Raw genomic sequence first — 144,179 nt, 5'->3', positions numbered from 1 at the left:
GGAAGTTGTAAAAATGCAAATTCTTGGGTTCTATTACAGACCTACTGATTTGGAAATGCTAGGGGTGGGGTCCAGCAATCTATTTTAACAAGCCCTCTAGGTGATTCTGATGCTAGCTAAAGATTGAGAATCACTGCTTAAAATTACTTTCGGTGCTTTAGATTAATTTCCATACATCAGGCTAACCAGAACTGTTTCCCCCTAGAACTAGGGTCATTAACATCTTTCCGATATGTGACTTGGTCTCCTAGTGACCATCTCCAGAGGGAATATCCTGTGATGGTAAATTAAGAAGTTGGCATTCTGCTTCCTAAATCAATGTCATGTAAAATGTAGTCCTTTTATCCCCGGAGCCTTAGGTGAACCACTAATACCACGGTTCTAAACCTGAATTAATCTATCTTACCAAGGGGAAATCAGTCTGAAGCAAACAACCGCTTTTTATTCATCTATGTTAAGAGTACTTGAATCATAAAGTTTATTTTTTTTTAAATTTAAAAGGCATACAAGCTAAAAAATGGGATTTGCTACCAATAATCTGTAATGTGAACAATCCAGCATTAGCTAATTGGCTATTGACTATAAGTAGACAAGAGGAAAAACAGCAAATAGGTCTTTCTGGCTAGATAAGATGATTTGCTGGTTAAACATTTTATAAAAGCTAAGTTAAATTTACCAGACACAAAAGAAGGTAAATAATGTATGGGAAGCTTTGTATATTTGCTTATACTAAAAGCTATCAAAATTAATGGTTTACTTCTTCCCTCATAAAAAGTCCTTAAAATTAAATGTACCTACTTTTAAGTTAAGTCTGACTTGATTTATTCTGTAAGGTAATATCTTAAATCTTTTCTTGTTTCATGGCTATAATTTGTTGTCCCAGAAGATGAAAGCAGGTACATGCAAAAGAGGAATTTGATATTAGCACAGCTTATGTTAGGAAAGAACAGGTGCATGAGTGAGACACATATTCAATAGGAGCTGGTCATCTTTTTGATTAAGATGTTTGACTTTTAAGACTAAAATTAACTTCCGATTTTATCATGGATATTTTCTGATGTATGCTAACTCAGATAAACATAGTAATAAGTACTAATGAAAAATACACTGAATCCTTATTATACATCTGCTATAACAATGTATTTAAAGGAGCACAAGTCCATCTGGTCTCAACTGCAGCATAGCTGCAAGTTTATTAATACACTTTCATTTCAAGCTATTACCTGTTGTTTTATTGAGGATTCAAAGTGTTTATGTCAAAGATTGTAGTAGTTTATGCCATAAATGATGGACTGATGTTCAGTTGGTAGGTACCATAGTGTCCCCATAACTAAATATTTTAACTGTCACTTCTGAGAAAGCACAACCCTGGATAGTATACAGCAGAGACAGCACAGCTAAGAAAAGTGAATGAGGGTAATTGCTCCATCTTGTCCTGGGATTTGGGAATATTTTCCCTCTTAGATATGTCCAGTTAGGATACAATGTTCTGATTCCATGCTGGGAGTCCTGATAATGGAAAATGATATTTCAAGTAGGGAGGAGAGAAAATCATTAAGTGGGGAAGGTGGGTAGAGGTAGACTAAAGATTTAACATAAAAATACTAGGGCAGAGTCAAGGGAAGTAGGCATATCCAGGATATCAAGAGACTCCCAAATGGGCCTCTCCGGTTCATCTTTACCCATCTGCTGGGCCAGATGTGCCACCTGCATATATCCCTATTCCCAGTTGTCGTTCTTTATTTCTGTGTCTCCTATTTTATAGAGACCTTCTGTTGGCTGGTGATAGAAGGTTTTAAATCTAATAATCAAACTACCCAGCTGTAAAAGTATTTATGCCACAGGACCCAGTTCCAGGCAGGTTGACTTTGACGCTCTGTCGTAAAGGTACTTCAGAGTCTACCTTCTTTTGACTTTAAGTAAATGAATACACAGAGAAGAAAAGCCTGGGGAAGTGATTTACTCAATCTCTGTAGACTAGTGCACAGAACCAAGATGCATTAATTGGTTTGCTGACCAAGACAGCTCTGGTGGACATGAACCCTGGTCCTGCTCTCTGAGCTGTGCTGAACTCTGCTGATCCGTCTTTCTCCAGCAGCTCACGTAACTTAGAAACCAAAAGACAGTCTAACTTCTTATTTGCCAGCATTTAATGAAAACACGTCAGGTCTGTTTTTAACATGTATAGAGAAAGATCAGCTTTCTGAGTGAAAAATTCAGATTCACAGTGCTAAAGAAGTTATCCTATCAGGAACTGCCATGGGGAGTAAAGCGAACCCCAGTTTGGAGAGGGGGCTAACTACTCTTCCTTTTGGAGGAGTTCTGTCTCTTTCTGTCTTACAACTTGGTTTCCTATTTGATTTTGTTTGATGACAGGGTTCCTATGCTAAAATTAAAGTGTGAAAATCTTGATGCATAGATTATTCAATTTACAAAAGGATTTCTAGTGCAAGTAAAGTAATTCAAATAAAAGCTCATATATTAAGTACCTGGAACCACTACTTTTCCTAGATGCTTGGATTCTTTTGTGGAGTCTGTCTTTGGTGGCCAGGCATCTCTTCTCACCACCCTCCACTATTTGTTTTTCCTCAAGGGCTCTGCTCTGTAGAGATGCACATAATTTAGTCCACTTGGATCCTCTCTCCGAAGTAGGCACACAAGTCTAAGAGTTTGGACCTCCAAGTGTACACCCACTCCATGTTCTTTATAGGTCTGTGAGCTCCATGCACATCAAAGGATGTGACCAGATGGAAGGTGGAGAGTGTCATCTAATTCCTCTGGTTAGATGGCCTTAGACTTAGGTCTAACTCTTTTGGAACACACACACACACACACACACACACACACACACACACACACATATGCACACTGACATGCAGGTATGTGTGCACAGGAACACATACACACACCCATAATTATTAGCTCCTTTGAAACTTCAAAATATCTTCTCCCTACTGTGTTTATCTCTTCAGCTCCACTTTTCAATTTGTGCACACAATGTTAGGATGATGGTTGTTTTTCTATGCATAGATTAGCTAAAGAGATTGCTAAACTTCTTTTTGCTATAGTTGTAATGTAAAGACTGGGAAACCACTCTGCTTATAGTTGATATTGTAGATGCTGTTTCGCGAGCATTGTATTGCTTCCTAGACTTATTTGACCCATGTTAATCTGCAGGCCTTTCCCTGGAAAAGATGATTCTACTTTAGACTGCGTATGGCCCTAAGTGCCCTTGTTGTTGGCAGCTATGGTGCGATTCTTAAATGCTGCCTCTTTCCACAGTCTGGGCCATCCGTCCACTTAAGCCAGGTTGTCCTGTGGTCCATTCTCCATATCAGATTCTGTGTGCTAGAAAGTACAAGTTCTGCGGCCTAGGAATTAGTCTTTGATAGTTACTTTGCAGTGGTGCCTTTTGATCCTGGCATTCTGGGCAACTGTCTGGAGAGCTTTTAAAAAATATCAAGGCCTAGTTTTCCACATCTGGGAATTCTGAATTAAATAGTAGGGTGGGCCCAGGCATTAATATTTTTGAAAAGCTCCCCATGTGATTCTAAAGTTCATCCAGAACTGTGAATCACTGCCTTATGGTTACTAGGACTCTCAGGTGATAATCACCCAATTAATGTCAGCTGAGGCCTCCCGAGGTCTCTAGAGCTAGACAGGATAGTAGTCAAAGTGTGGTCCCCATCCCAGGAGCACCAGCACTACCTGGCAACTTGTTAGAAATACAAGATCCCTGGGCTCACCCCAGACCTACGGAATGACAGCTTTGGGGGTGGGGCCCAGGGAACTGTTTTAACAAGGCCTCTGGGTGATTCTGATGCATGTTAAAGTTTGAGAATCACTGCTCGAACCCACCATTTTCATGGCTCACTTATTTTCAAGGCATCTTTTTTCTGTGGGCCTGTTTTCAGTGAGCCCTCCTCTTCCAAGCCCGTGGCTGCACCTTTGACCCACCACGCTGAAATTTAAACACTTCTAAGAATCCACTCAGAAGCATTTGTGAACATGCAGACTTTACTGAAGGTAAGTAGAAGAGTAGCAAGGAGGTCTCTATGTTCACATTCCTCACAAATGATTAAAAATGGCCTATGAGAAACTTCTGTTCTCTCTTTTCAGCTGTGCTGTTGGGGCTGTTCTTTTGACCCTTGCGGCCATATGGAGCACAGCTTCTTCCCTTCCCATTAGCTCCTTTGGATCTTCAAAATATAATCTTCCTATTGTGTTGATCTTTCTCGGGTCCCACTTGCTAACTTGCATTCACAAACCCATTAAGGCATATGTAGAACAAAAACCCTTTGCTCTTCAATTGGATTTACCCTGTCAGACAGCAGTTCTAGATCACACATTTTTTTCCCTGCTTATTTTCTGCTATATAACCTGAAGCTAAGTGGGCTGTCTAAGGCAGATTCAGTTCTCACTGCCATAGAGAATGTTAAATACCATCATGGTAGCTCTCCTTCCTGTTTTGACTTGTCACTCGACCCTATACACCAAAAGAATCAAGATAGTGCCAGAATAAATGACTAAAACATGAAAATTCCAATCAGCTGGTTGCTTTACCTAATACCAAACCACCAATTTGACAGTTTTTTTAAAAATATATTTTTTCCTCTAGACCTGAGTTTTTGGGAGTGAGGGACGGTGTCACGCAGATAGAGCCTTTACTCGTCAGTCTTCAAAATGATGAGTTTGGTCTACTTTATTTCCAAGTGGGTGATAAGGGAAACACAGTACTTCAAAATTAACAAAGATGGGAAAATTCTTTAAGGGAATAGATCCTTCAAATGCCAAAGGGCTAGTTGAAATCTGTATTAGACTTCTCTAGAAATAAGAACTGTTAATGAATAAATCACCTTGGTAGTGATTCTGAATGTGTCCAAGATGAGGAAGTTTTTACTTTATTTGACAAGGAAATAAAGACAGTGAATAGATTATTGAATGGACTGCTGATGTGGCTTCACATCCATTCTGGCAGGTGCACTGTGCTCCAATATACATGATAATAGTTTAAATGTAAATAAGGTTAATGAATTTTAATATTCCTCTGAATCGTGTATTCATACTTCCATTTGCATAGTGACTTATTCCTCAAGTCCTTTTGTAAATATTGTAATGAAATAAACATAAGAGGTGAGCACAAAGGAGTGCATACAATTAGCTCAGCAGACAGCCCTCCATGAAGGCAAATTGGAATCATATCACAGGATCGCAGACATCAGGGATGGACAAGTCACATAAGTCAACCAACTGATCCTTCTTTTCTAGTGGGGAATTATTCTGTTTAGGAGGTTTTCAAAACAGTAGTTTGGTTTAACTTTCTGTGCCTCAAGTGACAAGCTTTCTGAACTTGCCTTCAATAGAATATTTGCTGTGCTTCCCTCTGAAGCAATCATGGTCCCGGGATGCGGTGTAACGGATGAGGGAGAACAGAGCTGCCTGCCCGAGCCACCTTGGGCGTAAACACTGTTGGAGCTGGAGGGCAGCTTCTCACCACTGGGCACGCTCAGGCCCCGAAGTTAATCTGGGAAGCATTGCAGCACAGAGCAAAACTCACTGCGTTTAATCACAGCCTCCACTTTTTCTATTGCCAATTCTGAATTAAAAAAAAAAAAAGATTTATTCTTTCCCCTCACCACTGTTGTCCTGGCAAAGATAAGACGTTGGTCTTAACTCTTGCTGATGAAGATTGCTATTTAAGTTTAAGGCATTTTAGGAAGATTATATCTTTCAGCTTTTTCTTTACCCCCAAGCCATTACATAGAGCGACAACACTTGAAATGTCTGTTCTTTGCTGACGTACTGTCCTTTGCCAGGCCTCTCTGCCCCTGTACCTGTGCAGGGTGGCAGCGTGGGTGCTGGGATCACAGTGAGAGCCCAGAGGCTAGTATCAGGACACCCGCATTCAACTCCTGTATGTAACAGGGATATTAATAGTAGCTCTATCACAGGTTTGTTAAGTGGGGTAAATGAGTTACTACCTGTAAAATTTTGGAAGAATGCCTGGCATTGCTAAATGCTGACAAGCTTTAGCTCTCGCTAGTTTCTCTGCTTGAAATGTCCTTTCTCCTCCTCAGTAAAACTCTTGTGCTGGGCGGGGGGGTCCAATGACGTTATACCACTTCCTAGATTTTGAATTCAAGGGAGAATAAATTGCTTGTTCCTCTTGTTTCTTTGACACATTTTATCTATTTTTCCTATTGCATAGTATAGCATTTATCAAGGTGTATTAAATTTAATCCCCAAATATTTCTCTAATTCCTAAGCTATAAATTCCTTGAGGGCTGGACCATATTTTATTTATCTATTTATTATCCTTCAATACCCCAAACAAGCCGAGGATATAGCAGGTGCTTGATATTTATTTGCTGGATTAAGTATAAACAATATAGAAGCATTTTTTTTTTTGTAATAAGTCTGGCTAAGCATTTAGTGTATCCCAGTATTGCTTTCGATGTGATTCACGAGGATGCTTATTGCTGTCTGTTGACTGTGGGATCGGAGTCATTATTGAATGTAATTGTGCTTTATAGAATGGGCAAGGCCAGGAGAATGGAGTCAGAGGGGCCTGGGACTCTGTGTTTTGTTTAGAAATTGAAGTCAACATTTGTGAGATCTCTGGCTGTTGTTTTTGAATAGACTTTGCATATTTGGGACAATTTCCTACATTATGAGTCTCAGTGTCACTTGCAGTGAAGTCATAAGTGTGGATGCTAGGCTTCCAGTGAGACATACCTATTGAAGCTTTAGTTTGAAAGAACTAGAGGATAAAGGTTGGTTCTGACTTCCATTTCCTGGTTATGGAAGCAGCTGACTTTCACATGCAGTAGAGGTGGTAAGAGGTAGCAATTATATTGGAGGTGGTAGCAGGTACAGGAAAGTCAAGTCCTGGAATTAATTCATGGAGGTACCAGCATGTCCTCTTTAGGCTAGTTCTGTGGCATCGTTTGGGGCAGTTTTCTGGAAGCTGAGTCTCTAGCCTCCTTATGATTTTGTAAGTTGTCTAAAATCCTGCATAAATTTCTTTTCCGCTAAAATTAGCCAGATGAGACTCTCGTTTTCCACTGGAAACTAATAGAGCCACTATTGAACCAACTTCTTTTGTCCAGAATTTTCAAGGGGTAGTGAAGATAATAATAATAATAATATGGTTTGTTTGGAGCCAAGGACTTAAAATCAGAGCAAGATGTCGGTAGGTCCCTCCAGATGTTATGTGACAATGTCAGCTACCAAAGGAATGTTGAAATCATATTGTCCAGTTACTTTGAGTGAAGTCTGAAAAAATCCATTTTCCTATTATAAAAGGCTGGACCCATATAGTCTGAAAGGTGCCTCCAAGTTCAGCCAAGTAACATATTCTTTTCTACCATTATTGGAGGTTACAGAGCAGAAGTGTGAGTTAGTGCTTTCATTTGATGTCTGCCTAGATTCTTGAAAGCAAATTGGTTACAATCAGCAGAGGGAGCTAGAATCAGGAAACTAGAAAGCTGAAATGAAATGAAGCAGAGAGTTTCCAGGGGGAAAATTATCCAGCATAAAAGGAGGTCAGGAAGAGTTCAGTTAGGATTTTCTGAAGGAGAAAAAAATGGGAGAAAGTAAAGCGATCAGAAAATTATTATAAGAGAAATAATAGATCACAAAATAGGGAAGAATTAAAAGATATGATTAACAGCTGTCACTTCTTCAATTGACAAAGCTGGTTAATTGCCCGTGTAATCCTAGTATATAATTTCCCACCTAGTATACTTCACTCCGGAGAATCATAAATGAATTGCATATGTTACTTTTGTTAAACTGCTCAGGACACAAATCCAGGCAATGGTTTTTGACTTAGAAGGAACAACAGTGGTGAAAACTTGACTCTTGTGTATGTAGGAAAGGATCTTTACGATTTGCAGGTTGAAGGTGCTTTAGAGCTGGGGATAAAAATGGGGATGCTGTCCTTTGGCCCTTCATTATATGGATATAAAGCTAAGGCCCAGATAGCTGCACTGACTTGTCCAAGACAGGCTTCTTGGAATGCTGTGTATTGTGACATACAGAGAATTCAATATTAGATTCCTTGCTTTGTAACAACTACACAACCATCACACGGCAGTCCCCGAGTCTAAAAAAATCTTCCTTCTTAAATACACGTTCAACTCCTCTTCTCCATCCTTTATTTACTCCGTGCTTGACCACATGTGAAAAGACAGTGATCTCCATGCATATTCTCATCCATGTGGGACAGAGGCAAAGTCTAAACAAATTGCTGGGATGTGTTTCTTTATCTCGCTCTTTTGTTTTTGTCCTTCATTCCTGATTCTTGACAGATGTCAAATTCAGAGAACAGCAGCGTGAGTGCAAAAGGCTTTCTCACTCTTTTAAAGCTTGGGCACACTTGGATATTTCTTCAAAATATTCTAGTCTGCAAACACTGGCAAAGATAAGCCTCCTTTCCCTTGCATTTCAGGTGTACAGATTTTTTTTCAGTCTATCCTAGAGGATTTTTTTGTTTTTCCTTGATGTGTCTTTGGATTTTTAAAGATTTAATACATTTTAGGTGGGAAACAAGTTTGTCAGATTCAGGCATTTGGCTGAGTCTTTGAGCCGGTGAGAAAAGCCTGTCTAATACCACCCATTAGCAGTTCCTATATTGTGGCAATCTACAGAACCAGAACTTCATTTCATTATATTCTTGGTGCTAGTGTCACTGCTGTAATCCTATCACTGTCATTTGCCACCCATTTCTTTCTGTGGTTTACTTGGATTACTTCAGTGATCCTTTGAAAATCTTAAAGAAATAGAAGTTAAAAAAAAATAAAGGCGTTTTCCTTGGTCAGTGCTCAAGCTTTTTCCTGTCTTAAACTCTGATTTCAGCTGTGGAAACCAAACTTATTTATTGGTGGAATAAATGATAATTGTTGTCACATTTTTTGAATGTAATTATTGAAACCTTGGGATTTCCTTTATGACCTTTTAAAAAAATTGGAAGATTTTTCTAGGGTGCGGTAGTAAGAGACTGATCTTAAAAGCACATAGGATGTCATTATTTATAAAAGTACTTACTTCTGGAAATAAGTTTGTTGTAAGTGTGGGTAGAATAAAAGGGACACTTGCTCTTGAGTGTCAGAAGTATACTAAGAGTAAACAGACTACCTACCTGCAGCAGTCCTTCAAAAGGTACAACCTGTGCAAGGACGAGTCGATTTGATTTCGACTCTCCAAGGCTTGTTTCCTTGATCCTGTACTTGTACCAGTCGGTTTTAAAAGTGGCCCTTTTGCTAATTCCACGGTGCTGTTTTCTGAATGTTTAATCTTTCCATTTTAAGCCATCGGAGTCTTTTGATGTCTTTCTAAGGCCTTCCCAAGAATATTTATATACCCCACCGAGAGCTCTGCATCATTATCAGATAGTCAATGGGAATTGATCTTTGTCTATCAAGGATTTGACATTTGCAGTTTGCAGTGATTTCTCTTGGATCTCAAGGTCCATGATATGTACCTACTGCAATTTTGAAATGGTGTGAATTGAGGTGGGGTAAAGGATAGTAGGTGGTAGCCCGATATTTGCTTCCCAGTGAGCCTGCATAGCTGCCTAGCTCCTGTATTTTAGTATAGTTTTAGCGCTTTGTTATCTACTAATTCTCACACACAATGGCTGTATGTGTACGTGTTTTTGAAAATGACTATGGAGTGAGAGGGTGAAACTTGAGTGACATGAAGATTTGCCTAGGAAACATGTGCCTCTTGATGAAATATGGTTTGGAAGAAAACAGAAACAATTCTGATTAAAAATATGGGAATTTATTAATATCTGGGAATGTGTACTTATAAGTATCAAAGATGCATTTTAAAAGAACTTTAGATGCATTTTCAAGGATTTTAAAGAACTCTAGGAATTGTACAAAAAAAGGATAAGAAAGTGTTACTTCTCTGCAAGCATAGCCCTCTGTGACTTACCTCAAACATCTCCCAGCTTCATGTTAAATTATTTATTATTTTAATAGGCTTGTTCATTTGTTTATGTTGGATAAAATAAATATTATAAAACTTGAGATATTATTAATAATATTTTCTTTGAAAAATAAACTTCATATTCAATTTGGGTATGCAAATAGAAATGGATGAGTCAGTTTATTCAGAAAGATGAATAATATTTTTTTCATAATCTTATGCTTTGGTTTTGAGAAATCCTTAGATTCATACATACGAGCTAGGTTATAATATACATGAGGAGCTTCACAGATTTGTTGGTTATACAGTTTAACTGCCCTGGACGGGGAGTCATCTCTAAAGACAGCTACTCATCAGGTATGGCTGCAAAAGAATGAGAAATGTCACAAGCCTTTCCTGGATCTCTCTGGCCTGGAGAATGATTTCTAGGGCATCATCCTGGCCTGCCTTGATTCTGGGACAAGTGTGAATCTAAAACCTAACAGAGGAGGGGGATTAAGCATTGGCACTACAAAGTGCTGACTCAGTTGGTCCAGCAAAAAGTCTGTTACACCACAAATTTCGTCTACAGCATAGATGTGGAAAATCCCTACTGTGAAATTCTACCCTTATCACACTGACTTAACAGGATAACAGCTCACCAGAAGTAGGGGCTGTGGTCAGCTTAGTACCTTGGTGGCTTGATCTTAAATTAACTAGATATATAGGTCAGCCAAAAGCTGGCTGGCTGACTCAAAAACACATGTGGAGTATTTACTATTGGGAGTATATAAGAAATGAAAGGCAGAGGAAAGCAATTTTTATAATTTTTTTTTTAAAGAAAGGAAGCTTAAGTTAAAGCCCCAAAAGGTCTTTTTTCTAATTTTATTTTTCTTCTTTTGGTTTGTTTGTTTTGCACCGTTAATTTGATCCAGTTATTCAGAGGGTGCCTGGCTGGCTCAGTTGGTAGAGCATGTGACTCTTGATTTTAGGGTCTTGAGTTCAAACCCCACATAGAGCTTATTTAAAAATAATTAAATAAAAAAAAATAAAAAAGAATCCTGTCTTTAATTCTGATAATCCAGTTATTCATTTTTATGTTTAAAGTTCCCTTGGGGGTCTCCTAGGTGGCTCAGTTGGTTGAGTGTCTACCTTCGGCTCGGGTCGTGATCCAGGTGTCTTGGGACTGAGTCCCCTGTCGGTCTCCTTGCTCATCTGGGAGTCTGCTTCTCCCTCTGCCAAGTACCCTTGGGCCATCTGTTTATGAAAAAATTGAAAACAATTTCATGATTTGTTTCTAAATCAAGCATTTAGAGAATAGGTCTCATCTTTTAAGTTGAAAACCTTTAATGTTATGCATTTTTTTGGTCTCCTTAACCAAATCATAAGCTTGTTGGTGCCACAGATTACATCTGACTGAATCCTCACACCACCCTACTGGAGAGTTTTAAAAGGATTTACACCTTAGCATTTTATACACTTTTCCTTAGGGTTTTTGCTAGGATATAAAGTTATATTTACACTGTTATTATAGTGACGTAAAAAGGCCAACACAAATGCATAGGAGAAAAAAAATAAGAAAATGCCAAAATACTAAATTGAGCATATCAACATTATAGGATTACAAGTGAGCCTTTCCTTTGGTCTTTTTCAATTTTTAAATTTTTTGTACCATCCAATAGTGGAAAAATTCATCTATTAAAAATAAAATACCCTCTCTGTGAAATAAATAAATAAAATCTTAAAAAAAAGGGGGGGGGCGCCTGGATGCCTCAGTCGTTAAGCATCTGCCTTCGGCTCAGGGCATGATCCCAGGGTCCTGGGATAGAGCCCCACATCGGGCTCCACGCTCCACTGGGAGCCTGCTTCTTCCTCTCCCACTCCCCCTGCTTGTGTTCCCTCTCTCGCTGGCTATCTTTCTCTTTCAAATAAATAAACAAAATCTTAAAAAAAAAAATATATATATATACTTCTGGGGCGCCTGGGTGTCTCAGTCGGTTAAGTGTCTGCCTATGACTCAGGTTATGATCCCAGGGTCCTGGGATCAAGCCCTGCATCGGGCTCCCTGCTCAGTGGTGAGCCAGCTTCTCCCTCTCCCTCTGCTGTTTCCCCTGCTTGTGCTCGCACTCTCTCCCTGTCAAATAAATAAATACAATCTTTAAAAAAATATACTTCTGCTTCTGGCTATAATAGAAAGTTTGTGTCAGATCAATCCTCTCACCAAGAATGGATACACACACACACACACACACACACACACACACACACACACACACAGAGCTGTTGAAGTCATCAAAAACAACCAAACGACCTAGACAACCAAGACAGAGAAGAGAAACACATTGGGGTAACTGTGGAATTCTCTGCCTCTTCCACCTCTAGATTTTTTCCCGATTTGTAAGGAAGGATGAGAGGCTGGGTAAAGAGTGGAGGCTCTGGGTTTTTGGCTTTCTTTTGGTACTAGAGAGGCAAACCCGCCCCCCCCCCCAACTGAAACCAAAACACCCAACCTCAAAGCAAAACAAAATCCCCGCAAACCCAGCTCACCAACCAAACAAAAAAACCCACTGGAATTCAGAACCCACCAAAGAGGAGTGGCCATGGTAAATGCCTGAGTTCAGACTGTTGAATGATTATGGACACTGGGATATGCCAGAAAGAGACCAGCTCTCTCAAGGCTGAAAACTAGTCTCAGGGCATCTCAGCTCCTAACTGGATCTGCCTGTGAACTAACTGCTTTTGGGAGGAAAATTAAATGCTCTCTAGAGGAAGCTAGTATATTCTCTGTAATTTTTCATACACAATCTATGGTGATTAAGAGTTAAGTAGGATGCCAGGAGACAGAACCATACGACTAAAAACCAAAGGAAAACAGATCATGTATCTGTGGGTGATCTAGATTTTAGAGCTATTAGACACAAGCTCTAAAGTGACATGATTAATGTGCTCAAGAATGGAGGTGACAAGATGGACAATTCCTGAAAAAGAATCATATGAAAAGCAAAACAAGTGTGTTGGACTGGAAATTTCTAAGGTCTCTGTAGGTTTTAAAGAAACATATATTATTATGGATGTTTTTTTCTCATACTTGCCTTTTTTTTTTTTGTTTGTTTTCCTGGTGGAGGCTTCATGCCTCTGTGATTCTTTACTGTCTCTTTTCTGATGAGCTCATCCACATCCAGAAGCCAACCTCACTTATGGAAATTTTGGTTATGTTAAAGAAGATATTCCCAAACTTGCCCGCTTGTCTTTCCCTAATCCCAAGTTATTTCCTATTCTGTGGGCTGGAACTGGGCAGGATTTGTAAAGCAAATTCTATTCTATAGCGTGCAAACTTGCTTCTTCATCTTTGGGAAGTGTGCTTGTGAACAGAATGGACTCTGAACTGGTAGTTTTATTCCTAGCTCTGTTTCAGTCTCTCTGAAAGATCTGGGACAGACATAACCAAGCCATCAAGTCATCGTTTCCCACTGAGGCCAGATGTAGCTTCAGAATCTTTCTCAACATTGCGTTCAAATCAAGGCAGCTAATGCCAAATGATCAGGGTTTCCATGGAAGTTAAAACTTATTTTCTTTTTTTGAGACAGATTATCTCCGAAATCTCTTCTGGCTCTAGAATTCTACAGTTATATCTAGTAATTGGTTTTCAGTTGCTGTTAGTATGTTTATGCGTAAGGAGCTTGAGGGATGGGTAGCAGCAGGAGAGGGTGATCTGATTACAGTTATTGATGCATTTGTTTAACTTAAAATTGCGTTTCTACATTCACATTTTTCTGCCCTGGATGATGCATTTGATGAGATGGACCTTGCTATAATACGTGTCAGCTGTCAACTTGGTTGAAAGCTCTGATTCAGACTTTTTCAGTTTGCTGCCTTTTGTGGTGTTGGACACAGTCAAACCCAAGTCCTCTATCCCTCAAAGTGGCACGTCATCAAGCTCCACCAGTCACAGTTTCTTTCTATCTGCAGCCCAGCTCTGTTGCTTTACATTGATTTATACCTGGTCCATGGTATTATTCATTTGAATGCTAGAAGTGTCAGAAGCATGGCTACCTGTGTGTCCAGTGTCCACAACAATTTCCCCTTCTAGAGAATAGAAGGGGGAAAGACTTTGTTCCACCAGAAAGACAAAAGCCATTTTTTTCTTGACTTATTAAAGAATTGTGGTAAAATACACATGACATGACTTGTCATCTTAGCCATTTTATTTTATTTTTAATTTTTTTAGTTTTTATTCATTTGAGAGAGAGAGAGAATGAGAGAGTGGGGGAGGAACAGAGGGAGAGGGATAAGCAGACTCTATGCTCAGTACAGAACCCAGTGTGGGGCTTGATCCCAGGACCCCGAGGTTGACCTGAGCAGAAACCAAGAGTCGGCCGCTTAACCAGCTGAGCCACCTGGTGCCCCTCATCTTAGCCATTTTAAAGTCTACAGTTCAGTAGTGTTAAATATATCACATTTTTGTGCAACCAATCTCCAGAACTGTTTGCTTTGTTTATTTATTTATTTATTTATTTATTTATTTATTTATTTATTTATTTATTTATGTATTTATTTATTTATTTAAGATTTTATTTATTTATTTGACAGAGGGAGAGAGACAGCCAGTGAGAGTGGGAACACAAGCAGGGGGAGTGGGAGAGGAAGAAGCAGGCTCCCAGGAGAGGAGCCTGATGCGGGGCTTGATCCCAGGACGCTGGGATCACACCCTGAGCCAAACACAGATGCCCAACGACTGAGCCACCCAGGCGCCCCTGTTTGCATCTTTTAAAACTGAAACTGTGCACCCACGAAACAACTCCCCGTTTCTCCTTCCAGCTTCTGGCAACCACCTTCTACTTTCTATCTCTACAAATATGACTGGTCTAGGCATTTCATGTAAATGGAATCATGCAGTAGTTTTTTATTTTGTTTTGTTTTGTTTTTGTGACTGGAGTATTTCACTTAGCATAATGTCTTCAGGGTTCATCCATGTTGTAGCATATGTCAAAATTTTCTTATTCTTTAAGCTGAATAATATTCCACTGTATGTATGTGCCACATTTTGTTTATACAGTCATCTGTTGGTGGGCACTTAGGGTGCATCTGCCTTTTGGCTATTGTGAATAATGCTGCTATGAATGCATGTGCGTGCAAGTGGGGGAAGGGCAGAGGGAGAGGGAGAGGGAAACTCAAGCAGACTCCCCACTGAGTGCAGAGCCTGACTTTGGGCTCAGTCTCACGTCCCATGAGATCAGGACCTGAGCCGAAACCTCGAGTTGGGCACTTAACTGACTGAGCTGCCCAGGCACCCCTAGTCACCAGTCTTTAAAACTTTTAGTTTTAGGGATGCCTGGGTGGCTCAGGTAGTTAAGCATCTGCCTTTGGTTCAGGTCATGATCCTAGGGTCCTGGGATCGAGTCCCACGTTGGGCTCCTTGCTTAGTGGGGAGTCTGCTTCTCCCTCTGCCTGCTGCTACCCCTGCTTGTGCTCTCTCTCTCTCCAAAAAAAAAAAAAAAAAAAAAGAACACGAAAACCCCCTCTAGTTTTAAATAGTTTCCTTTTGAAAATTTCATGTCAGTTATCTGCTATGTCATAATTGGCCAAGGAATCAAGGGCTTAAATGAGCCTGAGGATGATACTACATTTTTAGTCAAGTTAGGGCCTCAGTGAATTGGTGAATTGTAGCAGGCAAATGGATTGGAGGTTGGAGTAGAATCATTAAGCTCTAATATTTCTTCTAAATTCAGTAGGTCTATTCATGGAGGTGAGAGCTATAACATATTCTTCCAGGCTTTTTCAGAAGATATAAGTCTTTCTAGGACCATGAAGCCAGAACTTCCCCTGCACCCTGAAAAACACTTGATATGCTGAATAAATTAAAAAAGCACATCCACAAGGTTCAGTGATCACCATGCTCTAAGACAGACACAATTTCTTGTATAAAATCATGTGTCTTTTGAATTTTGAAGATTGTAGACATCTAAAGAGGGATATAAAAAGCCCCAGCACTGACTTTTATTTGTTTCAGGATTATTTTAGCATTCCAAAAAGTTTTTTTAATCCAAAAATCCATCATTATTTGTAAAGGATTTTAGCTATTCCTGGAGTTGTGGATTGACGGTATTTTAGAGAGATGAGTCAGGAGGAGGGAGATCTGTCTTGCCACAGCTGGGTCTGTAATCAGGACTATTGTCCCCAGCAGGGGAGGCTGGTGCAGGTGTGCACACAGTGCCTTTACCTGCTTTCACCCCTGTCGGGAGGGGCATCCCTTTATTGCCTCTGAAGGCTGTGATCTGTGTCCTCCTTTGCAAGCATGGTGTTCTCTTCTGTCTGGCCTCCTACTTTGATGGCTTTATGACCTTGATTAAGATAGAAAAGCCATTAAAGTTCACCTGGGGGAAATCTGACTTCTAGTGGCTGTGTTCTGAGCAACTTTCTGAGGAAAAGCCCAGAGTTTTAAAAATGTGAACATAATGAAAGACATCAAATATCAAATAGCTTATAGGCTACTATGAAAATTAATAAGCTTTGTTTTTCTTATTTTTCAGTTTGGTTTGGAAAGAAACTTCAATATAGGCTTTGTTTTTAAAGATTTTATTTATTTATTTGACAGAGATAGAGACAGCCAGTGAGAGAGGGAGCACAAGCAGGGGGAGTGGTAGAGGAAGAAGCAGGCTCATAGCAGAGAAGCCTGATGTGGGGCTCGATCCCATAACGCTGGGATCACGCCCTGAGCCGAAGGCAGACACTTAGCCGCTGTGCCACCCAGGGGCCCCGCAATATAGGTTTTTAAAAGATATTTGTATATGGAACATTTCATAGCTAAACAACATAAATAGTGTGCTGGTCTTCCATGTACTCACCACCCAGCTCCAACAACTGTCAACGTCTGCCATTCTTATTTTATCTGTACTTCCTTCCACTTCCTTCCCCCAACTCAATAGTTTTGCCAAATGGATAGAAGGGACCTCGGTTTTTAAAAAACTTGTTCAATGAAACATTGACAGTGGTTGTTATGGTTGGAGAAAGTTTGATCTGCATTTAATCTCAGCACTGTTATCTAAAACCATGTGAAAACTGTTCCATTCAGTTATCAGTTGAGATTGAAAATAAATCAGTTAACCTTACAGTAACACCAGGCCTTTGTCCACTCATTCAATTAATATTTAGTGAAAGCCTACTATGTTCCAAGTAGGTTTTAGACACTGGGAAGTCAGTACTGAACAAAACCAACAGAAACTCTTGCCTTAATGGGACTTATTTTCAGGTGTGTGTGTGTGTGTGTGTGTGTGTGTGTGTGTGTGTGTGTGTGAAACTGCAGTGTTAAATAGGGGACCTAGAAAGAGTCTACTGGGAAGGTGCTCTCTATGTGGACATATGAAGACTGTTGCTGTTCTAGTCAGAGCGAATAGTAAGCACAAGGGCCCAGGGTGGGCAGGGGTCTAGTTTGTTCTAAGAATAGCAAGGGGTCCAGGATGGCAGAAAGGTGTGAACGAGAGGGTGAATGGAGGAGAAGGAACTAGGAGATGAAGTCTTAGAGGTAAGAGAAGGGCTGGCAAATAGTTTAGGGACACTGAAAGGACTTAGACTTTTCTGGGGAAGATGAGCATGAGCAGGAGGTATACAGTTGGCTAACGGAAAAAGATTGAGGAGGAAAGCACTGGTCTGATTAAGACAAATGGGACCAAGGTCGAAACAGTTTATAGTTTTCACAGAAGCTGAATTTCCTGCAGTAATTTGGAAAGTACCCAAATTTCATTCCCCAAATCTAATAAGGTTACCGATAACCTGGGCATGTTTATTTTTCCACCAAGTTGTTTTATTCAGGTCTTTTAGTCCAACTGGGTTGTTTTTAATATGCTTTCTTGTTCGCGAGGTCTGCCTGATAGAACTTGCAGTGAACCAGGTTTCCTTAAACAAACCTGATTCCTAATCCTGCTTCTTACTGATGGGTAATGTTTGCCCAGGATCTTTGGTACAGGCTTGATAACAGAGTTATTCAGCTTGTCAGTTTTCTCACAGAGCCCTGAGAAATTATCTGCTGCTCTGAGTGACTGTGTAAGTTACTCAAATGCATTATGCTATATATGTACGTGGGGACATATTTACTGCATCACTGCTCTCACAGGCAAAATTACTTTGGGAGGTTTCAGACACATCTTAAGTGTGTGTAATCTGCTTTATCATTACCTTTTCAAAAAAAATCAGATTTGGAAAACAATTGCCTTGCTTCTAGTCAAATACTAATGTAAAGCGATTATTGATTTCTTCCGCTGTATACGTCGTGGTTCGATATTTTCTTGGGGGTAAAGCATTTCCTTTCAGGGGTGGCCGGGTGCATTCATTACACTAAGTGAGGTCACACAAAGAGGGATGCTGGAAAGACTCATTATGAGCCATAATTTTCAATTACTCACATCCACATACAAATTCAATTCGAGCTGGTGTAAGTGGGAAGTCATGGTATATGATTAAATTTGAAAGGGGAAGAAGGATTGGATATCTGTCTGTGAGAGTTAGTTGGACATTAGAAGAATGTGGAGGCAAAGTATTCTTAGATAGCTTGCGTAAAATGTGCTTAGCAGGTTTTATATGTTTATAATATCAAATTTGGGGAGGTTATTTACCTAAAAATTTGATTCACTATCTAGTATAATCCCATGACTGTACTGTGTGCTGGAAGGGACAAAAGATTTATAAGATATGGTTCTTGCCTGTGAAATAATCTTAGAACAATAAAGACACACCTTTCATTGACTCACCAGATACCTTTTGAGCACTCATGTTGTGGGGGATACTGTGTGAAGAGGTAATGAAACATTCCTTTATAGGAAATACCTGTAAGTTTTTCTTTGTATCAGTTGTCTACAGGTTCATAGAGGCCCTAACAAAATGAGAAGGACTATAACGTTAGCATTTTCATGACTGAGTTACAAAATAATGCTTTTTAATAACACAGATACTGGCTTTCTGGGTCAGCAGCACAAAAGCAAACAGAAACAAAAGAATCAACCTGAAGTCTGTACCTTGTTTTTAAAATTAGCATTTTTGAGTGGATGAAATGACCCCAAACCAAAGGAAACTACTTATAGTCTGATATGGTATGATAGAGGCTATATTTTGACAGCAGAACTTGGCCTTACAGGACTTTTAAAAAGGTATGAGGAAAGAAGGATGAGTAGAATAAAGAGAGCTATGACTTCTGCTTGCCACAATTAAGCTATTCTGTTAATTAAAAAAAATTTTTTTTACCAAACTAATTCCCCCACCACTTGCTATTTTTAGCCTTTAAAAATAGTCTCTGACTTTGATGCTCAAATTGTGGCTAAGCTGGCCTTCTTGCACTAGAAAAAGATAAAATGGAGTTTTTCTTTCATCTATTCATCCACACACCCTTTCTTAATTGTTATTCAGAGAAATTGCTCATGTCATTCTTGGCACTTGGCTGACTCACCAGCCTTGCTAGTAACTAGTACTGTGAAGCTGAGCAGCCCGCCCACCACCAGGCGAATGTTATAAACATGGCCTCTCAGCCTGCAGCACAGATGTAATAGAGACTTGCACAGCTGAAGGTTTCAGCATTCATGAGTGGAGGAAAAAAGAAAATGCATGTCACTGTGGATTTGCTGATAAACTGAGGAACATGCACAGCCTCCTTGTTTAATCCACTCTGCCAAGTGAGCTTGGAATCCTTGCCTGCACTGAATGATAAACAGCCTTACATAGAGAGTTGTGGTCAGCACCTCATTAGAAGTAGGAAAACTCAATGCCTGGATCAACAGTGCAGGGCTATATTTAGCTTGTGGGAGAGAAAATAATCACTTTGTCTCTGTACTTCCTTCTTTGGGCATTATCTTCATTTAATGTTTTGTAGAGAATTTTCTACAAAAAATAATAGGATTATAAAAATAATTTATGTATTATATAAATTGTAAGGTATAAATTTTAATATCTTACATAAAAATAAAATGTATTAAATTTTCTTTCTTTTTTTTTTTTTAAGATTTTCCTTATTTATTTGAGAGAGAGAGGGAGAGAGTGCGCGCGCACGAGTCAGAGGAGGAAGTGCAGAGGGAGAGGGAGAAGTAGACTCCCCACCAAGCAGGGAGCCAGACGAGGGACCCTGGGATCATGACCTGAGCCAAAGGCAGATGCTTAACTGACTGAGCCACCCAGGCGCCCCTCAGATTTTCTTCATTGCAAAAAGTAATATATTTATAGATAATTAGGTAAGTACAGAAGAGTAGAAGTGTTACCCCACCACTGAAAGAAAAGCCAACATGCACACTTTTCACATTTTGCCTAAGCTGAGTTTTAGCTTATTTGCCATTAGTTGATCATACTGTATTTTTACTCAACATAAACACCCCCCCCTTTTTTTGGCAAGAGTATTTCACTTAAAATGGCTATATTCTTTTGGGAAAAGTAATTTATTTAATGGTTCTGCTGTTAGTGTGCTATTCTTTCCATTTGTTTATTGTAAACAATCAATCCTTAAACAACATCTTTGTGCATGATGTTGTTTCCCTTATTTAAAAATATTTGCTTGAGATAGATTTTTTAAAGAGTTGAACAGATTTTTTTTTTAAGAATTCATCCAGTGGGGATCAAAGTTTTTTTTTTTAATTAATTTATTTTTTAATATTTCTAAGGTTCTTGATGACAGTCATTTTCCAGAAATATTGTACCAATTTGTAGCCCCACCAGCAATATGAGAGAGCATTCACTGAAAGTTTGACACAGATGTAGGTTTCTTTCTTTTTTTTTTTTTTTAAGATTTATTTATTTATTTATTTGACAGAGAGAGAGAGAGCCAGCGAGAGAGGGAACACAAGCAGGGGGAGTGGGAGAGGAAGAAGCAGGCTCCCCGCGTAGGAGCCTGATGTGGGGCTCGATCTCAGAACGCCGGGATCACGCCCTGAGCCAAAGGCGGACGCTTAATGACTGCACCACCCAGGCGCCCCCAGATGTAGGTTTCAATCTGCTCATGCTTTTGGACAAGAAGTCCTCAGAGGAGAAGGAGGAAAGTCACTGTATTTGTTCACCCTGTTGTGAATTTTGTTTTCCTGACTCCTTCCCACCCTCTGCCCCTGCCCATCTTTGTCTGTTTTGCATTTTAGACCTAGTGGCCTTGGACTTATTTCTCCACAGCAAACCTGTTCTTTGGGTCTGCTGCAGACCTTCCACATCACTTAGACTTTGTAGTTAGCATGAATTGGTTTCTTTATTGATGACATTTCTCTGCTGTTCTTCCTCCTAATTGTTTATTTTAAAAATTACAAAGTGGGTTAGTGTAAATAGAATACAAAATGAAACAATGGAAGGACTCAACCCACACTTTGTTTAAAGAAGTATGTAAAAGGTTGATGATTGTAGGAATCTGGTTCTTATCTCAAACTTAATGTTTTATATATTTTGAAGTATGACATGAATACACTGTGCAGGTGGGTAGAAAACACTTGGCTCAGTGAAGAATTATTCATGACAATGATCTTAATGTCTAAATCTCTACAAGTTGGGAAGAGGAAGTAAACAAGTATATTTGTAAAAGAATTTTGATAGTTCCAGAGGCAGTTTGGGTCAGATTTTGTCACAGGTTTACATGGCATGAAAAAATTCAAACTGCTTTTTGAAATCATGGATGATGCCTATTTAATAAGTTGGATGCATGCAGCACCCAGAACAGCCCTATCTGTGTTCTCTTGAGTGTTAGTAGTGTTGCTTCACCTGGGAGAACAGAGAAGCATCCATAGAAGGAATGTGTATGTGTTTGCATGAAACCAAAAGCAGAGTCTTTTGATTTTACTATAGCCTATTTAGTAGGTTTGCCTGGGAGAGTTGGACAGAGTGAGAAATGACAAAAGATGTAAGGAGAAGAAATATGTTTTATTAGAATAATTGGTCAGTGTAGTACCTATATTGAAAAGGTCTCTTTGCTGTTTCCAAATCAAGAAATATACGGTGTGGCCTTGACCTTCTTACATGTCTTCTAGTAAGAGTCTCTACTAATGATGATTAAAGTGAGTTTGAACAAAACTTGTACTTTTATGGATTTATTTATCTTTTTAAAGATTTTATTTGAGAGAGAGAGAGAGGGAGGGAGAGAGAGAGAAAGCACAAGCAGGGGGGAGGGGCAAAGGGAGAAGGGGAGAAGCAGACTCCCCGCTGAGCTGGGAGCCTGATGCAGAGCTCCATCCCAAGACCCTGGGATCTTGACCTGAGCCAAAGGCAGATGCTTAAGCGACTCAGCTACCCAGGCGCCCCTTTTATGGATTTATATAAAGGAAAAATAGATACTCCAAGAATCAACACTATTGAAATTAGATGGAAAAGCCCTTTGTATTTATGAAAACATACCAGTTTAGACAAGAAAAAAGACATTAAAGGGCTATGTGAAAACTTCCTTTGTGAAATTTAATGGAAAAGCAATGCATTTTCTTTTTTTTTCTTGTAAGTTTTTATTAAATTCCCTTTAGTTAACATATAGTATAATATTAGTTTCAGGTGTAGGATTTAGTGATTCATCGCTTACATACAAGAACTGGTGCTCATCCCAACAAATGCTCTCCTTAATACCCATCACCACTTACCCCATCCCCTGCCAACCTCCCCTCTAGCAACTCTCAATTTGTTCTCTATAGTTAAGAGTCTGTTTTCTGGATTGCCTCTCTTTCTTCTTTTAATTCTCCCCTATGTTCATCTGTTTCGTTCTTTAAATTCTACATATGAGTGAAATCCTATGGTATTTGTCTTTCACTGACTGATTTATTTCATGTAGCATAATACACTCTAGCTCCGTCCACGTTGTTTCAGATGGCAAGATTCTATTCTTCTTTATCCATTCATCAGTCAATGGACATTGGGCTCTTTCCATAATTTGGCTATTGTTGATAGTGCTGCTGTAAATATTGGGGTGCATGTGTCCCTTTGAATCAGTATTTTTGTATCCTTTGGGTAAATACCTAGTATTGCAAGCAATGTATTTTCAATCTATACCACTTTCCCCACTACAGAACTTGGTGTTAGATAGTTTTGTGTTAAAACCTTTGTCAACGATGAACTATTTTCAGTATTTTCTTCCAGTTTTAAAAATTGTAGATTCCAAGTTCATATCCAGATAAAACACCAACATTCTTTGCAGTCTGATGTATCTGGAGAAGTCCTATCATTATTGAAAATGCATGGCTTTAAAGTGGGAAAATGAGGAAATTTCCTAATTTCAAACAGCTGTTTTATTCACTGAAGCATCTCAATGCCAGACAATTGCAGGTTTACTTATTATAGGCAGAGACTCTGTAATTATAGCTCTCTAAAGAAGCATATAATGTATATTGTATTTGGGATATTACACAGAATTACATTTGCTTATTCAAATGAAAGTTTGAACACTACGAATTCAGCAGTCATTTCTACCATTGATGAAAATATTGAAAACAAAAGTAACTACAGCAAAACATTCTATTAGACCTAGATTGTTTTCCCAAGTGTTTTTCTATTTATGTTGTGTTGCTAAATAAACGTACACTGGAGTAATAGGTTGTTTGCAAAGCATATTGCAAATATAGGTACTATTCTGAAGTTAATCAAGATAATTGAGATGGTTAAATGGGTATGATATAAAGTGTGTATTTGAAATATAAGCATAATATAATCCTCCTAAATCTAAAGGCATGCTTCATTTAGGATATAGCAAATTTAATTTTCTACATAGATGGAGAGGAATATTAGCATAAATAATTTTTAAATACACATAATCTAAAATATCTTTACTTGACTTTGTAAAGTATTATGTAATTTTATTTTGGTTGTGTTCTTGAAAAATCAATATTAAATTTAGATTTAATTCAAAGAACATTCCCCTATTGATAGGAGAATGTTTTAGTGTTTCCCCAAAATGAACTTGGTTCCAGTAGGTTGCCTTTTCAAAAAGCATCAGGCACATTTCTTCCAGGGTGCCTATGTTTATTTGTACCTTATGTACAGGATGAGCTTATGTAGCAGAGGAACCTGGGCTTAAATGGTAGTCCCACCAATTACTGGCTATCTAAGTTTGAGCAAGTTTTTAAGTGCTATTATGCAATTCCAGTTTCTTCATCTGAAAACGGTGATAATAATGCTGACATTTATGGGTGGTTGCAAGTATTGAATAAAATAATGTGTTTAGCACAAGTGCGTGGTATAAAGTGCTCAGAAATTGCAAGTTATTGTTAAGAGATGCTTGACAAATGTCAGTTTACTGCCCTTCCCTCCTTTCCTTTCTTTAACTCTGCTTATCTAAATTCTTCGGATTTTTAAAGACCTACTTTATTTATTTATATTTTTAAGAGCGTGTGTGTGCACACAAGGGTGTAAGCTGGGGGAAGGGCAGAGGGAGAGGGTGAGAAGCAGACTTCCTGATGAGCACGGAGCCCCACTCAGGGCTTTATCTCAGGACCCTGAGATCATGACCTGACCGGAATCAAGAGTTGGATGCTTAACTAAGTCACCCAGGAGCCCAAGACCCACTTTATGGATACTTCCTTGACCAACTTTTAAAATCTTCTTAATTTAAATATTTAAAAAATCAAATTGAAATAGACAATACCAAATAGTACGGAGGGCTGATGACAAAAGGCAAGAGCACTGTCTACTTTGTTCCATCTCTCAGTGCCATGACTCCTGGGTGTGGTACTCATGCTCAAAATTCAAGTAGCAACATTGTTGAAAGATAGCAGGACAAAAGATAGGATAGAGAACGGGGCAAAGGATAACAGCATACTTTCTCTTGAAGGAGTATCTTGGAAGCTGCCATATTTTATTTCTATTTATATGCCCTTGGCCAGAATTTAGTTACATGGCCACACCAGCTGCAAGGAGGCTGGGAATTATCTTTATTATGAGAGGTCATATGCCCTGCTGAAAATTCAATTTTGATAGAAGAAGGAAGCATGTCAATTAGAGGCAAAATTGGGTGTTTGAAAGAGTTGGGCATCCTAGAATCCTTTCTTTCCCAGATATCTATCTCTTTTCCCTTTCCTAAGGCCTTTGGTATTTTTTCAATTATCCTGCTCTCCTCCAGGACTCAGCTCCATAAGTAGATTACCAGATCCTTCTATATTGTTCACTGCCACAGGTCCTTTAGGTTCATCAGAATGAACCACCTAAGAGATAAGAAAACTTAATTTTGCTTAAGTAAGCTGCCTTTCATAGAAAACTTTGGTGCATTATTGAACTGGATTGTATTTTTTACCAGTATCTTCTTCCCTCCCCCCAGGGAAGCATTATATTCCCCCACCTCGTTGATTGGCCATGTGACCTGCTTCATGCAGTACAATTTGAAATTAATGTGTTTTTCTTTGGCAAAAGCTTTGGTAGCCAGTTTGTGCTTCAACTATTTTCTTTTTTTCTCTGCAACATTGTTCCAGAAGGCATTGCTCCTTCAGCCTGGGTGCCAGAGTGAAGAGGACATGGAACAGAGCCTCCTCCAAATGCCCATGGACACATGGCATGAGCAGGGAATAAACCTTTGTAGCTCTGAGACTCTCAGATCTCGGGGGGGAGGGGGCATTTATCACCACATCATGATCTTGTCTATACAATTATTATGCTAAAATCATTTCCATCTTGTTTTCTTTTTACCTAAGTCACCTTCACCTCCCACCCAGGAAGGAATGAAAAGGTAAGCAAAAAGGGAAAGAAAGGAAAAGAAAAGACCATTCTGCCACATTAAGACTGTAGTATCACCAGCTGCTTATTTTACATCCTAATTTCCAAAATATACTTGTCATTTTATTTTAGCATTTCCAATCATATATATGCAAAATGTTAAGTGAGGTGATTGTGGCAGGAAAAAAGTATCCCCTAACTGAATCTATTTATTTCTGATTTATTATTGAAAATACCCATCTGTCTAGAAGCATTGACAGAATAATACCTTTAGCAAGAAAAAAATTAGCACATTTCTTCATCATGTTTTTATTTATGTATTTAACTCTCCAACCAAGGGTTTATTTGATTGAGAGACTTTGTCTTAAATATGACCATTAGTATCAGTCCATGGGGTCATTAGTAAGTCAAAGTGGTGTTTGATTTCACAAATGAGTGAGAACTTTCCAAGTTGTGCATTTCATACCAAAAGCTAAGTCAAGCTATAACTTGTGTATCCAGCTTCAGAGTTCTGGCTGAACGGATCTTGTCCATCACTGCCACTACTCTGCCCCTCCCTAAAGGTTTGGTAGCATTTTATTAAAAAAAAATTTTTTTTAAAGATTTTTATTCATTTATTTGACAGAAAGAGAGTGTGCACGCAAGCATGCAAGCACGCAAGCACACAAGCAGGGGGAGTGGCAGGCAAAGGGAGAAGGAGAAGCAGGCTCCCCGCTGAGCAGAGAGCCCAACATGGGGCTTAATCCCAGGATCCTGGGATCATGACCTGAGCGGAAGGCAGATGCCCAACCGACTGAGCCACCCAAGTGCTCCCTCGGTAGCATTTTAAACAGTGAACTCAACATGGCATTATGATGGGGCTTTTTGTTATATAGTCCTGTTCAGCTCTTACCATACAGATATTTCTTACACATTCATACCACTTATAAGTTGTCAGCATCTTTCAACCCTTATCTCTACCTAGGGGTCAATAACAAATTTTAGGTGAGGCACAAAATCATTTTTCACCAAAGAAGATTTAGAAGCCTCATGTAAAGAAGGTAATAATTGGTTTTGGGAGTTGATGTATTGATGGTTTGTTCATGGAACTAGCAGGGTAATAGTTTGATAGAATATACCTTATCTGGTTTTTTTTTCTCTTTTTACCATTCCATCTCAAACATCCAGAACAGTGCTTGGCACACAGTAGGTACTCAATGAATGTTTGCAGAGGGAAAGAATAGTAGATCCTCTGCAGCTCAGAACCCAGTCTTCCAGGTAGTCTTTGGATACTCTTTTTAGTAAAGAGATGCAAGTATTTTCTCATTTATATTTCCATCATTCTGGACCCTTGTCTGTGAAATAATGAGGTGTACTTTTAAAACAATGGCCATCAGTACTTTTAAAGGAGGTTTGACCTTCAGATTCCTCACCCTGGGTGTTCAATGACATTGCCAGTGCTCAGAGCACTTTATGAGCCCCGCTTCTCCCCCAGCAGGTAATCCCTCAGTAGGGTTGGTATGTTTATATCACGAGTGTTACCAGGTTCTGGCTGCTGTGACTGGATGACATAGAGTCTGGAACCTGCAGGGCCCCTTCTGTTCGTCTGACTCCTACCCCAAGGCAGCCATGGTTGGTAGATACAGTAATTGTTAATGAATCTAATTTCTCCCAGTGACTAGTTGACTGTCCAGTGTAAAATACACAAACAGATGTACTGAGTCTCTCAAGTTCCAAAGCTACCAGTGGCCTCCAAGAGTTGACTTCTTATTTTTCTGTTTGGAGGTGGCATAGACACTGGGGAAGCAAATGGAGCATGGGGGAGAAATTGGTTCATTTTAACAGAAACTTCTGTCCTAGTTTAAAGAAAAATTAAGATTTTTGTATCAGCTTTTAACGGATACACGAGAAGAAAATCATGATGTAGAGGTAAAAAAGCATGAGCGTTGGAGTCATATAGCCTAGTTTCAAATGCCAGAACTCCAGTAATGTGGACTTAAGCAAGTTACATTTTCTCTATATTTCAGTTTCCTTATCTGTAAAATGGGAATGGTGATATCTACCTCGTAGGGTGCTTTTTTGTTTTTTAATTAAGACACAATGGCAATGAGCATGAGAGGGACTTTTGAGGTACAGGACGTTTTCTTAGTTTAAGAGTTAGTTAAACAGGCATATTCAGCTTATGAAAATTCATCAAAGTGGACACTATGTGTACTTTTCTCACTGTGTCTATTTCAATAAAAATTGAAAAGAAAATTCTCACCTAAGATTAGGGCCAGGTACTTTCTGTCAGAAGATCTCTCTCTGTCTCTCTCAGTAGAATTTCTTGCTCTTCAGCAGGTAAGCAAATGGCAAGCTGAAATTATTTTAATTGGTAAATTTTATAGATATATTTACATAAAGTATATTTAAATTTTGTAGATATATTTGACCTAGTTGTCCAAGAAGGGTTGACTGCTCTTTGAACTAACTGAAACTCCTTTGGCTCAACATTGGTTGTACAAAGTTGATTTGTGCAGGTGTGTTCTAGGCTAGTGCTTGAACATTAGTCTCAGATGCAAGTACACCTGTTGTGGATGAATATTAAAGGTCTTGAGGTACGTTGGTGTGTTTTTTTTTGTTTTGTTTTTTTGTTTTTGGTTTTGTTTTAATGCTTTTTTAAAAAAAAGATTTTATGTATTTGAGAGAAAGAGAGAGAGCACAAGAGTGGGGTGAGGGGCAGAGGGAGAAGGAGACTCCCCACTGAGCAGGGAGCCCAATGTGGGACTCGATCCCAGGACCCTGGGATCATGACCTGAGCTGAAGGAAGATGCTCAACTGATGGGCCACCCAGGCACTCCATCTTGAGGTACTTTGTGAGAGAATATTTAGTTCCAGGGAGTTGAACCAGAATTTCTGCCATTGGGCAATGGAGAATTTGGCCTTGGCTCCTGAGTTGATTATGGTCCTATGTTTGTATTGGGGCCACAGAAAGACCAAACCTGGTGCCTCTGAGCCTCTGTGTTGTTCTTGTGATACGGGATAGGATGTAAGGTGGAATAGACCTATAAAACGCCATCAATTTTTTTAACTCAGGGAAAATAAAAAGAATAGAGGCAGAATTAATAGGACAGAGAGAATTGAATAGGTCTGACAAGATTTAAGATACTTTTTTATGCAGAGTTGGTCAGTTTTTCTAGTTTTAGTAAATGAAACTGAGGTGGATTTCAGAGTACCTGTAGTTTTAGAAAATTTTCTTATTTCTGAGGTTAAGTATATATTAAAATAATACTACCAGTCTGTTCAGACAAAAAAAAATCAATTTAGTAAAAACAAAGATTAAAGTCTATAGACAAAAACAACAAGCCTACCAAGTCACTTCTTCACTCAGCTCTTGGTTGTATTACAATGGCTGAGCCTTAAAATCGCATTGCTTAGTATCCACTCTTTAAAATGCTCTTAATTAAACACAGATGCACATTTTTCACTTCAAGTTATGCTTCACTCTTCAAATCCATTGCTTACACCAAACAAAATACCCCTAAAACTCCAAACCTTATACTAAATAGTCTATGTTCTTTAATTTCTCCTATTTTATGATCACACAAGCTAATTACGAAAGAACAATATATTTGGAGAAAGTCCCTTATGCTCGGTATTTTCTGATTATTTAGTACTGCTAATTATCAATGACCTGTATTATAAATGTACTTTTCAAAATGGTATCTATCTTTTTAACTCTTTGCTATAACAGCCCACAAAATTGTAGCTCTCCTGGGAAGTGGGGTAGGTCTGGGATATGCAATAGGTTAGAACCACATGGGCTAAGATACTTCTGTCTGGCTGGCACAAATTCACCCAGAAATGTGGTAATGTTTCTGGGTTCCTATAAAAGGGGGTAGTTTTACCAACCTACTTTATGAGACTGTTGGGAGGGATAAATTGTTAAGATAAAGGATAATGACAACAATATGAATCAATTCCCTGAGGCATAGGAGTTTAAATGCATCTACAATCAGGTACATAACTGGTTACCCAGCAATGTAACCAAAGAAAGCAAATGTCCACTTGAATTAAAGATAATGATAATAGCATATGTATTAGACAAACATAGCAATGAGGTAGGTAGGATTTGCTTTCCTGTATTTGAAAAGGTTAGCAGGAAATGTTAAATATATAATTGAATATATTATGGCAGAAATGAGGTATATAATGCTATTATAATTGATTATAAAATATCCATAGGCAGAAAAATGTAAAGTTGTTCACATGTGGCTTTTCAATTTGCCTTAGAAAGCTTTATGATAATTTATTAAGAGAAAAACCTCTGGTCATTACTTATTAATAATGTATTTGAAATGTTTTCCTTGAGTGTGTTCCTACTTTATGTCTGTTAAAGTGAATGCTGGAGATGAGACTACATCTGAGAGAAACTTGCATGAGGCCAGTCTTAAGGGAACAGTTAACGAGACTCCAGGTCTACAGCCTAAAGGTATTGGGACTGTGGCCCAGTTATGAGAAAATCCCTGGAGTGTGGAATTACAAAATTATATAAATGTTTTCTTCCCAGTAGGTCTTTTAAATAAACAAAGAGTTTGAAAAGAGCTGTGTAGTTCAAATATTCCTTCCTTTACCCCATGTTTGGAAAAAGAATACAATATTTCTGTGCTTGTCTTGGGACAGGACTAATGTCCCCACCTACTCCGTGATTGGCAAATTATTATTTTTTTTGTTAGAAATAGATAATCTGCAAAACCCAGAGAAGAGACTTTTTCAAAAATTGGGGGTATGTTTTTGCCTCTGATGCTCAACAGTATAATTACTTCGTGCTAAGTGAAACCATTTCTGGAGCAGGTTAGTTCAATCCATCACAGAGAGTACTAGCCAGTCAGGTCAGAATGTTCTATTGGAGACCCAGGTGACAACTGAACTATTTCTCAGTTTCCCATGTGACTGCAGATACAAACAAGAAGCATGGGCAAGAAGTAGTGCATGGACCAGAAATATCTAGCAAGAACATAGAAACAGTATTGTTTTGTAGTTTTTAGTTGACCAGTCTTAGAAATCTCTTTTCAAAATTATCTTTAAATATTTTCCATTTTTGTGCTACTGTAAAAGGTATTTTAAAAATTTTAATTTCTGATTGTTTCCTGACAGTATGTAGATATGCAGTTCATTTTTTATACACAGATCTTGTATCTTTCAGGCTTGCTAAACTCACTTATTCTGGTAGACTTTTGGTGAATTTTGTAGAATTTTCTACATAGATAATCCGTCACATTATCTGCAAATGAATACTACTTCTTTCCAACGTGGATACCTTTACTTATAGGTGCCATTTATTGTATGTATGTATGTTTGTATGTATGTATTTTTGCCTTCCAGCACTTGCTGGAAACTTCACTACAATGCTAAATGGAAGTGTCTTGAAATGGATATTCTTGTTCTTAACGTTTACTAGCATTTTAGTAGTAGATTTTTCATAGGCACCTTTTATTAGTTTGAGGAAGTTCCCTTCTATTCCCGGTTTGCTGGGAGTTTTTATCAGAAATGGATGTTGGATTTTGTCAGATGCTTTTTATGCATCTGTTGAGATGGTCGTATGGTTTTCCTTTTTTAGTTGGTTGATATGGTTTATTATATTGATTAATTTTTGAATGTTAAACCAACTTTGCAAAATTTTCTGGTAGAGTTTTTGTAGAATTGGTATTATTTCTTACTTTAATGTTTCATAGAATTCCTTGCTGAAGCTATCTGGGCCAGGATTTTTTTTTTTTAATGAAAAAGTTTTTAACTGTGAATTTTATTTCTTCCATAAAATAGACTATCTATTTTCTACATAAGTAAGCTTTGGTTGTTTGAGATTTTCAAGAAATTTGTCCATTTCATCTAAATTTGTCAGTTATTGGCCTAAAGTTTCTTATAATATTCCCATATTTTCCTTAAGTTTTTTTCCTTATTTTCCCCCTTATTTCCCTTTTATTATACATAGACTTTGTAGTGATATCCCTTCTCTCACTCTTAATATTAGTAATGTGTCTTCTTTTTTTCTAGTCAGTCTGGCTGGAGGTTTATCAATTTTATTGATCTTCTCAAATAATAAGCTTTTGGTTTCATTGATTTGCTCTATTGTTTTTCCATTTTAATTTCATTGATTCCTGTCTTTTACTGTTTCCTTTTTTCTCCTTAATATGGGGTTACTTTTTTCCAGTTCCTAAGGTAGAACTGGAGGTCATTGATTTGAGAATACTTTTCTTTCTTAATGTAGGCATTTTGAACTATAGGTATCCTTCCAAATATTGCTTTAGCTGCATCTCATGAATGTTTGTTGTATTTTCATTTTCATTTAGCTCCAAATACTAAATTCCATTTTGATTTTTCTTTTGACCTGTGGTTTATATAGAAGTTTGTCATTGAGTTTCCAAATATGTGGAGATTGTCCATACACTTTCTTTTACTTACTTCTTATTGAATTCCACTGTAGTCAAAGAACATACCTTATAAATTTTGAAACCTTTTAAATTTATTGAGATTTGTTTTATGGCCCAGAAAGTAGTCTATTTTGGTACATAATCTATGTGCCCTAGAAAAGAATTGAGGGGATGGTAACATCTCTAATAAAATTGTGATTAAACTATTTTTTTTACAGTTTTAGTAGTTTTTGCTTCATGCATTTTGAAGATCTGTTATTTGGTGCTTAAACCTTTGAGATCTTCCTCTTTGTGGTGAATTGGCCTTTTTATCCTTATGAAATGATTCTCTTATCTTTGGTAATATTCTTTGCTGTGGAAATTTATTTTGTTTGATATTAATATAGTTGCTTGGGCCTTCTTTTGATTAGTGTTAGTATGGTCTATCTTTATTCATCATTTTACTTTTAACCTATTAGTGTCTGTGTTTAAAGTGCATTTCTTATAGACAGCATGTGGTTGGATCTTTATTTTTTAATCCAATCTGAGGATCTCTGCCTTGTAAATGCAGGGTTTAGACCATTAACATCTAATATAATTGTTGAGTTGGTTGGTTTTAATCTATCATTTTATTTGTTTTGTGTTTGTCCTTCTATTTGTCTTCTCTTTTTCTGCCTTCTTTTTGATTATTTTTTATGGTTCCATTTTTTTCCTTGTTTGCTTATTAGGTATTGTGTGTGTGTGTGTGTGTGTGTGTGTATGTGTGTGGTTGCATTGGGGTTTAGGGTTTAATATAATAAAGTTCAACTTCAAGTAATATTATACCACTTCATGTACAGTAAAAGATCCTCCAATAGTGCGTGTCCATGTCTTCCTTCCAGGCTTTGTGCTGTTTGTGTTATTTTACCTCTTCATATATATAAACCACACAGTACCTGATCATTATTTTTTTTCTTAAACTGCCAACTATCTTTTAAAGAAATTAAAATATAGTGTCTTATATTTACCCATACATTTATAATTTCTGTTCTTCATTCTTTCATTTAACTGAAGGTTTCTATATGGTGTTATTTTCTCTTTGCAGTATAGGTCTGCTGGTGATGACTTTTTTTTCATTTTTTATGTCTGACAAAGTCTTTATTTTGAAATATATTTTCACTGGGTATAGAATTCTAGGTTGACAGTTAATTTCTTTCATTACTTTAAAGATGTTGGTTCACTATCTTTGCTTTTGCATGGTTTTTTGATGAGAAATCTGCTGCCATTCTTATAGTTTTTCCTCTGTGTGCAATGTGTCTTTTTTTCCCCCTCTGGCTGATTTTTAAAAATTTTATTATTTTTAAAAATTTATCTGAAAGGAGAGAGAGAGCAAAGGAGTGGGGGGTGAAGCAGAGGGAGAAGGATAAGCAGACTCTGAGCTGAGCATGGAGCCCCTTGCAGGGCTTGACCCTACGACCCTGAGATCATGAAATGAGCCAAAATCAAGAGTTGGATGCTTAACCATTGAGCCACCCAGGCACCTCTCTTCTGGCTGATTTTAAGATTTTATCTTTATCACCAGTTTTAAGTAATTTAATTATAATGTGCCATGTTATGATTTTCATCATTTTTTTATGTTTGATGTTCATTGATCTTAAGCATCTGTGAGCTTACAGTTTTCGTCAAATTAAAGAATTCTTGACTGTTGTTTGTTAAAGTATTTTTTTCCATCTCCTCTTTTTTCCATTCTCCGGAAACATGGGGTCCCACATAGTCATTTGTATTAGGATTTACAAATCGCATAAGTGGCCCTGCCAAGAAGGAAAATTGTCTCTGAAGTTACTCAGGCTGAGTTTCACAAATTCTATAATAGTAAAAATGACCACTAAATCACAAAAGGTTCTTGTTCCATTCATTTTCCTCAATCCCTTGGGCTTATCAGTCTAATCATAGATACAAATGCTCAATTGGCCAAAAGCTTCAAATATCCATTATAAGATAGTTTTCACTCACATGTAATAGGATACCAAGATACAAATGTTTTATTAAAGAGCTGAAGGGGTAACATAGCCATATGATGCTTAGTTGTAAGATGATATGGAAAGGTAGGAACTTTGGCAATCTTGAGAGGCTTATGATCGCCAAAAGCATTTACACTTAAAACACAACAAAACCAAGTCAAATAAAAACTTCTGCAACCCTTACTTAGCCTGTTTATTGACAGTAGCAACTCGTGTGAAGAGCTCACGATACAGAGCTCACTTTCGGATAGAGAAAGATACAAAATTTTTCCCGGATTGGTTCACTTAAGAATATCTTTAAGTCTATTAACATCTTTCATTCAATAATTAGTAGTACAATGTCTGGCATATGGTAAGAGCTCAGTTGGTGATCTATCTGTTATTATTAGTTTTTATTGTTCTTGTTTACTGCAGATTTATTAGTGACAGTGGTAGAAGTCATAGCAGCTGGGAGTTTCAAAATGGGCAGTGAAAGAAGAAGAGCAAGTATGGGAGAAGGGAAAAGTGCTCTTTCAAAGAAGACTGTAAGCTGATCGTGGGGAGAAAGGAGGAGGTCCTGGAATTGGTAGGTGAGTGAATCTGGATCACATATTCATGAAAGATGTATCCTCACTGGCCTATCCCTCAGCCTTCATTAAAATGAGATTCTCTCATCGACTTCTGGAGCTTCTGCCAGGAGATTCTACCACCAGAAGCTGGGAGCATTTTATTTCATTTCTTCTTGGTATTTCCTTGATGGGAATGACACCCATTCATACTACAAAACTTTGGGTGAGCTCCCTACCTCCTCCAGTTATCCTCTGTGGATAGATCTCACAGGACTCCAGGATCTGCATAAGCCCAAATGTAGGGATAGGGAGAGGGCCTGGATACCTGGCAGGGTGATGGTGGGAAGGAAGTTACTAGATACATATTGAGAGCTTGTGAGAGGGCAGAACTTAACAAGTACAGATGCTTGAGTTGAGATGATGGTTAGGATAACCTTGTATAGTTGATATGATATGCTTTTGTTGAAACTAAATTTAGTGATGATTTTTCTAATTTATCCCCAAAGTATTGTTCTGTAAACTTTTTTGTTCAAACACTTGTCACTGAAAAGTTTTGAATGAGTTCCCTCAATATACATATTTATTATGTTATATGTTATTTTGAGGAATTAATTATTAAATAATATGTAAACTGTAAAGCACAAAATAAATTTTAAAAGGATAAGATGTAAATAAATAGAAGTAGAAATCCTAATATTTGCCTACCGCCTGGGGTGTGCACACTCTACTTTAGAGACAACAGCCTGGGAGGAAGGGCTTAAGAGAGACAAGCCTTCCATTTCACCAGTATCTAGGAAGTAGCCTTTCAAACCCTATACCAGGCCTTATAGCTGAATTCTCCACTTAACGTGTAGGATAAAGATTACAGTATCATTGAAATGCAAGCAGATGATCAGAGAGAATTTCTAGGAAATTCTAAATTACGAAGCAAACTGTACATAAGTTTGCTTATTGTGTGTCCAGTACTGCTCACTGTAATGGGCATTAAAAAAAGACAATGTCAGGGTGCCTGGGTGGCTCAGTTGGTTAAGCATCTGCCTTCAGCTCAGGTCATGATCCCAGGGTCCTGGAATCGAGGCCTGCATCAGGCTCCTTACTCAGTAGGGAGCCTGCTTCTCCCTCTTCCTCTGCCTGCTGCTCCCTCTGCTTGTGCTCTCTTTCAAATAAATAAAGTCCTCAAAAAAAAAAAAAAAAGACGGTGTCTGTTAAATCCAGACCCAACACTGTGGAGGAGGTATCATTATCCTCATTCTGTAAATAAAAAAGGAGGTTCCCAGTGATTCTAATTCTGGTCTATTTCTGAAGCCCACCTTTCTATTCTACTGGGCTGCTAAAGGACTATGGTGTATCCATCTTTGTATGGACAAGATTTGTCAACTGTCTTTCAAAGAAAGACTCTGTTTATGGAAAGTTAACTAAAATCTTCATCAAAATTTTATATTGACTTGCAGAATTATTTTGGAGGAAGAACTTATTGTTTATAATAAGCTATTATGATTTTTATTTATTGTACAAAAGGCATTAAAACAAGGGAAATGACAGAGGAATTTTAAAACACCCATAGACACTGTTATAGCATATTTTATTTTTCTTTTGTTCGTGTTTTTTTCCAATTTTTATCCAGGTACATATTAGTTGCATAATTTCAATCACAGTTTAAATATTACCTTGTTTTCTGATAATGTTTTTCACAAAAAAATTTCCTGAGATGATAGAGATATAGCCTGGTAGCAACATGGAAATGATTAATGGGTTCATTATATTCTATCAAATATTAGTATTTTGTTTAATTTTCTCCTAATTATTAGACCCATTGTTTCCAAATTGTTCCATAATATATGATGCTAAAAAACACATTTTGTGCATCCAATGATTATAAATTTAATTTCCTTTGAATAATAACTAATGAAATAGCTATCATGTATTGAGTTTTTACTGTGAAGTAGGCACAGTTTGATGGAGTGGAATTTCAGGGTAAAAGGCATGAACTTTATTATTGTTCTTAATATATGTTACTAAATTGCTAGAGGCAATATGAATTAATACTACAACTTGGAAATAATGTGTGACTTTACCACTTTCTCCACTGCTCTGCCAGTGTGGGGACTTATTATTGTATCAAGGTTAAACTTTTTATAACTTTAATGACTGATGCCAGAATTCTTAAGGAGGGAACAGACTTAGCTTACGAAAATACCTTGATAAGCCACTTTATGGTGAAGAAGGAAATTCTGAATTCATGGAATGGCAGGAGCCAAGATGACCAACTGCTCTGCATTTGAAATAAACAGGAATTTGGGGGTGAGGAACAAGAAGGAAGAGAAGAGGGAGTGAGGCCAGAGTTGAATATAACATGGCAGGGGACTGAAATCCTAGCTGTGCAAATGGCTGAGTGACTTTTACAACAATATCTAAACTTGCATTTTTGGTTTGCTTGTGCTGTGGCCTTACAAATTCCCTGACCTCCCAAATTTGCAGTCAAGCTTTTCCATATATAGATACCCACAGGAATGATTGGTTTGTGGGAAATTAAGGAAAACAGTTTCATAATTAGATCAAATGTAGTGTGAAATTAAACAGGATGCGTGAACAGGATGGTGAGATGTTCCCTAATAGAACTAATTCAAAAATTTTAGGAGTTTAAACAGGAGGTGACAACCTAGAGAATGTACATTCCTAAGAAATTCTCTAAAGATTTTGAGAGGGCTTTGTATCTTCACAAGGCATAAATTAAGGGTTTGACTGCTAGTATTTAGGTCTCAAAAGACATGTAGACTCCAGTAGACATCTGGTTTATGTTCGCTTTTCTTAACAATGGATTCAGTTGGCACTTCCTCTGCCTCCGTTTTCTGTTGCAATGATACACCTTCTTGCCAGTTATAGGCCATCAGTGGATTATCAGATACAGTGTCAAAAAAGGCTTTTGTTCATTTCTGGCATATTAAGGGAACATTCACCAGAACAATTTCTGAGCTGTCATTATTGCATTTAATCATCATTAAGAAAATGGAAAACCTAGGGCAATGTAGAGAATACTAAGGGCCTTAATGTCAAACGCTGGAGGAGATGGTCAGCAAGACCAGTAGATTGTTTTTACCGGGGATATCATAGCACATTTAGCAGAAGGAACCAGTCTTGCTATAGCCACATTGTTTCATAGCTTACCTTGAACTTTTTAAATTAATTTTTAACGTGAGCACTTAATGAAGCAATTTCTAGCTTTTGTTTTGTTAGATATATTTATGATCGTGTCTTATTATATCCACTAGCATGAAAACTCTTAGAAGGCAGGATCTGTGTCCTGTTTCTCTTTTTTACACTGCTACCTTCAGCATAATTTGAAGCATGCAGTCCATATTTTTTTAATATTTATTTTGAAAAAAGATTTATTTATTTATTTATTTGAGAGAGAGAGAGAGAGCACAAGTGGGAGGGGCAGAGAGAATCTCAAGCAGACTGTGCACTGAGTGCAGAGCCTGACATGGGGCTCGATCCCAGGACCCTGAGATCATGACCTGAGCTGAAACCAAGAGTCAGATGCTGAACTGATTATGCCACTCAGGTACCTCATGCATGCAGTCCACATTTAGTAAGTATTTGTGATTAAATAAATGTGGACCACCCTCAGCCACCTGTGCTTCTAAGCAAACATATATCATGTTCACTTCATATTTTGATCTCTTAGTTTTCCTATTTTTAAAAATTTTATTTTTCTTGTATGTTGGTCTTTCCCTTAATTGTCAGCATTCTATAATTTATAATAGTATTCTATTAGCTATGATGCCTAATGATGCTTGAACCATGAATTATTCTCTGGGTATGTTCTCCTCCTAAATGGTATAGTTATTTTCTCCAACATCTTCTAGTAACTAGTACAATGAAAACTGTAGTGGATACTTAATAAATGATTTCTTGGCTGATTCACTCATTATTGACAGAAATTTCTTAGCACAAATTATGAATCCGTCAAGTCACATAATTGACAAAGTGTCCTTTTATTATTTATTAACAAACAAAAACATGAACATTTGAGGGGCAGTCTCCAGGCAATTTGGAAGAACAGATGGAGTAATTTAACTCCTTTAGATTGTTGGAATGCTGACAGGTACCACGTGGAGTTAGAGCAGTCACCTCCATCTGGCACACACACGGGTAAATTTAGCACCAGAAGATGATGGTAAAACAGATGCTACTGCAAAGGTACAGGACTCACAATGGCAAAAATAGACTTTTCCCACTCATGGACCTTTCTTAAAGGGCAGACTTTGAGCTGCAATTAATAAAAATAATGAGATTATTTCTAGGTAATGACTAGTTTTAAAATATTAGTCAGAAGTACAAAGTTCTATGTTTAGTAGCAGTAAAATGAATATACTTTTTGACTTACTCATTTGGTGCCCTGAGTGCTCTGAGGCATTTCGTGAGAAAATCAGAGGGCACTGCTAAACCAGTGACACAGAAAATGCTCTCGCATTTCCTGAATTAAATCCTTAGGCTCTACAATCTCTGATTCTTTCCTGTAAACCTGACAGAAGATTCCTATAGTAGCTATGATTACCTTTATATTTCCAAACATGAGCTACCTCCATTTTATTTGCTAGAGCTCCCGTAAGTGTTTCAGTTATGTAAAAAAGGGAAATATGTTTTAGAAAACTGAGAAGTATTACTGATCTCTCTCATCATGCAAAGCAATTTGTATCTCTGAATGTATTCAGGGAAAGCCATTTAAGAAGGCCCCCCATTGTTCTGAATTGCACACATGTGCATGTTGAAAGGCCACATTTTCTGATGTGGCATTTAGGAAGAATGGCATTTATAAATCTCTACTTGCTGGAACTGTGGAATAGATGACTTAGAAATGGAGGTTTCTATTCACCAAAAGATCTTTGTTATATATTCAAATTTTTTCCTTTAAAAAATGGCTCTATTGAGGCTGTCTAACAATGCAGGTGTGTCCTGTTTTGAGATATTAGAATGAAAGGTATTCAGTTGAATGAAGGGTCACATGCACAGAATGATGATGTTCCCCCTCACCTAATTTCCGGACAAGTTTGGAATGTGACAATTGAAATAAACCAATGAAGCTTATACTCTAGGGTATTTTTTTTTTTAGTGGACACTTTCCCAGTAAGAGTTCTTTGCAAAGAGTAAGAATGGAATCTGTATGTTTTCACATGAGTTAATATGCTTGGTCAAAATTTAGCAGTTGGGTATTGTAAAGGGTATTTTATTGAGAGGGATCCACAGATATATATTTGAAAAGAATTGTATACAAAAAGCAGTAGTTTCTTTGTTAAGCATGTGTAGAATGTTCTTTATTTTCTTTGAGTGGTTGTATGAGTAGAGCAATGGGGAAGGATGCAAATGAATTAGGAGACTGGTGGGCAACCTGAAGTTCCAGTCTGGATGTGCTTTGTTACCTTGGGCTAGATACCTAACCCCTCTGGATGTGATTTTCTTATTCGGAATGAGTGAGGCAGAGTGGAACTAAATATGTAGTAGGGGTATTTCTACACTTTGAATATGTCATTCCAACTTGTTTGGATTACATTGTTTCTTTTCTGGAGTCATCTGTCAGTCTGTTTGCTCCTTTGAATGTAGCATCATCTTTTTTCCCTCTAGCTACTTATAATTATTTTCTTTCTTTGATTTTCAGCAGTTTTACAACGATGTTTCTATGTGTTCTTTTATTTGCATTTATTCTGTTAGGGTTTGTAGAACATCTCAAATAATTTCATTAAGCACTGCTTCTGCTCCATTTTTTTCTTCTCCTTTTCCTTCTGGGGATCCAAATACACATATGTGTACTATATTTCTCTTATGGTCATTTCTGTATTTTCTATCCATTTGTTTCCTTAGGCATTAGTTTGTATTTTTTGCTGACCTACCTTACAGTTCATGAATCTCTCATCAGCTTTATTTAATCTTCTGTTAGACCCATCAATTGTGCTCTTAATTCTGCTTTCTATATTGTAGTCCTGAAAGTGTCATTTGGTGCTTTTTTATACTTTCCATTTCTCTGTCAAAATTACCCAACTTGCCATCTAATTTCTTGACAGTATTAATTATAGTTTAAAAAAATTCATGTCTAATAACTCCAATAAATTTTCTGAGGATCTGTTTATATTGTCTGTTATTCTCTTGATTTTGGTCAAGATTTTGCTTCCCAGGAACTTTGGATTTAATGCCAGACATCATATATGAAAGCTTTGGTTCTGAATGAATTTATCTTTTCTTTCTTTCTTTTTTCCCTCTTTCTTTCTTTCTTTCTTTCTTTCTTTCTTTCTTTCTTTCTTTCTTTCTTTCTTTCTTTCTTTCTGAGTGGGTTTGCTTGTGTTTCAGTTAGTTAGGACTGGGGAATGCCACCTTAATCTAACCAGGAACTGGTGATTCAAAGCTGGGTTTCAGTATTTGTGAGGGCTAATTGTATGATCTGTCAGATCACCCCTATGTGTACAGATTCACAACAGTGTTTCAAGGGTCCTTCCTGAAAGTCTTGACGATTTATCAAGATTCCTTTTCCTTAGTATACTCTGAACTCCAGTTTATGTCTTCCTTGGCCACTTAAGATGGTCGAAAGTTCTATTCAGCTTCTCATCCTCTCAGGCTCAGCCTTTAAGCCACACTGGCAGATTGACAAAAGCCTTCAGGTCAAAAGCAACACATCCACTGTTGAGCTTATTTTCTCTGTATTCCTTTTTTTTTTTTATGGAATCAGCTTTTCTAAATGTCACTGTTTTTGAAACGCTCTGATGTTTTAAACATTATATTTAAAAAATATCTTTCTAGTTTTCCATTTGTTCTCAGAGGGAAGATTTTTTTCTGGCAAAAAACAAAGACAAAAACAAAACTCTAATCTGCTCTTACAGGAAGCAAGAAGTCTCTTTCAAGTGTTAAACTCTAAAATTGTAAATTTTTATGATTTTACTTTAAAAGGGTGGATTATTGTTTCTTACTAGTCGACCTGTAGAGAGCATAAGATAATAAATAGCTGGGTGCTTACATGCCCCATTTGTTGTTAAATATATTTTTTTCACTAGTTCTGATTGGTGGAATTGAAAGGGCAAGATTAAGGACAGAATTACTTTTAGTACAGCACTACTTCCACATGCCCTCTCTTATGCCTCTACATTAACTAGGATGACATTTCTGTATTTCTTTAATGAAAACAGGATTTTCCCATTCTTCATTCTGATGAGAAAAGTCTTGAACCAAAATAACAGTTCAGAAGCTATTGATCTGAAGCCCCTGTGAAACTCTGCTTTTTCAAAGTCTTTTGGGATATACCAAGACCAAATCATAGGTACCTCCATAAATAATTAGATAGGCAGTATTAACACAGCTGTGCAATACCAGATGGTTTTGCTTTCTTAGGCTTAAAGGAACTTCCTTCCTTTGCAGTTAAAAAGTCAACTGTGTCAGATTCTATACACTCATCCTTCTTAAATGGGGCAGAGAAGGTCTGAGAAACTTAGGTTTGAACTCCATGATATTCTGACTTTTAGTGGAAGAGAACTCCATTAAGTATGTCACATGTTGGAGTCAAGACGTTCTGCAGCCAGTGCAGCAAATGTTTTAGCTTTAGACTGAATTATTTAATTTGTGATAATGACACACTGAAAGACAGGTGGAAATAGTGAAGCTGCATGCCCCACTGACCACGGATTTCAGTTTTCAGCCAAGGATGTCCCTGCAGATTTGCTGAACAGGGCAACTTTGGGTCTCTGTTTGGCCCCCAGGCTCATGTTTGGTTTAGCTTTCTTCTTTGCACTGCTTTTCTGATTTCAGTATTGTAGGTTCATTTAAGGTTGAATACCTGATGTCATCTCTGTTCTCATCACAATCTAGTTAGCAGTAACACAATAGGGACTGTCTTTTACATAATAGTAAGAGACACAAAGTGACCTATTGAATAAAGTTACTTTGGATTTCATGGAGGGAATTTCTTCCCTTATGAGGAAGAAGGTAAGACTCTTTTCATCTTTGATCATTGATAAGCCACAAACTTTAGATGGTAAAGACTACATATAAACAGAACACTTTTATTTGTTATCAGTATTAAAAAGAAAAACATGTCTTTTAAAATGGTGTTCTTATTTTTGCTTTTGCTTTTATTATTTTGAAAAGCATAAAGCATTGTAAACAATGTAAAATTTTTATTGTTGGTGTTATTAGTTACGGCCAGTTTATAAATTTAAAGCTTTATTTTTCTTGTAAAAATGACACTTGCTATACCCAAATATCTTTCAATGGATGTATATCTATAAAGATATTTTATATAATATCCTATAAATGTTATCCTACTATACTATAGGTTGGTATTTTTATTCAATAATGAATTATGAATACTGTTGCAAGTAAATAATTATAAATCTTCATCAAGATAGAATGTTTGTCACAATTTAGTAACTTTATTTAATTTTTGGCAAGAGTAGACATTGCTATAAGTTGTGGATTGAATTGTGCCCTTCAAAAAATATGTTGAAGTCCTAACCCCTGGCACATGTAAAGATGACCTTATTTGGAAATAGGGTCTTTGAAGATATAATCAATTTGAGATACAGTCATACTGGATTAGGATGGGCCCTAAATGCAATGACTGGTTTTCTTGTAAGAAGAGAGATTTGGAGACACAGGGATGAAGGCCATGTGGTTATGGAAGCAGAGACTGGAGTGATACACCTACAACCCATTGAATGTCAAAGATTGCCAGCAACCACTAGAAGCTAGGAAGAGGCAAGGAAGGATCCTCCCTCCTCTTAGAACATGACCCTGAATTTCAGACTTCTGGCCTCCAGGACTGAGGGAGAATAAATTTCTGTGGTTTTAGCCACCCAGTTTGTGGTAATCTGTTACAGCAATCCTAAGAAACTAATATAATATGCTATGTTGAGCTGTTTTATTTTGCATATTTCCTTATCGCTGGAAATTTGTTATTATGAGTAACATATATTCCATGTATCATGTGTTGGCACTTCATCTTTGTAATTGAAGAAGCAAGTATTACGGTGTGTAAGTAGAATTTAGGAACTATGGCATAATAGATCTGATAAGTTTTTCAAGAGATTTTTATCCAAATTTAGTCTCTTCTATTAAAAGGGGACATGGCAAATTTAGAGATATTTTTGAGCAACAAAAAAGGCAAAATGGTCTGAAAAATAAGGCATGTTAGTCACAGTGTCTGAAAGCTGGCAGGAACTTTAGTGATCCTCCATTCCAGGGCTGGCATCTAATTAGCACATGTACGGACCCTTCCATAGCAGACCTTGCTGTTCAGACACGGTGCAGTCCAGCATTGGGTGCAGACCTGGATGTCTAATCCTCTGCCACACAGTGTGCCACACGGTTATGACCAACCAATCAGATCTGGCCCCAAATAAAGCCTATTCACCACTAGAATTCAATCAAATCTTTTTCTTTACAGATGAAAAAACTGAAGCCCAGGGAGTGAGAGGGAGTTAATCATAGGACTGAGAATAGGTTAATAACTGGATATTAATCCCCAAATTCCAGTCTAGTGCCTGCCTTTCTATTCACCACAATGTCTCCTTCTCAGTAGCATGCAGAGAATTAAAATCTTTTTTTTTTTTTTTTTTCTGGTTGCTATTCTTGGGGAAAATATACTGGAGGTGTCAAAAGTTCTTTCAAAATCTAAAATGGATTCTACATGACTCCTCAGTAGTATGTCCTGGAGTCCCTAAGCATAGGAATCATTTAGGACACAAATTCAGTTTTAGAGCGTGGGTATAATTCTAGTGAGTAACAGCTGTGGTGGTGGTCAGTGAAGGAAAGAAAAAGAAACTATGTTGCTAGAGGTACATAGGTTATACTACTTTGGTTTCCCTATGCCACTATTTCACAGTATTTATTAAGTAAACCTGTGCTCCATGGTAGGGATATCAAGATGAGTACAAGGAACACCCTAACTTCAAGGAGGTCAATCTATGTAAGTAATTAATGGCAACATGGTGAGATGAGTTTGGCAATGCATTTTTGGTGCTGGGACACAACACAGATAATAGGTAGTACTCTATTATTTATAGTATTAACATAATGGGAAAAAAGTTGGAAGGTAATTAGAGGTCATTGATCTTACCTCATAGTCAATGTAGTAATCCTCTTTACACTATATCCTGCAAAAGATCGATTCGTTCATTTTCTCTTGACCTGATTGACTTAAAGGTTATATACATGAAAGTATGTGTATGCACATTTGTGCATGTGTATACATGCATGTACTTTTGCTTCCAACTAATTAATCAAATAATTTATAGTCTAAAGAGATAAAAAATTCTCCTGTGGTCTTTGCTTGAATATTTACAGAGATGAGGCATTTATTATCTCACAGGGAGCTAAAGCTATTTTTTTGAATATATATATATATATATATATACACAATTTTTATAATTTTTTATATATAATATAAATTTATATTATATATTCGGGGGCTTCATTTGTTTTGCCAAGACATTGAGAATCATCCTAGACCCTACCAAGACTCCTGCTCATATTGCATCCTAAATATTTCTTGGATTCTATTCTCTTTTTTTCCCATTTCTATAATTTCTGCCTTAGTTCAGATTTTGTTATCTCTACCTTGGTTTTCTGCTAGTCTCCCTACTGATTTCTGTATCTCTTAGATTCATTCTTTGCATAGCAGTCAACATGATATATTTTAAAAAGATACAGCCATGTGGGGCACCTGGGTGGCCCAGCTGGCTAGGCATCCAACTCTTGACTTCAGTTCAGGTCATGATCTCAGGGTTGTGAGTTTGAGCCCCATGTCGGGCTCCATGCTGGGGGTGGAGCCTGCTTAAGATTCTTTCTCTCCCTCTGCCCCATCCCATCCCCCCACCCCCAGCTTGTACATTCTCTCTCTCTCTCTCTCTCAAAAAAAAAAAAAAAAATCCGGCCATGAAATTCCCCTCTAAAATTCTTTAGTGGTGTCAATTAAAAGGAGACTTTGTAACAGTTACATTGGATGCTAGAACACAGTGGAGCCAAGCCTTCAAAATTCCAACATAGGGGCGCCTGGGTGGCTCAGTTGTTAAGCATCTGCCTTCGGCTCAGGGCGTGATCCCAGAGTCCTGGGATCGGGCCCCACATCGGGCTCCTCCACTGGGAGACTGCTTCTTCCTCTCCCACTTCCCCTGCTTGTGTTCACTCTCTCGCTGGCTGTCTCTCTCTGTCAAATAAATGGATAGAATCTTTAAAAAAAAAATCCAATGTAATATATATATACTTAGTTATATTAAAACTATAGCGTGAAGACAAAATATATATTTCCAGAAAGCTAATGAATGATGTACTTTGCCAATACAAGCAAGTAAAAGAAAGGGGAATCTGTGGAATCTTGGGAATGAGTAACATACCACAAGAATGAGCAATGAGGATTTCTGGAATGATAGTGAAGGGAAATTTCCAGGTAACAGTTGTGCGGAAGCTCATAGAGAGGAGAAGGAAAGTAGAGGGCTCTAAAAGCAATGTCTCCCAAAAAACAATCTAGAAAATATATCAAACTGATATATTGCCAGATTTTAATAACTAAAATGAGAGCAATTTTATGTTTTGGGACAATTGGGTATGAATTAATGATAACTACAGAGATAATAAAGCAAATAAGAGTGAGGCCATTATTAAATCCAAGGGAAAAAATTGTACAAAATATTAGATAATGCAGGCCCAGAAATAAACTTTACATATATGGTCAAATGATTTTTGACAAGGATGTCAAGACTGTTCAATGCAAAAAGGACAGTCTTTCCCACAAATGGTGTTGGGAAAACTGTATATTCACATGCAAAAGAATGAAGTTAGACTCTTATCTTGAAACATATAAAATATTAATTCAAAATGGATCAGTGACCTAAATAAAGACCTAAAATTATTAAATTCTTAAATGAAAACATAGGGAAAAATCTTCATGACATTAAGTTTGGTAATGATTTCTTGAATATAATCCTAAAAGCACAGCAAAAATAGATAAATGGGACTACATCAAAATGAGAAGCTTTTGGGCAACAAAAGACCACCAACAGAGTGAAAAGGCAGCCTATGGAGTGGGAGGGAATATTTGCAAATATTAAATCTGGAAAGGGATTAATATTCAGAGCATATAAAGAACTACAACTCAACAAGAAACAAAAAGCAACCTGATTAAAAAATAGGCAAAAGACTTGAATAGACATTTCTCCAAAAGAAGATATACATATGGCCAATAAGTACCTGAAAAGATGCTCAGCATCACAAATCATTAGGAAAATGCAAATCAAAACTATAATGAGATATCAATTCACATGTGTTAGGATGGCTATTATGAAAACAAAACAAAGTAGCAAGTGTTGGTGACAATATGGGGAAATCGGAACCCTTATATATTGTTGGTGGGAATGTAAAACAGTGCAACCACTTTGGAAAACAGTATGGCAGTGCCTCGAAAATTAAACATTGAATTACCATAAGATCCATCAGTTATGTGCATATATATATATATAGAGGGGCGGGGGGAGAGGGGTCAGGGACTCAAAGAGATATTTATAGACTCATGTTTATAGTAGCATATTCAGAATAGCCAAAAGGTGGAAGCAATCCAAGTGTCTGTCATGGATGAATGGATAAACAATATCCATTGTTATTATACATAAAGATATATATATATAATTTAATGTTATTCAGCCTTAAAAAGGTAGAAAATATATAATTTATATATATATATATATAATTTAATGTTATTCAGCCTTAAAAAGGTAGAAAATTCTGATACATGCTATAACATGGGTGAACTGAGGACATTATGGTAGATGAAATAAACCCGTCACAAAAAGACAAATACTATGATTCCATTTGTATGAAGTACCTAGAGTAGTCAAATTCTTAGAGACAGAAAGTAGAATGATGATTTGTAGGGGCTGAAGGGAAGAGATAATGGGAAGTTACTATTTAATGGGTACAGAGTTTCAGTTGGGGAAGATGAAAAAATTCAGAGATGGATGGTGGTGATGGTTGCACATCACTGTAAGTGTACTTGATGCCTCTGAATTATCCACTTAAAAATGGTTAAGATGGTAAATTTTGTTAATATCTTTTACTGCAATTAAAAATTAGCAAACTACCTTGCTAAGCATGGAATAAGCAGACATTTCAACCTGATTTCTTACTGATCATTGGACAAATTGATTAATTTCTCTGTATCATATAATATTGAGAAATCTTTGTAGCTTTTAGTCTGCTTCTCAAATAAAATGCCTATTGTCATTAAAAATTGTATAATATACAGCTTAGCTGAGACCCAAACTTACATTAATATTATTATATACATATTGAATATTAAATTATAATACATTCTTTCGGGAATTGGGGAAGATGTGGATATGGTGTAAGAGAGCTAAAACTTGACCTTTAATTTTAGGGAGCCAATATATTATGTCTAAGATAGTAAATTTAAAAAATAGAAGTTCAATTTTTAACTTTTTAAGGGACCTCCACACTGTTTTCCAGAGTGGCTGTACCAACTTGCATTCCCACCAACAATGTAGGAGGGATCCCCTTTCTCCACATCCTCTCCAACAATTGTTGTTTCTTGCCTTGTCAATTTTTGCCATTCTAACTGGCGTAAGGTGGTATCTTAGTGTGGTTTTGATTTGAATTTCCCTGATGGTTAATGATTTTGAACGTTTTTTCATGTGTCTGTTAGCCATTTTGTGTCTTCATTGGAAAAGTGTCTGTTCATATCTTTTACCCATTTTATGATTTGTTTATTTGTTTCTTGTGTATTGAGTTTGAGAAGTTCTTTGTAGATCTTGGATACCAGTCTTTTATCTGTAGTGTCATTTGCAAATATATTCTCCCATTCTGTGGGCTGCCTCTTAGTTTTTTTGATTGTTTCCTTGACTGTGCAGAAGCTTTTCATCTTGATGAAGTCCCACAAGTTCATTTTATCTTTTGTTTCTCTTGCTTTTGGAGATGTGTCATGAAAAAGGTTGCTTTGGCTGATGTCGTAGAGGTTGCTGCCTATGTTCTCCTCTAGGATTTTGATGGATTCCTGTCTCACATCGAGGTCTTTCATCCATTTGGAGTTTATCTTTGTGTATGGTGTGAGAGAGTGGTCAAGTTTCATTCTTTTGCATGTAGCTGTCCAATTTTCCCAGCACCATTTATTGAAGAGACTGTCTTTTTTCCACTGGATGTTTTTTCCTGCTTTATCAAAGATGAGTTGCCCAAAGAGCCGAAGGTCCATTTCTGGGTTCTCTATTCTGTTCCGTTGGTCTTTGTGCACTACTAGGTATTTACCCCAAAGATACAGACGTAGTGGAGAGAAGGGTCATATGCACCCCAATGTTCATAGCAGCATTGTCCACAATAGCTAAATCATGGAAGGAGCCAAGATGCCCTTCAACAGATGACTGGATTAAGAAGTTGTGGTCCATATATACAATGGAATATTACTCAGCTATCAAAAAGAATGATTTCTCAACATTTGCTGCAACATGGACGGCACTGGAGGCGATAATGCTTAGTGAAATAAGTCAAGCAGAGAAAGGCAATTATCATATGGTTTCTCTCATCTATGGAACATAAAAACTAGGAAGATCGGTAGGAGAAGAAAGGGATAAATAAAGGGAGGGTAATCAGAAGGGGAAATGAAGCATGAGAGACTATGGACTCTGAGAAACAAACAGGGCTTCAGAGGGGAGGGGGGTGGGGGAATGGGATAGACTGGTGATGGGTAGTAAGGAGGGCATATATTGCATGGTGCACTGGGTATTGTACGCAACTAATGAATCATCGAACTTTACATCAAAAACCAGGGATGTACTGTATGGTGACTAACATAATAAAAAATATGATTATAATAAAAAAAATAGAAGTTCACATATGTTATTTGTATAATTCCAGTTAAAATGCTAGAAGAGTTGATAGTAGTTGTTTCTGAAGAGCATGGGAGTAGGCTATGTTACTGACATTTTTTTCTATAAATCTGACAGTACTATCTGATATTTTAGACCATGTACAGGTATACTTTTGGTAAAAATGAAAGTTAATTTAAAAACATGTAAGTACAGACACACTTACAGATTGGTTAATCAGCCCATTACCAAGTCTACATTCCTACTCATATAATGAAATTTGAATGACACAATCTTAATAATTTTTCATGCGTATTGCTCTGGAGGAAGCCAGCTTCCATGTTGTGAGAAAGTTTAAGCAGCCTTATGGAGAGTCCATGTGGTGGGTGGTCCATAGCCAGTAAATAATTTGCAAGCTGTATAAGTACACCGTATTAGAATTGATTTCTCCAGGGCCTATCAAGCCTTAAGATGAATGCTGCCATGAACAACATCCAGTGGTTCATAAAAGACTTGGAGCCAGAACTACCTAAGTAAGCTTTCCCTGATTCCTGACCCACATAAGCTATTGAGATAATAAATGTTTGTCACTGTTTCAAGCTGCTAAGGTTTGGGGTAAGTTGTTATGAAGCAGCAGTTAACTTATATAGATTTTGGAGGAAACTGAGTCTCAGAGAGATACGAAGGCCTGCCTAAAGTGTCCTATCTTGGAAAGAAGTGGTGGAGGCAAGGACTGAACCACATTTTCTCATCTTAGGGTCAGTGCTGTTTTCATTTACACTACCAAAGTGGTCTCCTAGCCTAAAGAACGGCGTGTTGGTCTTTTGGTGTTTTCATTTCAGCAGGTCTGTTTTGGTACAGGTAAGTTTATTCTGATATCAAATCCGATTTCTTTTGTTGAACTGTGTGCATTTTAAAGCTCTCCATTCATTTATAGGCTGGTATCTAAGACTACTATCCCTGAATAAGGCATCATTGTAATTGTCAAATCTGGAAGAAGTTAAGTACTCTGCATATGTATCAAGTTCCCACACACTGAGTCATTTCTTTTCTATATATTACCTTTCTTATTTATCTCTTGGGTTCTGCCTTTGAATGAAAAATAACCTTAAAAATAGCATTCACATTGTAACATTGTAAAGATGGTATAACAACTCATTTTTTCCATCAGTGCACTAAACATAGAAATGATTATTAACTTCTTGCTGCCTTCATACCATATCTGAGTATTTCAATTTGCCCTTCTCTTCATCTCACAGATTTTTAATTTTCTGTTTCATTTAAGGTCATTAAGGAATATTACTTAAAATGGGCAAAAAAGGCTAGTGTTTAGTCATTTTTAATTTACTGTGACGCACACTTTTGCTGATTTACTGAATGAAGTAAGGTTATCAAAATGCATTGTCTGTGCTCCTTGATGCTTTTGGATTGCATTTCCATATGGATGAATTTTCCATTAGAAGTCCTCCCAGGCACATAGTGTCCCTATTAACTCAGTCATAGGTTGTATAACTCTAAGGAGAACTTACAAGTCTGATATAGGAGTGCAGTGAGAGGGATGAAAGACTGAGCCATTGCCAATAATTTAGGACTTTCCACCGCAAAGGTCCCTGTTCTTATCTTTCTGCCAATCTCCCAGACTACCATCCCAGAAATCTAACTAGCTGATTAGTTCCCTCAGTGCCCCAGAGTCCATACTAGGTCATGTTAGGAAAACCTGTTCTTCATATAGTTCTATATGAACTGTAGAACTTCCCAGGATGTACCTGGGAAGCTGTAATGCCCACAAGACAGCTGTTTGGGGTTGGGCATGAGCTTGATACCGAGAATGAATCACTAGAATACATGGAAGGGACAGAGGAGAGCTTCTTTTCATCTCACTTCACAAAGCTGCTTGTGAAACTTGGGCCATGGGTCTCAAAACCATCTTGTGGGTTGTCTTCCCCCTCACTCACCAAATGTCCAAGTTAGTGATAACTGGTTTATAGCCTTAGACTCCGAGAAGGCGGACACTGTGGAATAGCTCTCTAAACACCAATTCCCAGCCCCCTTTCCTCTTACTTTTTCTTCTTCAGAAACAGGGAAAGCTAAATATGCACATTCATACCTTCTTTGGATACTCTGGATATTAAGTGGAGGTTTGGGCCACTGAGAAATAAAGGCTTGGGGGGGGGACTCTTTTTGAGGGGTGCTTGAAAAAGTTTTATTTTCTTGATAAAAGGGATTAGATGTAGTTGGCTCAGGCCTTTACCTCTCTGCTTTGTCTTGCTTGTGAGTATGGCTGTGTGTGCATGGCTGGAGGAGCAGCAGTTTTCTTGTGACCAAGAATTTATGAGTTAATATACCAAGAATAGCAGTATGGGTAGCAGGAAGAGCCTGAATCCCGATTCTGTCTTTGTGCCCCTACAACATTCTTGGACTTCTTACTGTTGGACTTGTGTTAGGCAGAAAAAAAAACCCAAAATAAAAACAAAATGAACTATTTTGTTTAAGGTATTCTTACTTGGGCATTCTGTTCCTTGAAAATAAATCACTCCTAATTGATACACCAACAAAGTGAATCATCTTGGTTGTTAGTGTGGAACAGGATTTCTGCTTTGGACTGTTGACATTTGGGCTGGATAATTCTTTGTTGTGAAGGACTGTTTGTGCATCGTAGGATGTATAGCAGCGTCCTTGGCCTCTACCCACTAGGTGTCAGTAGCACCCCCAAGATGTGACAACCCAAACTGTCTCTAGACATTGCCAGATGTCCCCTGGAGGACAGGTGAAACCCTGCTGTAAAAGCAGAGGCACAGTGAAATGGGGCTTACACAGATGCAGGGGGCATTCTTAGAAATGCAAATTATCTATGAGGATCAGCCAGGATAGGTTAGTTTATGCTGTAGTAACAAAGGACTTGAAAGTTTCAGCAACGTACAAAGTTTGCTTTTTGCTCATTATGCTCCATATCCACAGTGGCTTGGCTGAGGTTCTGCTCACTGCCATTTTCATTCTGGGACCCAGGACGATGGAGTAGCTTCTATTTGAATATTTCAGTTGCTCAGACCAAGGACAAACAGTCCATGGCAAAACAGGTGCTGACTTTTACAACTTCCTCCTGAAAGAGACATATGCCACTTCTACTCACATTTCTTTGACCAAAGCAAGTCCCAGGACCCTGCCTGATCACAGTAGCGTGGGTAAATATCATCCTTTCATAGGGAGAGGCACCAAAATGGGTTTTGAAAAAACAATACTGCTTACCATGCCACCTGAGAAAAATAAACCCTTGAAAGGATGATACTAATTAATGATAATTGCTCTGCCCCGGCCAGCTCTTAAGTCTGTTTGCTGGGATGGCAGATCTTTGTAGAGGAAGGGGCCAGAAAAAATGTGGAGGATAAAAGTCCAAAAGAACTTTGTTGTAATTAATGGACTGGTATGGTGGCCAAGTGCACAGACTTCAGAGTCAGAGTCAAATCTACTTGTTTTCAAATCTAGAATTTACTACTTTACATCTCTCTTATCATGGGCAAGTGAATCAACCAAGTCTCTCTTCATTCATCTGCAGCAGGAGGTAAATGATTACCTCACCTCTCAGCACCGTTATTTGAATATAATGCCAATGAAGTGATTAGGACAACCGGCACCCGGAAAATACTCAGTAAATGTCCTCTAGTCCAACCCAGTTTTGCACAGCTCTCAGAATCACCATCCCTCTGTATTTGGAAAAGAAGGAAGTTATATTAAATCGGATCCCAGTACTCTGTTTCACCACTGCTTCTCTTCTGAGTTGCAGTCTGTCTTAGTTAGCTGGAGCTGCTATAACAAAACACCAGAGATTGAGTGGTTTAAATAAGAGACATGTATTTCTCATCATTCTGGAGGCTGGGAAGCCTGAGACCAAGATGCTGACAGATTCAGTTCTTGGGGAGAGCCCTCTACCTTATAGCTTCCGTTTCACTGTGGGCTCACATAGGTCTTCCTAGGTGCACATGTGTGGAAGAATATGGAGACAGAGAGGTGTATTCCTTGTCTTTTAAGGGCACTAATCCCAACACGAAGTCCCCACTTTCATGACCTGATCTAATCACCTCCCAAATGCCCCACGTCCTACACCATTACATTGGGGATTAGGGCTTCAACGTATGAGTTTTGTGGGGTTGCAAGCATTGGGTCCCTAATGAATCCTATGATCACTCCTCTTCAGCTTGGGCCCTAGAACTCAGGACAGTGGGCCTCCTTGATGAGACAAGGGTTTGGGTAGGATGAGGAGGGAGAAAGAGAGGATGGGTAAATGTGAGACTCATCTCCTGCTATTACCTCTCATTGTGCCACTACAGCACCCAGTTGAATGGGTGAACTAGATGTCACTGAAGTGTTGGGGTCCTGTTAAAGGGAATTTACATGGAAAGCATTTAATGATGTCCAAAGGAAACACTCTAAGGGAAATCCTCCAAAAGTTTAAGGCTTCACAAATAGTCCTCTCAGGGGCACATCCAAAGTTCTGCCTGTGTGCACCTGACCTCAGGTCTTCCCCACTCTGTGAGAGCTGCTCTCTCTCTGGGCAAATCTCCCCTTGCCCTATAGAAAACCACCCTGACCCACCCTGTGAATAGGCTGGACCCATGTTTTTCTTCCCGGCACAGCCTTTCCCAGGTCTGGGGATTCAGGATGGAATTAGGCTCTGCTACTAGAGTGTTTTTGAGAAAAAAATGAATTTTGTTTCTAATTTTTCAGCAAGTAATTGTTTATATGTATGTGTGCATGAACACACACTGGCACACATGCATACACACACACACACACACACACACACACACACACACACACACCTGCCATAGACAAATACTGATTTTCAGGAAAGGACAGTCTAAAGTCATACGAGAATGAGAAACTTCAGTCTCACCCATCCCTCATGTGATTATTAGCAAGGTTCATTTCTTCCAGTGGACTTAGTATGTTAAATTATTATGTAAGGCAGGGTTAATTCCTTTTATTCATCTCTCTGCTTTCAAATAGGGCAGGAGAATGACAGGAAAAAAAAAAAAAAACTGGTGCATTTCTGATCCACATACATCTCAATAGCTATTTCCTTAGCGAAGCAAAACAGGAGATTTGGGTCTGTCAGTGTCTTAGTCAAAGCTATCTTCCTTCTTAGTTTCTGGCCCAAATGGAGATGAAATGTGGATAGAGGTCTTTTGTCAGGTAACATTATTATTACTGTTGTTGTTGTTGTCAGTCTCCTAAGGTGCTACACCAGCGTGTTATCTGGCCTTAACTTGTTTATATGCTCTTTCCTTCTCAGCTTAAATTTTAAAATAACCACTCACTAAAGCTCTCAGGGATGGTGCAGATGTCAAAAAATATTGCCTGACTTTCATGACAATATCTCATTTTATTCCCTAATTTAGTTTAATTCAAAACAGGGCTAATGTCTGTGAAATAGCCAATAGAGAGACCAGCTGGGAACCTGACTGGCATCAGAAGCTCCACACAGATTAACATTTCAAAAATGACACCATATGGTGGAGAGCTTTGGATCTGATGACAAAGAAGCAGAATGAATGCTGGACAGCGCAAACCAGCGTAGATTGCGTTGAGTCGTGCACTGGAGTGAAAGGTGCATAAGCTCAAATGATACAACTGTCGTCTGTCTCCTTAACTAGCTCCTGGAACAAGCTGTTTTTACACATTATTTTAGCAGACATCTTTCTCATTTTATGGAAGAGCTAGATGGCCTCTGATTTCAGTGTCTTATTTTCAAATTATTATGATCTTTGAAACCATCAAGAAACTATAATTACACACCATATAAAGGTTTGGTTGAAAATCCAGACACGTTCTGATGTTTACCCATACACCAAGCCATTGAGAAAGTGTTCTGAGTTTTGCCAAATTGCTGTTAATTTTTATAGCCATGTGAACTTGAAAGCCAAATGTGATCTGTATGTTTCTAACTCATTTGCTCCCAGGTTTTTTAGGTAATGTTTGTTAAAAGTAGAATGCGTACAGGAGTTGTTTTCAACCCTTTCCTCATAAACTCTTGAGGGGTCCTCCCATCTCAAGCCCTCACCACTTTCTGGGGGTGGGAGTTGGATAATCTTTCTAAAAATTATGTTGGATTGTGCCAAATAAGTACATATCTAGACTGGATCTAGATATCTAGATATCTACCTATATACTATGTATGTATCTCTATATTTAGACATCGAGAAAGATACAGCAATAAAGTGCGTAGCCTACAGGTGAATTTTTGCAGCTGGAGAATTTTTAATTTGTTATAAAATGACTTTTGAATTTGCTATAAGGTTAGTAAGATTTGTTTTGGACTCTTAATGAAAACCATATGCATATTTAAATTTCTTAGTCTGAGTGTTGTCTTTTGGTGACTTACTTTCTCCTTAATGTTGTTCTTGATCTTAATAGAACTTGGTTTTCCTGGTATCAAAATGCTGGGGGTTGATAAGGGTGCTTCAGGGAGGGGAACCCGGCACATAATGTGCTTTGTATCTTATCCCAAACCCCTTTAGAGAACATTCTGCTCAAAGGAAAAGGACAGCCTTTTATCTGAACAGTCATACCCTGTTTTGCAAGAGTAAGTTATTCCTGAAAAAGATCCTTAAGGGGATAAATCATCATGATTCAAAAATGAAATTATCAATAATTTAAATGGGGAAAATGTCATATTTTGTTTTAGCTCCTTGTTCTGAGATGATTATAGATTCATAGGAAGTTGCCAAAAAAAATGTACATGGAAGTCTTGGATATCCTTCACGCAGTTTTCCCTAACAGTAACATTTTGCACAGCTAAAATATACCAAGCCCAAGAACTTGACATTGGTACAATCCAGACACATGTGCTCATGTTGTGTGTGTGTGTGTGTGTGTGTGTAGTTGTATTCAGTTTTATCACATGCAGATTTGTGTAACAACCTCCGCAATCCAGACACAAAACTGTTCCATCATCAGGAGGCTCCCTCTTGTTCTTCCTCAGCTCCACATCCACACCTTCCCCTACTATGCCTAACCTCTTGCAATTGCAAATCTCTTTTTCATTTCTATAATTTTGTTATTTCAAGAATGTTATATAAATGGAATAATACAGTATGTAACCTTTTAGATTTGGCTTCCCCCCCATCAGCATAATTCTCTTAAGGTCTCTTCCAAATTTTCCACGTATCAATCATTTGTTCCTTTTTATTGCTATGTACTATTCCATGATATGGGTATATCACAGTTCACAGTTAGTTTAATCATTAACTCATTGAAGGACATTTGGATTATTTTCTGTTTTTGTGTATTATGAATAAAGCTGTTATGAACGTTCATGTACAGGTTGTTGTGTAAACTTAGGTTTTCATTTCTGTAGTACAATTGTTGGGTTATATGATAAATACATGGGTAGTTTTTAATTTTGTAGGAAACTGCCAAACATTTCTCTAGAGTGGCTGTATTATTTTACATTCTCACTAGCAATGCAAGAGCGATCCAGTTTGTCTGCATCCTTGCTAGCATTTGGTGTTATCGCTATTTTTTTTTAACTTTTCTGATAGTTGTGTATTGATATCTTATTTTGGTTTTAAATTGCATTGAATTTACATATTTGGTAATGATGTTAACATATTTTCATATGCTAATTTACCATCTGTATATCCTTTTCAGTGAAATGCCTGTAGATATCTTTTAACTATTTTCTAATTAGATTTTTTTCCTGCTGAATTTTGAGTGTTCCTTCTGTATTCTAGATACTAGTCCTTTATCTGATATGTAGTATGCAAATATTTTCTTTAGTCTGTAGTTTGCATTTTTATCCTCATTATAGTTTTTGCATAGGAAAAAATTTTAAATTTTGATAAAGTCCCATCTCACAATTTTTTCTTTTATGGACTGAATTTCTGGTGGCGTCAAGTCTGAGAACTCTTTGCCTAGTTTGAGGTCTTCAGGATTTTCTCATTTTTTTCCCTCAAAGTTTCATAGTTTTACATTTTACATTTATGTTCGTGATCCATTTTATGTTCTTTTTGTATAAGGTATGAGGTTTAGGTGGAGTTCCTCTCTCTTTTCTTCCTTCCTTCCTTCCTTCCTTCCTTCCTTCCTTCCTTCCTTCCTTCCTTCTTTTTTTTATTTTTTTTTTCCTGCCTGTGATGTCCATTTACTCTAGTACTATTTGTTGAAAAGGCTATCCTTTCTCCATTGAATTGCTTTTGCACCTTTGTCAAAAATCATTTAGGCATATTTACATGAGTCAGTCTGGTTCTCTTTTCTTTTTCATTTCATCTATGTGTCTTTCCCTCCACTGGTACCAACTGTCTGGATTATTGCAGCTAGTAGTAAGCCTAGCCTAGAGTGACTCCCTTCATTTACTCACCTTTTTCAAAGTTGTTTTTAGCTATTCTACTTTTTTGTCTTTCCATATGATTTTCAAATAAATGGTCTATGTCTATAAAAAAAACCTTACTGAGATTTTGACAGAAATTCTCCTAAATCTATAGATCAGTTTGGGGAGAATTGATATGTTTCTTCTGTTGAGTTTTCTAATGTATGAATATGGTACATCTCTTTTTTTAGATTTTCTTTGATTTTTTAAAATCATCATTTCATACTTTTCAACATTCAAATCCTGTACATGTTTTGTTAGGTCATGTATTTTTTTGGCCCTCAAATTAACATTGGCTTAGATTAAAACAACACAATATCCCATTAAATTGGGCACAATTATTTTAATAGTTGTTAAAATAAGTTGTCATAATAGACCCCGATGAGGTGTTTTTTCTTCATTAATTAGAAGATAACTCCTGTGAAGCAATTTTTTGGCCCTTATCATAGTACACTTCAGAGTGTACTTTTGAGTGTACTCAAAAACAAAACATCCTGGTTCTACCACTTACTAACTCTAAAATCTAAAATAAATTAATTGTGCTTCAGATTCCTCATCAGAAAAATGGGGATAATAATAGTACCTACCTCTCAGGATGTGTGAGGATTAATAAATTAATGTGTGCAAAATGCATAATAATGTGCCTGGTGCCTCACACATTATCAGTGCTCCAAAAGTTATACATTACCACTACTATTACAAGATAATAGTGTAATTTAAACTTTGCTGTGAATCAAGCAAACACATAGCAACAATAAATCCAATGTAATGACAAAGGGAAGCAGTGAAAACAGTGCACACGATGTCACACTCACTCGATAAGTTGACATCATAAATGGCATAATGCCTGGGACAATTTCTGATGCTATAAATTAGCAAACCCAAAGTTTCCTGAGAGGAGAATTTACTGGAGTATTAGTTAACTATCTGTGCAAAGATGATTGCATTAGGCTCAGGAGGTGAAGGAAATCCAGATTGGTCCATGGTAATGAGAAGAAATGCTGCAGAAGCCAAAGGAAGAGGTATTATATGAAACGCCTTAATAAATGTGAATTCTCATAACCTGAGTAGGCACATCTTGAATTATGATCATATTTATAGATCATTTCACTTGGTACTTAACAATTGATTACAGGCTTCGAATATTCCTCTCCTTTATCATTTTTTACTTTGAATCATAGTCCTCCAAAATAATTATTAGCTCCCTTGGCAGCAGTTACAAGAAAAACGTAGAGTTCTGAGAAATTTGGGAGCTTTGTTGCTTCACTGATGTTGAGGTGTCTACATCTGAATATCCTTTCTTTTCTCTTGTAAAGTCCCCACGAAACTTCAGGTGATCCTTCTCTCAACAGCACAGTCAGGACTTTCCCAATCCTCAAACTCTGATTTATTTTTATTAAGTCTTAATTGTCAAACTGACATAGCATCTACCCAGCATGAACAATAGTTTTTCTGAGTCTCCTCCATACTTTTATCCACCAATTTATCATTTCTTTAATACTTAAGAAAGATAAACACCCAATTCTCCATGGTCTGGTACCCCTCCTTAACATTCATTATAGCAAACCACCCCAACTCCTGCCAGAAGAGCTTAAATTGATTCTTGCATGTATGTCCCAGCTGGGGCTCCTTGGCTTCATGTCAGTCCCCAGGCCTGCAGATGAGCTGGATGTATTTTGAATGCAGCTGTAGACCTTTTTAAAGAGCATAAGCCAAAATGAGTTCATAATCCCTGGAATGCATGGTCTATGTAGGCTTTTCATTTTGGAGAAATCCCAGAGCTGGCAATTTCAGATAGAATTTCACTGGCCTTGACCCTATTGCATCCAGGAGGGATTTTTTTTGTGTTTCTTTGTCCATCTGCTGGACTCTCTATTGCCTTTTTGACATTTTGATTATATTTCTGCCTATTACAGAAAAAGAAAGGTGCATATTCTAGGTGGAAAGTCTTTCCATTCAGAGTAGGTGCAGCCCACATATGCTAGTAGAAATTTGTTAAAATAGAAGATGTGACGTAAGATACATCTATTTGAACACATGCTGTACTTAGGATGGAACAGTAAGTTTGAGACACGGAATGGATGACTGAATTTTAATGGAAGGGACATGCAACATGAAACTATTAAAAAGTGATCTATTTGTTTTGTTAGCTCATAGAATATTGGTGAATCTATTACAGCATTTATTGAGTGTTTAATATATCAATAAAATAAATCCTTTAATCTTATTAGTTTGATAAGGATGTAAAAATATACTTTCAAAATAGTGCAGAGCTGGAAAATGGAATTGATTTATAATGAAGCAGTAGTAGTCTATATGGACACATATTAATGACTCATAAAAGGTGCTTTATCTTACTTTGTCAGGCACAAAAATTCTCTCTATATGGAATTCTAAATTTACAGAATTAGTTAAATGATTCATTTTACATAACTGGGATTGTGGCTACTGGTAGGCTGCAATCTCCTCCTCCTTCCTTCCTCCACAATAAATAACAAAAAGCATGAGGGAAATAAGACTCCTTTTGAAAACTTACAGTTTACAATCAGTACCTTGTGGTACTTTGGCTATGTGAAGAAAGAGAGCAACTCTAGGGTGGTAAAACAGCTGTGATGTGAGCGGGGAAGAGTCTGAGTGGATAAGAGACGCCTGGCTAGCCATGAAATCACAGAAGATTAGGGGCAGGTGTGAGCAGGGCCCATCCAGCCTCATCAAAGGAAGAGGGCTCCTGACTGGTGCACATGAGCATTGTTTTCCTTGAGAGGTTTATCCAGTACTAGATGAACAGGCCTTAACCTTCCTATATTGAGAGTCATTTCTTAAGATACCTGTGTCCTTCAATTCTAATTCCATAACTTCCCAGCCAATAACTTGGTATCCCGAAGAAGCCATTTGTTTATAGGGAATGAATGTGCTGACTGTATGATCATTCAGTCTCCTTGAGCATTGTGTTTCTCACTGTAAGTCAATGACTTGATATTTTACTTATAATCTGATTATTATATATATGGATCAACTGCTATGTGCATAATTTGCTTACCGGGAAGAAAAACAAAATTTGGTAAATGTGAACAATTCAGTCTTGAGAGCAGAATTTCTCATCATGAGTTCACATATGGGCATCATGTTGTGTGTGCTGTGTGTATGTGTGCTGTGTATTTGGGGTTCTTTGTGTTTGATTAACCATTTGAGTCTGTTCCTGTGAGATAGAGTTTCTCTTAGTGGGACTGGGGCAGCAACCTCAGGTTTCTGAGCCTGTAAGTTGGTTTCACCACAGTACATTTTCCATTTGAATTATCCATGTAGCCAACAGAAGGCTTTGCCTTCATGTGCTCCTCGCAGCAGGATATTTAGACTTAGACTTACTAGGAACTCTCTGCTAGAAAAGTAATCCTTCTTTGATACCCAAGAAGACACAGCTGATCTGGAATGAGGATTGCCAAAGAAGTCTTCCTTCTCTGGGTGGCAATCCTGGTGTGATCACAGCATCAGACAGAGCGCTAGTGGAGGATTCCCTTATTTGAGTAAAAGACTCACATAGACCACAGGAAAACTCTTATTCAAGGGCAGGTGGCAGGTAACAGAATAAGATTTCCTTGTAATTTTTTTTCCAGGTCGCATTTACCTTAATATTGAAGGACTGTTCATTTGTTCTAACATGGCAAGCTTTACCCTCCCCCATCCAACCCTAAAAAAATAAGAAAAAAAAAGGAGTTTCTTCAACAGTAGCTCCTGATGGGAAAGTTGAAAGTCACCTTTGGGTGTTCCATATTTCCCACAGATGAGTTTGGAGAGTTAGTGCTTGGTTTAACTTTGTTATAACTTGCTGTATGATTCAAATGAAACTGGGCCTCAGTTTTCTCATTTTTGATGAGAGCATTGGGATACATAACAATGATTCTCAAGTTATTTTTAGCAACATAATTTTTTCTATAAAAAATCTTAAACAGATTTCTAGTACATAAAACAGACAAATGCAGAGTTGTCCAGGTAATAGCAGGGATAGAGGGCCTCTGAGCCCTGCTGCCTTGCCCACTCCCTTGCTCACCTGACCCCCACGACACTCCCTGAAACTGCTCCCTGGAGAAGATTTAGTTCAGTTTGAAAATCACTATACTAGATGGTCTCTGGAGTGCCTTCCACATATAAAGTTCTAAAAGTCTTACATTTTTGCTTTCTTTTAATTTTCCAGGTATCATAACAGTGTGTGTCTATTCATCCATCCATCCATCCACCATCTGTCTGTCTGCATGTATCTATCATGTATGTATGTATGTATGTATGTATCTATGTCTGATTATGAAAACAGCTCTGGAATCAGAATGCCTCGGTTTGTGTTCCCATTCTGCCACTTTACTGGCTGTGACCTAGAACAAGATAATTAACCTCTCTTGTGCCTCAGGCCCCAACCATGGAAAGGTAAGGGGAATACTATCTACTTCCAAATGTTGCTCTGTGTATTACATATGTAAGTGTTTTGAGCCCAATGTAAGAGCTCAACAAATATTAGCCATAATTATTATAATCTGGGTAAACCTTTGAAATTTAAAATGAATTTTTAAAAATCTGTATGGAGTGTAAGGCAACTAGGCCCTTCTCCCTCAAAAACATGTCCTGAGTCCTAGACCATAGGAGCTGGGGTAGAAAACAGCTGAGGTAAGGAGCAGCCTTAAGAAGGCAGAAGATGGGGCTGGGTCAGTGGTGCTAGTGAAGCAGAGGTTGGGAGCAAGCTCTTCTCTTAAAGTTGCTGACCATGGCAATAGAATGAGACCTTGCCTACAGTCAGGATAATGCAGTCTGAATAACTGTATACTGGCTTTTACACCCGTTGGACATTGCAGAGCTTCAAGCTCTTTGAAAACCCAACCCAGTATTTTCCCCAGCTACTCAGGAAGTTTGGGTCAAATGACCTCATGAATGAATGTCAGCACTTATTTGATCCTCTATTTTCCTGGCCCAGACTCACTTCCCTGGGCACTCTGGTGCCCTCTGCTGGGCATTGCTGAGCCAGTCGGCACTGCCACTTGTGTAACACAGAGGCTGCCATTACTCTGCCCTGTTTGTTGGGTGTCATTCACCTTGGTGCACTGGAGAACATAAGGCAGAAAGTATAATGTTCTTGGTTGAAGAAGGGGCCAACGTCTCTCCATCTCTTTTGGCCACACTGTTATGGAGTCCTGAGGTCAGCAGAAGAACCTGAGTGCATAGATCTGAGCTCTCTTTCTGCCACTTAAACATCTTTTAACCCCTACATATAGCTAGATGCCCCCTTGGGGAGGAGCAGAGGAAGGGGAGGAATCTGGAAGACAGTATTTTCTTAAAAGCGATTACTTAAATGGAAAGAATCAGATCTACCATAAGTTGGGTGAATTTCAGACACGTGGTCCCTCCTTTCCTTCATATCATAATCACCCTATTGGGTGTCTGAGTCCTTCCCTTCTGTTCTAGAGACTTATGAGTATCAGGACTATTGAGTAGTGGGTTGTTCACACAAGAAATTTTGGAAGGTGGGTGTAGCTGAGAAATGTTTTCAGGGCACTAGGTTTTTATTTTTTATTAAAAAAATTTTTAACCAAATACACATTTTGAGAAAAGCTGACTCTGCAACAGTAGGTGGTTCTCCCCAGATTGCTGCCAAAGGGACAGCTTGGCTCTGAGTCATCTTCCCACATACAGATTGTAGTTTTAATTTTATAGGAAATATTTTCAAGATAATGAATTATGGATGCCATAAGAAATACTGGAGCCATGACCATTCTTTTGAAGCTCACACAAAAGGAATCCAGTAGATGTTTACATGCAGTGTGTGTAAAGTCCTTGTTCTCTGTTATACTATTGTAGTTTTGCAGAGAACTGGAAATAATATGTAGAGCCTGTCCTCCTTGCCATTCTTCGATGGTGGCCAGGGGCATCATTCTTCCTAAAGTCCTCTGGGACAGCCCTTGGGTGATCTTTAATTCCCCTACCCGCTTCACTTGCAGTGACTAGTCTGTTCCTAACCTTCTCATTTATCACTCTGAAAGTCTTTCCTATCTTCATATTACATTCTTCCTACTTTACACATCAATCATGGCTTGTTAGTTTCTTCATTGACTCTATGTGATCCTCTTCCAAACCATCTGACAAATTGTTGAGATTCTAACATTCCATTTCATTGCCCCACTCAACGTTAAGGTGATCTGCCCCACCATCCTTTCCTGCCCCCACCATCAAACCAGTGCCTCCATTTGAAAACTTGAGAGGCTGGCAATTTCCATAAAAAGCCCACACAGTACCTCTATATCCTTTATTCACGTTCTTGTATTATTTGTGCCATTAGATTTGAGGCCAAGTCCACATCTCACCTGTGGCCCCTGTGAACAGCTGCACCCCATAACCACTGGTTCACTGCCCATGTTATGAGCAGACTGCGTTTGTGATCCTTTGCTTTACAAGACCTCTCCTTCTCTGTTTATATGAATAAACTCATATTTCTCCATATCCATGGAGCCTTCCTTACATGACCACTGCAGGCTTCATTGACCTCTGTCTTCCCTTTGAATTTTTACAAATGGTAAAGGGAGTGGCACAGACTAATTACAATGGGATTTCCATGCCTCATTCTATATTAAGGTGTTCTGACTTCCCCATTCCCTTTTGCCTGGAAGAATGTCAGAGGATAATCACTGGTTTTTGTTGTTGTTGTTGGTTTTTTTTGTTTCTGGTTTGCTTGTGCTATGGGCAGATAGAACCATTCCTCCAGGTACCAGTGCTAGTAGTTCTGCTAGGGACTGGATTCTATCTTATGCTTACTTTTCTTCTTCCTCAGTTTGTTTGTGTTTTACTGATGCTGGTGCTCAGGCCTTGGCGTACTTCTGCAGTGAGTATAGCTGCTCCTTCCACTGCTGCTTCTTGGTCTTCAGGTTCTCCTGCTTATTCATCTGGTGGCACAGGGCCTGTGTCTTCTTGGCTGCAGGTCCTGGGGCTTGTCCTTCTTACCCTTGTAGAATTTCCTGAGGTTTTCTTTCTGAGTCTGGCTGATGATGGTGAGAACACGAGCGATGGATTTGCAAACGGTTGGGATCTTGGAGAGTTTGGAAGCCGAACCACCTGACACTTTGGTGACATGCAGCTGGGACAGCTCCACCCTCAGGTCTTCCAGCTATTTAAGCAGCTCCTCTTCCTTGCCGTGAGGGTCTTGAACCTTAAACTTGGCCACATCTGCACCGTCTGCTGCCACTGCCAAGGGAAAGAGCTCTCATGCTTACTTCGTATCCCTGCAGTTTTTAATGTCTTGCTCTGCATGGGGTGGATTCTGTACATATCCTTACTGGTTGACTACTGGGTTAATTCTAGGACATAACCATGTTTACCGTGAAACTATTATGTGGAACACACAATCAATTTTAGAATTATAAGGTAAAGTACACAACACATGTTTCACGATGAGTGAAGCATACCTTCAAATAATAAAATTATGGCTAATATTCACGGAGTGCTAAGTAAGCACATATTGTCCAACATTATCCTAGGTGTCTTTACCTGCGAGGTAAATACTGTTATTATCCCATTTTTATAGGCAAGGAAACCAAAGCACAGCTATTAATTGTAGAATCAGAATTTGAACTAGTGAAATTTGGTTCTGTACTCAACTACAGCATTAATGCCTTCAGACCAATCATTGGAACATCATGGCTTATAGCAATCAGCAACAGCAGTAAGAGGGGCACCTGAGCAGCGCAGTCGTTAAGCGTCTGCCTTTGGCTCAGGGCATGATCCCAGCGTTCCGGGATCGAGTCCCACATCAGGCTCCTCCGCTGGGAGCCTGCTTCTTCCTCTCCCACTCCCCCTGCTGTGTTCCCTCTCTCACTGGCTGTCTCTCTGTCAAATAAATAAATAAAATCTTTAAAAAAAAAAAACAGTAAGAGAAATTTCCAAGAAGTTTGCAGAAGGGTTTGCTGGTAGGTTTGGCAGTGACTAAGCCAAGTGCCAATTTCTACATGTTCTGCTTGTGAAAAAGACTGAGCATTATTCCTTTTAACTACCGGTAAGCACTATAGGACATAGATGCAGCATGTTATAACAATCACAGCAGCAGTGGCGACTTCCAAATACATGGACAATGTAAGATACAAATGTGATGATGAATATACTTTCAGAGATCTTGTTTCTGTTCATATTAATTAATGTATGAGACATAAGTTTTTTGAGTATTCTTTTTGGTGTAAAAGCTAGATAGTAAATATTTCAGGCCTTATGGACCAGAGTCTCTGTCACAATTATTCAACTTGGCCATTGCAGCACAAAAACAGCCATGAGCAATATGTAAACGCGTGGGTGTGGCAACGTATTAACCAATAAGATCTTATTAACACAAATAGGCAGTGTCTTGGGTTTTTGGTCCACTGTCCTTAGTTTCCTGACTCTTGGTTTAGGTAAATAATTTCTGTCCTGTCAGTTTATGACTGGGATGGTGGTGTCAAATCTATATCTTCCAAATTACTCCCTCTATAATTCTGTTAAGAACCACTGAATAATGAAACTACTTTTTAATTTCTCTGCCAGGCTTTCCATGAGTTTCTAAAAATGTTAGAGCTTTAAAAGCAATAGCAAGCTCTATGCTTTGTATATTGCTTTATATTCATTGACTTTTAAGGACCTGGGAAAGGCACAATATACAATTTTAGTTTCTTGTATTTTAGATGTTTCAGATTTGCTTCCAAACCTTAGTTCTCAAATATTCTGGGGCGAAAACATAGTAGCTGAAAGAAGGAAGCAATGGGAGGAGGGAATAAAGGAAGTCAGAAAAGGAGAAGAGTGGGAATGGACGAGGGACTCTGAACTATAAAGAAAAAAAATATTTATGGCATTCTTAAGACTTAGGCTACTCTAATACAGAGCAACTTATGAAATACCTACCATGGATAGCACGTAAGTATGACAGCCTGGTCTAATAAATGCACACAATTATTGCACTAAGTAGGTGTTACTTGGAACAACAGAACAGACCAGCACTTAATATTTTACAAAACTCACAGAACCAATGCATGGGCTTTTTCTTTAAACGCTGCAATTTTAGAATGAAAGTATATAAGGAAATTTTATTTAATTTCTGTTTGTATTAAATAACTTCCCCCCCCTTTAAATGGAAGTGATAGAACATTGCTCTTGACTACAGAACAGTTGCCATAAACCAGGCAATGGTGAGTCCTCATTTGATCCTTCTGTTTACAGTGATGAGTATGACCGATGTCATGTCCAAGAATTTGATCAAGCTCAAGGGAAAGAAAAGGGATCTCTTTGAAGTGTTAGCTAGGTTGTGGTATGGTCAGAAGAGGGTAAATAGGGGCAATTGCCTTAGTGGTGTGGAAAGACTCTGCTTTTCCTGGACTTGGCCTCTGGGCATGAGAATGAGTCCATGGGAAACCACACACTCTGAGAAGAAAGTCAACATATATTGTATTTAAGGAAATCTTTATTTTCCTTAATATGGATTGAGGTTGTGATTTTCTGGAAAATTCTCTGGTAACATTTGCCGAAAATTTCTCTGTGTGTGTTGATACAATGCTTCTCTGCTGAAGAACCAGGAAGAGTGAGAGGGTTACCTGGGCCTAGGGTGTGTGGAGACTAACCTAGAGTATTAAAACTTCTTCACCCCACCCCACCATCCACCATGGTGGTTATTGGTGGCTAAACCTAGGTTTGGGACTCCATTGCTGCTGGTGTCTTATGGCTTGATCCCACAAGAAAAGAGACTTCTGTGGTGAGGCAGTGCATTTCTTATAAAAGCATGTGTATAGAAGACAGTAATGTGGATATGCATCCGTGGGATTCATTTGAAAGAGCTTAACTTTGTTTTATGTTTTTTTTTTTTAAACTTTTCCCACGAACTCTGGAAATAACCGTATTTAAAGGTTTTAAAGTTGCTGCCTTATGTTGGACTTGATTATAATTACCCCCAACTTGTTTGTAAAGTGAGTTTCCCCTGAATCTTGTAGTGTGGGTGGTGCTTGGAATTGAGAGATGCAATATTAAAAGGATCCCTCTGTGGGAACCTGCATAGCAGTGTGGGTATGAAAACCCAGGGAGGTAGGGCGTGGGAGTCGTTGGTGGAGCTGAGACCCTTTGTTGTGTGGGGGAATCCATGGGAGAAGCATCTGCCGACAGAATGGCATATAAGCTGGTGCAAGATCCCAAAACAGTCTTCTCAAAATGAAAACAAATATTGCTCTCAAAATCAAAGAATCAACAGCAAGTTTTTGTGCTGATTCACTTGGCTCCTATGTCTTACTCCTACAGATTGCCTGAAATAAAACATTTTAAGGACTCTGGTACCATGAGAAATTATCAGATGCATCTGGCTATAAATGTACTAATCTTATTTCCTTGCATTAAACCTTTTAAATTGTCCTCGGTAGCTGCTAAAAACAACCACGTAAGCAGCCCATCTTCTACCTGGGGTGTGTGGCAATGTAGTTCCTTAGTTAGATTTAGATTATTGCTACCCTTGCCTGATTAAAACAGAATGGCATGTAATGACATTGTAAGTATTGGGTTTTCTCCTTTGTACTCAGGTGGACAATTCAATGGTATTGTTGCTATTACCATTCTTATTCCTTCCGTATTTCTCCTTTCTGCTTTGGAAGAAAAGGAGCCACTCTTTGGATGCTTTGTTTCTAGGAATGGGAGTGGAAATGAGTACATGGAGATGGGTGCCGTTGGAGTTAAACAAATTAATTAATATTAAGCGGGTGGCATGGGCTTTAAAATCAGATAGACACACTTTGGGATACTAGGCAAGTCCCTCATTCTTTTTAAACATCAACTCTTTATCAGTAAGAGAGGGGATAATAATGGAACCTTTTAATTAGGATTATTGTAAAAAATTATATGAAAAATGCATAAAAACGTTTAGGACAATGTCTGAGTCCTAGTAAGCACTCAATAAATGCTCTTTACTCAACAGGTATTTCTTGAATTAATATCCAAATATTAAAGCTGATCAACATAACAATTTGAAAGATCCTATTACCATTTCCAGTGGGAATAATTTGAGTTCTGATTTCCTGTATCTGATGCTGGCTAGGAGGTGATAGCTTCTCCTTTGCTTCCGATTAGCATCAGTATGAGTGGGCTTTATGTAAATGAGACATTTGCATTCATAGTGACTGGAGGAATGAGTTCGAAATCACGTAGACTGTTTAGCATCTCGTTTTCTTGTTTTTTGGTGTTGTGCTAATACCTGCATGCAGTGCACCTGGGTCTTCATGTCTGAATGAGCTGAAGTCATGAAACAAATATGTGAAGTCTCTTTTTTAGATTAATGACATATGCTTCCACTCATTACATTTTGGGCAAATAATGAAAACTCACAGTGGGCAATTCATAAATGAAGTGAAATCTCACCACTTAAATACTTATCTTTTCAAATTGCTGGTTCATTTTTATCAGGGACAAATGGAAAAAGTTGCTGATGCTGGTGCTAGCACGAGCTTTTCTTATCAGCATAACCAAGTGATTAAATATGATTAAATAATTTATTAATTTTTAAAAGTTGTTGGAGTATTTTCCTTGCCAGGAATCTCTTTTCCACTCTTCTCCCATATAATAATACTAATAACAATAATAATAATAATAATAATAATAAATAATATAATAAGTATAATAATAATAACAACAGTAACTGCATCTATGGACTTTATTTCAGGCATTGTTCTAAAGTCCTTTATGTGTTTTAACTAAATTTAATCTCAACATCTCTTGATAAGGCAGATACTATTTAATTCTACTTTTACAAGTACAGAAATTAATGCTCAGCAATATTAAGCACCTGTTTAAGGCCACACAGCTAACTAAGTGGCACAGCTGGGATTTAAAGTGAGGCAGTATGTTCCAGAGTTCATATTCTTAAAAATTATACTACGCTGCCTCTCCATTTAGTTCATTCTCAAACTTTCTTAAAAGCTCAGTTCATTGTCACTTCTTCCTGATGCTTGCCCTGCCCAATGTACCCCTCTTTCCCCAATTCCTATGGCATTATTTCATTTGTGTCATTCACTTGTCACTTAGGGAACTCTACTTGGCATGGACAGTTGTTTTTGTATATAGGTCCTGTCTGTCCCTGTGTATCATGCCTAGTAAATGTCCCCTTGTAACAGGTGGTGATGGGTGAAAAAATCCTCACTTTGACAATATCTCTCTATACAGGAAAGGTGCAACACAGTTTTATTAGATATCAAGGAATGACTTCTTTTCACCTATTTGCAGATAAATGAGGTAGAAAACCAGACTGAGGTAGGAGGAAAACTAAACATTAAGGTTCTTGGATTCAGTTCTTTGTTGCTTGTGTGTGAATGATCATCTTGAGTCCATATGTTTGGAGAGTTATTTTACCCTGGCCAACAGTTTACTGTAGAGCTGTATTTATTCACATTAACAAGAATCATGGGACTAGACCCTTATGCCTCAGATGGAAAGTTTACACCTACTAAGAGAGTCCAGAGCAAGGCAATTAGCACTTATGTTTTTGAGTTGAATGAATGGAAACCATCTGAGAATTAGAAAGCATGCCAAAGTAGCCAGCACAATGGAAATCAAGTTTTCAGAAATGGCTAACGGGATCCTGTGACTGCATAATCATTTTCAGAGACATTCCACAGCCAGAATTTCTTAAAACCCAGATTACACTGGTTTCTTTCCATAACACATGATGCCTAACTGCTTGTTCTATAGAAATTTTTATTCCCTCTGTGGGAGATGTGTTTCAAAATGGGACAAATAGTCTCTTCTTGGAAGTTGGGAGTAGGTGAACTAAATATGGCTGAACGCAGGAACTGGAGTTGGAGCATTCAGTATTTGGTGGGCTCACTTGACCAGTGGGACAAAGTAATCCCTGTGTAAAATACACCACTTATGGTCATCAGGCAAGAAGCAGTATTTACACAAGTAAGAAACGAGGGAAGGTAGAGAATGCCCAGTAGAACTCCATTGTTATACTTTAATTTTCCCCAAATCGTAGATGAGAATCATGGCTGCAATGCCATGCTAACCTGATATTAATATTAGCTTAAAAATGTTTTTAGGCAGAAGAAAGCAACAAAGGGGACACTTCTTTGTTAGCATCTAGCTGGAAAACTGGCGTGATAAAGCCGCACACCACTGCTGCTGGATCTGAAAGTGGGAGGAGGGGCTGTTCTTTGGATAAATCCAAAGAGGCGTTGATTTTCTAGTGCTTTTTTGGAAATGCCTGTGTTGCTTTTTGTTGCATTTTCATTCACTCATAGTTGCTTCTGCTAATAAAGGTCCTCTGGTGGCAGTAATTCTTCTCAGCAGAGTGAAGTCGTTTAGCAGTGAAATCCTTGGAGTATTCACTAACATGAAGTGCGATCTGTCCTTGCACCTGGTACACATTCAGTTCTGCCGAGAGTCACATTGCTATTTATGCCTTTTGTTTAGCCACACAAGGGGACTAGAACAAGAAGTGTAGATTTTCACCTTGGCTTTTACAAGGTACATTATGAGCTGTACACCTCTTTAGAATGAGCTTGGCAGTCCCTAGTTCTTAGGCAACAGTGATTTGCAACTGGACGTAAGGAAAAGGGACATTAATTGCTACTAATTAGTAGTTCACAGAGGGTTTTTTTTTTTACTGTGAATTAATCAATCTCCTGAGAAGAATGAGAAAGCAAGAATGAATAGAAAAGCAAGGTTTTAGCTTTAAAATCTGAGCATTTTGCGTTTAGTGTCATACCAGTGACTCACTCTAGTTTTATTTTGTGGCTCACAAAGCTTTATGTCACCTTCCCTCTTTTAAAATTTAATATTATTTTATCAAAGTTCTACATGTACATTATTGAGAAAGTCAAATCTTTTACAAAGCTCATAATAAAAAACAGCAATCTCCGGCTCCACTCCTTTCCTCTTTGATTCTTGGTCTCTGGAGGCAACCACTTTCAACTTTAAGCTGTTTCTTCTGCTGTTTACTGCCATTTTTCTAATAACTTGCTTGCAACATCATTTCTTGATTTTTTTTCAGCTTTGGCTCTTATTTACTGACTTCTTACTATGGAAGATAAAAACTTAGTGCTCTTAATAAGAAACCACATCCTGCAACCTCAGGATACATGCCCCCTCTTAATCTTCTCTTAGTGTTGCTTTATCATTTTTGATTGCGTCAATATTCACTAATTACACTGTTGGTGTAATTATATAAATTGGTGGAACTATATAAATATTACTCACAGATGTGATGTATGCCAAGGTATAGTTACATTTCCTATCTTTTACAAGTTTAGGGTTTCCCAGAGTTAATAATTGGTTTTCTCTGTCTCACTCCTTCTTTCCTTCTTTTATCTTTCCTTAGGTTTCTCTGTACTTCAGCAAAAATGATCACTAACTCGTTTTCAGCTGTCTGCCAGAAGTTTAAGTCTCCCCTGCAATACACCCAGTCCCTATGAAAATATTAGGTAATCAGTCTAGGTCCTTTTGTTCAGGGAGGGGGAGAGCTGGAAGCACATCCTTCTGGGGGCCCTCCCTTCTGTTTGGATTTGGACTGGTTGCTTACAAGGCCCAATGCATAATTGCCACCCTGCGACTCCTCTTCACCACCCTAGGAAAGGTTCTCTTTACTTGGCTTCTATAATGGATGCCCTGTTTCCTGAACCCCATGTCTTTCTTGGTTTTCTCCCATAATTTGGTTTAGAACATTATTTAGTAGTTAGTCAAAAAGGGGGTATGGGAAGTAAAGTTTTGGGAACTCACATGTAGGTCATGATTTTGTTTTGTCCTCACATGTGATTTCTTGTTCAGTCGGGTAGAGTTGTCTAAGATGAAAGTTGTTTTTCTGCAGAGTATTTGACATTACTGCCCCTGATTTGTGGGCTTCTAGTGTCACTATAGAGAAATCTGATGCCATGCTGATCCTTGATCCTTGAATCTGGACTTTTTATTTTTTAATTCTCCCTGGAAATTATTGAATCTTTTCTTTGTCCTTGGTGATCTGAAATTTTTAAATGATGTTCCTTATAATAACTTTTCTTTCATTCCTTTGGTTACTACTTCTAATCTGGAAACTCTTGCCTTTCAATTTGGGGAAATTTTCTTTAAATTAAAAAAAAATTTCATCCCTTCTGTTTTATCTATTCTTTTTTCTCTTCCAATTATTTCTTCTTATTATTCTGATGTTGAAATGCCTGAATTGATCTTTCCTCTCCTGTATTTCATGTTTTTCCTTATATTCTACTTTTTGAGAGATTTACCTAATTTTATCCTCAAATCCTTTCACTGAAATTTTAGTTTGTGCTATTATCATTTTAATTTTCAAAAAACGCTTTATATTTAGTTTACTGAACATTCTTTTTTTGCTTTCTTTTCTTGTTTCATGGATATAGTGTCTTTTCTTATTTTTCTATGTATATGAGTTAACCTTTTACTTTCTGAGTGCATTTAGTTTTTTTTTTTTTCTCTTCCCTGCCTTGTCTGTTTCTTTACAGACAGTTCTGTTTGTTTATTTGTTTATTATTTTGGTCTCTGTTTTTTACATTAGTACCTCCCACTAGTGTCTGGTGACACTGGGCTGTCCATTTACTTTTACCACTTATCTGATTATGTTTGTAAATTTGAAGACTTTAATGTGGTTTCACTTCCTCTTGTCTTTTCAATTATTGTTACGTGCAGGTATTTTACATAATATGTAAAACCTTGCAAAAAGCACTATGATCATTGTTTTGCCAAGTCAAAATTCGTTTGTTTTTTTTTTTAAAGATTTTATTTATTTATTTGACAGAGAGAGAGACAGCCAGCAAGAGAGGAACACAAGCAGGGGGAGTGGGAGAGGAAGAAGCAGGCTCCCAGAGGAGCATGGAGCCCGATGCGGGGCTCGATCCCAGGACGCTGGGATCACGCCCTGAGCCAAAGGCAGACGCTTAACAACTGAGACACCCAGGCGCCCCAAAATTCATTTGTTTTTATATTTATTTCACATTTTACTTTTCCTGATGTTCTTCATTCATCTCTTCATTTCTTGGCTTCTGGGATCATTTTCTTTCTGCCTGAAGAATTTCCTTCAGTGTTTCTTTTTAATTCAGGTATGCTGGTGATGAATTTCTCAAAGCTTTTGTTTGCTGGAAAAGTATTTATTTCATCCTGATTTTTGAAGGGGATTTCACTAAGTGTAATGTTGTAGATAGGCAGTTACTGTCTTTCAGCATATTAAGATAGACTTCACTGTCTTCCAACTTTTCTGTGGAGAAGGCGGCTCTCAGTTGTATTGTTCCTTGGGAAGTAGTATGACTTTTTTCCTCTGACTACTTCAAAGGTTTTTTTTTTTTCAGCAGTTTTACTGTGATGTGACAAGGAATGGCTTTTTTCCCCCCCATTTATCCTGCTTGGGATTTATAGCACTTTATGAATTTGTGGGTTAATGTTTTTCATCAGTTTTGGAAAATCTCAGCCATTTTCTCTGCACATAGTGTTTCCACTTAATTATTTTTTTCAACAAGTTTTTTTTTAACCCCCTAACTTTATTGAGGAACAGTCAACATACAAAACTGTGTAAGTTTAAGGGGTTCAGAGTGATGATTTGATATATGTTGTGTTGATATGTATGTGTCATATTGCAAAATGATTGCCCCAATAAGGTTAGTTAACACATCCATCATCTCACATAGTTATCTTTTGTTTTGTTTTGTTTTGTGGTGAGGACTTTTAGGATTTATTCTCTTAGCAATATTCAAATATACAACACGATATTGTTAACTAGAGTTACCATGCTGTACATCCTTAGAACTTAAATTCATCCAATAACTGGAATTCTGTTTAACCACCTTTAACCACCTTCACCTATTACTTCTCCCCACCCCCTTCCCTGGCCCACACATACCGCTGGTAACCACTAGTCTGCATTCTATTTCTATGAGTCCAATATTTTAGATTCCACACACTAGTGAGATCATACTCTATCTTTCTCTGTCTGACTTAGTTCACTTAGCACAATGCCCTAAAGGTTCATCCATGTTGTCACAAATGTCAGGATTTCCTTCTTTTTTTATGGCCGAATTACCTATATAATATAATATAATATAATAATATGTATGTATGTATCACATTTTATTTATCCATTCTTCCATCAATGGTGATATGACAGTGAATTTAGTAAAAAAAACCCTCTTCTTTGAAGAGCCTCACATTCTGCTGGAGAATATGGCAATAAACTAATATATATTATAATGGCAGTATGATGTACATGTCATAAAGAAAAATAAAGCAGGGTAAAAAAATACAACAAGGCGATACTGCTTTAGATAGGATAGTCAGAATCAATGTCTTGAGGAGTGACTTTGAGATCTGAACAAGCCAAAGGTGGACCCAGTATATATCATGCAAGGAAAATGAAAACAAAAAAACGTTATCTAGGTAACTGGTCTACACTATGGCATAATACTTGCATATTTAGAGTTAGAAAAATCTTTACTCAATTTATTTTATTTGGTAATCCAGATCACTGTTCATCTAGGATAATGTTCTTTAAAATATATATGGTAGACCAGATATACGAAGATTACAGGTATCAGTTCAGTTTGGCACACGTTTATTGTATCTAAATCTAGTAATGTTTATGATAGACTTTTTATTTGTAGTAAGCAAAATTCAGGTCCCATTTGCCATTTCATCTGTATCAAGATATTTATTAGATTCATTAGGAATTATCTTCAGAATCACTTTAGAAAAATATTGGCTCCAGGGAATACAGAATGGGGTTAGTTTTCTGATTTTCTGTAAACCTTCAGCAAAAACAATGAAGTTACAGACTGTCACACTGTCTTCTCCAGCAGGCTCATGGAAATGCCTCTGCTTCTGACCTAGCTGCTATAGGGATCGGTATACCAGGGAGAAGTAGCTCCTCTCTGAGTGTTTTGGAGAGTGATTCTGCTCCGTGATAGGTGTCTGGAAGATAAACCTGTCTCTTTTTCTTTAGTAACCACAGAAGCAGGTAAGAAAGACTGCAGTCCCAGCATGTCTCCTGTTGGCTGTGGACTCTGGCAATATCTGATGTCCCTGGCCTGTGTGCTCGGCTTTCTCATTCTCTTTGAAGCCTCGCTATTTGCACTCCAAAGAAGTTAGGATCCTCAAAATGACTTGGCCGAATGTAGTATTAAATCCAATGTTTTATTTACTCTTCAAAAGCTCTGTCTTTGAGAGCATATTTACCAGTAAGTAAACTAGGAGAATTTGTAATGATAACCTGAAATACCACCAACTCTGTATTTAAATTGCCCTGCTTTTAGAATGTGTTTGTTTTGGCTGTGGTTAAAATAACTTACTAGAGCAAGTTGATACTTTGAAGTGAAACATATTTTGAACCATTGTTTTATTTTTTTAAACCATGCAAGTGTTTTGATAGCTTGGTAATTAATTATAATATACTCAATAAAAGGACATGAACAAAATATAAACATTCACTACATTAACTAATTACTCAAACATGAAAACATTGAAAAATTGCTTTTAAAAATAACTTAATAACTTATCTATGTTTTTACTTCTATAAGGTTAGACTTAATAAAATATTAATAAATATAATAATAAAAATAAATAAAATACTCACAAATTACGTTGTACACATGGCTCAAGTTTTAAGTAAAGGAAAGAAAATACATAATATACTAACCAAAAAGCCAGTCCTGTAACTGCTGATACTTTTTTTCCTGTGGGCTCTACCCCAGTCCATATGTCCCCAGAAATATTAATCAAAAGTGTGCTGTGTATTCTGGGCTATTTTCAGTAATACAATATATTTTATATGGAAAATCCATATGTAAACTATTAGTAGGCAGAACATAAATACAGATTTTTATATCATTTGATTATGTGGCTCAAATTTGTACTAAGGTTTACTGTGTATTTTTGTAGAGTTAATTGGTCACATAGGGCTTAGACTCTATTTTGACGTCATTACTCGGTGTGCAACCATATAGAAGCTGCCGGGAACTTTACTTGTATGATTATACTCTGAAATGCTAGAGCACCTTTCCCCAGAAGAAGATGCATGCATTGTACGTACTATCATTTCCTATTTGTACATACTTAGGCTGGTAGGACAAACTCCACCTGTCCTCAAGAACACTCCTTGCTTGTATATATGTGTGTGTGTGTGTGTGTGTGTGTGTGTAGGGGATAATCTAGAATTCAGTCTCACAATCTCATGTATGGGAGTTGGTTTTTGTTTTTGTTTTGTTATTGTTGTTTTGTTTCTTTTGCCTTTTATCAGGGGATCATTGTGCTGTTGCTGAGAACCTGCGGACACTCTGCTTACGAGTCTGTGTGTGTACGCTGTCTCCACTGGAAAGCCCAGCAGTATGTTTTGGGGGCATCTGTCATCCTTTTCCTGAGACTCTCCTGTATGCTTAGTTTTTTTCCCAGATCAAACATACACCTGATTATAATGAAAACATCACATGAATATCAAAGTTGTGACTTTGTTTTTCCCTTAAGGGACCCAAGGGAAGGGACTGTGGATTTGGTACTTCAAGGTGAGGGTGCTCACACACATATACTCTCTCCTGACCCCTCCTTTTCTTTCCTTTTTCTTCTTTAGCTTCAAAGCACCCACTCCTGTCCCTTAGACCAGTGCCCTCAGGCGTCCTTTGGGGAACTTCAGTTGCCTCACAAGAGGAAGAGATAACCCCTTCAACACGTACCTTTGGCCGTGGGTCTGGAGTACCAACAGGTACCTCCAGGACCTCATATTTGTCTGGGTGCTCACGCAGGCTCTCCTCTGCTCATCAGTCAGAGCTGGGCTCAGATACTGTGGCTGAGAATGCATGTAGGTGCCCAGTTCCTGTATTGTCTGCCCAGTAGTGAGAGTTATGGCCAATGTCTTCACTTGTTTATGTCAGAAACAAGCACACTATACCAGATGAAGGACAGAATTATGTTGTAATCACACATGAAAAAAACTGATTTCTCACATCACATAATTTTTTTTTTTATTTTGAAGATTTTGTTTATTTGAGAGAGAGAGAGCACGAGTGGGGGTGGGGGCAGAGGCAGAGGCAGAGGGAGAAGCAGAAACCCCATTGAGCAGGAAAGCCAGCCTGAGATGGGGTGCAGTCCCAGGACCCTGAGATCATGACCTGTACCGAAGGCAGCCGTTTAACTGAGCCACCCGGGTGCCCCTCATGTCACATAACTTTGACCATGCCCCCTGATTATAAAATAATCAGCCCCTACATTTTTGTGCAAATGGGCATTTTATTTGTCATGTCCCTGTATCATTTCTCATATCTGTGGATTATTTCTCCCCTGTTAGAATGTAAGCTTTATGAAGGCACGGGTGTTTGTTTTGTTCACTATTGTATCCCAGTCTCTGGAACAGTGCCTAGCACAGAATAAGTGCTCAATACGTATTTGTTGACCAAGTGAATATTATAAGGATTATACACTACCTACAAATGGCTTCTTTTTTGCCGTAAAGAAGTGGGGGTATTTGTGAAGAGAATGTCAATTTAGAGTAGTTTCTATTTTATTGTAGATTTCATGCCAAATACAAAAGAAGTTTCTAATTTAACTGCCCCCCCCACCCCCGCCAAACACTGATACTGATCAGAGATGACTCAGGTAAACTGAAAGACAGAGAATACACAGAATTTATTTTACAAATAGGCAACTGGAGGAGTCTAGACTTGGACCTACTTAAAACAGATCTGGTTTAAATGGCTCACACTCTGCATTCAGAATTATAACTACCATTTGGTGAGTAGACATAAAGTTTGCCTCTCAAAGCTAACAAGTAAATTTAAAAGCATACCTATCAATAATAAACATTACACATACAACTTTTTCCAAGTTAAATCTTGCAGTACACTCAAGGATGTTAAGCATCTGATTTTTAAAAACAAGAAAGTTCAATAAGAGTAGATTAGGAATAAAGCAGATACCAGTGCTGGCTTCCAGAACCTTGAGCTTTGTGGTAAGTGGCTCTCACACCCGGTTTTGAAATTGTGTTGTGCTGGGGCAAGTCAGAAGCAAAGGAAACGTGAATGTAACACACAGAATGGAATGAATGCAGGATTCATTCTTTTGAGAATCTGAGCACTCTGTATCAAATGAGGGAGAAGGGCTGATTGGGTTAATTTTCTTTCTGGATAATAAATATTGTGGCATAAGGCAGTAAGAGAAGGAAGGACCACTGTGAATGACTAAAAAGAAAATTGCTAAAATCTCTATGTTGGTAATTGATCTTAATGGACCTTAATTATTTTATTACCATAATCAGTCGCCTCTTATCTTGCTTTTGCTTCCTCTCCACTTTGGGAACTATTAACTCCTGTTACCTAGCTGTGGTCAGGAAGAAACTGCTTGATAACAAATTTTAATTCCTGTTGCAGTGTAACTTTTGCAAACTCATTTGTCTGCATTCAGAGCATTGGAAACAAAGTTATTTGTAACACAAGCTGGGGTGGGTGAGATTGGTAGATGTGTGTATCATTGTGTGTATTTTTACTCTCAAGGCCGGATGTGAGTTCTCTGAAGTCATAAATCATGTTTATTTATTCTGTATTCCCAGCATCATACATAGCACCTAATATAAAGTAGGTACCTCATAAATACTTACAGAATGAGCAGTAAAAAAAACTAATATCCATTTAATTCTTCATATTACTGTTGTGTCTCAGAAATGGAGATGATCTATGTATTGTTACAGGTCAAATGACTGTTTTAATTGTTATTATAGGTGCTGTGTTTCAGATGCGGACATACCCCTATTGAATTATATGTTTACTATTTGTTTAGGCTAGTATGCATCTCAAAGATGAAGACCCATGGCCAAATAGACTTTGGTTCTGTGCAATTGTTAAAGATTTTTTTTTTTAAATCAGTGAAAAACTGACTTTTTAATAAGGTTTTAGACTTGGCATATTAGAGGATCGTGATAGTAACCCTCAGGAAATATTAATAATTTGTGACCATTTTATTCATAATTGTAGTACCCAACAAGTCTGTGCATTTTTCTTGTATACCTAATGAATTGGATAATTCTGGACAGCCCATTATTTCCATCTCTGTTTTCTTGTGAAAGTTATATGCTTGATTTTGTAAAATAGGTTTTTATTTTGAAACAGTTTAAGACCCACAAAGAGTTGCAAAAACAGTACAGAGAGTTTCCTGTGTACGCTTCACCTGGCTTCCTCTGGTGATAAGGTCCTACATAACTAAAGCATGTTGTCAAAGTCAGGACAGAACCTATTCAGATCTCACTAGCTTTTTTTTTTTTTTTTTAAGATTTTATTTATTTGAGAAAGAGAGACAGGAGATAGTGAGAGTGAGAGAGAGAACACGAGCGAGGGTGAGGCAGAGGGAGACGGAGAAGCAGGGAGCACACGACATGAGGCTTAATCCCAGGACCCAGGGATTGTGACTTGAGCCGAAGGCAGACACTTAACCGACTGAGCCACCCAGGTGCCCCAGATCTCACTAGCCTTTAAAAGTACTCCGTGTGTGTGTGTGTGTGTGTGTGCGTGCACGCATGTTTGTAGTTCTATAAAGTGGATCACTTGTGTAGACTCTGGTAACCAACAGCATATTCAGGGTACAAAACTTCCACCACCACAAAGAAATTTCTGTGCTTTCCCATAAAAGTCACACCCTTCCTCCAAACCTAACTCCCACAACTACTGTCTGTTCTCCACTACTATAACTTTGTCATTTAGAGATTGCTGTATAAAGGGAATCATATGACATGTAACCCTCTGATACTGACTTTTTTCACTCAGTATGATGTCCTTGAGATCTATCCAAGTTGTTAAGTTAGCAATATTTTGTTCCTATTTATGGCTTACTGGTATTGTATGTATGTTTGATTTTTGGTAAACATTCAAATCCACAGCTGAAGCATCCTACTAACTGAAACTAAAGGTCTCCCAAGAATTGTGGCCTTGGGGCATGTTATGGAGAAGGCTCCCACAGCCAGAGAATGGTACGAGGGATGAAGAAGACAGTCTTTCTCAACTGTTTTCATGTGCTCTGATATTTCTTACAAATGCCATCAGTCCAGCTCTCACTTATTTATTAATTTCTTTTTATAGTGGTGACACTTCAGGATTTCCCAGCACTTTCCTCAGCTTCCTGGGCATTGGCTGCTGCTTTGGTTGTCTATATTCCTAAACTTCAGTTCTTCCTAACTTATCTTTCAAATCCTGATTTTAGTGTTGGCTCCTGGCTTGAGTAAGCCTAAACTGCTCCTCCAAGGATTTAAGCAGTCTGGGAACATGTGTTAATCCCTGGGGTAGGTCTGGCAGGCCTCTATTTGCACGAGTGACTGAAGATCCCTCCAAGAAAGAGTCTGGTTTGTTTAAGGACAGTGGGGCAAAATCTACAGAAAAATGCACTTCTGAGAGCACCATGTCTATCACTGAAATTTTCCGAGGAGGCTTCAAATAGAAGACTTTGAAAAACTAAATGAGCTCTTTCTCTTTGATCTTGGAGGCGTACTGAGTGCAGAACGTAATGGCAATGTGCCAGAAGCACTGCACTTGATAGGCGGCGGTGATCAGGACAGCTTTGGCAACAGAGGTGATATCAGTGTGTCAGCAGCAATCTCAGTGTAAGAGGAGACGTCTCCTCCGGAATGCTTGACCTTGTTACTGGTTCCCTTAGCATTGGCATCACCACCTCTGTGATTTGGCAGCCGTGGGCCGACCTCCACTGGCTGGGCAGGGTGGCAGTGCCTCCTGTGACCGCTGGTATCTGAAGGCACTATTTTCAACATCATTGTTAGGTGGTGTGTGGGTGTGTGTGTGTGTGTGTGCATTCAACTTTCAGTCTCTGCAGGTCTCATCCTGCAGAAGTATCGCAACCTCTCAAACTATTTCCTTATATTGATTTTATAGAAGAAAAGTAGTTCTAGGACTCTGCCCTGGCTAGAAAGCTATAAAAAATTTTGTTGAAATTCAAAGCTTCTGCTTGGTCTTTTTGTAGTAACGGGTGAATATCAATAGAAAGATGCTTTTGGAGAGGGCTCGATTATTTCTCAGGTATTAAAAATAGTATTTTTCTATGATATACATTGTATGTACATAGTTTTTCTTAGGGTGAAAATAGAAGGAATACAAAGGGCAAGTGCCACTGTTTTTCAAATAATGTAAACTATTGACATGTGCAGAGATGGATAGCGAAGTGCTTCTTTCCTTAATATGGTTTGAAGTTCTACTCTTCTGTGGATGACTGTGTATCTGTGAGATGTATGTGTGTGTGTGTTCTTCTTGTTAAAAAACCAAATTCAACCGAGTGAATTTTAAAGATCTTATTGGTTTTACTGAATGATTCATGAATCGGGCACGCATCCAATCTAGCAGATAAAGGAGTTTTGAGGAGTGTACAAAACAAGACTTTCTAGAGAGAAGGGAGCAGGAACAAGGACTTTGTACTAGGCAAAAAATTGGAGTGGTTATTTCAAGGTGACTTTCCTTTAGGGGATGACAAGGGTGTACAGGAAAATTACCCAATTAATGCTGATCAGGTGATTCCAGTCAATGAACTGGTTTAAGATTCCATTTCTGAGAGAGCTGAAAGTGAATTTAAGTCTCAGTTTGGTGATGTGGGCTTAGCATAAGTGACTGCATTTTGGGACTGTTGTCTTGTTTTTAACACTGTACTTACTTAGTAGATGAATTAAGGAAGAATAACTCACCACATACTAGTAGGGACATCTCAGAAAAGACCATATTTGACTGAATAACTCACACCTTTGGGGAATATATTTCCATGGGTGACAGAATTGCACACTATTCTTGAGGAGGAGATGAATCTTAGAGCTAGAGAAGGGATGAGGTTTCCCTAAAATGGGGAGTATTATGTGGCATAATACTTCACAGGGACCTTCTCAATTCAGTATTATGCAGTTACCAGTGGAAATCGGCAAGTATCTGGGGAGCTGAGGTCATTGAAAGAATTTACTGCCATTCTGATCTATGTATTTTGCTATTGTCCCTCCTTTTATATTTGACCCTACTTTAAATGCCACATGCAAAATATTGTCAGCTGTCACTACTAACACTTCCATGGTCTGTAGTGGAGTTCCCTTCAGTTCTTTATCCTCTGCCAATCCCACGTCCTGACATTGTTTCCAGTCTGACATACTCAGCTGCCAGGCCCAGGAAACATTTTTATCCTCCATTGTCACTGCCAAAACGAAGGAGTTGCATTTTTGACATGCTGAATTTAACATTTCTACTGGACATTCACGTAGAGAGATTAAGTAGACTATTTCGTCTGAAGTTCAGAGGACAGGTCTGAGCTGCTGAATTTGGTTGTTGCCAGTATACACGTGGTATTTAAAAGCAAGAGACTAGATGGGGTAGTCAGGGGAGTCAAAGCCCTGGGGTGATTTTTGGGGGAGGAAGAAGAGGAGGAACCAGCCAAGTAAATGAAAAAAGAATGATCTAGCGAGGAAGGAAGAAAACTTGGAGACTCTGGTATCCCTGAGACAGTTGAAGTTAGTGTCAAAGATGGTGGTGAGTCAAAGCTATAAAATGTTAGTGATGCCTGCAGATGGGCCATTGGAGGTCATTTTTGACTGTGATAAGAGCAGATTTGGTCAAAGGAGGTGGACACAGTTCTCTTTGGATTGGATTTAATAGAGAATGAAGAAAAAAAGAGTAGAAGACTGTGGGAATAGATAAGGAGAGCAAAGAAACAGGGAAGAAGCTGGTGGGAGAAGTGGAATCAAGAGAAGATAATATCCAGATGTGACTTTTAAAGGCATTTAAAAGGGAACAAAACATTTTTATCCAGTTCATGTCTCCTAGTGTCCTGCAGTGTCTTCTCATCATGATGAAAAAGAAAGAGACTGGTAGGATACTAGGTAGACCTAAAAACAATGCTGCAGCCTCCACAGGGACCTTCTCAATTCAGCTATGCAGTTTCTCTTTCCTTCTCCCAGAATCGGAAGCACACCTGGAAGATTCAGAGGTCAGCAAGTTTAATAAGAAATTCTTCACATAAGATCCCGACGATGATAATCCCATCCTTCCATGCCAACTCTGCTGTTTCTCTGACATCCTTTCTATTATCCATATCCTCCCTTTTAATTCAAAGAGTAGGACAGATTGGGTGACCCTCCAGAGCATCACTGATTCCCATTATGCTCTGTCCCCTAAGTGCCCATTCTGTCTTCAGGGGTACTGAAGTAGAATCCAACAGTTTGGAACCTGATTTCCTCATTCAGTCATCATTGCAATATCCCACTAACGTCATAATCCACCATTAGACTATCCCATTGAAGTCATAACCCATTGTTATTGCAGAGCTCAGTGAAAGAAAGAATTAAGATTTAAAAAGGCCTCAACTTCGTGGCATAATTACAAACAATGTCAGGAAAGTATTGGTTGGAAGCTAAATAATGTTATTAGATTTTTTTAAAGATGTCAATAGACTTCTATCTGCTATAGCAAAACACATTTCTTCTGAAAAAGAAAATGCAAAACAGTAACATATATCCTGGCTCTTATCTCGGATAGTGAATTAAATTGTGTAAAAGCAGCTCTCACTCTCTCTCTGTATCCCCCCATCCACAACATCATTGTAATGAGCCTTAGCTATTGCCACCTGACAGAGCAAACATTCTTAGACATTTCCTGTTAGGTTCGATGTTGGCTTTGGCTGTGGAAGCAGTTGCTTTCATTTCTGGTGGTAGACTGGCATTGGTTGGGAGTGGGGGTGAAGTCTTGTTCAGTCATGAAGTGTCACTTGATCTGACAGAGGAATTTCTAGGGCTGGAAATACAGCAGGTGCAACAGGACACTAAGGAGATATGTCAAGTTAAAATCTAGTTCCTGGTGGTTTACATGGGTTCTGGAGTATTTCACTGATTGTAGTTATTTCTCATGGCATTTGGTGTCTGTTGGTGAGTGATGATGAAGAAATTAGCTTCCATCATGGCCAGGTCATCATGTAATATAACCTATTAGAGAAAGAAAACTGATAGAGCCCTGATATTTTACTGGAGAAGTGTAACTTTCCACAAGAGCCTTTCAAGTAAAAGTTTGCTGACATTGACTATATCATTTTCTTTAAATGTTACAAATTTTCTCTTCCTTCAATTATCACAAAATCTTCCCTCCCACTTTTCTTGAGTGTCATAATTTTTTTAACTAAGAGGGTCATAGATTATAACTATGTATAAGAGAAGGCCCATAATTTTGCTGTGTTAACAAATCTAGAATGGTAGCTTTAGTAAATCAGTTAGATTTAGTTTTGATTCTATGTTATGGTCTTATTTTCCGCAATATATAAACTGTACATCATTTTAGGGAGTGGAAATTAATCTAAGTCAGAAAGAAGTAAAAAGCAGCCCACATGGTCTGCCTTTGTCAAGGAGACAGACATTTTTGATACTGTTCTTAGGGGAGTAAGAAGATTTTAATAGAATATAATAGCTCTCTGGAGAGAAGAACACATTTCCTATATGATGAGGGTGGTTATGCATTATATCTGCAGAGGTTTTTCCTTAAATCCAGATTTCAGATCTGCTAAGGGGGCCCTGGGAAGAGACCACTGTGTGGTAGAGGCAAGAAAGGAAGATTGGTTCACATTTTCCCAAGAGGTAGACAAGACAACAGAATTTCAGTATCCACCAGGTATCCGTCAGATGGTGGCAATTTTCAGCAACAACATAACAGGGACATATCAGTGACAGATTGAATCGGTTATCTAGAGATGAAAGGCTCCCCAGACCCTCGTTTCCTCTTGGATTCAGCTTTTGATTGCTTGCTTTGTCCTTTGTATCTCTTTTTTTCACTATCTTGTTGGTTCTTTCTCTTCTTTTTCAGAACCTTAAGCTTATCTTTTAAACTGATTTATTTTGGGTTTTGTGGCTTAGGGAGCAGCTGAAACTAACAGGAAAAATATAAAGAACAAACCTAGGTATTTTCTTATTGTCAAAGAACAGATGCTGTGGCAGGTGCTACTGGTAAGATATTATAATCAAACAGGCACGAAAATGTAGAATTTCATTTCTGCATCTTAAGACAATGCTCTCAACTTGCTGATTCATTCATGTGATTAAGGGCAAATTAATATTTTGGAAATTTGCCCACAGTCTATAAGATAGTGATATGTGGCAAAATCCTTTATGTACTCCCATAATGCAGATTCGACTGAAATGAATGATATTCACCTCTTAATTAAGTCCTTCTCACATTACCTTTCATGCCATAGTGAAATAAGAGTTGCTCTCTGCTCCCAAAGAAGAGGGGTATGTAATCATTCAAACTAATCTCAGTAGCCAAAAGAGTGTCTGGTTTTGATAAATCCCTGTGTTTTGATTATAAGCAGACTATTCAGGTTTTTTGCTTGAACATTTGTCTTTAGTCTGGCGTAACACTTCTCTCTGTAAGTTGCTCATATCTCAAATATTCTCTTTGGCTTACTCTATGTTTTTATTCTTGGGGCCAAAAAGATACCTGTTAGTTCCTTTTAATGGCTCTTTTGGCTATTTCTCAGATACTCAGTTGTCCATTTTTTAGTAAACTGTTGATAATGGGATTTAATCCAGGTCTTTCGCCCAGAGAAGTTGCTGTGTACTGGGTCACAGTTGTTCAGGCTGTTTAGATACCTGATCTACAGTATGGGCTGAGCAGGTATGTGGTCCATAATTTGGGGCTGCCACTGAATCTTCTGATCTTAGAAAAAAAGATACTGGGTGTCTTGGTTTTTTGAGCAAGACTATTCCCAGAAAAGTCTGTCTTTCTGTCTTCCTTTCTTTCTCTTTTTTCTTTTTTCTTTCTTTCTTTCTTTCTTTCTTTCTTTCTTTCTTTCTTTCTTTCTTTCTTTTCTCTCTCTCTTTAAAAAGTTTCTTGATTTAGCAACAGATAAAATTTCTAGTATAGCTGCATCAGTTTATTCAGTAAGACTGCTAATTAGATCATTTTGTTGTTAATATGTACTCACCTTTCATCTTACCCAGATTTATGTGTTTAAGATACTTGAAGACTTGGCAGTAGTGGTATCTTTAAAGATTAATTATCCTTACAAACAGTCTCAAATGATATCCATGATTTTTTTGGGTCATCAGAATTCAAATGAAGTTGGGGCCTATTAGTAATTTTCTTTCTTCCAGCCTGTCTTTAGGCTGATGGAAATGCTCTGGGAAATGTGTCCTCACAAGTGCAATTGGAGCTTTTCTTGGGGAACATTGAAAGATCTTTGGAGGTTGGGCAATAGATTCACTTTCATTTGTCCATTTATCTGACTGGAAGAGAGCTGAGAGAAAAATTGATTCAAGCAGCAACTATTGTGCCAGTGCCATAGTTCTAGTTACTGTATCTTTGTGATCTATTTTAAAATCAGGAAGTGTGATGACTCCAGCTTTGTTCTTCTTTCTTAAGATTGCTTTGGCTGCTCAGGGTCTTTTATGATTCCATATGAATTCTAGAATTTTCTCTGTTTTGGGGGCACGTGGGTGGCTCAGCCGGTTAAGCATCTGCCTTCAGCTCAGGTCATGATCTCAGAGTCCTGGGATCAATCCCTATGATGCACTCCCTGCTCAGCAGGGAGCCTGCTTCTCCCTCTGCCTCCCCCCCCCCAGTGGTCTCTCTCCATCTCCCTCTCTCTCTCTCTCAAATAAATGAATAGAATTAAAAAAGAAAGAATTTTCTCTGTGTCTGTGAAAAATGCCATTGGGATTTTGCTAGGGATTGCACTGAGTCTGTAGGTAACTTTGAGCAGTGTGGGCATTTTAACATTGTTAAGTCTTTTAATACATAAACATGAAATGTTTTTCCATTTTTGTGTGTGTTCTTCAGTATCGTAGTTTTCAATGTATGTCTTTCACCTCCTTAGTTAAGTGTTTATTTGTAGGTATTTTATTCTTTTTCATGCTATTGTAAATGGAACTGTTTTTTATTTCTTCCTCTTTATTGTTCATTGTTCATTGTTATTGTATAAAAATGCAACTGATATTTAAATGTTGATTTTGTCCTGCAGCTTAACTACATTTATTTATTAGTTCTAACAGTTTTACTGTGGCATCTTTAGAGTCCTCTACATGTAAGATCATATCACCTATAAGCAGAGATAATTTTACTTCTTTTTTTCCTATTTGGATACCTTTTATTTCTTTTTTCCCCCTAATTGTTCTGGCTAGGACTTCAGTACTGTGTTGAATAGAAGTGACAAGAGTGAACATCCTTGCATTCTTTTTGATCTTAGAGAAAAAATTTTTGGTTTTTACCATTGAGTATGATGTTCACTGTGGACTTTTCATATTTGGCCTTTATGCCTATAAAAATTCCTTCTCTACCTAGCTTATTAAGATTTTTTATCATGAAAAAATGTTCAATAGAGGGCCCAGAAATAAACCCATGTGCTTATGGCCAACTGATTTTTGATAAGGGTGTTAAGAATACACACTAGGGAAAAGATAGTCTCTTCAACAAATGGTGCTGGGAAAACTGGGTATCCACATACAAAAAATGAAATTGGGCCCTTACCTTCCACCATATACAAAAATCAATTCAAAATGGATTAAAGATTTAAGCATAAGACCTGAAACTGTAAAACTCCTAGAAGAAAAAATAATGGAAAAGCTTCCTGACATTGGTCTTGACAATGATTTCTTGGATATGACACTAAAAGCACAAGCAGCAAAAACAAAAATAGACAAGCAGGATGACATCAACTAAAAACCATCGATAGAGTGAAAGAAGCAACCCATGAAATGGGAGAAAATATTTGCAAACTGTAGATATGATAAGGGGTTAATATTCAACATATATAAGAAATTCCTATAACTTAATAGCAAACCCCAAAAAACCCTATTAAAAAAATGAACAAAAGACTAGAATAGACATTTTTCTGAAGAAGACTTGTAAATGGCCAACAGATACATATGAAATGTTTGACATCACTAATCACTAGGGGAGAATGCAAATCAAAACCACCATGAGATAAGGCATCACATTTGTCAGGATTAAAGAAAAAAGATAACAAGTGTTGATGAGTCTGTGAAGAAATTGTAACACTTATATATGTTGATGGGAATATAAAATGGTATAGCCACTGTAGAAAATAGTATTAGGGTTTGTCAAAAAATTAAAAATGTAACTACCATATAATCCATCAATCCTATTGGGTAGATAACCAAAATAATTGAATTAAGAAACTTCAAGAGATATCTGCACCCCATATTCACTGCAGAATTATTCACAATAGTCAAGATATATTGACAGATGAAGGGATGAACAACTGTGGTATATCCATACAATGGAATATTATTTGTCATTAAAAAAGAATGAAATCTTGCCATTTGTGATAACATGGATGGACTTTGTGGGTATTATGTTAAGTGAAAGAAGCCAGTCACGGAAGGACAAATAGTGCATAATTCCAATTACATGAGGTATCTGAAATAGTCCAATTCATAGAGAGTAGTAGAATGGTAGTTTTCAGGGCCTAGGGACCAGAGGAAATGGGGAGTTGCTGTTCAATGGGTGTAAGTTTCATTCATGCAAGATGAATAAGGTTTAGAGGTCTGTGTACAGCATTATGCCTGTAGTTAACAATACTGTATTACCCACTGAACAATTTGTTCAGGCATAGCTCACGTTAAGTGTTCTTATGACAATACAAGAGAAAAGAAGAAGAAGGAGTCATATAGTGACGAGGAACACAAGGCTTGTTGTCAAGGCAACCTTGCTTCAAAGCCCAGCTTACCACTTACTAGCAATGTGACTTTGTCTTTCGGAGACCAAGTTCTCTATTCTGTAGGATAAGGAATTGGCAGAGCTATTGTCAAGGAGCAGGTGCAATAAAAAGCATACCTCTCGCAGTCTTGGCTGGGAATTTTCTCCCTCTCTTCTTTCCCTCTCTGAGACTCAGTTTCCTCGTTTGTAAAATGGAGAAAATTACAACTACTTCCCAAGTAGAGAATTTGAACTTATCCATGGTAATGGGTCGTTACTCAAGAAATAAGTATTCCACAGAAGACTGTGTCTAACCCACCCTCCCCACTTCCACTTTACAGACAAATTGAGGCCAAGTGAGAAGTGGTGCCGGGGGAGGCTGGATGCAGACATATTGGCCAGTGCTCATTTCACTCTGTTATTATTGACCACTTAAACATTCTAGATAACCTGGTTTGGGGGTTTAGAGACTAAGTTTTAAGCCATGTGATGAACAGACTGGTTGTAGTACTAGACTTATATGATATCAAGAAATATTTGGAAATGGCTTACTGGACATCCAGTTTTACCAGAAGACAAATCAATGTGCTGTGAATATAAAACTCAATTTTAATTTAAAGGAATGGTTTAAGTGTAGTTTTAAAAACTGCTTCAAACCATTTTCTTCGGCTATCTTTTTTTTCTCTCTTTTTTTCTTTTTTTGAGTACCATCGGTGTTGGCTAATATAATTTTGTCTCAGTGGATTCTTTACTAGGTGTCTCTTTACCTTGAAAAGCCAAATAATACCCTCATTCTGCATGACACTGATACCAAGTCAGATAAAAAGGGTTTCATTGCAAGGCTAAGAAAGAGCTAATTTTCTAAAATTGGAACATTATCTGTCATGTGTTACTACTCTGTAATTATGACTATTATTCTCATTGGGAAAAAAGATATTTCAGGAGGGGAAAAGATTTTTATAAGAGGCTTTTAATATAAATGGGCAATTATATTAAAATACTGACTTTCATACTTAGACATTATGTTGTAGATACATTATATTATATTTGATGTAAATTTAGTAAATGATATGCACGTGAAAACCTAAAATATAGGAATACTGCTCCCTTAAATGAAAAGCATGAATAGTTTGGCAAAATAGGTTTTTGAGAAACGGATTCATGACTTCTATGCTTACAGAGATTTTATTGTTAATAATGCATTGTGTTTTTCTTTTCTGGTGAAGAATGAATCATTTTCATTTGGCGATGATTCTGAATTTCTTTTTTGCAAGAATGATTATGCTTTTTTAAATCGTGTGTGGGGCTGAACAAAGGGCAGTGGTAAAAATAAAAATTATAACCATGATTCATCTTTTTCTAGAATAAAAAGACAATAGTATAAATTATGAGGATGCTATCGGTTTTGCTTTGAGTGATATGGACAAGGAGAGTTCACAAGTGGGTAGAAAGTCTGGACATAGAAGGAAATAATTGTTAATCTCTCTGAGTTTAAGAAGTTTACATTGAATAGGTACAGAATCTTCCCAGCATAATTCACCTCAAATGTTATTTATAGCATGAGAATATCCAAGACTTGTAGGCCAGAAGGTTACACAGTTTTGGAGCCCTTTTAAAGAAAAATAATAGAAGATTAAAGCCTACAGAATGAGAACCAAAGATGATATTTATTTGGGTGAGGAGACAAATTAAAACATTATAAATTTAACAAATGACAAATAATACAAATACACCCAGAAAAACATATTTTTAAATTATAACTGTCTGACACATCTTCACGATACCTTTTTTCTTTACATTTTAGCAGATTAAATTTTGATTGCTTTTTCATGTGACATGATTTTTGTATTATCATTTTCTATGGGGAGAGTATGAACATAATTCAGTGTTTCACTAAATATGGGTTATTGAGATTTGTTTGATGGTTTGATAGGATGCTTAAGTATGACCACACACAAATGTATTGCTGTGTATTTCTGCTACCAGATATGTCCTTCAAACACAAGACTTCTGATAAATTCAATTTCACATAAATCCCAGAAAAAATGTGTTTTATCTATAATTATGTACTCTGTGTTACTGAGACTTCCCCAAGATGTGAGAACTTCTGTTTTAATGAGGATGATAAATAGATGCTCTACTTAGAATTGTGCTCATTTGATGATTGGAAGAATTTTTTACAGATTAGCTTTTGGTTCTGTACAATTCAAAATTTATTTTTCTTATTTTCCACATACTTCTAGTGCTGGATGCTGTATGGGAAAAAGTTTGTCTCAATATGACCTCTGTATTGGTCCCTCCTAGTATGACTCAGTGGGCAAAACAAGTATTTCTGGAAACCATTCCTACAATGGGATAGCTCAGAATAATTTACCTATATAAAAAAACAACTGTGGGCAACATAAATATATTCCACTAACCCAAATTAAATGTATCTCAACTCAATTTCCTTTTGGCTGGATCCCCAAAATGCTGATAGCCAGTCCGATGCCACCTGACATGAGAGAAGTATGATGGAGCAGTCAGAATGGAAAGATCCTAAATAATTTTGGTTAAAGAAAAAATCTCATTTTTGCAAATGTTACAAAAACATATTGCTACCATTTCTCTCAGGGCCATGAAGGAGGTCTATGCATGTTAAGTGACTCTAAAGCTTAAACTGTATTTACTTTACCAGAGATCTGCCTGGGCTCCCAGGTATGGTGGTCATATGCCAAGGGATGCATGTGTGCCTAATGGATAGACATGAAGAAACATCATGGGGAAATTTCTTTTTTTTTTTTTTTTTTTTTTTTTTATTAATAATGATTTTTCATTATATTATGTTAGTCACCATACAGTACATCCCCGGTTTTCGATGTAAGGCTCGATGATTCATTAGTTGTGTATAACACCCAGTGCACCATGCAATACGTGCCCTCCTTACTACCCATCACCAGTCTATCCCATTCCCCCACCCCCCTCCCCTCTGTAGCCCTCAGTTTGTTTCTCATAGTCCATAGTCTCTCATGTTTCATTCCATGGGGAAATTTCTTATTCTAAACTGTCACCTTCACCAAAGACTTGCACCGGACCATTAGCAATTCATTTCTGTCTCTTCATCCTTGGCCTTTCCCTCGATAGAGTCCTCTTTTGAAAATGCTACATCTCTTAGGAGGAGTGGCATGTACTCTTTGCGACCTTCCTTATCAGAGCGCTTTCCTCATTTTCTTTCTCCCCTAAGTAAAGGTAGGCATTTATGGGAAGTTTGGGTATTGGGCCAGGAAAAGGGCCCAGCAAGGGAGCACAGTGATGGAGTGAGCAAGGTAGATAGGGTTTTGTCATAGTTGCTGCAGCAGCATCATGCCAGCTCTAGAGCTTTCTGAGCCTTTGTTGTTACGCACGTGTGAGCATAATTGTGTCATATGTGTCTATGTGCATTTTTTCCCTTTGTTCATTTTTGTACGTAGCTGTCCCATTTTTTCAGTGGATTTTACATTCATAAAAAATAGGAACAATGTCAGCTGCACCTTTATTATTCTCTGAGGAGGGATCACCTACTCATGAGCAGGGCTGCTGCTAGACAGGAAATGCCACAGGGTGCTGGCCATACATTTGGTATTCTCAATTCACTCACATATTAGCTTTTGTTCTCTGGACCCATTTATCTCTCATGGTCCCTACTACCCTCATGTTCTTTTTAAAGTAATGTATATATTTCCAAGCAGAAATCTTTTAAGCTAAAGATTTAACAGAAACCCAACTGATGAAATAGATACAGCCTTCATCAAAGCAGGGGCTGGGACCTAAAAGCCTGGTCACTTGGTCTCCTTCTTCCCTTTTGGCAGGTCCCTGAGTGGACTTCAGAAGCCCTTAGAGCTCCCATCGAACAAAAAAAAATTTTTTTAAGATTTTTAAAAAAATTTATTTGACAGAGAGAGAGACAGCCAGCGAGAGAGGGAACACAAGCAGGGGGAGTGGGAGAGGAAGAAGCAGGCTCCCAGCGTAGGAGCCTGATGTGGGGCTCGATCCCAGGACCCGGGGATCACGCCCTGAGCCAAAGGCAGATGCTTAATGACTGAGCCACCCAGGCACCCCCCCCCCCCATTGAACAAAATTTTAAAACCTTGGTGTAGAAAAATGATTCCTAGACAGAGAATCAGAAAATCTGGGTTTTTATTGTGATTTGCATTTCTGCTAGTAGGGTGATAATAGGCAAATCATTAATTGCTGTAATCCTCAGTTTTTGCATTTGTAAAAGTGGATAATAATATATTGCTTACTCAGCTTATATTAAAGTGAGGTTAATGAGAGCCAAATGGTTCAGGTATGTGAAAGCTCTTCAAAGTGCTCTACACTTATGATCGATTATAGTGTTATTCCCTTAACCTTTCTAATAAAATCATCATTTAGAGTATTAAAAATCACAAAATCATGAACAATCACATCTGAGTTATCTCTGCTACTCTGTGTCCTTGATATTCCAGGTCCCAGGTCAGTGGCCACCCACTCCCTGTTCATATTGGCAAGAACACCGTGAAAATGAGTTTGGCATTTCCCAACATGTAGTGGGAAAAAAAGCCCACATACAGTGACGTGAAGGACAATGACTAAGCACAGCAAGAAAGAGATGAAAAATCATAATGGACTATAAACTTTTCTGGTATTGGCAGATTTCTGCTGTGACTAACAAAGCACGGATGACACTGTTTGTATAATATGACATACAGAAACAAAATATTTGGGAGTGACAAATTAATCTCATTTTCAGTTTGTGCTCAAGTGTGTCTGATTGTAAAGTCCACATTGTAAAATGGCAGATTATAAGAAGACCTAAAAGAAAGCAGAATAAAAAAGAATAGGCAAGGAAAAGTGAATACAAAGTATTTGTGGGCTAGTTAGCTTGAAGAAAAAACCCCGAAGAGTGATTTAACAATTGGCTTTTAGGACACAAAGAGATTTATTACATAGATTGCAGTGTATGGCTGGCTCCTCACAAAGAATTCACAGGTCTGTTGGAGCTCACAGAGCCTGGCCTTCAGGGAAAGGCATAGAAAATGGAAGAAGGAAAGCCTCCTGTGAGAAACATTGACCCCTCTGCCATCAAATCCCTTTAGTACCTAAATCATTTCAAAGAGATAAAAATATCACTCATCCTTAGAGACATATACTTGATCCTATATGGGATTTAGGATGGAATGACATGGAGGAACTGGATTAGAAGCATGATCTTGGAGAAGGACTGATGATTGATGCCAGTGAATCAGAGCCAGGAGGTGGGGAGAGGTAAGTGCTTAGCAGCTCTTCAGAAATTAGAGAACCCACTTCAGTTACCTGAAGAGATTGGCCTCCATACAATGCAGATAAGGAAGAAAAGCCCCATAATAAGCAACTTTCCTTAATTGACATGTGGGATGGCCCTGGAAGTCAGAGAAGCTCAACCTACATCAAGATAAGCTTGGTTTGTGGTCAGACTAAAGGGCTTGCCTTTGGTTGTTTCAGGTTCTTAGGAATGATTTCCAGACAGGGAAGTACTCAAAGGGAGAAAAGATACACAAAGCACAAAGTGTCCTCTCTGGGTTTGTAGACTTCGCACATTGTTAATGTAAAGGATTCAGCACATATGGTAGAGTCGGTGCACATGGGATGAATCTGTATTCAGACTTCTTCAGGTCAGTGTCCCATATACTGTTCACCCAAATCCCATATTCCAAGAAACAGGTTGGAACTGCATCTACCAGGAAGGCCAGATCCACCCATTGCTGGTCTCTTAGACCATAGACAGATTGCCTGGGTATGGTACTGTTTTCTGCCTTCATAAGTACTGGACACAGGCCTGATGCTTTCTAGATTACCAAACTTATTTGAGGAGAACAAACATGATCTAAAGAGTCAAAGGGGTGAGAAATGAGATTTAGCAGGTGTCATGTTTTGCTGTATTTTCCATTCATTTTTCTTTGGGGAAGGATTTTAGTTGTCACATGGTCTAGTTAAAAAAAAATTACAGAACTCTCTAGTACATAACCCTGGAGAACATTTTTCCTATCTACTTTTAACTATGACACAAAAGTTTAAGCAGCCAGTATCCCTTTTATAGTGAATTGTTAGAGGTTCTTTAAAAAACCACCAAGAGTTATGGTCACTGTGTCTTTACTACCTTCTTCCTTACTGTAGCTGGTGATAAAACATCGCCAAGAATGATCTAATGTGTACTTGTATCTCAAGTCCATGTCTGCACTGTATTAATGTAGGTAACATTCTGCTTTACAGAGTGGAGTAAAAATACATCACGGGTTAGTCCCAGAGAGTGTTTGCTTTTTGGGGGTTGGTTCTGCTCTTTATCAAGATTGCAGTGTATAAAGTTTAGATGTCCATGGTAGCATCAGTCAGAACTGAAGGAGTCTGTTACAACGCCATAAAGCACCACCACTTCAAGACACACGGGGGCCTTGACCAGTATAATCAACCTAGCTAATGGAAAAACTAGCACCTTAATGTGTAGAATGTTCTTTGCATGCAGTACATCACAGTCGCTTTTGATATTTCTGTATCTGGGTAATCCCAGCATGCAACTAGACTCCCAGGCATATAATTGGGATGCACTCTAGCCCATCAAACACTAGGTGGCATCTGTCTCTTTGTGCATCTGATGAGTAGATGGATAATGTTTCTGCTGGACTTATGCATTGAGAGGGGAGTAGACAGTAATTTGCCATCTATGTTCTTTTATAGATTTGTGTGAGCTAAGCTGGTACCTATGACTCGTAAACCAATATCAGTATTGCAAGTGAGATGCAGCAAATTTGATTGATAGAAATATTCCTTGTAAGAACAGCAGTTGCTAGGGGATATTACAGCCTTTCCACCTTGGGCATCAGATAATCTAGAGAGTTTTAAAAATTCGTGACCTCATGAAGATAACCAAAAGGATTGCTTGAGAATGAATAAGACCATTTAATGGGTTGAAAATTATATGTCATTATACTTACATAAACTTTGAATGATAACAACTGGAGGTGTGATATTAATTTCTAATGCCCCATTAGTCAAATTTGGTAAGACTGTGTCATCAAGTATAGCTCAGGGAATAATATCTGTTCTGAACCACTCTGTTTTTCTTAAATTTTTAGTTTCTAGGAATTCTACTAAAAGGGATTAATGCTCCTCTCTTCCATGGCTAAGCTGTCAATGTCATATGCTTGAACCAGGAGCCTGTGCTCTTCTGCGATGTCTCTTGTAAAATCCTTGTTGCTTGTTAACTCTCCCTGCAGGTCCTTTCCTCTTGCCCACAACTCTGCAGCTCTCTGTATTTTTCCTCTGAGCACACTGTAGCAGAATGGTTGCCTCTCCTTTTGGCCCCTTTGTGGCATTCGGAGAGGCAATTTAAATTTTGCCTCTTTTGGTAGAACTTCTGTAACTTCCCGGAGACAAGCCAGAAACTGGCCTTCTATTTTATAGAAATGTAGCTGTCAAGTTCTGCTATCAAGGCGAATACACTTATAGACAGATCCTGTATAGTTGGGTGCAGGGGCTATTATAAAGAATGGGCCCACTACTGACTCTAATGGTCTCTTAGCCTTGCTTTGTTCCTATATTTTCATTGTGACCTTAATAACCGTCATGTCATGATATTACTTTAGGAGAGGAAAAGAGTACTTTTCAAAACTGTGATCAAAGTGAACGTCAGAATCTCTTGCTAATGGCCCAGTCATCTTTCTGCAATCAGAAACAGCTCAGGTATTTTACTCTTTAATAGTTTCCTTCTACATGAGCACAACCACAAGAGTCTCCATTTGTACCTCCCAGCTGGGAACTAAAGGGGATTGTTTAGACTGCTGGTGTTGCTCCTGGGAGATGGGGTGGGAGGGCTGGCATCATGCTGGTATTGGCAGAGCGTGCAGTTTGATTCATTTAATATGTATGATGGTATGTACTCTGTATTGAGAATGGTGTGTTTTAAAACAGACAGGGAGCTAAATAAACTCACAAATACAATTATAAAATATTGGGCTAGGAAATTTTAACATGGTAATAATGTGAATTTCCATTAGTAGGTATCCTGTACAGCTTTAAAGAGTAAGTCTCTTATTAGAATGTTGCAAATTTTACAGAGAATTTTGAGAATAGATGAATAGCATCTATATAAGGAAAATCTGAAAATCCTTGACGAAAGCACTGATTGCCAAATGCATTTAAAATGCTCTGTAAGGGAAGGGAGAAGGATGAAGAAAACCTTATATAAAACAGAGAAGGGCAAACAAAGACTTGCTAACATTCTCATGGCCATTATCAATCTTTTTTTCTAGGGCTAATGCCTGTATACAAGACATGTACATTCATCTACCCATGACATCTGTGCAGAGCATGGCACAGAGTATCTCTAAGTCTATAATTGCTTGCCACTCTGTGCTGGGGAAAATGAACTCCTGATATTTGGGAAGAAACAGACTTTGCTTTTTTGGCAGAGTGATGGTATGCTTGCCATTTAATGTTCTTAACTACTTTGGAGACAAATAAAGGAATAGAAAAAAACTATATTTCTATTAGTATTAGCTACTTACAGAAGCAGAGATATTATTTTTGAAAAAAACATATTTGGTTCATAAATGTGCTTTGTAGGAAAAGTTCCAACGGCAAGCTTGCAAACATTCAGGATGGCTTTTAACACTTGACTTGCTAGAAGATACAAAACTACTGGAGTTCTCAAGGTTTTTATTGTTTATGAGGGAAAAGATGAGCAGACTTCAGTATCAGCTTTTCAGTGGAAAACACATCAGTCTATGCTGGGATAATCAAATTCTCAATCAGTGAAAGCCTTTGAGGTTCTTGAAAACAAACAAAAAAAACCATGAACCCGTGCTCTTGATGGTTTTTCTTTCTTTTTTTTTTTTTTTTTTAAGATTTTATTTATTTATTCGACAGAGACAGAGACAGCCAGCGAGAGAGGGAACACAAGCAGGGGGAGTGGGAGGAAGAAGCAGGCTCATAGCAGAGGAGCCTGATATGGGGCTCGATCCCATAACGCCGGGATCACGCCCTGAGCCGAAGGCAGACGCTCAGCCGCTGTGCCACCCAGGCGCCCCTCTTGATGGTTTTTCTGATACATTTCTTTCTTTGTCTTTAAAGCCATACATACTCCCTCTCCAGTTAATACATCTAGTTTGCTCCCCTTTGTATGGCCCACATCAGCCATTGCTGAGGAAATACTGGTTTCTCTACTTTGTGACCCTGGTGGGAATCCAGGAGCTATACTGAAAATTAAATGCTGGTGGCCTCAGAGGAAATGCTTCTCTTGGTTCTGCTTTTGAAATTTGCACTTGATCAGTTTGATGATGCTACATTGCCAATACATTTTCTGGACTCTGCATGAAATGTCTTTCCTCACAAAGACAAATGCCTCCAATGAAAATAAAAGAAGAATTGGCACAAGCAGAATATTAGCCAGAGTGCATTATTAGTTGCCTTCAGCGTCTCCAGGGAGGAAATGCATTCAATAACAATTTAACAAATATTTATTTACTGAACACCTGCTTTATTCCAGGCACCGCACACACAGTGATAAATAAGATAGAAAAGGCCATGGCTTGACTGGGTCTTACATTCTAGTAGGGGACGATAGACAATAAGTAAGTAAATAAAAATAAAAGTTAAATAATTTAAAGTAGTATTAACAGCATTTTGTTCGAGTTATCTATTAGTGTTGTCGGGGAGGAAAAATAATCTTCCCTCTAACCCTTCTGAGTTCTTGGCTGAGGCCACCTGTAGTAAAAGACAGATTAATAAGGAAAACAAACAGAAGTTTATTAACATGTGTATCTCATGTATACTTGGGGGGATACCTAGAGAAACTGAGTAACTCCCTGAGGTGGTCCAAGCCACCAAATTAAATACCAACTTAAGCTAAATACCAAAGAAACATGTTATGGGGAAGGGAGGCCCGTTAGGAGGGCTTACCAAGAAAAGCACAGTAAACAAGAGTAAGGTTAGCTATGGAGATTTAAGGGAATACCTTCTTTATTGATAAAATTCTTTTGTGATTTATAGTCATCATTCTCTTTCTGGTACAGACAAGGAGACACTTACAAATGGGGATCTGCTTTATAAATATAACTTTCCCTTGTAAAAGGGTTACTTCTATTTTCAGAAGTGTCTGCTATTTCTCAAACATAATCAGCTCAGAATTATCTTTATGCCAGAGGCATATTCTAGGGTATGTATTCTGCTATTCTTTGCTGTATAATGAATCACCCCAAAACTCAGTGACTTAAAACAACTGTTTTGTTGTGTTTTTTATTTTGTGGGTCAGGAATATGGGGTGGCTTTGGCAGATCTGCAGTCTCTGATCCACATGGCATTGGCTGGGACACTAGGGTACCTTGTTGGGGGGGAGTGTCTACTTCCAAGATGGCGTTTGCACTCATATGTCCAGTGTTGCAGTCTTGATCTCTTTCTCTTGCCACGTGAGGTCTCATTCTCCAAGGCCTCTCCGAGTGGTTTGAATTTCTCACAAAATGGTTGTCTCAGGGCAGTCACATTTTTTACATGGTGTCTGACTTGCAAAAATCACAAAACAAAAGTTTTCAGGGAGTTAAAGGCAATCCTGGCAGTGATACAATGTAATTTTGGTGTATTCTACTGGGCAAACTAATCTCAGTGCTCACCTAAATTCAAGAGAGGGTTGAGAAAAAGACTTCACTTCTTTATTTTTTTTTTTAAGATTTTATTTATTTATTTTAGAGAGAGAGAGAGAGCAAGCAAGCGTGTGCACATGAGCAAGGGGAGGGGAAGGGGAAAAGCAAGCAGACTCCCCGGTGAGTGGGGAGCTTGGTTTGGGGCTTGATCCCAGAGATCATCACCTGAGCCGAAGGCAGATGCTTAACTGATTGAGCCCAGGCGCCCTTAGGTACCATTTCTTGATAGGTGAGTGGTAAAGTCATATTGTAGAGCAGGTAGGATGGGTAATATATTTGCATCTGTATTTGGAAAATACAATCTGTTACATGTGTGAAGAAAATTAGGCAGAGTGGGTGGGGCCAGAGGAAGACGGAGACTTATTTTTAGTAGGTTCTAGTTGAACAAGCTTGGAAAGAAATGGCCAATTTACATTCACCTTAATACCCCAGTGTCAGAGTTTGTGTAAGGAGGGACATGCTAGAAGACAGAAATTCAACGAGTCTTATTTTTCCAACTTCTCTGAACATTTGCTTCAGTTCATTCTTAATCATTTACATTCTTCTTTTCTGTCTAATTATGGTCTAAAAGATGATAAATTTCAATGCTGACTGCTCAGATATGGTTGTTGTTTATGGTTCCTAAATCTCACATAAGCAAATGCGGACATACCAAAATTGATGTTGCCTGTAAATTCTCCTGATCCAAATAATTGGACCAAGGCTGTGGGTGTTGGCAGCATCGTGAATGATGGCGCAGAGAGCCCTTCAAAGCATTTTACAACAATGTCTATCACAATTAAGGAGTGTTTTGTCCCTTGATGTTTTTGCAAAGTCATTGCCGATTATTGACCACAACTTCTTACAAGCTTCCCAGGAAGTCATGTACACCACTGGCAGGTTATGAGGTTATGTTAAGTGGCTCAGCATTTAGGACACTTCTTCATGTATATTTTATTAAGTAAACTCTACGCGCAATGTGGGGCTCAAACTCACAACCCCAAGGTGAAGAGTTGCATGCTCCACTGGCTGAACCAGCCAGGTGCCCCCCAAAATCCTTCTAAGTCACCAGTCCTTGTTCTGCTTAACACCTGCAAGTAAACAGACTCAAAATGTGTTGCACAACATTCGCTGTGCCAGTGCTCTCAGGTTTCTTTTGGTGAGTAAGAATTTCTGGGGGACTTTTGAAATGCTAATTTCCAGGCCTTACCTTCAGAGATGCTAATTTAGTAAGGTTGGGCGGGAGCCCTGGACAGCTGTATTTTGAAACATTCCAAATCATTCAGAGGCAGATTTTCAAAGAATATACCATTCTGAGTTAATGGCTCAATGACGTGGTATCAGCAATATTTAAAAAAAAATTTTTTTAGGCCATGTAATATGAAATCCAGCATATGCTCAGTATATTCAAGGACTGTTGTTGCATTTGATTTCATTATAATCCTGACTGGCCTGAAGCTTCATTAATGCTATTCCATTTAAGTCCATTCAACAGTCATTCCTTAAACACCTACAGGGGGTAAGAGACCATGCTAGGTGCAGAGTCACAAGGGTGGATAAGACATGATACTTGTTCCCAGGAAATCTACAATTTTGACTTTACATTTGTTAGTTTCTTTTCACTAATAACTATATTAGAGAATGACTTAATTACTGCTAGGGAAGTGAGAGATGGGAAAACATGGTATAGTTCAGCAAAATTCAGAATTAGAAAATTAGAGCCCCAATTTACCTTAAGTTTGTTTTTTGTGCCTTGAGCAAAGCGCTGTGTATCTCAAGTCTCCACTTATTTTTTTATCTAAAATAAAGAGGTTAGATCATGTAATTTTGAAGTGTTTTTGTATATCTCAAGTTCATTCATTCTATATTAAGGATATTGTAACTTTATGCTAGAAAAGCAATAAACAGAGAACAAAAAATATAGGAATTGGTAGTAAGCACATGAAGAGATGCTCAACATCTTTGGTCATTAAATCATAGATAAATTAAAATCACAGTGAGATATCATGTCACATCCACTAGAACGACTATAATAAAAAAGACAATGACAAGTGTTGGAGAGGATGTGGAGAAACTGGAAATCATCATACTTTGCTGATGGGAATGTAAATGATCTTTGTTGCTTATATTAATGATAATGTAGCCACCAAACAGCTGGGGGGTTTAGCCAGAGCAAAGTACATTGACAACTCATCAGTCCTTGCACCGTTAAGGGCCATGACATCCCTTCCTTGTGACCTGAAACCTGTTTTCTAACCTCATTTTCCTTCCAGAGTGGTTGCTTTCCATTGATTCCCTGGCTTTACACCTCAGTCTGGTATCTAAGCACATGGACAGCTCTCTGACTACACCCAGGCTTCTTTCTGGTGTTTTCTTTCAGAAAATCCTTTGGTTGATGTACTTGACTCCTGAAAAGCTAGCAGTGACTTCAGGATCCCGGAAATAAAGCACATCCAAGATTCTGACTCCTAGGAATTCTGATAGTAATTAATCTGAGTTCCTATCTTATAATTCAGTTGAGATAGTCAGTGTTTCTCAAAGGGTGATTCATGGACCACCGACATCAGAAATCACCTGATGGGGTTTACTGAAACTGTAGACTTCTCATTCTGTTCCAGAACAGAATATCCAAGGGTGGACCCTGGAGATTCTTAGATTTTCTCAAGTTTGAGAATCTCTGGGCTCGTTATCACAGTAAAATTCCATAGGACTTAAGCATTTGAAAAATGATAGACAAATAGCAGGACCCCCAAAGGCTCATGGATGTCAACAAAAAGGGAAACCTGAGGAGAACCACAAGGGCCTGTTGAAGCAGAGCATCAAGGATGCATTTTTAAGAGATGGCAGATCAGGGTAGATATTACATTTCACAGCTGCTGTTCCAACAAAGGATAGTCTGTATACATCTGTTGAATGGAAGTGGCTGCGATGTTCACATCAGGATTGATTTTTTACTCCTTTCCATTGGAATTTACTGAGCACTAACTGTATACTTACTAATGAGCTAACTGCTATTGAGACACATGGGACAGTACCAGGGCTTTGTCCTTGAGAAACTTGTTACTTAGTTGGAGAGCCACTTGGAGACAGTCCAAGGAGGGCAAGCAAGTGCTAAGATAGCATCAAATTCCATGAAAGAAACAGTGAAGGGAGAAAGTGCATATGATTGTGTTTTACAAATAGTGATTACTGCTATGATTGTCACTCTAGGCTCTGAGAGTTCAGGAAAGGTCACACCCACCCCTCATGTCAGGATCACTGTCAGAAGCATCAACTTGAACACAATTCCACTGTGTTTTCTCCTGTAGGCAGTGATGGGGCGATCTCATGAAATTTCCTTTGTCTATTGCTTTCATTGCATTGTTGAAGGGCAAGACAAGTCTTGTGCAACCTGCCAAAATGAATTACAATTCCCCTTGGACACCACTCAAATTAAATTCCTACTTCGTTAATTAATTTGTTGCTGTCCTTGTTCTACCCCTTGCCACTGTCTTTGTCCATATGGTGCTGGATTACAGTATCTAATAATCAGAGATAGGCATGCCTGGCACATAGTTAGAGCCCAGTAAATGTTTGTTATCACCACTATTATTGTTCTCATCATCATCTCCTCCAATGTGCGAAGTTATATAAGAAAACAAAGACCGATTTCTTCTCATGGAATCCTAGGGTTGGAGAAATTTCAAAGGTCGTATACTTTAATTCATTGACATTAGAATGCTCTCTACTATTTTTTTTTTAAAGATTTGTTTATTTATTAGAGAGAGAGGGAGAGGGGGCAAGTGAGCAGGGGTAGGGGCAAAGAGAAAGGGAGAGAAGCAGATGCCCCGTTGGGCCAGCAGTCCAATGGGGGACTCTGTCTCACAACCCTGAGATTATGATCTGAGCCAAAATCAAGAGTCAGATGCATAACCGACGGAGCCACCCAGGCACCCTCTCTACTATGCTTCTGACAAGTATTCAGCCAAATACTCAATCAGTCCTTCTGTTTTTTTCCCCATGTCCCTGTCTTCTGGGCCAGCTCAGAACACTACTGGAGAACATGAACAAAGCATGGGATGTGGTGTCCCAGAGTCTGAGTCCCATGAGGACCTGGGAACTTAGTTTATTCCCACATGCAAAGTTATCCATGGCTGCCATGTCACACTGTGGGTCCATTTCTCCTTTAGCAGAAACTGGGGTCTGGTACTCCAGCTTAATTTTGAAGCAAACTTTCACCTCCCTGTAATTCTCCTTTCTTCACTAGTACCTAGGGCAGGCGGTCAGTGCATTCCCCAGATATACTTCTGCTGGAGCTAGTGTGTGTGCATGCGTGCGTGTGTGTGTGTGTGTGTGTTTGCCAGTTGGGGGGGGGTTTGTATAAGCAGAAACAGGTTCACAGGCTCAGAGGAGTTGGCCTCTGGTCAGAACATCTAGATTCACATCTTAGCTCAGACTTGCTTGTGGCTTGGGGCTGCTCACTTAATGGCCTGAACCTCAATCTTCCCATCTCTAAAGTGGAGACAATAATAATTATTATGCAGTTTCTGCAAGGATTAAAAGAGACAGGGTGTGTTGAAGTGCTTAGCACAGTGCTTGTCTTTTGTAAGGTTCCTTTTAGTCCCTCCAGACATGAGGTTTCCCTGTGCTTGGCTGAGGCTGTGAAGAGGGAGAGAGTCAATAATGAGAATCACTGGCCAGAGAAATGCATCCAGCTGTTTCCACAAGGGTGTGGGGAAATGGGTATTAGCTTGAAATTAGCCTCTGATGTCTCATTGTCTCAAGTATTATCCTGAGCAAGGGGGTGAGGAGGAGGGTGAGAAGAAATTTTGGACTTGGGTAAGACTTTAGAGAGGACGGTGTTAATTTTCATCTCATACACATGCACAGTCACACCCAGACAGCAAAGACAGGCCTGTCAGCCCTATTGTCCTTCTACTGCATGGCACTGCCTCCTCCTTATTCGAGTTTCTCTGAGGTATTTTTCTTGAGTCTATCAGCTGCCTTAAACGTGCAGTCTAGTTGGATGTGACAGACAAGAACAATAACAAAACAAAGCCACTTTCTGTTCCTCATGCAGCCCTAGATCTTTTCATGGCGCAGAATGGGTGGGGAGAATGAGAGAGCCCGCAGGCTGCTTTTATTGCCCTCCTCTGCCTCACTCCCCCTCCCCCAGTGCAAAACTGCCAGTACCCATCACATCACATTGTTTCCTTTCTTACTCCTCAACCCTTGGGGTTAGGGTGAGCATTTGCATTAATGTCAGAGAGGCCAGGTTCAATGTGAATTCTTGTGTGTCATGCTGCTGATGACCTGCGGCTTCCCCAGAGGGTTTTCCTAGTACATTTCTCTTGTTCCTCTGGAAAGAGAAATCCACCTGTTTATAAACTCCTTCTTGAACATATTGCAGACAGAAAAATCCTTGTTTCCTAAATGGGATAAAATTTGAAATATTGGCATCAGTCAAGAGGAGAGCAGCTCACAGGTCAGGCCACACTTTTATTTTTTTATTTTTTATTTTTTATTTTTATTTTTATTTTTTTAAAAGATTTTATTTATTTACTCGACAGAGATAGAGATAGCCAGCGAGAGAGGGTACACAAGCAGGGGGAGTGGGAGAGGAAGAAGCAGGCTCATAGGGGAGGAGCCTGATGTGGGGCTCGATCCCATAACGCTGGGATCACGCCCTGAGTGGAAGGCAGACGCTTAACCGCTGTGCCACCCAGGCGCCCCCAGGCCACACTTTTAATATGTAGGTGCTCTGCATAAGACAGTGGGGAAGAACAGTTACAGAGTTTAGATGCATTAGGAAAGATAATACTTGGGAAGTGCCTGTGTCCAAGAGTAAGGCCTCAGAAACATTCCCTTTATGATAAAGAAATTAACGCTTCCATTATCTGACAGAATGTTGGGGTAGAATATGCTATGCTTAAGGCAGGCTGGGCCAAAGGAAATGAATGCTGTGATCCAGAGAAATGATTTTTTTTTTTAAAATGCAAACTGGATCATCACTTCTTTTTTGTTTGAGATGTATTTATTTATTTGAGAGAGACAGTGTGTGTGTGTGTGTGCGCACAAGCAGAGGGAGCAGCAGGCAGAGGGAAAGGCAGAAGCAGGCTCCCCGCTGAGCAAGGAGCCCAATGTGGGACTCATCCCAGGATCCTGGGATCATGACCTGAGCCGAAGGCAGACGCTTAACCGACTGAGCCACCCAGGTGCCCCCAGAGAAATGGTTTTTAGTTGTGCCTCTGCCACTTTGTGACCTTGGGTAAGTTGCTTCATGCCTCTGAACCTCAGGAACGTCACCTGTAAAATGGGTGGGTAGGCGTAGCATATAGCAATCGGAGATTAAATAAATATATGACAGCACTTATCATGTGCCTGAATTATATCTGCCATTGCTCTCTTCCCTTCTTTCCCTTACCTTTCCTTGTCTTATCTTCCCTTGTCTCCCCAAATCATAAAAATTTTCTCAGTGTCAAAGTCAGTTTTACACACTCAGAGAAAAAGCAGCCAACTTCATTATGCTATTTGAACAGGAGCTAAGAAGCTTGTCTTCTTAACCTCCCCCACCCCCACCCCTGGCTTTCTCGAAATACCTAAATCCTTCTCTGAGTCGTTTTCTAGAGAGTTAACACACAGAGGGTGTTGGTTATACAAACATTATCTGGTTTTAAAATACTAAAGCGATGTAACCTTTGGCAACAGCGTGAGTTAACCATTTGACGAGGAGGGAAAGAAGTGGGCCACGTGAAAAACTTGTTTAATGGAGAAGAGAAGGTAAAGAAGGAAGTAGAGGATAGATAACTGCCTGGGAGGAGAGGTCAGATGGACACCATGAGATGGCAATGGTAGTGGGCAGCACGGACACCCATGAAAAATGTGGACCAAGGCCGGAGAGCAGGCAAGGAACCAGGAGCCAGAAGTGTATTGACTTCAGGCTTGCCACTTACAGTAGTTCATTTTTTATGTCTTATGTGCTTCTTTTCTTGCATTTACATCTTGGCTGCTAAAAATGTAGATAGAGATAAGAGGCTGGAGTGGTTTTTTTCTTTTTACTTTTTTTTTTTTTTTTTAACATCAAAGGTTAACTGTTTGGCAAATGGTTACTTGGTATGCATTTAATGGCACCGTAGCGTCCAATTCAGCCCATTTGAATGAACAGTATTTCCCCAGGAGAACTTTATTCACTCTGGCTTGATGGCACTAGGAAATAATTTTAGCTTCTAGGCAGTATATACTCCTGCTTCCTCTCTCTGTCTCCTTTATTGCCATAAATACCAATGCAAGCGTTTAAACACAGAATCCAGGGCTATTTTATGTTGCTTGCCGTTAGTATTTATATACACCAATATATACCTCTTACCAAATTGTACCAAAACTGAAAGATGACAATGACGAGCTACATATTAATGTATTTGCCCAAAATGTTAGCATACTCTAGAAACATGGGGTTTGGGTTGTTAATAAAGCATGATTGGTCTATGAAATAGTCACATTCCAGACAGCTTCTTGTGAATGTCTGAAAGTATTTCTGCATTTCATTTTCAAAGGGAAAAGAGAGATGTAACAATTTAGGGTCTAATGGTCAAATGATTCTGCTGCTACCCAGACACTGTCATTTATGCACCACGATTATGCTGATGGATCTTTCCAATTTTTTCAGTGTCTTCTGTGTCATTATTCCTTTGGCTGGTTAGTTTCTGGCTTTCATATCAGCCCCAAAGAAAAACAGTTAACGGTGCTCACATTTCTGTTGCTAATCTTTGGTTTATTAGATCTTTTCCTATAATTGCATTTCAGGGGCTCTGCTCTGCTGCTGGAATAGTTGGTGTGTGTCAGGTATTATTGTAAGACTTGGGGATGGTAATCCTGGGCTTTACAGGGTAAGACAAATGTGGTATTGGAGAAAAATAGATTGTTGATGGTGAGGCTTAGTAAGAAACATTTGTTTTCCTTCCAGCCTTGGTTGTTAAATTAAATTATGACTTTGAGGAACAGAGGCTCTAAATTCTTTCTTCCTGCCTTGAAAGCATATTCAGCTAGGATTTTGTGCTGGGTCCTTTCCCTTACTCTGTCAGTGGCTGGCACCCTGATGAAGACTGCTGTCAGCTTAAGATAAATCATATTTCTAACATTTTTTTTTTTCAGCTTGGACAGTCAAAATTAGTGCAAGGAATGTCAGTCTGTTGCCAGATCTGTCAATGTAAAGTTTAGATCACAGTTAACTGGTGCCAGTTTAGTTAACTACCTGACAAAAAAGGCTCATAATATGCCATGAAGAATGATTTCATTCTTAAAATGATAGATGCTCAAAGCCAGCAGGGATGCTGAAACCAACACTGGCCATTTTAAAAAGGACTTGATAACATTACGAAATAATGGAAGGAAAGAAAGCTTGACCTGGAAATAGATGGCAGTTGAAAAACCCTCTCTTTATTTTACACAACTTATCTGCTAGTATAAAAGAAACCCCAAAGCACCGTCAGTTTGGAGCCATGCAGAGATTTGTCTTGTGATAAAATAGCCTCTTGGTTAGTTCAAGCTGCTTCTAAGGTTTTTGTTGATCCAGAGTCCAAATTCCAGAACGACAGAGTACAGGCTCAAGATGGTTTAGGAATAGACATGTTTCATTGTATTTGTTAGAGTAAGCTTATCTATGTTAACAAATAGAGGCAGAAATATATAATGGTTCATATACAGTTTATTTTCTAGTCTTTCATGAATGCAGTACAGATGTTTCTAGTCAGCTCATGGCTTTCCTCCATGTGACAATTCAGGGATTCTTGCTCTTTTCATTTTGCAGCTGTACCATCTTCCAGTCTAGACTACTGTGTCTCAAACCTGAATGAATATATGAATCCTCTGGGGAGCTTGTTAAAATGCAAATTCTCTTTCCGGAGGTCTGGGATGGGACCTACAATTTCACATTTCTAGTAAGTGCCAGGTGATGCCAGTGCTGCTGATTCATGGACCAGGCTCTGAGAAGCAAGCACCTAAAGCACCTTGTCATCAACTGCATCTCTCTGGTGCTAAAGAGCACGAAGCATGTGGGGATTTCTGTGGGGCAGGTTTGGAGGTGGCATATATCATATTTGCTCACGTTTTATTCACCAGAACTCAGGAGATGGCTGTACCCAACTCATGGGAGGCCAGGAAATTTAAGTTAGCCGTGTATTCTGGAAGAAGAAACGTATCTTCGTGAGCTTCCAGAAGTCTTGGCCATATTAGGTGATCTCAGGTGCTAGAGCTCATTTTTTTTTTAATACTCTGCTGATAATCCTATAAAAATTCTATCTAGATTTCCTTTTTCCCTGTGCTTTCTCAGTATTTAAAAAAAAATGTTGACAGTTTATTCTCCTCCTCTGGGAATGATAATACCTGGCACTTACAAATAACTTTTTTTTTTTTTTTTAAAGAGGCCCAAAGCTGCTTTTGAGCCTGGTTGCAGTAATCTTATAGGTTAGAAATGTCTCCATTTCCATCCCTCAAACACTGAGGTATGCAGAATGGATGTGGTCTCTGTGTGGCAACCAGGGAACCGGCTCTGTTGGGCATTGTCCTGTCACCATCAACCTCCTCCTGCAGTCCTGTGCTTTCTTCTGATGGCAATGCCCGTGGCTCTTCTGTCTCTCTGTTCTTCTGGAAAGATCTGCTGTATTCTTTAGCTGAATAGAGTTTTCTCCTAGCACTATGCTGTGTTTATATTCGTATGGTGCATTTGTCCTTAAAGGATTCAAGATCCATTTAGACCATGTAATTCATTTTAAATAGCTTAGCGAAAGGTTAGCTGAACTGAAGCTCCAAGGACAGTTTCAAACAAATGCATATATTCCTGGAGCCGGTTTTCAAACAGGTACAGAGGGGGATGGCTGGGGTCTGTGAGCGAGACACTCGTTTGATTTCAGCTTGTGGTCATCAGCGCACAATTCATAATTGTCTTATGATGCCTAAGGTGTAGGTGGGGAAAATGGAGAGTTCTTTTATTTCTATTTTATGCCAAACTGGAGGAGAAAAATCTCTAAAGCTTTTATAGGTTTTGCAATCATATCTTTCCAACATAGCTGTGGTCTGCATACTAAATGATGTTCTAGCAGTTGGTAGTTTTTTCCAGCCTAATGTATGTGATTAGCTTACAAAGCCTTCCCTGGTAAAAGGAATCTTTTTTTATCATTATCCTGTTTTCTTATACACCTGGATGAAATAATTTAGTCAGCCTACAAGAAATCTATAATAAAGAAATTTAATGTTTCATTAATAAACTGGCAACTCTTTCTCTCTGTTCCCAAAGGACTAATTCTATTTTTGTGTTACTTTTGTACAAATGCAATCTTGGAATGTGTGCTAAAAAGCAGGGGCAGAAATTTCATTTGATAGCTCATGGGAGGTACACAGCTGTCTACCTCAAGGTTCCCACCCTGAATCTGCCCAATCTTTAGACCTCTGCAATCCCATATGCCAGTTTCTGTCTCTCTCTCTTTTTTAAAGATTTTAATTAATTAATTAATTAATTAATTAATTAATTAATTAATTAATTTATTTATTTATTTATTTATTTAAGAGAGAGTGAGCATAAGGAGACAGGCAGGAGAGGGAGAGGCAGACTCTCTGCTGAGAAGGGAGCCCAATGCAGGACTCGATCCCACGACCTTGAGCCAAATCAGACGTTTAATCAACTGAGCCACCCAGGCACCCCTGCCAGTTTCTATTTTTAATGGTGGTATTCTTTGCATGTATTTGGGAAAATGAGAGGAATCTCACATTAACTCTTGAGTCACCTGCTGTACCTGCTTCTTCAAGGCCAGTTCTACTTTATTGGTCTAGTTACACTGTCATCCACCATTTACTTTGCTCCTGATTGCTGCCTTGGACTCTTGGACCACAGGCCTCTCAAAAAGTCTCCTCCCTCTGCATAAGCATCAGCAGAAAATGATCCAGGTCAGATCACAGTTCCTTTTCCTGTCCTGCTCCTTGGTTTTTCACACTCTCAAATGTGTGCTATACAGGCATACACAACTACTGTGCCGGGGAAACTAAAAGGAACTACATCATAGGAAGAGAAAAACTTCAGTTCTGTGTCTCATGTGAGAGTTCCTATCATCTGAGGGAAAAACGTACAGGGATTTATTTACTTATTTATTTATTTTTAAGATTTTATTTATTTATTTGACAGAGACAGCCAGTGAGAGAGGGAACACAAGCAGGGGGAGTGGGAGAGGAAGAAGCAGGCTCATAGCGGAGGAGCCTGATGTGGGGCTCGATCCCAGAACACTGGGATCACGCCCTGAGCCGAAGGCAGACGCTTAACCGCTGTGCCACCCAGGTGCCCCCGTCCAGGGATTTAAATGCTTACTGGATGTTGTCTCAGGCAAATCCTCCAGTTGCTATCTTGACCTAGTGCTGAATGACCTTAAGCTCCTTGACCTTATGTCCAACTTCTTGTAAAGAAGGATGACTCCTTCTTAAAAAAACTCTACAGGATGTGTACGTGCTTTCTGCCAGGCTCATTATCACCTCTTTTTTTTTTCCCTTAAGATTTTATTTATTTATTTTACAGAGAGAGAGGCAGTGAGAGAAGGAACACAAGCAGGGGGAGTGGGAGAGGGAGAAGCAGGCTTCCTGCTGAGCAGGGAGCCCGATGTGGGGCTTGATCCTAGAACTCTGGGATCATGACCTAAGCCGAAGGCAGACACTTAACCACTTAATGACTGAGCCACCCAGGTGCCCCCATTATCACCTCTTGTTCTGTCTCTTTCCCTCATCTGGTAGCAGGCCTTTGTTGTTCCCAGCAGCACTTCCCTACATTTGAGACTTCAGCTCCTTAGGAACACCCAGTGGCAGGGATTGGAGCAGGATTGGCAGGAGAGTCTAAGATGACTGGTGGAGATTTTGGTCTAGTAGAAACATCCGAGTGGATTTAGAAGCTCCTAGTCTGGTTTCCTTCTAACATTCATGCCAAAGGGAACTGGAGAATAAGAATTCTTGTTAGTCATCCAGTCAGCAGCAATTGAATAGAATGAATACACGTGTCCAATTAAACTCACTTGCTCCCCAAACATATATTAATTCTCAAAAGCAATAAGTGTTTATTAGATCAATGCTAAGCAGAAAAGTGGTTCATGAAGCAAAACCTAATCTGCACGGACTCCTGAATTATGCAGGCAGATTCCTGGCTTTCTTCTTCCTCCATGTTCTAGGTAGACCCTTGGATCTTTTGCTAAAGAAGTACATGAAGAGTCTGAGTCCATTACACTGAAGGCTACACAAATACCTTGAAGAAAGTTTGAAATGACCAGTTGTTGGTATGTTAGGATGGGTCCATATTTCTAGTCAGGACACCCACCCTCTTACTCTTCTTTCTTTGAGTTTAAAGGACACATCGTTCAGGTTGGAGTGGGGAGACAGGGAGGCAGTGTTGCCTCTTTCAGGGCTTTGTTTTGCTCTTGTAGTGTAGGGAAGCTTAGTCATTGTTTGCTTGTGAAGTACTTGTAGACAGATATTTGAAATATAAATAGCATAATGGTCATTCTGATTTAATATATATGTATTTTAATTAATAATATATATGTATTTTAATATATATGTATTTTAAAGTGCAAGCTATTATTTAAAATCAATATAGTAGAGAGAGAGAGAGACTCTTTTTTCCTCTTTATATATGAGCTTCTCAAGGTTAGAGTATATTAGTTCTTAACAACCTGAACTTTATATATAAAGTTATATATATATGTGTGTGTATATATATATATATATATATATATATATATATATATATATATATATATAAAATGGATTAGAATGGGTCATTATCTGGTCTAATAACAACTTAATTTTTTTAAATAGCAACTTAGTTTTGAGAGCCATCACTTTGTGCACCTACACTAAAAACAGTATAATTCTGTTAGTACTGAGTTTCTTAAACATTGTTTGTGTCTTTGAAGAGACAGCGAAGAAAACTTGAACTTCAAGAATATATTAGAAAAAAAATCATTCTCTCACTTTTAGAGTAAACTCTGTAATTGTTCATAAGCTGCAAATGAAACTGAGGGCCAGAAAGATTAGATTCAGTGACTCCACTCTATGTCGTTGAAACACAGTTCTGGTGGGAAAGAACAGCGGGGCAGCAACAGCCTTTCTGTGCTGCCAGATCCTACGTCAGTCAGTGTAGGAGAGAGGACAGGAAAAAAACCAGAACAGGGGTAGCAAAAATTCACTGGTTGAAGTCTTATACAGATTTGAATGTTTCTAAGGGATGTGACCACAAGTAAACCATGTTCCAAACTATCCAAATCATTGAGTATTGGAATTGGGGTAGTTATCAGTGGTCATCCATCTTCACCCCAAAGGGTAGGTTTGGAGCAATTGAGTGTCCTGTCCAGTGTCACTCAGTTTTTGTTGGCAGTCATAGGATTAGAATTCACGTCTTCAGAATCTTCATCCTAGAATTCAGGTCTTTAAATTGCTGATTTCTAGATTTCTGTGGAGGTGGTTTGGAAGCAATCTTGAGGGTGAGGGAGAGGTTGAACCTTTAGCACCAGGGCTCACTTTAATTAGCACACCTGGAACTTTAATTGCTTTAATTATTAAGGTTCCAAGACTTCATTAAATGGGCTTTTATGATTTAAAAAAAATGCTCGAAAACCTCTGTATTGTATGTTTTCATTTATAGACTTCAAATAATTTATTTGACTTGTAAACTGTGAATGTCTTTTTTATGTTTATTAATATGGCCATTGTCTTTGTAGTTATTCTTGCTTTGTTCAACAATACCTAAAATAATTAGACTTGTAGACTTCAGTAGGTGATATGGTATGTATCTTTATAAGTCTAGGTTGTATTGCCAGGAATTTAGGCAAAAATCAAAACTCCTAATTAATTAGTTTTTGATTCTAATAAAAACCTATTAAAATGTTTAAGACTGAATAGTTTAACTTCTCATCAAAATTTATGGATAATTTTCTTTTAGTCTTTTTGGATTTCTTTAGGTTAGACACCAGGTTTTCCATCTTTAAAAAAGAGCTTTTTAAATTAAGGATGCGGGGTAATTTGTAGACATGAGGCAAAATTCAGTTATTGTGAATTGAGCATGACTGCAAAATCCATAAAGGTTACAAAATGGTCATTGAACACAATGTGCTTGGGATTCCCTACAGTTGACAATGGATCTCTTTGGCTTCTTCAGTATGGTTCCCTGTGGCTCAGCAATTATGAGTGATTTTTCTGTCATCATCCATAGAAGATAGAGCCCTGTAAGAGAACCGGAAACCAGAGGTAGAAGAATATGGAATGGGAGTGTGTGGGAATTCATGTTCAGCAAAGCCAGCTTTTAGTTTTATTTTTAGGGCTCATGTTCTCATAATCATGCTCCTGGACTATAAAAGACTGTAAAAGAAGAGGACAGGGAGAAAAGGGGGAAAAAAAAGATATGACTCCTTTGTTTTCATTGTGTCTATGAAGGCAGAAGATCTGCTTTTTATCAGTAAATCTTTTATTAATAAAAGAAGAGCCTCTAGATTTTAAAATGCCATGAGATCTAAAATTAGAACTTTCTAAACAGTGGTTATCAGTGTATTTTCAGCTTCAAAGTGAAAAAGAAAATTTATTTCTCAAATTCCAAAATGTCTCAATAGAGACATGTATCCATTTCTACGGATATTTGCATAGCCTACTTAACTGATCAGTTTTATCTAATAACACCAAACCTGAAATAGGAAGATCCTAACAATTGATTATTAGCACCTAGTCACTAGAGTTTGATTTTTTGTGTTTTTAAGTAAAATAATTAGTATCTAATTAATGCTACATATGGAATTTCTTATGGAAATATTTATGGAATACTCATGGAATTTTAGGCTTAAATTTATTCAGCTTAAGAAAAGATTTTGCAGTTTTACTTGGTGTATGTTTATGTGCCACACATTCTGTTAAAATATTTCTACTTGTTCTTCTTTCTAAGGCAACTTTTTTGGTAGTGGTGAGGAGAGGGTCAGGAGATTTCTTAAAACAAAATTTACCATGGAAATCTTGAGGGACTTTACATGATTGAAGACAGGATCTTCACTTTGACAGTTTAATGCATTTTACATTATGATGGCATTGCATGCTTCACAGTTCCTGAAAAAGAGCTTACATTAGGTCTCAAAGTAGCCTCTTTTTCTCCTGGTATTTCCTGATCATTTCTTTTGCTCGTATCAGATCCCAGAGGAGGCCCATTTGTGGAGGAGAGATAATTTTGCCACTTGGGAAGAATTCATATGGTTCTCTGCTTTGAGTAAAATTAGTTACTTAAGAAAGTATCCTTCACTGAAAGTGTTTTGTCCAGCTGTGGAATGGCTTAGAAGATTAGCCCCCTGACTACATCTTGGTTCATGATTCCTTGTACAAATTCTATGTGTAACTGATTCTGCAATTTTCCTAATGTCGGGATTAAGGAAATGGATGCTAACACCAGATTTCAACCTGCTTGGCTCTTCCACCTACGCAGTTCCTCTTCACGTCAAAGAACAAAGAGACGTATTATGCATGCGTGGTACACATCTCTTTTTACTAGGGTCCCCAGACAATCTAAATTCTAGCCTGGACTCCTCCATTTATTTGTTGTAAAATTTTGGATAAATAATCCAATATCTGAGTTTCAGTGTCCTAATCCTATAAGAGGGAGAACACACTTATTAAGTTATTGCTGTGTACCTTAATTTATTTCAATTCTTCAGTTGAGTAGTATTTATCTGGGAAGTAAATATTATTAGTTCCTTAGTACCAATGAGGAAATAAGGCCCAGAGAAGTTAGTTGAATTGCCCACTGTCTTATAGCTGGTGAGCCCAGTTAATGTCCGACTTCGAGAGTAATGCTCTTTCCATGATGCCGGAAGCTGCTAGAAAATGCACTTATGCCGGGTACTATTATGTAAAGTGCAGTGGGGGTATTCTAAACTGCAGAGAGCTAAAAAAATGTATTATTATTTACTAATTGACTCATAGTGTTGTTCTTAATGATACTACTCTGACAGGACTAAGCACTCCAGCATATTTTGGTGTCAGGTTCCAGCCTCCTTGAGTAGCACAGATAGCCTCGTCTGAGAGGCACTCTGTGTAATGTTACTAAATTTATTCAACATTTTGGCAAATGTAACAGGATGGAGAACAGCAGGCACTGATGTATTTGACTTTGGCTGATAACCTCTTCTGGGACGGATTAGGCTAAACAGTGTTTTTTGGGTCCAAGTCAAATTATCTGTTTGATAACTGGTGAGGAGAGGTGGACATAGTCTGAGGCAGTCCTTTAGCATTCTGGAGAAATTACTTTAAACGGATGGATAAATATTCCCAGGAAGTTGAGGAATCCTAGTTACGATGTGAAAAAAAAAGCTGTGCAGTAACAACCTTCACGCACTGCCGAAATTCTGTTTAGGACAGCAAAGTGATTTTCCTTTAAAGGTTATTATAATAGAGTACGATAGAATTAGAATATTTGGCTGTTGATCATCTCGCTGCTGCTCCAAATCCTACATATTTTACATGTTATTCCTTACTGCCCAATAACACGTGGAGCAGGAATTAAGTTTGTTCGGATAACTTCTGATTTTTTTGACCCAGAATAGCAAAGTCCGTCATAATTTGCCTGGATTGCCTCTGCAGTTGTCTGTGTCAGAGCCCTGAAGAATTTGCACTGGTGTGATAAGAGGAGGTTGGAACATAGTGATCCAGCAGCTGCTAACCTCCCCTGGATTTAGGATGCTGGGCTCTAACCAGACTCCCTACTTGGGAAGGAGGAGCTGATGGACAGGGATTCAAAAAAACAGAACATGATTGCCAAGCTCAAATTTCTGCTCTTTTAAGATACATACCACCTGCCCCCCTCCCACTCCAGCGGTGACAGTACTTTCTTCTGAACTCCAGAAGTACAATTGTACACAACCCAGGAGAGTTACTATTATTTTGTGTTTATCTTTGTTCTCTCAGTGAGATTTCAAGTAACATGGGGGTCATTTCCCTCTTCTTTGTTTCTCAGGATGCTTAGTGCTGTGAGTATGTAATGCATGTTTTAAAATCTTGATAGTTTCGGGGCGCCTGGGTGGCTCAGTTGTTAAGTGTCTGCTTTCGGCTCAGGGCGTGATCCTAGGGTCCTGGGATGGAGCCCCACATCGGGCTCCATGCTCCGCTGGGAGCCTGCTTCTTCCTCTCCCACTCCCCCTGCTTGTGTTCCCTCTCTCGCTGGCTGTCTCTCTCTCTGTGTCAAATAAATAAATAAAATCTTAAAAAAAGAAATCTTGATAGCTTAATTAGTTATGTAACACTTTTTTCATAAATTATGTTTTATCACATTTGGAGATATATTTTCAGTTCTGTATATGATGCCAGTAATATCTGAAAAAACTGAAATATTGGGGAAAGATATTTCCTTGTAAAAACCTTCACAAATATAATTTATAACTTGAAAGTGCCCATCTTAAATCAAACTCAGCCAAACAATGATAGCTAGTCAATTTCCCTATTTAAACTAATAGATAAGAACACAATTTATATTATATATGAATGAGGGATTCAGAAGAAAATGGACTATATTTGAAAACAGATGATTGTTTAAATATTTTTAGGGTGGCTTTCAAAACTACAAGACTAATAAATTCTTTGTAATAAGGAAAAAAGTCCAAGCAATGGAGAAGTGCAATTATAAAGAGGAAATCCTTCTCCACATTCTTCCCCATGTGGTAGACAGAGTTTTGGCCCCAAGACCTTCACTCTTTGGTGTCACACCAGTGATTATGTTACCCTACATGGCAAAAGAGACTGCAGATGTAGTTGAAGTCCCTACTCATTTAAGATATGGAGAGTACCTTGGATTATCCATGAGGGCCCAATTTAATCCTATGAGCCCTTAAAAGCAGAGCTTTCTTCTGGCTGAAGGAAGAAGTCAGGTGGCTTCAGAATGGGAAAGGTCATGTACAAGGAGGACCAGAAAGAGATCTCTAGGATCTAAGGCTAGTCCCCAGATATCAGCCAGCAAAGAAACAGGAGCCTCAATCTTACAAGTGTAAGGGACTGAACCCAGCCAATAACTTGAATGAGATTGGAAGTGGACTCATCCCTGGAGTCTCCAGAAAAGAGCACAGCCATGCCAACACCTTGATTACAGCCTCGTGGTATTCTAAGCTGGGGAACCAGATGAGTTACATAGTAATTGGGCTTTTGATATACAGAACTGTGAGATAATAAAATGGGTGTTGTTTACAGCTATTTTAAATATATGGTAATTTGTTACTGCAGCAATGGGAAATGAATACACCGCATGTCCATTTGCAGGGAGTTAATGGTTGATGTGATCCTTCAGAATGTTTAATGTATTGAAACATTTCTGACTGGAATTCTTAGTAGCATAGTTAACCTTTATTATCATTATGAAAAAAGCCTTGCCTAGCAAAGCTAGACTTCTGCCATGATAATGCTGAATGTGATAATTTCTGATTCTGGATTCATAAATTCACATTTTTAACTAGTTCCATCAACAAGAGTTTTTACTATTGCAAATCTTTAACAATCAGATGAGAACCTGCCTCATTTACGATTGTCTGCCTTGGATGTCTAGTATACAGTGTATTCCTGCTTTTATAAATGAGCATCTTGAGTCATTTTACTTGTATTTGTGGATGTTTTCTGGCTTCCACAGTGACGGAGACTTTCACTTAAGGCCATGACTCTCGATCAGGGACAGAGGGACCAACATCAGACTCTTCCTGTTAAGGGCTCCAGTGGCAGTATAAAATTTCATGCAGTTGACTCCAGCTTTATGCTCAAATGCAGGCTTTATTGAGGAATACCAAAGTCGATGAGTAAAAATACAGGTTTTTTTTTCCCCCCCAAAGGTGGGGGAAGGAAATAAAAATAAAGGTGAACTTACTACAGTAATCCTTAAAGTTTGCTTTCGGCTTTCCCTTTGATTCGAGTGTACAGAGCAAGCTTCTATGTTAAATTTAGGCAGCATTTCTATAGTCCTTTAACTAAAGTGACTGTTGACCTGTTTGTTCATCCACCCGTGTTTTGCTACAGGGTTTATCACTACAGGTTAGCACCCAGTGACTGATGGCCTAGACTTCGGACTCCATTTGACCTAATTGCAAGAGTAGCTGTAATAGAAATTTAGTTAGTGGAAAGATACCATCTAGGCCTGAGACTCAGCAAATATATAAAAATACTCATCTATCTTATGGCATTTTTAACTTTTTATTTTATTCTTGTAAATATATCAGAGCATATAGAGCAGAGTAGGGTAGAAATGCCTAGTCTAAGGGTAACACAGACATATCTGGGGCAGTCTGGTGAGCTGATGAAACAAGGCTGTTTGCATGTGAGTTCAGGAGCCTTCTGGAAGAGAATGTATGCTGAGGGAGGAAGGACTAAAGAGTTATGACTTTGACCCAGTAAATGGTTTTGCACCCAATTCCAGTGTTGGCAGTGGGTATTTTCTACCACCAAAAACAGTTCTTTGGCACCAGCTGAGTGTCCTATAATTCAACTCATTTCTAATGCTGTCTGCCCAGAGATAGCAACAAACTCCACAAGGTAAGGGCTCAACCCTCTGAGTTTGCCACCCACCCTTTCAGAGGCCGAAAGGCTATTATTACCTGTCCTTCTGACTAACCGACTATAGATTGGAGCTTCCAACATCTCCCCCTTTACGTTCAATTGATTTACTAGAGTAGCTCACAACACTCAGAGAAACGTTCTACTTACTAGATTACTGGTTCATAATAAAAAGATATAACTCAGGAAGAGCCAGATAAGAGAGATGCGTAAGGCAAGGTATGGGGAAGGGCACTGAGCTCCTACATCCTCCCTAAGTGTACCATTCTCCCAGCACTTCCATGTATTCATCAACCTGGAAGCACTCCAAAACTTCTTCATTTGGGTTTTTATGGATGCTTCATTATGTAGGCATGATTGATGCAATCATTGGCCATTGGTGATTGAACTCAGTCTCTAGCCCTTCTCCCTCCCCAGAGATCGGGGTTGGGAGTGAAAGTTCTAACCCTCTCATGGTTGGGTTCTCCAGCAACTAGCCCCCAGTCTTAGATGGGGTTCACAAATCAGCTCATAACATAAGGAAGGACACCTTTATAGCTCTCATAACTTAGGAAATTCCAATGGTTTTAGGAGTTCTGGGCCAGAAACTGGAATGAAGACCAAATACATATATTTCTTATTATAGATCACAATGTCATGCCCAACAACAACAACAAAGCCTAGTTACCAGAGGAGAAGGGGGATTTTGAGTAGAGAGAAGATTCCTCACATTTGAAACAGATGCTGCATGGTTTGGCACCGTTTCCTCAGGGGCAATGCCTGGTGGAGCAATGCAGCCACTATTCTAGGCAGGAGGATGTGCCATGTGGCAGTGTGGCTGCTTCTCCAGGAACTCTCAGAAATGCTGGGAAAGAAAGGAGACTTTTAAGAAGTGGAATGTTTAGTTAGTGATCGGGGCAAGAGCTGGTGAAGTTAAATATATCTGTGTGACTTTGACCTGCAGGTAGGTAAAACCTGGAGAGACTCCATTATATATTGTGGTAGCCAACTTACAGGGTGGTTCCCAATGATTCCTGCCTGCTGCTATCCATGCCGTTATGTAGTCCCTTCCCTCATTAAATAGAGCTGACAGGATATTCAGGAAATGATGGTTGTGACTTCGGACGGGTGGCCATAAAGCACATTCCAGCTTCCACCTTTCCTGTCTCTCACATCACCTGCTTTGGAGAGAGTAGTTTCCATGTTGGGAGGGCGCTCAGCTCAGTGGAGAGGCCCGTCTGGCAAGGCGTCGAGACCTCTTGCTGTCAGCCATGTGAGTGAGCCATTGCAGGAGCAGATCTTGCCACCCTAACCAAGCCTTCAGATGATTGTGGCTCCAGCTGATATCCTGACTTCAAACTCATGAGAGACCCTGGGTCAGAACTACCTAGCTAAGTCACTCCCAAATTCTTAACCCCCAGAAACTGTGAGATAGTAAATGTTTTTTTTTTTTAAGCTACTAAGTTTTGGGGTAATTTGTTGTGTGGATAGACACACACATACATTGTTACAGATGTTTAAATTTTATTCTCCAGTACATTTTCAAATACGAGTTCTTTAAGGGCAGCATCTATATTATTCATCTTTTTATTCTCCATAGCTCCAAGCACAGTGCCTAAACATTCTTCTTTATATATATATTATTTTTTTTAAAGAAAAAGAATAAAATGCCTTGGACAAATCTCAAATTTATTAGCACTGAGAAATGAAATATCAGAATGAAAATAATTATTTGTTAAGAACTTCCTTTGTTCTTGGAGTTGAATATCTACAAAATGTTTCTTGAAACAACCTCCATTTCCATCATTTTATTAATAAGGAACCTGAAATCTGGAGTGGTTCTGAGGTTTTCCACAGTGAGTTAAAGGGTGAGGTGTGATTAGAACACAGACCTTTTAACTCCTAAGCTAAATTAACTCCTAACCTAATACAGAGACCATTTGAAGTTTCTTTTCTTCTTACTGCTCCAATATGCAACATCAACTATATGCATATGCAAAAAGAAAAAGCCAGTACTAGGCTTCTTACCCATATCTTTCTGTAGCATGTAACATTAGTTATGTTTATTTTAAAGAAGAAAAATACGATGATAGGCTCATTAAATATTGGAGGTCTTTTAGAAATGTTTTTATATTGGAAAAATGCGATGGAGGAAGTGAGTGCATCTGATTTTCCCCGATGAGGTCTGATGTATGGTGAGTGTCACTAATAGACCCCAGTTCATCATCATCATTATGTTAATGATGATGATGATGATGGGATAATAGCAATAATGGTAATAGATACCATAGGAGGAATCCCAGTCTGAGCCTAATCAGTGTTTACCCATGTATTCAGACATGTCTGGAATGTCTAACGGAGGGGGGCATCTCTTTGCATGAGAGACCCTGAATCTCCAGGGAAGGAACACACCTTGAAGAAAGACAGATGGAGTGAACAAAACTGGCTCAATGATGATGGGCCCAGAGAGACAAGGAGGGTAACTTTGGATGCTACCTGGTATATTATTCTGTGGCTGAGGTGGTTGCAAAGGAGGAAGTTGCTAGTCCGAGAGGCCAGTGAACCTGTGCTCTCTGAGGGCCAGTGGCTGTGCTCGGGCAGTGGCTCCAGTGCCGGCAGCTCCTGCAGGAACAGGAAATGACATTCTCCTCAGGAGCCTTCGCGTTGGGGGAGCAGACACTGGTGGCTTCTGCACAGATTTAGGGAGGATTAGCTGTGGCACAGGCACCTTTCGTTGGTGTCCATAGCAGCAGTGGTGCCGTCAGCGGACATCGGCAGGATGGTTGATACCAAGGTAGTGGGCACAGTGAACTGGAGGAGTGGAGAATGTGGCTGGTGCTACTGGTGGGTGGTTGTGGGGAGAGGAACCACAGCCTGGGACTCCCAGACTCTTTGGGAGAAATTTGAGGGGAAGCAGAGAATCTAAAATTGGAAAGCGGTGTTGCGATTAGAGAAGTACTGGCTTTCTGACTCTTAGTGTGATGCTGTTTTTAAGCAGGCCGGTGTGGACCTATTTCAGAAAGTCATTATTAGGGAAATCATCACAATCCACTCTATGCCTGTATAGTTTCCATCCAGGAATGTCAAGTGGGCCACTGAAAATGCATTCACCTCAAAAGACCTCAATCATTAAAATAATTATACTACAAGTTATGCGAGTTAAAACAATAATCTGATACTTAACTCCCCATCAATTCAGTAAGTGTGTTTTAAACCTGATAATATTACTGCTTATAATTTTGAAGGATGATCTGTTTCTTGCCCTTTGACATGGTGATGTCTCTCTGGCTCACTTCCAAGCTCTTGCTTTCCAGGTGAAGCCCGAATGGATCTCTTGATATAATAATCGTAATAATATAATAATAAAAGCCCAACCTCAAGGTCTAAATCACGGCCCTTCCTGGATCCATGAGGGTAAATATTGTAAGATTTCAGGTAAAAGCAACCACATTCAACCTCTATTTAGGCATGAGTAGAGTGAGAACATGATTTGTGTGGTGGAGCAGGTTGAACCTCCTGTTCCAGATGATGTTCCTTAGGTGGCCATCCTCTGAATCTGTTGAGCAGCCACCCCAAAGCCAGTTTGCTAATCTTTGGGGGCACGACTATCCTTGCATGAGCAAGATCTATGTGTACTGCCTACGCCAGTGTGTGGCAGCAACATGGTCATTTGGGTATGGTGCCACAAGGTTTCCACGACTTTCTGAGGAATGGTGACCACTCCAGTGCATAAGTAAGAACATGGCCTTTGCAACCAAACTACTCTGGCTCAGAATCACAACTCTGCACACATGAGGTACCTGACTTTGGGCAAATAGGCAAATCACTTACCTGTTTTTTTGCTTCAGTTTCCTATCTCTAAAATCAAGACATTTTATATTACCTACCTCACAACATTGTTATAAAGATTGAGTGAATTAATATAGATAAAGCTCTTAGAACATTGCCTGTTTCATTGTAAGCGTCTAATAAATGTTAGTTTTATGGGGGTCCTTCAATTAATGGGTCAGTTCCACCAATTTACAGTTTCTGTGTCTCTTCTTTTCTTCGTGAAATTTCCAAGAGAAAGAGTAAAGTTGCTTAGCTTGGATCAAATGTCCACTCTTAACCTGAACAGATTTAGCCAAGACAATTGAACAGAGACATAGAAACTGGGGTTCATCCTTGTGGGATCCATCCCTGTGGGGCCAGTCTCAGAAAAATCATGGTAAGCTGATAGCTACCTCATGGTATCTGTTAAAATAAGACCAGCAACAGACACAGGTAATCTGTGTTTCTGCAAATGTGGGGTGTGTGTGGTTTGTGTGGTGTGTGCACATATGTGTTGAATTGTCAAACAATACAGACAAGTTCTGTAGCTGACATAAGTTCATTTAATAATACTGCTGGTAGGACCAAAAACTGGCAGTCTTTCTGAAGAGCAAGTTCTTAATTCATAGCAATAACCTGATAATATTGCATAATTTTGATCCAATCATATTTACTTTTTGAATTTATCCTTAAGAAAATAATAAAAGATAAAGTATCTTTTATTTAAAAATAAGTACTTACTTAAAAATAAGAAAAGATACTGTTACGAAGAATTCTACCAGAACATATTTATAACATTAACATGGAAAGAACATAAATATTCAACTACAGAGGAGTGGTTGAATAGGTGCTGGTATATCTATGAAATGTTTATCCTCAATGGTCATTGAAAATGTAGAAGAACATTTAATAATATGGAAGTTTTCCTCACAATATATTAAGTGAAAAGAGCAAGTTACAAAGTTGTATGTAGAATGATTCCATTTTTGTTAAAAAAGAATAAAGGATGTTTGCATAGAAGTAAAACTTAAAGAAATGTAACAAACCATCAATAGTGACCATCTTGGAGTAGTACAGTACAAATAATTTTAATGTTCTTTTTTTTGAATCAGAATTTTCAATTTTTCTTCAATAATTATGTTTTCCTTTTGTAATAAAACATGCATAGTGTAATTTAGTGTCAATCTGTGAACCACCAGTTTGGCTGTAAACTTTCTAGCAGCCAATACAGGCAGGAACATTACCAGGTCCCTGATTCACTATGCTAATAAAAGGAAAATAAATTTAATTGCTTGGGGGAAACACAGTTCTTTCCAGACTAAGACCTATTAGAAATATATCCTATGGGTCCTCTTAAAGAGGTCACTGGGTAATGTAAGAAACAATGTATTTGATGGCATCCTTAAGGTAAATGTGGTCCTGAGTTTTATAGGGCTCTCTCATATTGCTCCTTTTGTCCCTCAGCATATGCTGATGAGAGATTGCTAAAGCCCATTCAGAAAAAAGCAATTTAACTAGGAAACCAATATGACACCATCCAATTACATAATTCATTTATCAGGTTTAATCCAGTAAAGATTTTTGAATAGCTGAAGGAATAGATGAATTGCATAGCCTTCAATCTTCTCCTGAAGAACAAAGAATTCAAGGTTATTTTCCCTGACATGTAGCTGGGGTTTACAATTTAATCTTGTCTGTAACTATGTATAGCTTTTTCCTCTGTCAGTAAGCTGAACAAAATCTGTGAAAAGAAGGACAACTGTTACCTCTTTGTGAAAGTTAGGAGCCTGACAGGGAGACATACCTAACTGGAGGCCCTGGTCAAGATAGCTCACGTGGTCAAGATAATCCACAGAATGTAGATGTTGAACCACTTCAGCTCATAGACAAATAGGAAGGCAAATCATGTCTAAATATTTGTCATAGAACAGTGCCACAATACATGTGGCCTAGATGTTTTTATAAGAAGTACAACCAAAAGCTCATCTATTAAGACTGAACAGAACCAAATGGTAATAGCTACATTAGGAATCCATAGGACATTGACATGAGTTAGATAATTTCTTGGTGCATAGTTCAAGACAAACTGAATGAGTTAAATCATTTAATTTTGAATCAGTCAGATAACAGAGGGCATTTACTGAAAAGGATTACTTGTTTCAAATTTTTTTTTTAATGGTTCTTCTTTTTGGTATTAGTTGGTTGTCATGGCAGCCATTAAGGTAATTCCCAGTTCCTTACTATAACACTGCATTATCTACAGCGAAGAGAACCCTTACCTCTCCATGTCCTGGTAGTGATGGTAGAGGAAATATATATTATAACCATGAGGGAAATATCACATGGTGTATTTCTTCATCTCCCTTTTCGGCCATTCAGAAACAGATTTATATTACATAGGGAGTTCCATGCTATATCCTGACCAAAAAGATACACTCCCAATGTAGTGGGCTCTAGATTGTTCTAATCTTCAAATCAGCCTTAAACGAAGGCAGAGCAAACATGCCTGCTGATTTTGCCCATGGTCAAAGAAACGTAATGAGGAGAATGTGGTATCATTCCTCAGTAGTGGGTTTTCTTGCTTATATTCTCTGTCTGTCCTCACTGCCTTTCAACTAAGTATTGTAATTGTTTCTTTTGCAAAAATAAAAATGCTTGCAATATTGGTTGATTGGGCATATGAACCATGAAGTACAGCAGTGCTTGGAAACTCAGTGAATTTCTCCATGATAAATATGGTTAAAATGCTTAAGTGTTACCAGGTGTATTAAAAATCCAGATGTTGGACAAGACAGTCTGGCACAGAATGGTCAGAGGCCCCTTGATCATACGGGAGTTTCATATTTTCTGTCAGTTTCACTTAAAATTTCTTCAGGGAGAGGCTGAGAGCTGGTATGTATACATTTGAATTGGAATTTGGCAAATGATGCTTATTTAAATATATGGGTATACGCCTCCTATCATATCACCTATTGCGGCTTGCCTGGATTACTGCAAACAGCTACTAATTGGCCTTCCTGTTCCCTGTCCTGCTCTCTTGCAACCTAGTCTATGCACTAAAGCCAGAGGGACTGTTTGAAAATGGAGATTATGGTTATCTTGCAGGGGCTAACCATTGCTTACATGTCAGCCTCACCTCTGAGTTTAGATGCTACCCCACCTATCCTCATGCCTCTCTCATGATGCTTTGAAACTATCTGTTCCCTTGTGTTTTCATGACCTCTTTCTCTACCTGTGGCAGTCACCACCACCAGCCTCTTCTCTTGGCTAAATGCTTGCATATTAGTCTTCATCAGCATTCCCTGATCCTCAAGTCTAGGTTAGGAGCCCAACCCATGGTTCCTACACCAGCCCAGGAGCCCTCTGCCTACTGTGGAACTATGGTCATTGCATTTTCAGTAGTTCCTTCTGCCTAAATGAAGTTCCTTGAGGATAGATTCTAAGTCAATTTTATTAGATTAGTGTTCCAATACCTACTTCAGTGCCTGGCGTATATTTGTGGCCAACTCAATGACTTACTTGATGTATATTTGGCACAAAGCTGTCAGAAGCACAAAGAGAAACAAGACGCTTTTCCTGGCTACAGAAACTTGATGTAAGACACATACACATGTCCGATAGTATAGTGTAGAATGGGATCGTGCAACAGAGTGCTCTGGGAATTCAGAGAAGGGAGAAGGGGCAGCCATGGGCGTTAGAAAGGGCTTCCAGGCAAAGGAGATTTTCAAATTGGGCTTTGGATGGCTTAACCTATTTTAAATGGGGAGGGAATACACTTGAGACCATAGGAAATGAACATAAGGCAGAGGCCCAGGAAATGCAGCAGTGTTTGGAGAGAAATGGCATATAGTTCATTCTAACTGGAATTTAGGGTGGATAAAGGGATTATTGGAGAATATGCTGGGAAAGCAGGTCACGCCAGATTCTGCAGGCCAAGAAAGCCAGCTTACAGAAAACACAGATTGCAAGCAGAGTTGGTGGCTCTTATTTTAAAAGATTAAGAGGAAGATAACAGAATGTGGTCCTTCTTCATTGTGTTGTGCCCTTCACCATCACTTTTATGTATGTGTGTAGGTATAAGCACCATTCTTGTTATTTTAAGAGGAAGTTTTAAAAATGTTTATTATGGTGGGCGCCTGGGTGGCTCAGTCGGTTAAGCATCTGCCTTCTGCTCAGGTCATGATCCCAGGATCCTGGGATCGAGTCCCACATAGGGCTTCCAGCTCAGTGGGGAGCTGCTTCTCGCTCTCCCTTTGCCCTTTCCTGCCCTTGCTCATTCTCTCTCTCTCTCTCAAATAAATAAAATCTTAAAAGAAATTTTATTATGTAACTGATTATAAACATGAAGTTTTGTGTTTCTGCTGGGGCCATGCCTTGTATATTGCTGATCCTTGGTGCACTTTTAAGTAAGACCATCCAAAATGCTCTCTAGATTGAAGTGGGATATAAACAAATAAAATATTTCGATTGTGTGATTACTGAATAATGAAGGTAAGCATAGCCAGAAAGTTCGTGTGGCCAATTTTTCATAGTTAATCCTTGTCACTGGCGTTCTGGCTATTGACCTTCCCTATCTTACTCTACTATAGCCAGCTTCTTACTAGAGACCTGCTGTGAGTTCGCAACTCTTCATTGGAAGACAGCTGCAGGGTGGAGAGTTTGGATAACATCCAGAGAAAAGCAAAACAAATGATGAATAGCTTGGAAAGTAAGACCTCAGAGGGATGTCTAAAGAGGTTGAGAATATTGATCGATAGCGAAAGTACGGCTTACATGTCTTGAAATCACACTGTAGGTGCTTTTTTCTCCATCTTCACAGTGAATACATGGAGAAGACAGCCTAGGTTGCAGCAAGCAAATTCATATTGGACCAAACAGGCAAAAATACACACAAATGCTAACATTGGCTTAATACTCAGAGGTCAGACTAAAGGTATGGACTGTTAATTTATAATAGAGTCATGGTTGCCAGGGGCCAGGGCGGGGGGGGATGGGGAGATGACGGGCAAAGCGTACAAGCTTCCAGCTATACCATGACTAAGTTCTGAAGATGGAGTGCACAGCATAGTGATTACAGTCAGCAATACTGTGTTATATCCTTCAAAGTTGCTAAGAGATCCTGAATGTTCTCACCACAAAAAAGAAGTGGTAATTATGTCATGGGATGGAGACGTTAGCAAGACATGGTGGTAGTCATTTTGCCATATGGAAGTATGTCAAATCAATAGGTTGTACACCTTAAACTTCCACATGTTACATGTCAGTTATATCTCTGTAAAGCTGGGCGGACAAAAAAGCACAGAGGAGACACCTGCCTGGGATGTTTTGTTTTAGACGAAGTAATAAAGAACTTCTGCATGCCACTGATTCTTCTATCAGGATTTGTTGAGGTGGTGATTGCTACCAGTATTTAGTAACATAGGTCTCTTACACATTTGCTACGTATCACAGTTTGGTTTCTCTGGAAGAAGATGCCAAGCAGTTAGAAGTGCAAGATATTTACTGGGAAGTAAGCCTGTGAATGGGAATGAGAGGGAGCAGGACCGGGCAGGGGGTGCTGTCAGTCTGCCGTGCCCACCTGGCCGAGCCTCTGCCTGCCCAGCGGGAGCTCAGGAGCACAGCTTGCCCATTGAAGGGATGCCGCGTTGGGTGGCCGGGCCCTTGTATTTATGCTTTGTTCAGTCATTGACTGGAGGCTGCTGTGAGAGGAACATGTTCTTGGCTACCACTGTCTGGCTCACTCATTGGCCCAGGGCCACCCCACAAATGGTGTGACCTCGGCTGGAAAGCTGAAGCAGACCCTGAAGAAGTAACAGCTGGGGGCCCTGCACAAACCACACTCCTCACAGCTGAGCAGCGAGCCCTTTTTGGAAGGGGGATTGGAGTGGCACATCTCTGTTTCTGCCACATTGTGAATAGCACACTTCTTTTGGATTGCAATTAAATAAATCTGAAGTACTGGCTTTCTATGTGTAAATGCAATCTGCAAATTACTACCGAAATTTTCATTTTGGGGGGGAGGGAGGACACAGAGTTACATGTAGCCAAACACACCTAAGTATGGTTTGTCAGATTTACCTAATGAAAGATCATAGTCTAAGAATAGCAGTAGTTATTCAAAATCAGATATTTTACCCATATTTATAACTTTCACAACAACCATGCAAAATAGGCACGCTGATTTAATTTTTCAGTTGAGAAAGCTGTGGGTCGCATTGTTTAGGAGATTTTTTGTTCTAGGTCATGTGACTAGGACGTCCTTTCATGCAACTAGGAGCTGAGATGTTTGGATTATTCTAAAGGCACTTTGCATTATACCAGGGTGACTGATGTGGAAAAATTGCCAGAAAGGAATATGACTACCCAGCTTGTATTTTGTCAAAATAGTTCAGTTCTTATGTACTCTGGTCCAGACTCCAGGGATGTTTGATATAGTCTTTATTGTGTTAAAATAAAATATTATGGCTTTTGGCCACACACAACAGGGTGGAATTAACTTTTGACTTTGTAATGTTTGGGTAGTTGTTTCCTATACATGTATAGATGTTAACGCACCACATTTGCTGAGAAAGTTCTGATTCCATTCCATAGGACCTTGGGGTTTATTGATTTCCTTTTTATTTCTAGCTTTACATATTATTTACCTGATCTATTTTAAAAATAAAATGTCACAGTCAAAACATAAAGTTCAGTAGACTACGATATCAACTATAAGGAATTTTTGAATATAAAAAATAATCCCTTTACCTGTATCATTTTCAATATTTTATACACAACAACATGTGGTAAGCATCTCAGTAATTGTTCCCTAATTGCTTAACTATTGAAATTCATTCCTCTTTTTTATTTAGAGGTCATTAGAATCAGCTGTGTGACCAGATATCTACTGCTAAGGCTAGAAAAGTGATAGTATAACTTGTTTAGATATTTACTGATGAATAAATTCAGCAGCAGGGCACTTCATCAGCTTACACTTAGCTCATTCTAAATTGAGTATGTTAGGTCAGGGAGACCATCACTTATGAGGTCATCTTCCATATGTTTCTCTTTGCCCCATATACTTCCAAAATTTTGCTACTAAAAATATAAGAAGTGGAAAAAGGAAGCATTTTGAGAGTTCAACTGTGTGTTTAACTTTGCTTTCTGATATTCATCCATCCATCTGCCCATCCGTTCACAGTGAACTACCAAATCTTAGTAATGTTATCTGTGAAGTTCAGAATGCAGACAGTCACCATGACATAGAAGTAGGCTAGCACAGGAGTTACGAAATGTGGGAGTCTTCTTGAGTCTCATCTGCCGTGCTTTGGAGACGACCTTGAGCTGGGCAGCCCATGACTCTCCAGCTGCTGCCACAGAAATGGCAGTGAAACCAGAGATACCTAGTCCAGGAGGATCTTTTCATAAAAGACAGTGTTCTACATACTGTGATGTGGCTTCTGTCATTTAGGTTGTGCTCTGACAAATAGTGTTGAATAATTTGAGAAAAAACAAGCGTTGATGCTGGATCTGCTGGAAAACAAAAAACCAGAAGGTCAAAATATACGTTTTACAATAGTTTCAGGTACTTTCATGGAAATGCTTGAGGAACTACAGGGTAAAGATCAACAGACCCCAGGGGCGCCTGGGTGGCTCAGTCATTAAGTATCTGCCTTCTGCTCGGGTCATGATCCCACGGACCTGGGATCAAGCCCTGCATTGGGCTCCCTGCTCAGCAGGAAGCCTGCTTCTCCCTCTCCCTCTGCCCCTGCTTGTGTTCCCTCTCTCGCTGGCTCTTTCTCTCTCTGTCAAATAAATAAATAAAATCTTAAAAAAAAAAAAAAAAAAAAGATCAGCAGACCCCAGGGCCTGGTAGAATCCATTAATGTTTGGATGAGGGTGATAAGCATATTTGCAGTCTGGAACATTGACCCGCAACCACATGAAGTGTAGCCATGGAAAAAAATATGCCAAGAGATTTGTCATGATCTGATGGGGACTTGAAGGTAAGAGAAGGGTGATTTTCAGGTGATCCTGTGACCTTGAGACCATGTGGCTATGCTGAGGAGTGCTGATAGTGCCTGTTTCCAGAATCATACAGCCCATTGGAAAAGGGATGCTTGCAAAAACTGGGGTGAAGGGTTGGCACAAGGATAAATTCTCCACAGGTTCTCTTTCCATTCCACCTTGGTCACAGAGTGGATGTCCCCCTCGATGGCCTTGTCCACACTCCAGTAACTGAATCTTCTGCCCTCTGTTCAGAAGGCTTACAAGTGTCCATCCCTCCTGAAAAGCAGTTTGCCCACAGGTGACTAATGAATTGGCTGTGAGAGTGGTGGGCTGTCCTTTCTCCTGGACAGTGTGGCTGGCTTGGAGAGGGACCCTTTCACTCTGTAATCCGAGAGGGATGGTTTACCTTCTCCTTTCCTTGTCTGTGACTACAAACTGTCCTCCTTTTAATAAACTCACTATTTGGCTTTCTTTCTCCCTTTCCTCCATGACCAGTCTTTTCTAGACTCTTCATGGGAAGAAGCCAACTCTGCATCTTTGCCTCCCACAGGTGTTGCAGTAACTTCCTAATTTCCTTTCCCATACCTTTTTTTTTGTGTGTGTGTAGATATGAATTTCTTACCCTGGTGAGGGAAGGCTCTGGTAAAGTCTTTTTCATTGGAGAGTAGGTCTTTGTTATGGAGAACCCTCTGGGTGTATTTCATTTTTATTTATTTTTTATTTTTTTATTTTTTTTATTTTTATTTATTTATTTATTTTTAAAGATTTTATTTATTTATTCAACAGAGAGAGACAGCCAGCGAGAGAGGGAACACAAGCAGGGGGAGTGGGAGAGGAAGAAGCAGGCCCACAGCGGAAGAGCCTGATGTGGGGCTCGATCCCGTAACGCCGGGATCACGCCCTGAGCCGAAGGCAGACGCTCAACCGCTGTGCCACCCAGGCGCCCCGCCTCTGGGTGTATTTCAAAACAGTTACCTTTCTGCTCCCCTTGCCAGAGCCATGAGGGGATCTTTCTTGGTTCTTCCCTGTGAGAATCTGTGGGATCCTGGAGGGAACAGTCAAGAAAGTCTGAGGGTCTCCCTAAGTCACCAGGAACTATTCACTGTCATGCTAGTCTATATTCTGTTTCTATAAATTTGTCAAAATTACCATTCAGATGTTCCTACCAAATTATGGCTCTAGCAGCTTCTGCTCCAGGTAAGTAGATCTTGGCTGTGATCTCTGTATTCTCCTGTGTCTCCAAATTTCAGGGTGGCCCTTTGCCTTGTAACTCAGTTCTCTGACAGGTCCAGGAAAATTAGTGATTTTCAGTTTGTTTTGCTTTTTTCTCGTGGTAAGGATAGGGGTGATAACTTCTCTTTACATGTTAGTACTGAGACCAGAAGTCTATCCATAACCTATTTTGAACACAGCAGCCCATGAAATTCCTGTAATGTGTAAGACAGGTCAAGTTGCTCCTCTGCTTGCAGCCTGTCTTGGAGTAAAAGCCAAAGCCCTTTCATTGGCCCACAAGGATTCCATGATCTTCACACTCTTGTCTACTCATTGGCAACCTCTCTTATTTTCCTCTTCCTATCTCTACTCCACCCACCTCGGTCTCCTAGCTGTCCCTTAAACATACTAGCAGGCTCCCACCTCAGGGCCTTTGCACTTGCCTGGAATGATGTCCTCTGTCCCTGAACAAAAGCCACAGATACCTTGTGATGCCTTCTCTGACCACCCTATTTAACAACCTCATAGTACTCTCTTACATCCCCATTTCCTTATACCTTTCCAGCTTTATTTTCATAGCACTTCACACCACATGATATACTTCTTACATTATTTTTCTAATTTTTTATGTTTATTGTCTCCCTATCCTACCAGATTGTAAATTCCGCACAAGCAGGGACTTTTGCTTGTTTTATTCCTTGCTTTATAGACCAGTGATATAATGAAATTGTTAATTCAGGATTATCAGTTGATGTTAAAACCATTAAGTGAATAGATGATGGTGAATGAAATACTTGTACAATGCCAAAGCAACACTACACAATTTAGTTTCAGGTTGCAAAGGGAAAAATGTTAACTATTTAATAAAGAAATCAAACTGTTGCCACTTGAATTCAATGGTTAAGCTTAGTACCATTAATGGTGGGTCAACCAGATGTTCTGTGTTTTCTTAAGTGTTGCAAAATGAAGTTGGTAACATCACTTATGCATTCTAGCTAATATGCTTAACTTGAATCCATAGAGCCTTTAGATGTAGCTCTTAGTTTATGAAGTAAGGAACAAGCTAAAATTCATCATGAAGAAATTGGACAAATTTAGAATGTGGTGTATCCTGTAAGATAACAGTTCAGGATCATTAAAATAAAGAATCTGTTCTAAATTAAAAGACACATAAAGAATAAAATAGGTGTGATGTATGGGTTTGGATTGGCTATGATTTGTGCAAAGCAATCTTAAAAGGTATATTTACGTCCATGAGGAGAACCTAAATTCTAGTATCAGGTGAGAGGAACACTTTCTGAAATAAAGATGATGAATATGAACTGGAAAAATTAGCTTTCAAGGGGATATATAGATTATGATCTCATTTTGGTAAAAAAATAAAATGTTTTACAGATCAGTATATTAAAAAAAAGTATACACATGCAAATTAAAAAAATCAGGCACTTATTAGCTCATAGATTTCTTCGAATTTTTGTTTCTGAATGGGAGGAAGGAAAATTGCCCTAGGGTACAAGTAAGAGAGGAGAGAAGATACACAGGGACCAAGCTGCTTTGTATTCAAGATATATATCTGCCACACACATAAAGTTAAAGTGTTTGTTACGGTCAGTTTGAATAGCTGTAGGCACAGAATGTTTTGTAATTGTGTACTCAAAATTTCTGGATTTGTTTTATTCAGATTGACCTTCCTCTAATTAATATAATTCATGAATTTTATTAAATTATATCAAACCTAGCCCCATTTGTTTATTATGTAAGTGTTTCAGAAAGTCTGGAAATTTCTCCTTTAATCTGGTTTTTAATTTGTAGACTCTACCTTTAAAGACGGAATCTCAGTTATTTGGTCTTGAGTTTCAGACTCTTTAGAGAATTTTCTTTCTTCCGTCCTCCATTTCTGCCTTCCTCTCTCCCTCTGTTTTCTACTCTTACTTTCCTTCCTCCCTTCTCTCCCTTCTGCCTTCTTCATCTTTTCTCTGTTTCTTTTGACCACCCTCTAACACCATATTCATTTCAGATTTTTTTATAGAAAAAATTTAAAGGTCTTTCTTAACAAAACTCTCTGATTTCATTCTTGTCTGTCCCTTTTCAGAGAAAGCCACTATTTTGTTTTGTTACTTTTCTTACATGCATGATTTTGTACTTTTTATATAAATACAAACAGAATGTTTCACTGTTCAGTAAAGCATAAATTACTGTAAATTGTGTCTATAAACAATATATCATATTTTATATATTTTTGGACTTTATATATATCATGCTGTTCTAGGGCTTTGCAACTTTCTTTTTTTGTCAACATTGTGTTTTTGAGATTTATCCATGTTTCTACAAGTAGGTAGAGTTAGTCTGTTTTTTTTTTTTTTAGCTGCTGCACAGTGTCACATTTTATGAATATATCAAAGTATATCCTTTTAAAATTTAAATATATTTGAGTTCCTATTGTTTTGTCTTAGAAATAATGCTGAAATTAACATTTTTAATGCCTCACTTGGATGTATGCATGTTAGAGAGTTTCTCTAAGATACATACACAGAGACTGAAATGCTAGGTGTTAGGCAATGTGCCTTTTCAACTTTATTAGGCAGTCCTAAATTGTGTTCCAAAATGGTTGTTCCAGTTCCATCAACAATAAGTGGGAATTCCTGTTGTATCACATCTGGTCAACAATAGGTATTTTCATACTTTAAAAATTAGTCATTTTCGGGGTGCTTGGGTTGCTCAGGTGGTTGAGTATCTTACTTTTGATTTCAGTTCAGGTCATGATCTCAGAATCATAGGATCAAGCCCTGCATTGGGCTCCCCATTGGGCATGGAGTCTGCTTGAGATTCTTTCTCTCTCCCCCACTTGAATTCTCTCTCTCTCTCTTTCAAATAAATAAATAAAATATTAAAAAAATAAAAATTAGTCAGTTTGATAAATGTGAATTGATACCTCATTGCTTTAATCTTGTTTTCCTTATTACCAGTAAGATTAAAAATCTTTTCATGTATTAAATGGCCATTGAGTTTCCTGTTTTATGAATTGCCCATTTTTCTGTTGGGTTACTCATTTTTATTTCTTCTTTATATGTTCTGGATACTAATTCTTTTGTTAGTTATATGTATTGCAAATATTTTCTCCAGTCTGTGGCTTGTTTTTTCACTATTTGTGTTGTGTTTATTGTAAAAAAAAAAAAAAAAAAAAAAGAAGCCGGTTTTAATATAGTAAATTTGTTAATTTTTCATTGTGCCATTTGTGCTTTTCTGTGTTTTAAGAACTCCTTCCATACTTTGACATCATTTAGTCTCTGTTCTTTCTTTGTCTTTTAAGATTTTATTTTATTTTTTTTAAAGATTTTATTTGTTTGAGAGAGAGAAAGAAAGAGAGAGAGAGCATGAACAGGGGGAGCGGTAGGCAGAGGGAGAAGCAGGCTCCCGCTGAGCAAGCAGCCTGATGCGGGACTCGATCTCAGGAGCCTGGGGTCATGACCCAAGCCGAAGGCAGACGCTTAACCCATTGAGCCACCCAGGTGCCCCTAAGATTTTATTTTGAGTAATCTCAATGCCCAACATGGGGCTCGAACCCACAGCCTAGAGATCAGAGTCACGTGCTCCATCAGCTGAGCCAGCCAGGTGCCCCTCCTTTATTTCCTTCTAAAATGTTTAAGGTTTTGCTTTTTCTTTAATATTTCTTAATCTTCCTGGAATATTTTTAATGTTTATATAGTATAAAGTAAGGAATTGCATCCTATTTTCCAATCACCACTAATTTATTAGCCCTTCCTTAGTCCATTGTAATTTCATGTCTGTCATATCAAGTATCCACACGTGTGGCTGTGTTCTACTTTTACTGAGCTATTCGTTTATCACATTTTTTCATTTCTCAGACTTATGAATGGGATCATTTTTCTGTATTACACTGTCTAATTAGTTATTCCTGGTACATGGACCAGTTTTTGTATGTTGAGCTTGTATTTGCCAATCTTGCTGAATCTTCCATTAATGGTATATTACTGACTTGAATCAAAGAGGCCTACCTCCTATTCTCAGCTTTATCATTGATAAATTCTGTGACCTTGAGAAACTTACTAGTGTCACCAAATTTCAATGTTCTCTTTGAAAAGGGTCAGGTCATAATATCTAACTCATGAGGTTCGGTTGTTGTGAAGGGTAAATAAGAAAATAGATGTAAATAGTCTAACACTAAGTAGAAACCCCAAAATGTTAGGTTCTTGTAAAAATCTTATTGTCTGACAAATCCACTAATAATTAGTAGATGTGTAATAAGGCTAATCAAATTAAATTTCTCTCTCTCTCTCTCTCTCTCTCACACACACACACACACACACTGAAGACCCTTCTTGCCATCCAAAGCTCCAGGTTACACAGGTTACTAGAGCATTTCTTTAGTTATGATGCCACAAGCTTCATTTGTTTTTTTCTTCTTGAATAAGAACATACTACCCCTTTTATTAAAGAAATCCAAAACATTAGGCTGGGGGAAACTATTCTGGGGGAGATAACCACTGGGAGGACACAAAGTTATCTCTTGGTTTCAGGTAAGATGCATGTGTTTTGCATGATTCATTATAGATCTTAAAGCTGTCAGAAGAAAAATGGCCATTACAATTATGTGACTTTAAAGTATTTTCCAAAAAAGCCATATCTGTCATCAGTTATGAAAGCTGACCAAATGCACATGATGACAGACAGACAGCTGGTTCTCATTCATATTAAGTTCCTCTCAAGCAAAAGGAATGTTAAGGCAATCTGGCCTCATATTATGTTGATTCCAAAGTAATTACATTTGTTATTTCCTGGCGATGCAGTAAATCAAGCTGTGGCAAGTAGGTGGATATTTCACAGAAGTAATTTCGGAGACCATTAAATACGATCACGTGGTGTGTTGAACCTTCTGCCTCAAGACAAATAATGTCCAGTCCAGGTGTGGGGGAAGGGCGAGAGTGAGAAGCAAACTTGTTTCCTTGAAAAGATGGGAAATGCATGGTTTGCATCTTACAGATGCAAAATCTGTAAGAAACAAAGGAGTTCAGTTAAGGCATGTGTGGGTCAAAGGAATGGACAAACTACCCCTGTGCAAGAGATTTGCTATCTTTCTGTTCTCACTCCAAAAGCTGCCAAGTCCAGCTGCTTCCCAGGCAGGCCTGTACCTCCCCCAAACACACCTGCTATCCCAGCACTTTACTCTGGGGTAGGCTGGCCATTAATTAATGTCTACAGCACAAGGGTTTATGACCCTTCTGATTTCATTATAGTTAGAAACTCTGTAGAGCTTACTCCCATTCACATAAAGGCCAAATGCTTTTAGAATCCTTTAATAAACCGATGGCCTAAAGGCTAAATTCAGGAAGGAATCTAATATAGGCACTAAATGATCATTTTGTTGTCTAAAAGTCTCTGTTCAAAATGGACATAATTCTTCTTTTAGCCTGTGATCTGACCTCGCTTTAATACCAGCTTCCTAAAAGTGTTATCACAATGAGAGAATAAAGAAAGCAAAACTGAATTTGACTTTAAAGGGTATCCTTTAGATTTGCCTAGGAGTAAAATTAAGACTCATTGACTCTAACGTTTCTTCCTATAGACATCAGAGATTTAGCTATCAATTGCTCAATGCATTTTAAAGAATTGGGGAATAAAAAATCTGGAATGCTTTAGAGGAACACTGCCTGGAGGCCTTAGGAAAAAATGACCTCTGGAAGACCTACCCAGCTCTGCACCATTCCTTGGGAGAGCTCGCAAAATGGATCCGTGTGTACAGCGGCAAAGGGAGGCATGTCTTTTGACCCATTAAGGGTAGGCTAGTTTCAGCTGCCATGAAATAATTCAATCCAGTGGTGAAGATTTTTCACTTTGAAACTCTTCAGAGAAATCGGGTCCTTCTCATTGTTCCCATCTTTGTTTAACTTGGCCAGTGTTTGTCAGTCATTTAGCTTATAGCCCATTGAATTTCATTCAGGGAATCTGAAATCAGAAGTGACATAAACATATGGGGGCATGGAGAGGACGGAGAGAGGGAGCGAGGGAATGAGAATTACCAGTCATATGGGAAAAAAAGATCTTTTTTGCTTAATTGTGTTTCTTTCTCCCCAGATTCAGTTACTTCATCTACATGTTGTATTTCAGAAATGACCAGAGACAGCTTATTAAGGGAAATGGGTTTTGGTTACTTATTTTGGGGAACATTTGCAATTCTAGAATATTCACTAAGTAAAATTAGGTTTTTTTAAAAGACTTTATTTGAGAGAAAGCGAGAGAGAAAGAGCGCATGCCCATGACAGTGGGGAGGAGCAGGGGGAAAAGCAGACTCCTTGATGAGCAGGGAGTCCGATGAAGGACTTGATCCCAGGACCCTGGGATCATGACCTGAACTGAAGACAGACACTTAACTGACTGAGCCACCCAGACACCCCAAATTAGTTTTTTTTTAAAGTAAGATCAATTATGTAAATGGAGAGAACAATAAATACATAAATATCTATGTACAATACATACAATGCATTGTGTATATATATGTAAGACAGTATTTGTATCACCTTCAGCAGATTGAGAATACAGATAATATGGAAAGTTCTGAGAAAAGCAGAATAGAAGAGCCCACACAAATTGGCATGGAATGGTAGATGACAAATCGTCACTATATGTTTCTTTATTTATTCTTTTCTTTCCTCTACTTCATATGAAGACATCACAAACATCTCAATCTACATTTAAGGTGCTAACATTCAGCTCTGTGGAGCCCACAATACCAGCCGTGCCTAGGCTGGGTTCTATGTGCTCATTTCCCCCATCGGGGAGCATCACACTCACTGTCTGTGGCAGGAGCCTCAGCTGCTTAGGGATTCAAACTCTCATGCTAGTTTTCGCACTAACCATCTGTGTGACCTTGGAGACCTCACTTCATCTCTTAGCCCCTAGTTTCTGCACTCACTTGGTACAAAATGGATTTGCAGTACAGTTTAATTAATTAATGAGTGTGGGTTTGACCAGGAACTTGGAGGCTAAGGCTCCCCCCACTCCATTCAATAGTTCTGGTCACCATTTTTCACTCAGAAAAGTCAATGGGTTTTTACTGTCTTGGCTAACAAGATGGCATATCAATTGGCACACTTAGCTTTTCTAGATATGTCAAGAAAGACGTGCTTGAATATTAGTATGAAATTCTTGAAATAATTTTTTTCAGCCGTGGGGTTTTAAACTATGACAATTTTGCACACTTTTCAAAATGATTTAAATAATTGCACCCCTTCATCTAGAATGATGTAACCTTCCTCCAAAGCACATGGCCCGGGCAGCACAGCACAAGTTAGATTTCAGACCCATTCACCCTCCTCAGCCAGGAAACACCACTGTGTAGCACACTTGTAAAACAATATGTGGGGGTCCAAGAGGTATCATGTACATGACAATTCCAAGGCACACATAAACCTTACAGAAAATGGGGAGTGATCATATCCCATTCTGATCACTAATAAGTACGGATTGACTTAAAATCAGAGATCTCCGGAGTAAGGAACTATAAAGGGAGCATAAGGTGTCCTATGATTATGCCAAAAGAATACAACAAAAATTTAATTTACATTAACCTTAAAAAAATTAAGCTTCACTAATTTTCTGGTGATTTTTTTGTGTGGTAAAATATACAAAATATAACATTTACATTTTAACCATTTTTAAATACAATTCAGTGGCAATAAGTATATTCACAGTATTATGCAACCATCACCACTGTCTACTTCCAAAACTTCTTTAACATCTCAAACAGAAACTTGGTACTGGTTAAACAATAATGTCCCATTCCCTCCTTCCCTCAGCTCATGGTAAACTCTATTCTACTTTCTGTCTTTATGAATTTTTCTATTCTAGGTATCTCATACAGATGGAATCATATGATATTTATCCTTCGTGTCTAGCTTATTTCATTTAGCTTAGTGTTTTCATATCACAGTTCATCCATGTATCATAATTTCATTCTTTTTTGGTGCTGAATAATACTTCATTGTATGGGTATACCACATTTGCTTATTTATTCATTCATTGAAGGATATTTGGGTTGTTTCCACCTTTCAGCTATTGTGAATAATGCTTCTACGAACATTGGCATTCAAGTATGTGTTTTGGTCCCTATTTTCAATTCACTGGGGTATACACCTAGAATTAGAATTACTGAATCATATGGTAATTTGATGTTTACTTCTTCAGGGAACCACCAAACTGTCTCCACAGTGACTGCACCATTTTACATAACCACTAACAGAGCATGAATTTCCAGTACCTCCACAGTATCTCTACATTGTCAACACTTGTTTATTTTTTTTACAACAGCCAGCCTAATGGGTGTGAAATATTATCTCATTGACTTTTGGTTTGCATTTTCCTAATGATTAGTGATTTTGACAATCTTTTTCATGTGCTCATTGGACATTTGTATATCTTCTTTGGAGAAATGTCCATGTGAGCCCTTTGCCCACTTTTTAATTGGGCTGCTAATTTTTTTCTGTGGGATGATAAGAATTTTATGTATTCTGGACATTAATTCCTTATCAGATGTTTGATATGAAAATATTTACTCCTGTGAATTGTCCTTTCACTCTGTTGATAGTGTACTTTGATTGGTACAGAGGTTTTAAAACTTTGATAAAGTTCAATTTATCTATTTTTTGTTATTGTTTATACAACTAAATATGTACATTACTAGTGATGTTTCATCCACCATATGCCCATTTGTCAGCTGATGTAGAAGCTATTTTGTAGGTAGGATAGGAGTTTCACATGATGAAGAGCTGGCCCTGGTAGCTACATGTGATTGTCTACTACCAGTGTATTGTAATGCCTTATAATTCAAGTGCTTCCATAAGTGGATTTTGGGGTCATATTTTTATGTTACTTATGTATTTTTATTTTTATATTTTCATTTATATATTTACTAAATTAATAGTCACAGTTGTGGAACTAAATGATAGATAAAATATCTTCCACAGAAAATTCAAATGCAAAATAAAACTAATAATGCAAGCTGAAGGCAATAGTAAGACCATGGCAGAGTTGACACTTCTGCTCTTAGTAGGAACTCTTTGTCAGCCACATTAAGAGGATTTAACAAGAAGACAGTAAAAATTCACAAATATCAATGCAACTATTTTAAAATATGGATTTAACTCAACTATAGTTAATAGCATATCAGACTAAGTATATACTGTGTGTTAGTATATTAGTCAATGACAGTATGGAGGTATGAAAATTTGCAAGACATTTATATGTATTTTATGTTTATTATATCATTTTAAATGCTTTAAAAAATTATTGCATCTAGAACATCTTTTTAGAGTAGGCTAATACCACTATATACATAAATTAATATTTATATAAACAACACTTACTGGGATGCATCCTCCAATTTTTCTTATTGATGGGGGTATTTTAAAAAGTTTAGAGACCACTGGAATCCATAAAAAGAAGTAAACTTAGGGATATATTTATCTGTCAACTTTGCAGACGAAAAACTGGCACACTTTTATGCCTAGAAGTTCTTCTCATTTAAAAAATGTAATATTGACTTGATTCCAATCTGTTTGGCAAAAGTTCCCTGGTGGATCACTGCAGAGGCAGCAAAGCATTAGCACGTTTGGCTTTATTATTTATGTGACAAGTGTGCTTTTTTGTTTGTGTCGCTACAGAGTCTGTGTATAGTTGAGTAATACGTGGGACAAAGCTGTTATAACCCCAGGAGACTGATTTGATGCCCAAAGAAAATACCATAGCTGAGTTGTGTGTTGAAAGCCATTCGGACCTAAGTTGTGTTAATAGAGGAGATAATTTTCTCAACAGCAAACTGTGGATAATCAATCATGTTGAATCTGGGTTTCTCATTGTACCATTCTATTATCCGAGCTTATAGATTTGCTAGGGTCCTTATTTACCCAGACATTCTCCCACTGGTTACCCTTCTGCCTATTTCACTGCTCATTAACACATCCATCGAAGAGTGAACCAGGGCAGGGATGGGAATTTTATTTGGTGGCTTTATTCCCTTGTTGTTTACATTGGCATGAAATTTTTGAGTTATACATGAATTTTCTTTATCCACATGGATCTTGACTTCACAGCCATGGATAATCAACCACCAATCAAACCTACTTTCAAAGCAACCATCTTAAAACTAAGACAAGCTTTTATGGTCATAGCTGTAAAGCCGCTTATGGAAAACCTGGAATTTTGATGTGACTTTATAATAAACTTATGCACTTCTTTGAAACTAGAAGGGGAACAAAGCCAGGCTAGGTACTGAAAATTTTTCTACATGAAACAGCCTGAAGTTAATTGTCAAGATAGCATTCAGCTTGTAGTTACACCCCTCACCTAAAATCTACAGGTTGGGGGGCACCTGGGTGGCTCAGTCAGTTAAGTGTCTGACTCTTGATTTTGGCTTAGGTCATGATCTCAGGGTCATGAGATCGAGCCCTGCGTCAGGCTCTGTGCTGGGCATGGAGCCTGCTTCAGATTCTCTCTCTCTCTCTCTTTTGGGGCCTCCCCATTCCCGGCTCATGTTCTCTCTCTCTCTCAAAAAACAAAAAAAGAATCATGGAGTTAGAAGGGAATTTAAAGAATACCATATCATGTTTCCTCCTCTCTGAAATTGTGGTTATCCGAAATGTATAGTAAAAACTTCCTTTTTCAGAGGGAGTGTTAACTCTCTTAACAGAGGATTGCCCTATACAACTTCCCTGAGAGACTTCTTTTTTGCCCATTCCAGATGACCATGTCTTCTGGACTATTTCAGGTGATGGGGAGCTTTCTACCTCCTAAAGTGGATCACCAGCACCTTAAAATGTTCAAGTCCAGATTTGATCTTTAGATGGCTAACCCCTTCCCTTACGACATCCATCTCTGGCTCTTTTATTCTTTAGTCCCAAGGAACCTGTTCTTTGGCTTTGCTAAACCTCTAGGTTTATCATCTTTTCATTTTTCTCTCAGTCTATGAGTCATCTTTGGCTTCATATACTTCTCTGCTTAGTCAGGATCCCATAGTCCATCACTTCAGTTTCTCTCTTAACAACCAGTTCAACTTCCCTGGTTTCTCTTTTGAGTGTGTCCTGCAATTGGCCATGTTCAGTCCCATTGAATAATCAGACCCTTGATATCAGAGAAACCTGTTCACTCATAGGCCCAAATAAGACAGGGCTCTTCTGTCCAACATGCAACACAGCACTTTGCCTCCATGCCCCTGGAGACCCTTAGCACATCTCTGAGACCTTTGTCAGCTTGTGACATTTTTCTAAGGTGCATCCTCTCTCCAAGAACCATCAACAGATCTTACTCACTACAATCTTCTGTCCAACATGCAACACAGCACTTTGCCTCCATGCCCCTGGAGACCCTTAGCACATCTCTGAGACCTTTGTCAGCTTGTGACATTTTTCTAAGGTGCATCCTCTCTCCAAGAACCATCAACAGATCTTACTCACTACAATCTCACTACATCAACAGATTGTAGTGAGTAAGATCTGTTGATGGGTCTTGGGAGAGGATGCAGTACCTGCTTGAACTGTGTAGTGGGAAAGGAGCAGTGGAATTTTGGGTGCACCAATGAAGGCAGTAGCACATTTAAAGAAAATATATAACTGAGTCATCATGAGACTCTTTACAGAATAGCTTG

General features: G+C 38.4%; 1 pseudogene; it reads right to left on the bottom strand.

Annotated features, from left to right (window-relative positions):
* Positions 1-64,502: 64,502 nt before the first annotated feature.
* LOC123783286 (large ribosomal subunit protein uL29 pseudogene) lies at positions 64,503-100,812 on the bottom strand (annotated as a pseudogene).
* Positions 100,813-144,179: the final 43,367 nt, after the last annotated feature.

This window comes from Ursus americanus, chromosome 1 (assembly GCF_024610735.1).
Source record: "Ursus americanus isolate L20-20 chromosome 1, mUrsAme1.1.p, whole genome shotgun sequence".
NCBI classification, from domain to species: Eukaryota; Metazoa; Chordata; class Mammalia; order Carnivora; family Ursidae; genus Ursus; species Ursus americanus.
Note: the sequence above shows the minus strand (reverse complement) of the source record. Positions and strands in the feature narration are given on the sequence as shown.